The 129,716-nt window shown below is 47.2% G+C and overlaps 7 protein-coding genes and 1 long non-coding RNA gene across 17 annotated transcripts; 3 read left to right on the top strand and 5 right to left on the bottom strand.

The window, feature by feature from the left end:
* Positions 1–12,585: 12,585 nt before the first annotated feature.
* Positions 12,586–34,469, bottom strand: CUNH12orf4 (chromosome unknown C12orf4 homolog). Of its 3 annotated transcripts, XM_027747561.2 has the most exons (15): positions 34,452–34,469; positions 33,825–33,936; positions 33,070–33,268; positions 32,652–32,797; positions 31,387–31,568; positions 30,079–30,178; positions 29,862–29,983; positions 27,507–27,613; positions 25,704–25,901; positions 23,176–23,304; positions 22,023–22,091; positions 20,789–20,991; positions 15,384–15,441; positions 14,060–14,127; positions 12,927–13,142 (listed from the first exon to the last, which is right to left on the bottom strand). In XM_027747561.2, the coding sequence occupies exons 3-15, from the start codon at positions 33,245–33,247 to the stop codon at positions 13,050–13,052; spliced, it is 1,653 nt and encodes a 550-aa protein (XP_027603362.1). In that variant the 5' UTR covers positions 33,248–33,268; positions 33,825–33,936; positions 34,452–34,469; the 3' UTR covers positions 12,927–13,049. The 3 variants fall into 3 exon arrangements, with proteins under 3 accessions (XP_027603365.1, XP_027603363.1, XP_027603362.1); XM_027747564.2 differs by lacking the exon at positions 34,452–34,469 and having other exon boundaries at positions 12,586–13,142; positions 23,197–23,304; positions 33,825–34,433; XM_027747562.2 differs by lacking the exon at positions 34,452–34,469 and having other exon boundaries at positions 12,586–13,142; positions 33,825–34,432.
* Positions 34,470–34,656: 187 nt separating this feature from the next.
* On the top strand, positions 34,657–42,383 carry RAD51AP1 (RAD51 associated protein 1). Of its 2 annotated transcripts, none has more exons than XM_027747567.2 (8): positions 34,657–34,701; positions 37,068–37,117; positions 38,572–38,701; positions 39,020–39,129; positions 39,457–39,531; positions 40,125–40,268; positions 40,912–41,046; positions 41,885–42,383. In XM_027747567.2, exons 1-8 carry the CDS (start codon positions 34,682–34,684, stop codon positions 42,010–42,012), a joined length of 792 nt encoding a protein of 263 aa, XP_027603368.1. In that variant the 5' UTR covers positions 34,657–34,681; the 3' UTR covers positions 42,013–42,383. The 2 variants fall into 2 exon arrangements, with proteins under 2 accessions (XP_027603368.1, XP_027603367.1); XM_027747566.2 differs by having other exon boundaries at positions 40,900–41,046.
* Positions 42,384–54,409: 12,026 nt separating this feature from the next.
* Positions 54,410–78,918, top strand: DYRK4 (dual specificity tyrosine phosphorylation regulated kinase 4). Of its 2 annotated transcripts, none has more exons than XM_027747569.2 (14): positions 54,410–54,727; positions 58,645–58,728; positions 59,716–59,865; positions 64,335–64,470; positions 65,597–65,760; positions 66,100–66,236; positions 67,146–67,286; positions 69,902–70,040; positions 71,717–71,798; positions 73,302–73,474; positions 75,194–75,254; positions 75,803–75,932; positions 77,404–77,558; positions 77,985–78,918. In XM_027747569.2, exons 1-14 carry the CDS (start codon positions 54,704–54,706, stop codon positions 78,209–78,211), a joined length of 1,803 nt encoding a protein of 600 aa, XP_027603370.1. In that variant the 5' UTR covers positions 54,410–54,703; the 3' UTR covers positions 78,212–78,918. The 2 variants fall into 2 exon arrangements, with proteins under 2 accessions (XP_027603370.1, XP_027603369.1); XM_027747568.2 differs by having other exon boundaries at positions 64,332–64,470.
* An 11,828-nt stretch (positions 78,919–90,746) lies between these two features.
* On the bottom strand, positions 90,747–92,175 carry LOC120324425. Its single transcript, XR_005565725.1, has 2 exons — positions 91,461–92,175; positions 90,747–91,000 (listed from the first exon to the last, which is right to left on the bottom strand). It is a non-coding gene; the product is annotated as an uncharacterized LOC120324425 (long non-coding RNA).
* LOC114001969 lies at positions 91,511–102,712 on the top strand. Of its 6 annotated transcripts, XM_039387061.1 has the most exons (28): positions 91,511–92,161; positions 92,402–92,466; positions 92,574–92,891; positions 93,172–93,319; positions 93,560–93,624; positions 93,739–94,056; positions 94,341–94,488; positions 94,730–94,794; positions 94,909–95,121; positions 95,399–95,411; positions 96,469–96,603; positions 96,845–96,909; positions 97,024–97,236; positions 97,514–97,661; positions 97,902–97,966; positions 98,081–98,293; positions 98,461–98,609; positions 98,772–98,919; positions 99,171–99,358; positions 99,448–99,585; positions 99,842–99,956; positions 100,127–100,264; positions 100,518–100,730; positions 100,862–101,017; positions 101,176–101,277; positions 101,670–101,772; positions 102,048–102,104; positions 102,402–102,712. In XM_039387061.1, the coding sequence occupies exons 1-28, from the start codon at positions 92,047–92,049 to the stop codon at positions 102,596–102,598; spliced, it is 4,011 nt and encodes a 1,336-aa protein (XP_039242995.1). In that variant the 5' UTR covers positions 91,511–92,046; the 3' UTR covers positions 102,599–102,712. The 6 variants fall into 6 exon arrangements, with proteins under 6 accessions (XP_039242995.1, XP_039242998.1, XP_039242999.1 ...); XM_039387060.1 differs by lacking the exons at positions 94,730–94,794; positions 94,909–95,121; positions 95,399–95,411 and adding exons at positions 95,787–95,851; positions 95,966–96,178 and having other exon boundaries at positions 91,513–92,161; positions 96,456–96,603; XM_039387064.1 differs by lacking the exons at positions 94,730–94,794; positions 94,909–95,121; positions 95,399–95,411 and having other exon boundaries at positions 94,341–94,353.
* Positions 102,713–106,390: 3,678 nt separating this feature from the next.
* Positions 106,391–109,965, bottom strand: LOC120324424. The gene is made up of 2 exons (XM_039387055.1): positions 108,329–109,965; positions 106,391–108,202 (listed from the first exon to the last, which is right to left on the bottom strand). The coding sequence occupies exons 1-2, from the start codon at positions 108,389–108,391 to the stop codon at positions 106,391–106,393; spliced, it is 1,875 nt and encodes a 624-aa protein (XP_039242989.1). The 5' UTR covers positions 108,392–109,965.
* Positions 109,966–113,515: 3,550 nt separating this feature from the next.
* On the bottom strand, positions 113,516–117,168 carry LOC113996117 (flocculation protein FLO11-like). Its single transcript, XM_027736814.2, has 2 exons — positions 115,532–117,168; positions 113,516–115,405 (listed from the first exon to the last, which is right to left on the bottom strand). The coding sequence occupies exons 1-2, from the start codon at positions 115,592–115,594 to the stop codon at positions 113,594–113,596; spliced, it is 1,875 nt and encodes a 624-aa protein (XP_027592615.2). The 5' UTR covers positions 115,595–117,168; the 3' UTR covers positions 113,516–113,593.
* Positions 117,169–120,796: 3,628 nt separating this feature from the next.
* LOC113996118 lies at positions 120,797–123,282 on the bottom strand. The gene is made up of 2 exons (XM_027736817.2): positions 122,735–123,282; positions 120,797–122,608 (listed from the first exon to the last, which is right to left on the bottom strand). Exons 1-2 carry the CDS (start codon positions 122,795–122,797, stop codon positions 120,797–120,799), a joined length of 1,875 nt encoding a protein of 624 aa, XP_027592618.2. The 5' UTR covers positions 122,798–123,282.
* Positions 123,283–129,716: the final 6,434 nt, after the last annotated feature.

The following is a 129,716-nucleotide window of genomic DNA, read 5'->3' as shown; positions in this document are numbered from 1 at the left end:
AAAGCTCAGTTAGCCACCAGAAATTCATCCAAAGAGGAGGTCCACTGGCTAAATGATGAAAAGTAGCCATTTCAGAAGTGATTCTGCATTCTAGTCAGGTTTGCAGGCTAAAGCAAACAGGATGAGTTTTCATAACGTTAGTAATTCAGGTTTTGTTCCTACAGCTCCTTTTCTGAATAGGGGAAAGAGAAAGGGGTAATTTTTGGCTCCTCAACAGCAGCAAAAGTAATACAGCAAAGAGGGCTCAAAGCTATGCCATAGCTTATTGAGGAGTTCCAAATTTGTATAGACCTTGCAAGGGACCATTGTTGCAAGACAGGTGAGCTGTTTAAGTCAATGCAACTGCTAAGACTTAGTTCTGCAAAGAAAGATTGAGGTAAAAAAGTCTGTCCAGGAAATGTAAACATGTGGCAGATGGTTGGGATCAATCAGTACCCAGCTTTTAGCACTCTGCACTCTTGGAGTCTGTGGTTGTTGGCACCTGTGGAAACTGGGACTGCTCATACTCTCAAAGTGCTGCTGCAGATCAATGAACTGGCCTGACTTAAGTAAAGAAAGGCACATGTAAAAGGTAGGACCATTGAGGAGAAGAGGGTGCAAAATAAGCGGTAGTGAACCTCTTGGTGTGAGATGAAGGAGATGAGACAGCCTCTATTTCAATGGTATAACAGGATTAGTAAAGAAATTATAAACAGAAACATGGAAAAAGGTAAAATATGACACTAGAAAAGTGGAACTGAACTCTGTTCATTCTGTGAAACCTGGACTATTGCCAGGAATAATGTATTCCCAGGGCCAAGGCTTTGCATTTGTTAATGGCAGACTGCATGAGAGTCCTGTCAACCCATCCCTCCACCTTTCCAGGGTCCTGCTGGATGCCAGCCCTACCCTCATTGTATCAGCCTTTCCTACAATTTATTGTTGCCAACTACAAACTTGTGGAGTAAGGGAAATTAAACTAATCTGGTGCTAGTGATGGATTCTTCCTCAAATGCCTACTCCATTCATGCAGCATATTGTTTCCACTCCCCAGATTATTATTCATTGCGATTTTCTACCACATGGTCATCATACATAGTACCCAGAGTAAAAAGGGATACTAAAAAAGCAGGTTGGGTTTCTGCCCGAAAAGACCTTATTCTTTAACTTCATCTTTTCCATCATCATGGCTGGGCTTAGCGAACGAAGATTTGGGAAGGGCTCTATACACATTTGTTACAAGCACGGAGGTGGCTAAAAAGGCCAATATGAGACAGGCATGTCCAATTGCCAAAGGCACAGCAGAAAGACTCCTTAGGTGGTAAATGCTGCAAGACACGATTCTTTCTGTGTTGTCTTTTCTCCTCAAGAGTGATCCTGCGTGCGTTCTCAAAGGAGACAGCTGCGTTATAGATGGTGTGTCTCCAGGCCTCCCAGTTGGAGGCCACAGTAGACCAGTTATGTTGATCAATGTGGCCAAGGCCCAATGTTGTTTCAGGGAGTCCTTGTATCTTCTCTTTGGGGCTCCTCTCTTGCAGCAGCCAGTGGCAAGTTCACCATAAAGCAAGGTCTTAGGGAGGCGGTGGTCCTTCATCCTGGAGACGTGCCCTTTTTAACACCCACTTTTTTATCTGTGTATGATTCTAGACCACAGAATATTCTGAGTTGGAAGGGACCCACAAGGATCATCGAGTCCAACTCTTAAGTAAATGTCTGGTTTGCTCCTAATCCATGACCATACAATACACTGAAACCAACTGTAGCTTCCCCCCAAAGCACAGCCCAGAGGTTTTTAATCAACTAGTTTTAATTGATTACACCAATCATTGCATAATATTTTTAAAGCCTGCAAGCCCCATTTTCAGAAAGGGCTGCAGCCACCTTGTTACTTCTTTGTCGGGAACCACAGTGTAAGGTATTTGTTGTGATGGTTTTTAACATATGGAAGATCAACATCAGATTCCTAAAATATTCTGAAAACCAGTTATAGCTTTAACAGTGGCTGTGGTTAAATATAAAACCCAAGTAATTCGTTCTATTAAAAAGCTCAAGTCTTATTTTTATCAAGTGATGTTATGAGGGCATGTTCTAAATCAGCCTAAAGCTCTTGTAGCTACAAGAGCTTCACTTCTGCAACTTTTTAACAACCCAATTAAGTTGGTACAGCTTCTTGTGCATGTTGTTAGTACAGAATTCTTCCTCTGACACTGCCCAGATCTGACAAACTCCAGAAGATTAAACATTTGAAGAAGACAGGCGAAGAAAATGCAAGAGCTGAATAATAATGTTGAGTTTATTTTTCCCCTGCAAAGATGAGTCTCATTTGGACAGGGTCAGGTTGCGATGGGCACAAAGGACTAAGAAATAAAACCATACATTTTATGCATTCATGTAACACTTCTCTTGACATCCCTCTCCACACTACCCTGCACTACTCCATAAGCACAGGCCCAGTTTAAGATTATGCTGCTAATGATGATATGCAAGTATTCCAAGCATCCTCTAACCAGAATGTGTATTCCATGCAGGATTAAAGAACAGTTTGCCTGATGCACACTGGACAGGCGGTATGGAGCAGGGTCAAGGCAAGCATGTAGCAGAGCTCTGAAATTTCCTTTTTGATCAAGCAAGTAGTGAGCATATGTTGGCTCACTATGGAATGTGTGCTCAGCTTACTTTAGTGGAGTTTCAGCACTGACCTTTTGCTGCATTCCTCCAGCAGCAGTAAAATGGTTCTGCTTAAGTAAACTGACATATACCACGTGCAAACGCAGCTGTCTTCTCCAGCCCATCATTTCTCCTACTGTTACAAAAAGCCTGGAGGCATGGCAATGCTGTAATTTAATGTGTAATAACCTCCCACGAAAATAATGTTGTGAAAATTAATTGTGCTCGTGGCACAATAAAATCCACCTTGAGAAACCAGAATTGGCCACAGGAGTGCATGCTAATAGGCCCTGGATTGTTGTACTTTATTACTATTTATTACTATCTGTCTGACAAACACAGGAAGCACCACCTCCAGCTTGACCCATCCTTACCTCTCTCTGATTGCTTTATGTTTTCCATCTTTTGTTCTTGTTCAGCTTAGTTTTTGTAAGTGTCTGGCAGGTCTGGTCTCTCATCTGCAGCAAGCAGGTGACTCAGCAGGCAGTTATTACTGGGCAGGATGCTTCTTTAAAGAGCTATTTGTGATGTCAAGTGCTACCATCAGTGAGAGCAAACCACAGGGACACAGCCAGATTTTGCACCAATTTGATGTCATTGTACTGCATGAAGACCAAGGCTTTCCCAGACAGCTTGCAATTCCAAATACCCCTGTTTATGAGATGCATTAAACTCAGACACTTGGGCTTGGCTCTCAGAAAGTGCTGAATGTGTCCCATCTGAAAGCCAACCTGCTTTAGTTTGGGTACTCAAAATGAAGACGTTGCTTGGTGTTTGGATACTCAAAAATGAAGACATTGCTTGGTGTTTGGATGGACAGGAGAGCTCTTTCCTTTATGCGCATGGCCTGAGCTTCCCAAAAGTCACAACTGAAAGCATCTTTTCCCATAAAAAAATCAAGTAGAAAACACAAAAAAGACATGGATCCAACATTTATTGCATAAAGCCTGCACTGCCAAATTCTTGATGCCTTTTTCCTAGAATCATAGAATCATTTGGGTTGGAAGTGACCTTTAAAGGCCATTCAGCCCAACCCCCCTGCAATGAGCAGGGACATCTTCAACAGATCGGGTTGCTCAGAGCCCTGGTCAGCCTGACCTTGAATGTTTCCAGGGATGGGGCATCCACCACCTCTCTGGGCAACCTGTTTCATCACCCTCATTGTAAAAAATGTCCTCCTTATATCTAATGTCAGTTGACCCTTCTTTAATTTAAATCCACTATCCTTTGTCCTGTCACAACAGGCCCTGCAAAGAACTTTGTCCCTCTCTTTCTTATAGATGCCCTTTGAGAACTGAAAGTTCCCCTGGAGCCTTTTCTTCTCCAGGCTGAACAACCCTAATTTTCTCAGCCTTTCCTCGCAGGAGAGTTGTTCTATCCCTCTGATCATCTTGGTGTCCCTCCTCTGGACTCTCCAAAAGATTCTGTGCTGGGGACCTGAGGGCCCCCTCATCGCAACAACCAGGATATGCTGACTCACCTGGTGGGTCTCACACCCAGACAAGGGGGCAGACTGTCCTAATCAATAAATATCTACTTGTTGTAAAATAATTATGGGCAGAAGAAGAACTAGAAAATGTTGTTGTCGTCTTTCAGGAAAAGATTCCCCACTGTAAACCAAAGTAAGATATAACTGTGGTAGTCAGATATAAATATGGTGTACATAGATAAAGAATCAGCGTGACTGAAAGCCTCTTCTTCCAAACTCTATAAATGAATACCCTTCATGTGTTCTGCACATCTCAAAGATTCTTTTTTTATTTTTAATTAACATGATCCTTTTAATTACAATATAGGTGTGAGATCATGTTGGTTGGAAGGGACCTTTGGAAGTCATCTAGTCTAACCTCCCACTTGTATTAGGATTCCTGCCAGCCCTAGAAAAGATCAAGCCATGGCTGACCTTCATGTTGTATTTCCAGCAGTAGAGAGACAGCCATCTAACTTAACATATGATGATTACTATAGGGCTAAGAATAATTCTCTGACTGGGGGCTCTTTTGAATACACTGGATGGTACCTGTTGCAAAGACCTCTGGCAGTCGATTTTCCTCTTTTCTTTATTTCTTTTTCTTTCTCCCTTCCTTCCTTCCTTCCTCTTTCTTTTTTTCTTTCTTTCTTTCTTTCTCTTCTGTGAAAATGTAAGCACCTGAATAATGTTACTGATGTGAATGAATGGGTCTATTAATTTGTTTTGTTTTTCATGAGATATGTTCTGCCTACACTAATGCACTGCCAACAAGGGGGATTTGAAAAGCATGGTTTTGAATTTTGTGGAGCTGTATATGTTCTTACTGTTAGAGATAGGCTGGGAAGTGAAATCTTGGGCCAATTGCTGCCAAAACTCCCACGAAGTTCAGTAGGGCTGGTATTTAACATTGTGTTGCCATAAAAAGCCCTGAATTTGGCTTAGGTGGGCAACTGAGTGGAGAAGACTGACTTTAAAGTCAGCCACTATAAGAGCACCCAGCAAAGATCATCACATGAAGGTTTTGGGGCTTTAGCTTTTCAAATTCTGTAGTTTCAATACAAACAATTTTGATGGTCCTCTTTACAGAGCCTTTCCAGTTCAAAAACTGCTGTTTTCATGGGGAGAGCTCACAGCTGCTTGAGTGTAGTGCTCTGGCTGGAAGGCCTTTGTAATGACCTTTTTGACCCTTGTAATGATCTTTTTCCTGGTATGGGACTTCAGTTATAAGAAATTAGCTTCAAATGACCTGTGGGTGCAGGTATTTTCTTCTGAGGCCTTATCAGAATCTGGACATATTACTTAATTCCTAGGTGATTTTAAGTGATCTAACTTTTCTATAGCTGTATAATGTTTCCAATCAGCATAATTTCCTGATCTAAAACTACTTTTTGTCTTTTTCTAATTTATCCTATCATTACCTGGCCCCCAGTTTGCAGCTTCATAGAATCACAAAGTCACTTAGTTTGAAAAAGATCTTTAAAGACAATGGACTCCAAACACTAACACTGCCAAGTCCACCACTAATCCATGCCCCTGAGCACTACATCCACATGTCTTCTAAATCCCTCCAGGGATGGTGACTCCACCACTTCCCCGGGCAGCCTGTCCCAGTGCTGGATAACCCTTTCTCTGAAGAAATGCTCCCTAACATCCAATCTAAACCTTCCCCTAGCAAAACTTGTGACCCTTTCCTCTGTTCCTATCATTTATTCCTTGGGAAAAGAGACCAAACCCCACGAGGCTACAACCTCTTCTCAGGGAGTTGTAGAGAGTGACAAGGTCTCTCTTCAGTGCTAACAACAAGAACTCCTCAGGTCTGCTGCCTGTCTTCTGCATGACTGTCAACTGTGTATCATTCAACCTCTTGAATGCTTCCATTTTTAAATCAATTTAGTAGAATAAATTGTTTGATGCAATGGTAGGCTTTCTAAAAGGACTAGATAATTTGAAACACAGGGACTTTGCTGGGTGTTGGGCACTTCAGGGGTGAGGCAGCTAATTTTCATTAAGGATACAATAATTTCATTTCAAGCTTTGTCTTCTGTGTTGTGGTCACTCAGAAAGATGCCAACAGTGTATTTTTATCTGCAGTTCATATTTCTCAACAGGAAGACTCCAGAGAGCTGAGGAGCACTATCAACGCAAGAGCGGTGTGGACCATTTTACATGTAGCAACATCAGCTTGCAAGACTTGCCTGTAATTTATGGACTGCCTGGAAGAAAGAACCACTTCCATCGGCAGGGAGAATTGCCTAAAATGGCTAAAAACACATCCAAGATAACAACTGGTGGTCAGGCAGCGGTTTCCAAACAACTACTCAACAGAAGGACTCACATCCTCTTGTGTAGCTGGTCAAGCTTGAGGCCAAGCTCCTGTCAATGACCCACTGCAAATTCCATCTTTTATTGGTGAGCAAGGAGAGATTCAGTCCTCAAAAAAGGAGGCTTGGCTGGCTTGTGCTGGTAGGATTTCCGCTGTGGAAATAGGCACGGAGAAGACTGATAACATGGATGAGGAGGGGCGGAAGGAAGCAGGCCCCTGTTTGTGGAGTGCTGCTATTTCTGCTGGGATTTAAAACTGTCCTTTGGAGCAAAGTTGAAACAGTCGCTATAAATGACTTGCATGAGTGAGTACAGAACATTTTGGAGGATTATAATTTATGCCAGGCAGGAGCTGTTATGGCTCAGTTTAAGGAACTCAAAATAAGATTTCTGGGAGACAACCAAGCTAGTTTCACCTTTGGTAACTTCCCAGTCCAAGACATTCCTAACTTTATGTGTACCAGGTCTGTTCCTGCCTGGGGGCTGAGGGCCTTGAACTCCTATTGAAACTCAAAGATGCTCTGATGACATTTGGCACTGTTAAGAGTTGGAAAGAGCTGGCAGTGCCATGTAGCACATCTCTATGCCCCTTTATCCAAACCTGAATTAATTCAGAGTAAGGATTCCTTCCCCCAAGGTTTTGTCTTCTATGGAAAATCTCTCTTGAAGGAATGGAGAGATATTCTCCATGGGATATTCCTTTGTGCAGATTTAAAATAAATCAACATATTAAGCCAACTGGAGATGAAACATGCCTGCCTGGACACAGACAGTCATGCACATGCTTCCCAAAGATGGAATAGAAGGTGGGAAAAATTAATCCAGTTCTGCTGAGCAACCAGGAAGGCAGACATGGAGCCCTGTCTTTCCACCTCTCAGGCAGATTGAGAGCACTTTATAACACAAAGGCATAGCTGTATCCTGTCACCTTGATCCACACAGTGGACCTCTCTCCATTCTCAGAGAAATGTTTGTACATTACGAGACTGATTTCTAAGTTTTTAGAAAGGTTGCTTCTCTAAATCTTACATAGTTTTTTTTGCTAGTTTTATCCCTGTTAGTTAAGTCGAAACCCTTCCTGGAACATGAGGTACAAACCCACCTCCTCCTTACTCTTTGCACCCTTTGAATATTTACAGATGGTTTTCATATTCCCTTTCAGTTGTCATTCAGCCAGTGTCGCTCTGTGTGTATCTCTTCAAATGCAGCACCCTTGGAAGGACACGCGAGGGGGACACAAATTTTGCCCTCAGTTACACCTGTGTAATTTTGGAGTAAGACAGTGAACTTTAGTAGACTTTGAATTTACATGAGCAAAACACAGAGCAGGAAGTGAATGCCAAATAAAAACTAGGAAGACAATCAAAACTAACATCACATCCTGCACGCCCCAGACTGCACAAGGTTAGTGCCTTTTCTATCATGATATTTTTTCCTTTCATTCACACTGAGTGAATATTTAGAAGTTTGGAAGTGCAACAGCCACCTGGAACATGCCAGTACAGACCATGGCTCTTGTGAGAAGTGAAGATATCATCATTATGTGCCGGTCCATGCAGATTTCTTTCACGATTCAACACTGAGTTTTTCTATGTTACATAGATTATTAGATACTAGATACTTCGAATTTATAGGACCACGTTACAAACATGACACAGTAACCTTGTTTTGCTCTGTGACTTCTTTTTCCGATGGGTATCGATAATTATTCCCACTAGAGAAAATCTCTCCACCTTTTCTCAGCTCTGCATAGGACTGGTTGAAAGTGCTGTTCCATGTCAGTTCTGAAAGCAGAGGAACTGGCGAATGAGACAGGAACCGTGCATCACATACTTATGTCCATAGGACATTTTCCAGTTAAAAACATACATGACATGGAAATGAAGTGCCCAAAGGAAGTTTTGCTTGCTCAAGCTGTCTCATCTTCCCCAAGTTGCACTTCACCCCACTCTTTATACAGTGTTCCACCACCTCTGCAGTCTTTTTGGTGGCCTGTCCGTTCTGCCATATTCCACTAAACATATAGGCTGCATATATGGGCTGCAAAATTACATCAGCTATTTTCCAGCCATATCCTTTGGCCTGGTCTAAATTGTGTTCCTGTTCCAGCTGGCTTCCTTGATGGAGAGGGACTCTTTATAAGACTTTTTACAAGACTTTTTACACAGATGTGTGTAGGGACAGGACAAGAGGGAATGACTTCAAACTGACAGAGAGTAGGTTTAGATTGGATATAAGTAGGTTTAGATTGGATATTAGGAAGAAATTCTCTACTGGAGGCACTGGAACAGGTTGCCCCAGAGAAGTTGTGATACCTCATCCCTGGAAATGTTGAAGGTCAGGTTGGATGGGGCTTGGAGCAATCTGGTCTAGTGGAAGGTGTCCCTGCCCATGGCAGAGGGTTGGAACTGGATGATCTTTAAGGTCCCTTCCAACCCAGGCCCTTCTGTGATTCCATGATTCTCTATAATGATAGTTGATAGGTCCTCCTAAGCAATGGACTTTGGACATGGCACTCGGTATGGAACCTTATAGAACGAGACAGAGCTTGCAAGACTGACTTCACATCTTAATCTGACTCATTTCAACAGCTTTTCTCTTTATTATAAACGATAACCCTGTTTTTCTCCCTTTCCAGTTTATTCTGAAGTGGGAATTGGAAATAAGGAACTATGAACCACCTGTCTTTACCCAGAATCTGGCCTAACCTCTGAGAAACAACCTTCAAAAGAGCTTTACAGATTTCTTATGGGTTTCTCTATAGCTTAAAATCATCAGGGCAGCCTGTACCATGTGCAGAGAAAGAAGTTAGCCCATTCCAAATGGGAATTAAGATGCAATTTATATGCCCACTTCAGATGCTGTGAGCCTGCCACCCATGCTGAGCCAGTAGTCACCCATGGAAATACTTGGTACTGAAGCATGGGACATGAAAATGTTTCCAAGAACTGAAATGCTTTGCTTCTAAATATTCAAAAATGCATTTTCAAGAGTAACAAGCACATAAGACAACTGGCTGTGGCTGAGCTCACTCAGATTTGGTAACCTCAGGCTGCCTTCACCATACATGCTCTCCCCAGGGCTCAGCCCAGGAGCAAGTTGTTTGTCCTTGTGCATAAGAATATATTCTTCTAATTCTGTGGTCCCACGGGACCACAATCCTGTGGTTGCTACTGACTTCTACCACATCCACTATCTAGTATGAAGTAATAAATGTATTTTTATGCAGTATTGATGTTGTGCCCTGGTACTTCCATGAGGCAAAGATACAAGAAGAGGGCAGGCATCTCTTTACACTGCTGACCTGGTGTGAATACCAGCAAATAGCTATATATTTTTGGATATAGCACAGGCAAGAAATAAGAGTAAATGAGGCCTGCAAGGACTAATGCTCAAAATATCATGCAAGTGTAAATTAAACTCTCCTCCAATGAGGGGAAAATGAGACACAGATGAAATAAACTGATCAACTTTTAAGCTCACAGAAATCACAGAGCTGGGTTAGAGTGTGTGATCTCAGTCCTAACTGAGATGGAACCAGGTGTTCTTTAAGGTCCTTTCCAACCCAAACCATTCCATGATAATTTCCTCCTTTACACTATAGCCCTTCTTCCATAATCACCTTCTGTGGCTTCACTCATCTCTGATACAATGGGAAAAGTTATAAAATAACTCTTTTATCTTTAAGCTGAACTTAGATTGTGCTCTCCAGAGAGAACTACTGCAGAAGGAAAGACCCCAGATACCATTCCCACCCCTCTGGGCAGTGCCATCTACCAACAGGATAATTTCTGGCATTGCAGCAGGGGCAGGACAAGGTCTGTACATCTGTGCCTCAACTGCCTGCATTCTGCTGCCCTTGTTTGCCACCAGTTACCATGTGAGCTGACAGACAGGGATCACAGAGCTGGGGACAATAGGTGAAGGTCAGTAACTTATATCCTTGGCAAATCAAGACCCTCGGCAATTTTTTTTTCCTTGCAACAACCTCAGTTCAGACTCTGCAAAGGGCACCTGCAGTTTACAGTGGTCACCACGAGCAGGTTAATAAAGCTGAACAACGGCATTTGCTCCTCACTCCTCCTAGTGGCAAAAATTTTTTATTCAATACGAGCCATGCCTGCAATTTTGCACGACATTTTCAAGGCATTAAATCCTGTCATCCTTCCAAGGAATAGTGCACTGCATATACAAATAGAAAACCTCATTCCCATTAAGTCACTTTCCTCTTAATCTTGAATAGCTTTTCATGACCCAAACAGGGTTTCTGAGAAATTGCAGCCTGCATGTTACAGTTGCTGGGTACAGATCAAACAGAAAGTACAGTTTAGGCGATCCCATCTCTATATTCTGGGTTTTTTTTCTAAAAGGCAGCTAAAAATCTGCTGTTACCACCACTTCCTTGGGAACAGATATGAAAAATGGGAATAATACATGTTGTGTCAAGGATCCTTCTGACAAAGATTCCCTCTGGCAGGACAATTCAGCACTTCCAAGGGTCAGTCTTCAGTAAGCAGAACTAATAGTCTCCCCATACCATTCCAACCACTTTGACTTTCCAAAACCTCATCTCTAGAGCTTGTTTGTTCTTTTTAGTACCAAAGACCAACTGCTGACAAGTTTCTATGCAACCTCCTGAGGACTGAAAACACACATTCAAAAAATAAAAGGCAAAAAGCTTAACTATTTTCTTAGAAATTAGCAGCAGTTTCACCTAAGTGCAACTAAATTAAATGGTGTCTTCCTGCTTTGGCAAAGGAACGGGCATATTTTTTATTAACAAATAGTCTAGAAGTATAAGCAAGATATTTGCTCAAGGACTGCTGGTGTTCCACAGGCTCCTTGTTGGTGGATGTGATGACTGAAGGGAAAAATAAAACTAAAAATCTGTAACACAGACCTTTATCACAACACAGATAAGTCTTAGAGCTTATAAAAAGGGATACTTCTGCCACCACACCTTTCCTAAACAGAATAGTGTTAAGAGCACTTGCTTTTCTGGGACCAGAGTTTGATTTCAGCTGAAGGCCAGCAATGTAAAATGAGCTCTAATAGGATTAATCCAGCTCCTTCTAGATGAATTCACATCCTTCTTTTCTAGAACACCAAATTAGGTTGCATTACTTGCATGATTCCTCTTTAGAAGTTGCTGGCAGAGGAAAAGAAAGTATTTAACAGTTCAGCAAGAGATGTTTGCTGGGTCACTTAAGTGGCTTCTTACAGCATGCAGGACTCAAAAATACTAAGCTGAGAGTCTGTTATTACACAATGACTTTATACACATCATGAACTGGTGATTATTCCTTGGATTCTCTGTGAGAATTTTAAATTATGCAGTTTCCCCACAAGGGAGCTTTGCCATCTTTGCATTTGTCAAACTAAATCACTTTCAAAGAAAATCACAATGGAGATAGAAAAGAATTTGGGTTTTAATTAGCTTTCAGGTTCTCCAGTTTTCAAGTGCAGAACTTCAGCAATACATAGGCAGAAATTTCTGATTCCAGCTCTGCCAGGATCCCCACACTTCCTACACAGCAGAACTGTGGATCTGAGGAGTCACCTGGGACCTTCCCCTCCCCACCTGCTTTGCCGTGAGCCCAACAGTCCTGGCAATCCCAGCAATCCCAATTCCAGACAGGACTTTCCCTGTGGCCAGTCTCTGCATAGGAGGGCTCCTTCCAGTCTCCTGGGTCCACAGCTGAGTTCCAGGATGTCCAAGAAGGAGGAAAACCAGTTCCCAATATCGTCCTTACCTGCCATCACTGGGATGCAAGGCTGGTTTGGTTGGGGTTTTTTGACTGGATTCAAGTTTGTCCCAAGAAATTCCATAGCTGCATCTTGAGCTGTCTCCCCAGAATTTTCTGATTATTCATAAAATGTTAATAACTAATAAGCAGCAAATTATACCTGTACAACAGTCCAGAACACTTTAGTGTTCCTATTAAGTTGTTCATATGACACACTTGTCAATATGAAGTCTGAAAATGAAGCAAAAAGCAAACATAGTAAAAAAAAAAAAGGAAGAAATAATAATTAAAAATTCTAATTATTGTCACAGGTGTATAATAATTTGATTTTTTAAACACTCCCATGATTTACAAAATGTAGCAGGTTAAATGGTTGATTAATGTCTTTCATTCTGTAAAAATGGGGCAGTAATACATTTTATTTTGTGGTCACTGTTACAAATTACACCAAAGTTATTCCAAGGAGACACCTGACATTGTTTTTTTAAATCACTGAGAAAATTCAGAAAATGTTTGTAAAAGTCAACAACTAGAAGAACCTTGTTCCTTCTCTTATGCCTACTTATGTATGAGGATCGCTCATATATTTCTGTAGATTACATACAATAAGTTACATTGAATGTCTTTCAGATAAAGTTTAGGACTTCAACATTAATACTGTGCTGAAACAAAGCAAGAGGCAAAAATCAGCTGCTCACACCCAGGTACAGACAGCATTTATCTTTTATTACGATGACACGATTCTTGAAAATGCAACAAATACCATTTCAGGGTCATCATCCCTCAGGAAAGAGACATTCTAGTCCAGAATCTCTTTAATCTCATCCTCTGTCCACAGGATACAGCTTTCTGCTCCTCAAAATTCAGTGCTTCGAGGTCAGAGTCAGTGTAGAGGATACTCTGAAGATCTGGGGGAGCATGTTGCTCAGCTGGTAAAACATTTCCTCGGAAATTGTCTGGGGAAAAAAAAAACCCACACCAGTAAGCTTTGGCTTTTGGAAGAATTAAGTCTCTCTCAACCTTGTTTCTTGATATTTCAGAGAACTGCTGCTTTTCAGAAGACCACACAGATAATTTTCAAACTGTGTGTTATAATCCTACTTAATTAAATTAAAAGGAAAAGACTGACCTAAAAACACTGTATTTATGTGACATATCCATTTCCAGTAGATTTCTTGTTCCAATAATTATTTCTACCTAACAAAAGTAGGATAGTGCTGCTTGTTATCTACAGGACTCCTGCCCTCTGAATTCCAGCATTAGATTAAACTTCAGTATTTATTCTTGGCTTCCTCCTTGCTCAGCAGCTTCCTACTTTGTCAAGAAATACGTGTTATTTCTTTCCTAACATAACTCTGATTTTATGTCCAGCACTGCCTTTTATCTTTGGAAAACTTCCTGTTTCTGAAGATCAGCTACAACTCCAAATTAAATCATTCTAGAACCTTAATTACAAGTAACTTTAAATACCCGGGGTAATTCAGGATTTTGTGGAAGCATGACTGAAGCGACTGCATTGCAGCTTTCCAAGTTGTTAGGTGTTATGACTAATAAACACCTAAAGTTCTGTAATGCAAGGTTAGCCCATCTCCTCAGGGTAACAGCAAAAAAAGTCTCTTTTTCAAAAATGACGCACATTTGGAAAGCTGAACTTCCCAGTTTGAAATTTTAGCATCCTCAGAAGATACTACTGGATATTCAAAAATATAAACCTTAATCCTGTTTTACAGGCAAGGAACCAAAACCACACTGATTAATTTAAGCTCACCCCAAAAGAGCAGGGAATAGCAAACACATCAAAACTAGATCTGCTGACATGTAACTTCTTTTTCCAACAGTCTCCTAGGTTGGATGTGAATTTGGTTTAACCTACCTGTGGTACCAGGAATTGTACAGTCCGAGAAATTCCTCCATCCCACGAGGCCATTTCCATCATGAAACCTAAAATAACAGCATTTCTTATACATCCATGCAATATTTCCTATTAATCACACCAGCATCAATCAGTGAGGAAGTTTTCACATAAAAGTCGGGATGGATGACATATCCATCAGGAATTACTAAAGGTCACCATAGGAAGAGGTTCCTCAAGTAGGTGGTAGAAAGAACACTACTAACATTTTAAATTGAATGACTGGTTCAAGTATTTAAGTGCAGCACACAAAAATGCAGAAAGTAATAACAACACTTGGAAAGACAGAAAACCATGCTGAGTCACGAGGACTTTCCATCAAGGAGATGAATTAGTACATAAATTAGTCTCGGAAAAATGCAGAGAATTCCATTGTTTGAGGCAATCAAAATACAAAGGGCACTGGAAATCACAGAATCATAGAATCATAGAATAGTTTGGGTTGGAAGGCACCTGAAAGATCATCCAGTTCCAACCCCCTGCCATGGGCAGGGACACCTTCCACTAGACCAGGTTGCTCAGAGCCCCATCCAACCTGGCCTTCAACATTTCCAAGAATGGGGCAGCCACAGCTTCTCTGGGCAACCTGTGCCAGGGCCTCCCCACCCTCCCAGGGAAAAATTTCTTCCTAATATCCAATCCAAACCTGCTCTCTGTCAATTTGAAGCCATTGCCCCTTGTCCTGTCTCTCCAGGCCCTTGGAAATAGTCTCTCTCCATCTACCTTGTGGGCTCCCTTCAGGTCCAGGAAGGCCACCATTAGGTCACCCCAAAACCTTCTCTTCTCCAGGCTGAACAATCCCAAACTCTCTCAGCCTTTCCTCACAGCAGAGCTGCTCCATCCCTCTGATCATCTTGGTGTCCCTCCTCTAGCCTTGCTCCAACAGCTCCATGTCCTTCCTGTGCTGGTCCCCCAGAGCTGGAGGCAGCACTGCAGGGGGGTCTCCCCAGAGCAGAGGGGCAGAATCCCCCCCTTCACCTGTAACAGCAGCTCTTGCCCTCCTTCAGAAACTTCTCAAAGCAGTACTATGCACTTTTTCTTCTCTGTGTTTAAGTTGTAAAGATCCTTCTGAAACATTTTTCATCTCAGTACTCTAAGTGTCTGAGAGTATTTCCTGGTATGACAGCTAACAGCTTCAAAGGAAAAAATATAAGCGTGTTTAACAAATGATAAATTTTGAAAAACACCTTTTTAATTTTTTTGTAAAATACACAGCCTGAGCTGAGAGTGGATGTCACCAAATGCAACACAAACCAAAACCCAACCAAAGCATTCACTGACATACCTTTGACACACTTGAACACAAGCTCCGCCCTCTTCAAGCACCATGGAATGGTCATTTCCTAAAAATGAATAAAAGAAAAGCCTCAGTGCACAATGGATCTAACCAACAAGAGTGGCAGGGTAATTATTAAAAGTAATATATTTTTGTTGCAGAACCTCATTTTCCCTGCAGCATTACAGACTGAGTTTTCCAGAGTGTTCTGGGCAGGTGGTATATACCTTACAGGAGATCAGAAAAGCACTGCCATTGCTTATTGGCAGGAGACCCCAATGTCAGAACGCTTTTATACAGGAAAATGCAGGAAAATGTCCAATATCCAACTGATAAATGTCAGGTTCATGCTTCAGCTAGTCAAAACCAGGTTCCTGACCACATCTTAACAGCATAATGACTTCTATCTGTTCTTGATGATTTTGGTGAAGGTTACTTGGCACACCCACAGCCTTCAGCAAAACCTTCTGTCTAATACTGGAACTAGAAGAAGCCCTTCTCCTCTAAAACTGCATTTATGTTAATGGTAAAAACAAACAAAATTCATCTTCATCTGATGAAGGAGTTTCAGATATAACAGAGAGCAAATCCTTACCTAAAGTTCAATAGCAAAATGTGGCATGCAAACCACATGTGTTTAAGATATGGCTACAAGTACTGGACTAAATAATTTAAGTTAACAGTTTAAATAATCTCGTACATTAAACATTCTTTGGTTGAATATTCCTAGTCAGAGACAGAATGACTCACTGTAAACACTTCTCAGAAAGAAAACAGTCTCTATTTGTTCAGATGTACTCTCAAGATGAAGATGAGCACTTCCTAGTCTGAATACAGGAATAGAGACGTGGAAATCAATTTATCTTCCCAGGTACCTTTTCAAATGTAAGCTTTACATCATTTTCTATTCACAAAAAAAAAAAAAAAAAAAAAAAAAAAGCCAGCCTTTGTTTTGCAATGTCAAACACTGCAATCTGCCATTATCAAAGAGCTTAATTTCAGGATTAAAGAAAGTTATTTGAGAGGGAAGGTTATCTAAGAATGATAACTGATAACACTGAAGCAATAAACTGAATGTGTGGCCAAAATTCCTACTTAGGTGGGAGTATCCCTTGCCCTCCCCAAAATACACAATAAGTTAAAAACAGTGTAAGTTAGAAATGTCTTTTCAGAAAACATTCATTATGTAAATCACTGCATCAATAGATGCTGCTTTTAGGGTATTCAACACATTATTCAGAACAATGCTGAACAAGTATTGGTTTGGGGTTTTTTAATTTCTAAGCTTTCTAGAAGAAACACTTGATCTTTATTATAACTTATCTGCCCACATGTGCTTTCTGTCACAATAATTTAGGTGTTTATTGTTGGTTTTGATCTCTGTTTTGGCTTGGGTAAAAAAACAAGTGACTAAGAAGAAAAGTTCTCTCTTGGGACTACCTTGTGCAACTACTGATGGGAACTAAGCCTTAAAAGGATTGATTGAAACAGCAGGATATGACACTATTCCTTGGACTGTTTTAGAGGAACACAGATGTTAAATTTTGTGGGCACTCAGGGAAATAACAGGTTGAATCCAGAATGTCACTCCATGAAAGCCACAGGAACTGAAAATGATGTTGCAGTGATTCATTTCTAATCCATCTTTAACAATGTAAGTTCTCATGAATTTGCCATATTATCAGGATTTTTCTCTATGTGCAGACTAAGTAACAGTTGTGAAAACGATGATCATTTAAGTACCAATTCAAAATACAGTGCAGAATACAGGAAGTAAAATCATGCTGAAAAAGATTGTGAACAGGGTTGGTGCAAGAACAGAACCAGGCCCGGGCCTGAGTGCCCAGGGCTGGGCCGCGCTGAGTGCACGCGTCCCGGGAGGAGAAGTGTAGGGAACAGAATAAAGGTCTCTATGTAACCTTTGTTGATCTCACCAAGGCTTTCGATACTGCGAACAGAAAAGGTCTATGGTAGATTTTGGAATGTCTAGGATGTCCCCCCAAGTTCCTTAAAATGATCATCTCACTCCATGAGGATCAGCACGGCCAAGTCAGATACGGCGACACACTTTCTGAGCCCTTTCTAACAACCAATGGTGTGAAACAAGGCTGCGTTCTTGCACCAACGCTATTCACAATCTTTTTCAGCATGATGCTCCAAAGGGCCACGGCAGACCTCGAGGATCAGGATGGTATCTACATTCGATATCGTACTGATGGAAGCCTTTTCAACCTAAGGTGACTGAAGGCCCACACTAAGACCTTAAATCATCTTGTCCAGGAGCTGCTCTATGCTGATGATGCCGCCCTTGCTGCCCACACAGAAGCAGCTCTGCAGCGTTTAACATCCTGCTTTGCAGATGCTGCTGAGCTCTTTGGGCTGGAAGTCAGTTTAAAGAAGACAGAAGTTCTCCATCAACCTGCACCTCAGGAAGTCTTCCATCATCCCCATATCACCATTGGCTAATCAGTGTTCAAATCAGTCCAGCAGTTTAATTACCTAGGTAGCCTCATCTCCTCGGATGGTAAGATTGACGGGGAGATAGACAACAGGTTAGCAAAGGCATATAGTGCTTTTGGAAAACTCCATAAAAGAGTTTGATGAAATAAACACCTGAAGAAAAGTACAAAGATCAGTGTTTACAGAGTCATTGTGCTGTCTACTCTCTTGTATGGCTCCAAATCATGGGTCATCTAGTGCCACCACCTGCGTCTCCCAGAACGCTTCCATCAACGCTGTCTCCGTAGAATCCTAAACATCCACTGGTCAGATTATGTGACCAATACATCTGTTCTAGAGCAAGCAGCAGTCACAAGTATTGAGGCCATGCTGATAAGAACACAGCAGTGCTGGGCAGGGCACGTCTCCAGGATGAAGGACCAACCACCGCCTCCCTAAGATCCTGCTTTATGGTGAACTTGCCACCGGCTGCCGCAAGAGAGGAGCCCCGAAGAGAAGATACAAGGACTCCCTGAAACAAACATTGGGCCTTGGCCACATTGATCAACATAACTGGTCTATTCTGGCCTCCAACCGGGAGGCCTGGAGACACACCATCCATAACACAGCTGTCTCCTTTGAGAACACACGCAGGATCACTCTTGAGGAGAAAAGACAACGCAGAAAGAATTGTGTCTTGCAGAATACACCATCTAAGGAGTCTTTCTGCTGCGCCTTTTGCAATCGGACGTGTCTATCTCATATTGGCCTTATTAGCCACCAACGCGCTTGTAATAAATGTGGATAGAGCCTTTTCCAAATCTTTGTTGAAGAAGCCCAGCCATAATAACAGTGATCAGAAAGAAACAGTGTCCATCTCTGGAAGTGTTCAAGGCCAGGCTGGATGGGGCCCTGAGTAACCTTGTCTAGAGGAAGGTGTCTCTGTCCACAGCAGGAAGCTGGAACTGGATGATCCTGAAGGTCTCTTCCAACCCAGGTCATTCTGTGATTCTGTGATCACTTCTCTGAGGTTACAACCTTCCAACCATAAAAGAAAGCACAGAGAACACTCCTAATGAATGCCTGTCAGGGTGAAACATCTCTGCAGCTGGGCTCCTGGTTAACCACTTTACAAAAATGTTTTTATGTAGGTGGTAAACGCAGATTCAGAACTGGGGCCACTAAAGGCACAGAGTTCAGGTTGAGCTTTCAGAAATCTGTCATTATTCACTTCTCCTTCACCAAGAAGTCACATATTTGCATGTTTCAAATGAGGTCAGCCAGCTGCAAAGCACTGTAATAAGCAGTGCTGCCAATGCAAGTCACACAGGGTAGTTTTGCCTAAACATACACTTATCATATACATCACTTTCTGCTTATTCTGCAAAGACTTACAACTTCATATAAAACATAAATTGTTTTATCAGGACCTTTAAAGAATCCTGCACTAGACAAGAAGATTATTCTTCAGTTTCACACATTCTCAAGACATGATGAACACCTGGTCTGCTTTATTTGTATATTAAAATACAGATATGCAAATGACAGCTAAAACTAACAAAGTTTAAATAAAACAAAAGAAGAGAAGAAGAATATAATCAGATGGCAACTTGGCTAAGAAAAAGGTCAATTAATTTGTGAAACACAGCAACTGGGTCCCATGAGTGACCCACACTCCTGCCCTGCATGTTGATTACTTGCATTTGTGCCAAAAACAAAGGACTTGATACAAATTTCAGAACTAATTCCATCTGTTCCTAAAAGTCTGCTTTTCTGTATGGTAGTATATCCTTTAGAAGCTTCATTTTCCAACATTTTTACCTTTTGCATTGCTTGCTTTTTCATAATTGACCCTGATCCTGCAAAAGGGGGGCCACTTCTACACTGTGCTCCAGTCAAATTCTGTTACAAAACCAGTCACTGTTTAAGGGAGTCCTCTCATGAGCCTTTACCTTGCTGTGACTCAGGCACTTCCCAAGAGGTAAAGGCAATATTAAAATTACAAGTGAAAAATCAAAGGATTATTTAAAAAAAACCTACAACCGACTATAATTACCATTGATACCCTGGCATGGATGGCAAAATTATCTTTTTTTCCCTCATTTCTTTAGGTTTATAGACGTTCCACCTCTTAAGGATATGGCTGTGCTGCCTGTCCATCACTTCTCTCCCTGCCTTCCCACCCCCTTTTCTTCTCTGCTGGCATCTTCTGAGCCAGGTGTGACAGAGAAAAGAGGTTGCCAACAGTTTTAAATTACTGTACACTGTGAAAAGTTACTGACTGAGAGATAAGCTCTACATCAGAATCCCACTAAAGAAAATAAGACAGAACTCAGCCTAGTAGGTAAGAACACAAAAAGCCTCGGCAATATGCTGCCTCTTGCCCAGCTGGTATCTGGGAGGACTTAGAGGAAAAAGGGACAAAATTTAAGGATGATATTGATTAGACAGTGAAGAAGGAGAGAGTTAAAGGTGAAATTTGGTTGCTGTTGTGTAGGGCTGACATGCTACAGAGTGGTGTTTAGGATACAGAACTCTAAGCTGAGCTTTGCTAGATCTGCAGCTCCTAAAACTTAGTTTTCAGGTTTTATACTAATGATAATGAAAACTGGGGATCTGGTATCACTGCTGCATCAGCAAGTCTGAAGGTACAGTTCCTAAGCAAGAGCTGTTGCCACAAGACTCCACCTTTCATTAATACTCGTACAACTGTGCAACGAGCTGGATCCAGGAAGTGAAGTGTCCAAAATGAGGGGTGGGAATAACAACTCCAAGTGATACAGCTGGCTGAAATGTTTTTAATTGGTTCAGTTCCTTTACTTGGGTCACCACACAGATCCAAGTGCCAGGACAATGGCATGTGACTGAGATAGACCATCCCCATTTGGCTTAAACCAGCGTGAAATGCCCTTTGCAAAAATCACTTCGGTTGCACCCAAGGATATAAAACCAAACCAAACCTTCCACTGACTTACTTCTGACATTTCATGCACCAGCAGGAGAGGAATGCTGATGGTGGTGATGTCGTGTGTGCAGCAGACTTTGAGGATGTTTCTGAGCCCCATGATTGCAGGATCCCGAGCAGTCACATTAACAGACCTCACGTTGTCATCCACGCACAGGTGAAAAGCAACATGGATTTCAGACAGATTGGAATGGCGTGTGATGTAGAATTCTCCTGCAGAATAACATAAACCAAGATCTCATGGTGGTGATCTGCATGAAATCCCCTTGTTAGGCAATGTAAGGACGGGGTCATTCAAGATAAAAGTTAAATAGAAATATACAGCAGAGACGGGAACAAGGAGATTAAAAAAAAGAGGTTAGGAACCGAGTGATCTCTTGGAATATCACTGTTTTACATTCATCCTACACTCATTTTCCTGCTTTGATGGGTTCCACTGGTATCATGGACATGTGGTGTAATAACACACCAGTGCCAGCATAGGCGGATATGATCTATATATAGTACGAAGCAGCAAAACAAACACAGAGGAGGTGTAATACTCAAAATACACAATGCAAGCACTGAATTGCAGACAGATGTGGGAGGAGGAAATACCAAAAATGGATGGGTTCAAATAAAGGATGTGGAAACAGATAGTGGGTTACGTAACAACTGAGATATGGTACTGGAAGACAAAGGTATCAGTGATCATTAGAATTCAAAATAATTCATAAGAATGAGAAGATGAGTTGCAGAGTTGTTTGCAAACAACCATGTATTCATCTTCAAACTCCACAGCAGCTTTCATTACTAAACATCAGGATATAGATACTTTCTCTGAGGTGAATGGATTTCTCCATTCCCAAGTTAAAAAAACATATCCTAAAGTGCTTTTCTGCATCGCAATAGTGATGTACACCCAGTTATTTTAAAAAATAAAATTAGTTGCTGGCATTTCAGTTTCATCTTTTCCCCAAGACGCTCAGAGATCTTTTTTTTTTCACCCTCAAATTCTGAAAAGAAATTTTAGGCAAAGAGAAGTGATTTGCCCCAAGTCATATGATGCAATGGCAAAGCTGGGAATAGAAACCAGATGTCCTGACACCCAGTTCTCTGCCTTAGCCACAAGAACATCCTTCTCCTCTGATTGAGGTCAACTTGGGTTTAGTTTATAATTTATGTTCTGACTTTAGAGCTAAAAATGTGCATGTACAGAACACAACTTGCTTCAAGAAGTGGGGGGTCACTGCAACACAACTCACCCGGCAAAATATTGGACTGGTTTCGTTCAATATTCTTTAATTTATCTTCATTTCCACTCATTTTGTTTTCTGTATATAAACACACAGCAGAAACATTAAACAGGCCCTCTATTAATCACATTTTAGCACGAAAGTTTGATGTACTAAGATGATCTGTGGCTTGAATTTTTACCCCAAAGTCCACCAAAAGAAGGAGGATGCACAGAAGTGTTTTTGTTGCCTTCAAGACACACCGAACTGAATCCTACCTCAAATTATCAACTTTCTCATCATATTCTATGATATCTCTTCATTTGGAAAAAACAAAACACAGTTTCTCATACATGATACTGAACTTTCCAAATTGCCCCCACAACTACATAGCACCTATTACACTTTAAATGATGTAACAAATTTAACAAATTTGTTCCTAATAGATTTACAAAAATCAGCGGCATTTACATAAAAACAGCTTTCACTATTTCCCTCAAGACCACAGCAATATTTCCAAGAATAATGCAATATTCCCAAGAAAACCTGGTTTTCTATGTACTCCTGTGAATTTTTTCACATTCCTGACATATTTAAATCACACAGGTAGCTCTTTGCAAGAAAAACAAAGTTTTGGGATGTACAAACACCACGTGGTCAGAACATTTCATAGCCATTTGTAAATACAACTGCAAAGGAAATCATTCACAAAGATCTGGTCAGCACTAAAAGGTACACACATTTAGTCAATTTATTATTCAGTTTTTAGCATTCACTTTAAAGGAAGGGGAAAAAGTCATAACTCCTCTCCCGCTATTTTTAAAGATTTAAATTTAAATAGAAATAAAATGTAACCACAGATAAAGTCTGTGTTGCTACAGGCAGTTTAAACTGCAGAGGAAAGCAGGATGGCCTGGTACACTTCCCATGCTGTTAAAATGTGATCAGAACCTAAGGACTTATATGTTGGGTTTTAGTAAAATTACATCTGTTATGGCACCAAAGAGAGACTTTCATGAAAAGAGAATTTCATGCAGAAGTCTCAGGGTTTATTGCTAAACCCAAACATCCCAATTTTATAGATGAGGTAACTGCAGAAGAGTGGAATCAACTTGCCCCTGCCCACAAACATCCAGCTGCCCACTGTTCTATTTCAAGGAAAGTAATTTTGGTTGTCACTAACCATGGTGCCTTTTCGACTTACTGCTGCGCTGTGCTCGGGCCTTAAGTACAACCTTCTGGACAATTTCAAGCTGTTCTTGAATTCCAGGAAAGTGGAAATCCGTGCATTCTTGGCAAACAGTTGCAAAATCTAGGAAAAAAATAAGATTATGATCCGCGTCATCAGGTCGTGCTCAGTACCATTACATAATTCTACTCTACTGTTCAAGCAAGGCTACAAAGCTACAAAGTCAACCCCTCAAAAGCAGACAATTGCATGTTTTTGCAATTGCTGCACCCCCTTTCAATTTCTAAAAAAAATTCGGAGAGGAACAAAATATTTTTTGAAATAAATTAAATGCTCGGGAAAAAAACCAAAACAAAACCAAAGGACCAAACCAAACCAACTTTGAGTGTTGCTGCTCTTTAAACAAAACCAGCCAGAGAAAAAAAAAACCAAAACACAAAACCCCCCAAAACAACAGCAATAATATGAGCATTAAATGTAATTGTGCTTTAAAAATGATGCCTTGTTACTACCAGTCTTTCAATCTGTGATACTTTGTTAAAACATATAATAGATGCTTCCTACAGTAACAATAACATTCCAGTTTGTTTTGAAAAATGAGAGCTATTAATGAAATTCTTAAACAGTGTATCTGGAAAACTGGAATTACAGTTCTTTCCTTTCAGTTCTCAAAACACAGATCTTGAAAGCTAAAGAAAAGTGTCATCAGCTAAATAGAGCTGTGAGTTCCTTTTCCTGATAAAGAAGGTATTACGTCAGATTTGGAAATATTATACTGATAATTAGGATCACGATGTGACTGGTATTCTAAACTCCTTATGCTAATGTCCAGCTGTCTTGCCAAGGAAGTCAATAGGAGCCAAAACAAGTCTTCAGCAAAGAGCTTCATCTTTTTACATGAAATCTCCATCATAAAAACTAAGCAATTCCTACTTACTTCCCATTTTGGAGTACCTGTTCTAATCCTCCTTTAATTTCTTAATGTGCTCTGTCTGTCTGGAGAGCACCATATATTCCTATGAACAGGCAGTGACAAGAACAGGCAGAGTAGACAGAAAAATCTTAATGTATCTTATCTTTTTGCATGACATCTCCATCTTAAAAACTATTTTCAAAAGGCTTTATTAAATTCTGGTGTCTAAAACCAAGGGAGAAAAAAGCTGATACTCCAAAAGAGTGTGTTTTCTGTATGCATCAAAGTAAAATAAGGCTAGAAGACATCAGCTGAAAGCAAATAAATTGTGCTTAAATTACCTTTAATTTTAATTCATAATTTGTCTGGGTGCACTACAACTACTCCAAGCATGAGCCACAGTAGCCTTAAAAAGCTCTAATAAAACACTTGAGGTAGGCAAGGCATAAAGTATATAAAGAAACCATTCTCAGAGGTTTGAGAGAGTCCCTTCAGAAGTCAAAGAAATCCAAACTTATTGAGGATTATATTTTACAGGTTGTGATATGGTCCATATTTTCCTCCTTTACTGCAGGATCTCCTTGGTGGCTGGGAAACGCAATTTTGTTTTTAAAGTTATTACCTAAATGTCGGTCTTATCACCTAAAATTTAGCATAAAAACAGATCTTCTGCTTTTGTTATTCATTCAAATATTTAAGCAGTTGAAAAAGTAACTGCAAGTAAGTATGAAATAATACTGTTATAATTAAACAGCTTGGGAACCATAAACAGCACAAATGCAACTGCGATTTTTACTGGTACACTTCCCTTTCTGTCTTCCTACAAGCCTGATTCCACACTGTTTCCAGGGAATATCAACCTCCAAAGTATATTTTTTTATGGCATGCTGGAATAATGACAAGTAATAGTGGTTCCAGTCATAAAAACGACATTCCAAGTGCGAATATTTTGGAATTGAACTTCCAGCCCAAGGTGGGAAGGTCAGCAATGTGATTCACAGAAAGTCCTGGTGACCAAAATCAGAACAGGAACAAACACACCTTCAGTTGGTTAACCTTGATAGAAAACACCTTCATCATAGTGTCCAGTTCCTCAAAAGACATGCACTTCAATCAATGCTACTAATCAAGCTTTCCAGGAACAGACCTGGAAGTAATATTCCTGTTGTTCATTTTTAATGGAATTCGTGCTATCAAAAGCACATGGCATTTTTATACATTTACTTATCACTTTAGCATACTCTCTTTTCATTTTTGCAAACAGGTTTCAGTGTGCAAATCTGATATTAGAGAGTGAGAAGCTCCTATAAAAAGTCAGTCTAAGGCAGCAAAATCAACATAGAAATGTCCTCTCCAGCATGTTCCTCACTCAAACACAAAACCTAGGCAAGAGATGAGAGGGGTAACAGCACAACACTGTCCTCCACCCTTACCCGTGTCTCTTTTTGCATTTGTTACCCTTTTGCAAGGCCATATCCAAAACACTAAGGTCTCCACTAAAGTTAAATTTTACATTAGGGTCTCCACTAAATTTTAATATTACAAGGACTATTTTTTTGTGGGAGAAGACAGCAAGAATTTAAATGACACAACCCCTGGGAAATCTCACCTCTTTTGATCCCACTGTATGAACTGATCCTGTTGTCCACCAGCAAAACCATGCCACAAAGAGAAGTTGAATAGAGGGACATTGCAGTTTGAAGCCTGTGAAGCTTCACTCCGCTTCGATGGTTGCGCTTGTGTTTGCAGAAATCCAACATATCAGCTCTCAGCAACCTCAAGTTGTGCATGGTCTTCAACTGAGCTCCTGCCCAGAACACACACAGCTCAACACACACAGTACAAGACAAAACTCAGGATTGTGATTAAAATGCAAGAGATCAAAGCGCTCCCCTAAGTTTTGTTGAAAAAGATCCGTGAGGGAGTTATAAACCAACACCACTCAACAAAAGTTCTTAACCCTATATTCAGTTTCACAGACCTATCAGCAGTTTGCAAAGGGTATTTTCAAAGTAAAGTATTTTCACATGCTGTCACAAAGCAAGGCTTGTTCACTCCTGAAATGAGCCTTGTTCCCTATTACAGAATCATTTAGGTTGGAAAAGACCTCTGACATCATCAAGTCCTTTGACCAATCACCACCTTGTCAACTAGGCCAGAGTGCCACATCCAGTCTTTCCTTTAACATCTCCAAACTGCGGACTTCCCACCTCCCTGGGCAGCCCATTCCAGTGCTTGACCACCCTTTCCATGAAGAAATTCTTCCTGAGGAATATTGTAAGGCTATGGATTCAATACTAGTGTGTGGTGGCGTATCCTCTCCCCCCTTCCTTAGAACCACTCTACAGCCTTAGGAATTCCCGGCGGGCCTTGGTGTTTGTGTAATGAGTGTAAAGGTGAGGCATCCCTTGACCATCCTAGGAAGTCTTGCTAAAGTGGGAGCTGCACGGAGGTGAAGGACAAGAGCAGGGATCATCAGTCATCCCCTGACAGCCTTGAAATATCCTCTACCTGAACCATGGCCTGAGGGGAACGGTACCATTGCTGCTGGAGTTTTGGAAACAATTCCCAGTTGGTTTGGAAACTCCAGTAATTACCGACCTGAGGATGAAAATTTTACAGATGACTAAAGCCAATCATCTTATGACCGCTATGGACAGCGGTCCTAAGGGATGTCTTTGAGCTCTCCTGGACTCCAGCAGGATGCACTGGCATCTTCCTCTTATAGAGAAGCTTCTCAGAGCTGCCAACCTCTGAGGTCTGAGACACTTGGAGGATTGTCACTGCCTACCTCTGCCTAAATCATTTTAGATTGATTACAATCCAATTTTCCTTTGTGTGCTTTATCTATATAGTAAGCAATAGAGTGAACCTTGCCTTTGAACCTTTTTGCTCCTTTGCAAATTTATATTAAAACTGCTTTGGCTGATACCTTTGCTGGTGATTTTTTAGGCCACATAACAAGGTCAAAACAGCACAAGAAGTCTCTACTGCACAAACAAAAAATGCAAATTTTAAGCGTCTATTCTTCTGTTAACTGAGCATGAGAACTGAGTTTGATAACCACGTTTTCTTACCAAGAAACAGTTTTCTTACCAAGAAAAGTTAAAATATCATTTTTAAACACTACGGGTTTTGATGTTACTGTGCTTTTCTACATGAGTCACCTTGCTAAAGTGGATAAAACCTTACTTCTAGAGATGTTTTCCATGAAGTACATTTTAGATAGCTAGATAATGCTTGATACAGTTTATACCATCCTATTCTTCTCTTACACACGTAAAGAACAAATACAAAACAAATTGTACATTATATACATTGACAGTTAAATACTGCAAACAATACATGGCTTAGATCCATTATTTATAAGCACCTCTTATGTTTGGTTTTGGGGTCAGTTTACTCCACTTACCTAAGTGAATAGTAAAGCTTTCTTCTAACAGCCTTTGTTCTTCATAAATTCTTCCATTTCCTTCCACAGATTCTCTCAGTTGACTGGGCTGAACCTTAATTTCATCACTAAAACAATGAGAAACATACATAATGAGAAGTTTATCCTTAATTTTTTGTTCAAGACCAACAACTCTGTGAAAGCTATCTAAAGTTTTCTCAGCTGGTCTGTAGAAACCACGACACTAAACCTCTATGAACTCCACTAATCTGGGGCTTTTTTACCTTCCTGGCAGCAGGGAGAGTAGACTCCACTGTTAGATTTACATGTTTTGGCTTATTTGTAAAGCATTCCAAGACTGAGAAATAAAAATAAGTTTTATAACAAAATAAGAATGCAGGAATAAAAGGAAAAAAATCTTCTCAGCCTATTTATAATAGCAAAAAACTTATTTATGAAGTTATCAGATAAAGCATTTCTTTTTTCTCCCCACACAAAATTGGAGGTTAAAAAAAGCCTTATCAAATGTTCCACAGTGTTCAACCTACAAGGACATTTTTCAGATATCAGTTTCAATTTTTTCCCTAAGTTCAGCTGTCTGTTAGTGATGCAATAAGTGCTGCTGATGCTGCGTGAAATAACATGAACACCTCTCCAATTTGAGTCTGCATCAATGAAATGTTTCTCTCTGTTTTCAAAGTGCCTCATCTCCAAAGGTGTTTTATAAACTTACAAAGGTGTTTTATAAACATTGCAAATGCCTAGTGATGAGATAGGACTGAAATATACCACTGATAAATACATATACACACATACAAGCAATATAATAATGCATAAATATGTGCATATCTCTCTCTTTTATGTCTATACGTGTGTAACACACACACATCTCTCTCTCTCTTTAACCTTCTAGTTGACCTGTTACAGACTTCCTTCGCATTATTTTCAAATGCATTAAGGACCTATAGTTTCTAAGACTGAACACAAGCAGAGAGATCCCCCTTTCTGCCACTGCACGAGGGTGCAATGATTAAAACACCATCACTTCACATCTACAATAAACACCCAAGATTATGAAGCTGAGACATCCTCACTGTCTCTCTGAAATTCCAGCATTCCAGTTCTAGCTTTCAGCTCCAAGCAACTTCACTCTGGTCTTATTTTACAGCAGTAAAATAAGAAGGCCAGAACCTGGAAAGAGGTTCACACTGTCAAGTACGAACAGCCTTTGCAATTTCATTATCTTCAGAGCCTTAGGGAAATAAATCAACAGAGCCAACATGAAAATTCTGTGGAAAAATATTTGAGGATTGGGCTTAGAGCCTGCACAGTCTGCAGGGATTAGAATCACTGGATTAGAATGTGGCCAAACTGCTTGTGAGCTGTGAAGTCCTAGGACATTCTGGGACTAACCTCAGAACTGCACAAGAACTTCCAAAACACGAATTCACAGACAAAAAAAAAAAATATCCTGAGGGAAGTAGTGAGAAAGCTAAACATACAGCATGATCTTCCAACATCTTTCCCCTCCTCTCTCTCTTCCCTCATGCTCTATACGCTCAGTTTCCTTATCCCAAAAGGAAACACTTATGGGAAAGTAAAGTGTTTCATGCATTACAATCCATCCTGTCCCCTCTTATCCCTGGTAGCCGCTTTGTTCAAAGGTGGTGTTTCCCATAAATTCCTTACTGTGTCCACCATCAGACTGGCTCTTCTACCAACATGAGGGATAAGAAAGCAACAGGTTTTACTCCTTCTGTTTTCCTGTTAGTAGCAAAGGTGGTGGTTACTAGTGATAAAGACTAAGGATCCCCCCCACTACTTACAAATTCTAATTTCCCTGCTATTTTCTCAAACAGAAAGCTTTTCAATCCACTCTCTCCATAAATGTTCACACTAAAAAATGCCATTTTTTTAGCTACCCAGTGATGTACACATCAAGTGGCTTATTAATTCCAAAAGTGTGATATCGTTACCATTATAACTATTATTATGGTATCGAGTCACCATTATTCTGCAGAACATCCTTAACTGATAACAAAAAGCCTTGTGAAACAGTGTTAAAGACAGACATAGGAAATAAAGGCAAAATAGGAGGAAATTCCATTCAGCTAAAGTTGTATATCAGTGCAGTAGAACACTTTCTGATACTGAAAGGTTATAGCATTACATAATGAAGAAACTCCTAATAATATAGACATTTAATTATGGTGGTTTATTTGCCTTTGATTTGCTTTGGTTACCCTATTTAAATGTTTATATAGATATTATAACGACTCTATAATAGGATTATATTATTCTATTTAAAAGATTACATAAATGCAACTCCTTTGAACTATTACAGGTGGAAGTAAGGATCACAGAGGAATTAAATACCCGATTGAGCTGTTGTTGGGATTCTTTAGGTCCTGATGAAGCTTTATCACCCATTCCTGATATTCCTGCTTCTGGATAGCAGTAGTCTGTTTTAATTCATTAGTCCACTTGTTCTCCAAATCCTGACAAGACAACAGTGATAGTCTGAGTGGTTTGGGTTTTCTTTTTAAGACATTTATGTGTATGATGTGTTTTAGTTCACTGGACCTCAGTTTACCTGCTGGGATTCAAAATGCTGAGCTGCTAAGGAATTCACATCCTGGTCAGTCAGCGATTTCCCAAGCTCCTGCATCACCTTATCCATTTCTGCTCCTTGTCTGAAAGAGATGAGAAACACAGACTTCAAAAACCTGGCAGAAGAACACCCTTTGCTGTGATAAGAGTAGTAGTAGTGGTAGAGTGAATAGTTACATCACTCCCAGATTTAGCAATGAATATCCACAAAACACATTAGAGTTAAGGATCAGGGATTCCAAGTCAGTTCCTGTGTCAACAAAACAACAACCTAGACTCATTTGGGACACTCTCAGCTGCCACCAGAATAGGGAGTTTCCTGGTTATGACAAATAGATCTGATAAATTCCATCAGAGTCAATACACAGCTGCATCACACCTGATCTCTAAAACATTACTGCTCCTTCACATTTGAGAAGAGCCAATAAGCAGTGAAAAAGTTTACAAACCCATTACTGGCAACATTTATCCCCAAATCAGAAATAAGTACAATTCAGTCTCAGAGAAACCATATGAACAGATGTGCATCGTATACTGTGAGCTTGAACACTCACAGTTCAAGAGGAGTATTGCCACTCAGAAAGCTCAAACACACCTACTCAAGAGTATTCTGGCAGGAAGAGAAAAACACTGTTTGTGTTCCCTCTTGTGGACAAAAAAGTCACCTGCAGCTATCCAAACTTATTCCAGAACTTGGGATTCAAATTCAACAGTTTCTGATTTATAGCTGCTTCAAGTCTTTTGCTTATTTTTTCATATTCTTTATACCTTAAGCCCTTTAACACTTAAAAGGTTGTTAGAACAACAGAAATCAAAATTTATATTCTCCTCGGTCATTGAAAATAATAAAAGCTAAGGCCATTAAAGTAATATAAAGACAGCTGTCCCTCATGAATCATGGAATCACGGAATGGTGTGGGTTGGAAGAGACCTTAAAGATATCTCTTTCCAATGCCCTTGTCCTGGGAAGGGACACATTCCACTAGACCAGGTTGCTCCAAGCCCTGTCCAACCTGGCCTTGAACACTTCCAGGGATGGGGCAGCCACAACTTCTCTGGGCAATCTGTGCCAGGGCCTCCTCATCCTCCCAGGTAAGAATTTCTTCCTAATATCCAATCTAAACCTGCTCTCTGTCAGTTTGAAGCCATTCCCCCTTCTCCTGTCACTACATGCTCTCATACTTAGTATTTACACAAAACAATTACAAGTTGACGTATTGTCCTAAAAGTTTATACACCCAGTGACATGCAATAAGAGAGAAGAAAACATAAAAAATACAAAAAGGAATACCTTTCCCGTAGTTTTTTCAGTTCCACATCCCTTTCGCTTATTAATTCCGAGATGCTGACAAAATAATTGTGCTCCAGGTTTAACAGCATTTCAGAAGCTGGAGAATGTATCAGATCATGATAAACATCTGCAAAATCTTCATCCCAGCTGGTTTCTTCAGGTCTGGCATGTTCTAACGTTGTCTAAGAATTTTAAAGAGATTTTAAAGCACATGGTACCTTTTAGGACATACAAGGATCCCTCATAATGGTGGGGCAAAACCAAGTGGGCACACACACAGCTTTTACCATACGTACGTTATCTCTCCTAATTTAAACTTTCTACTTTAGCATTAAGTTTTCTCCTTTCCCATATTCTTTCTTGTTCAAAGCAACTGAAGGCAGAATCACTAAGGTTTGCACTACAGGGAGGACTTAAGAATTTTCACACAACACCAACTTGGAAAGAACAGCAATGTCCACAGTATTTGCAACTGATGAATTTTAGGTAAGGACCAAAATACCAGCTATGCAAATAAAAATGCTTTACTATCAAGGATGACTAACCTCTGATGTCACTAAGAATTTGATCAACAACAGTGATTTAAGAAAAGCTACTTTTATTGAACAAAGACTGGCCCAAAAGTGCCAGTTTTGCAAGCTCTTTATGAGATTTTTCCCAACATTTTTCTATATTCCATGAGAAGCAAACTCAATTCCTACAAACTTCTCCTCAAATACTGCAGTTTCTGTCAACTCTTTTTTTGCCTTCACTAGGACCCCTCCAGTTCTTTCCCATTCCACTATTTTGAAGATCACATGCAAAACTGGAAACCTTATTCCAGCTAAAGCCTCATCATTCCTAAATAATGTAAAAGAGTCACATGAACTCAAAAAATGAGCTAAAAGGTTGCACTCCACTGTACACTTTCTCTTTATAGCCTTCATTGCTACTACTGAGATTTAGGAGTACCACTTTAATTTAATTTAAAAACACCACTCTTGCTTTAATTCTAATGCACTATAATCCTTATATCAATTGGTAAATGAACTAGCCCTTTACTTCCTCATTTTGTATCTTTTGAATCTACTAAATTCAAGAAAACCCTGACGCAGAACTTCTAGGATGAGGACTTAATGCTCACGTTCACACAAAAAAACTGCACGAATTAATCAGTAAAAGTGAATTTCACTGTCATTTTGCCTCTTCACAACTGTGATTCTGTCTGTACTCACACACTCTCACAAAACAAGTCCTGAATATTAACTTTCCAGCCTTAATCTTACCTCTTTATAAGCTTTAGCCCAAGTGTCTGCCAGCTGGTTGATGTCTACTTTTCCTGATTTCACTGCTTCCAGGGCCACTTCAGCTTCTCTATCGTAATCTTTTATAGTTTCCTCTTTTATGAACTTGTTCAGAGATTGCTTCAGGTCTATATAACAAGAAGAGAATGGTCCACCAACAAAACACACCAACAGAAGTACCAGTAATCATCTAGGAAACATAATTAGTTTTTCTGAAAACCTTTTCCTTGGCCACCTTACTTGTTTGCACTGTTTGCACAGCCATTCTTCGATGTTTTGCTGTTTAAAAAACTTTTTTTAACACTGCTCTACTAAAATACCCTTTTTTTTTCCTTAAAGCAAGTTGCAAGACAATTGTGGACAAAGATATGTGACGCTGATTCAAGAAATGGATTCATACCATTTTCTACAAAGCATGGTAGGTTGTGCAGAACCATCAGACGTCCGTGCAAATGACTGATATTCTCTTGCACGGGGAATTTGAGAGGCACAGTGAGCACAAAATGTTCATTTCCAGCACTGAATGTGTACACATAGTCTCTCTCCCGAGTGTAAGTCTTTCCTTTATTAGGCTTCATCTTCTTGAGGTGATTTCTGCACTAGAAATGAAAATAACAAGAATTACAGTCTTGTAAAATAAGAAAAACGTAGCTTTGTTAATAATTTATAGCTTCTGTCACAAAAACTTAATCCCCCACATTTTCATAGATACTCCCCTCAGTTTTGACTTCCAAACATATACAGCTGGAACTGGGGCATAAATCCATTTTCAAAACACCAAATGCTACTAAACTGTATTTGTATTTCTAAATTATATCACTATATGAATTTGGGTCATTACTCTCAGAAATTACAGCATAAGTTTCCTGACTTAAAGGCATAACCAAGACAGATGGGAATCCTCATAAACAGAAAACTAACTGAAACACTCTAACTTCTGCCATGGATGTCTCAAAATCTGAAATCCTTCTCAGCGCACAAAGGTCTTCTTTCCTCCTTTGTGCAGATGGCACAGCTGGGGGGGAGAAGAGCGGATGTTTGCAATAAGTTTTAGAGTTTATTTTGTCATTCTGTAACCTGTATTAAAAAAACAAAATCCAAAAGAAATGTAGGAGAGCTGTCTACAGAATGAAAATACAGGATGGGAGAACATACCTGCGTCGGTAATTTTACCCTCCTCTCGGGCTCCTCTGCTCATTCACATCCCTCTTTTTTGGACATTACCTGCAAAGCTGGACACATTGCTTCGGATGAAATCTCCCCAGTGCTAAAAACCACGGCCCAAGGGGAAGACAAAGAAAGGGGAAAAAAAAGTAGAATTCATAGGATCAGTTTTTGGCGTTTAGTTGTTTTGTTGTTTGTGTTTTTTTGCTGGATTTTCCTCTGAACAAACCCACGTGTTGGAAATAGATGAGACAGGTCAGACACATAAACAAACACCTCGGGGCAACCCATGCTAAAGCCAGGCGGTGCCCCCGCCCTTCCAGGAGTTGGATTCAAAGGGAAAACACTGGGAGAAACACAAGCCTGACCAAGGTCTTTCTGCTGTGCCCCGAGGTTTAGTGGGGTACAGGAGGTGGGCGTGGCGAGGTGGCGGAGAGGCAGACGGGGGCAAACCCCCTTTCCCAAATCTGCTCCTGAAAAAAAAAAAAAAAGCAGGAGCAAAGCCGGCAGCGGGAAGGCACGGCCCGCGGGATCCCCTCCACGTTCTCCCAGCCCCGGGAAGGCTGCCGGGATCACCGCCCGGGGCTGCAGCCCGTGCCCCCCTCCCCGCGGGCTCACCTGCTCCGGGCGGGCACTGCCGTAACCCGGCCGGGGGCGGTGCTGACCCGGCGTGTTCCCGCCTCCCCGGCATCCCAGCTTCACGTCCGCAGAGGCAGATTCGCCTCTTTTTCCGTGGCGAACGTGCTGAGAAAGCGCCTCTGGAGGGAGGGAGGGAGGGAGAAGGGGAGGGAAGAAGGGAAGGGCGGGCGGAGCGGCGGTGGCGGCGGGAGCGCTCGCCCGTAGCGGGGATGGCGCGGCCGGGCAGGAGGTGCGTGTGCCGGGAGGAAAGGAGGGCTCGCCGCCTGCTCTCGGGGCCTGGGATGGCTCCCAGGGTGGCCCTGTTTTCCTTTCCAGATGGAAGGGAATTGGCAGCTGGCTGAGCGGCAGGTCCCAGGGGGTCGCGGTCAGTGGCGCTGGGTCCGGATGGGGGCCTGTCGCTAGTGGGGTCCCTCGGGGTTCAGTGATAGAATCAAAGAATGGTTTGCATTGGAAGGGACTTAAAAGATCATCTCGTTCCCTGCCATGGGCAGGGACACCTTCCACTATCCCAGGTTGCTCAGAGCCCCATCCAACCTGGCCTTGAACACTTCCAGGGATGGGGCAGCCACAGCTTCTCTGAGCAACCTGTGCCAGGGCCTCCCCACCCTCCCAGGGAAGAATTCCTTCCTAATATCCAATCTGAACCTTCTCTCTGTCAGTTTGAAGCCATTCCCCCTTGTCCTGTCACTCCAGGCCCTTGGAAATAGTCTCTCTCCATCTACCTTGTGGGCTCCCTTCAGGTCCTGGAAGGCCACCATTAGGTCACCCCAAAGCTTCTCTTCTCCAGGCTGAACAATCCCAACTCTCTCAGCCTTTCCTCACAGCAGAGCTGCTCCATCCCTCTGATCATCTTGGTGTCCCTTCTCTGGACTCGCTCCAAGAGCTCCATGTCCTTGCTGTGCTGGGTCCCCAGAGCTGGAGGCAGCACTGCAGGGGGGTCATCCTGGGCCCGGTGTTGTTTAACTTGTTCGTCAGTGACTTGGCTGAAGGGGTCGATGCCTCGTCAGAAAGTTTGGTGAGGACACAAAGCCTGGAGGAGTGGCCGATATCCCAGGGAGCTGTGCAGATGTTCGGAGGGATCTTGACAGGATGGAGAGATGGGGAGAGAAGACCTCTCTGAAATTCAGCAAAGGCAAATGCAGGGTCTGCACCTGGGGAATAACCCCGTGCACCTCTACAGGCTGGGGGTGACCTGCTGGGAAGCAGCTCTGCGGGGGAGGACCTGGGGGTCCTGGTGGACAACAGTATGTCCCTGAGCCAGCAGTGTGTCCTGGGAGCAGGGAGGCCAGTGGGATCCCAGGGGGCATTGGAAAGAGCACTGCCAGCAGGATGAGGAGGGTAATCCTGCCCCTCTACTCAGCCATGCTGAGGAACATCTGAAGTCTTGGGCTCCTCAGGACAGGAGGAACATGGAGCTCCTGGAGTGGGTCCAGCAGTCTGCAGAGATGATTCAGGGACTGGAGCATCTCCCTGAGGAGGAAAGGCTGAGGGAGCTGGGGCTGTTCAGCCTCCAGAGGAGACACTGAGAGGGGACCTCATCCATGTGTGTCAGTGTGTGCAGGGAGGGGACAGAGGATGGACCAGGCTCTGCTCGGGGGTGCCCAGCAATGGCACAAGAAGCCTGGAACTGATGCCCAGGAAGTTCCAGCTGGACATGAAGAAGCACTTCTTTGCTGTGCAGTGACTGAGCACTGAACAGATTGCCCAGAGAGGGTGTGGAGTCTCCCTCCCTGTGGATATTCCAGAACAACCTGGACACAATCCTGTGCCATGTGCATTGGGATGACCCTGCTGGAGCAGGGAGGTGGGACCAGATGCCCCACTGTGGTCCCCTCCAACCTGACCCCTCCTTAAATTTTGTGATTCTATGAAGCATGGGGATTCTCCCTGGTGTGTCTGTGTCCCTGTCAGGGAGCACCCCTCAGGTAGATCCCAGGCTGTGTCCTCTCTGGTCCCCTCAAGTAACACCTGCCCTGACAGCAGCATTTCAAGTGCCTAAAAGTGACCTCGTAGATAAATAATTTCCATTGCACAGTAGCAGCTCACAGGCAGTGTGTCCATAAGGACAATGCAATGCTCCCATATGACAACAACAAAAAGTGCTGGTTTTTTAAGATTTTTAAAAAATCTGGAAGCTATTCCTGTTAACCCTGTTCTATACAGTAGTACTCGTTATACACATTATCTCTTCTCTCTGGTGACCAGTGACAGGACCCAAGGGAACAGCTGGAGCTGTGTCAGGGTAGAGTTAGATTGGATATTATGAAAAGGTCCTTCCCCAGAGGGTGGTTGGGCACTGAACAGGCTCCCCGGGGCAGTGGTCACAGCACCAAGGCTGCCAGAGCTCAAGGAGTGTTTGGACAACGTTCTCAGGGACATGGTGGGATTGTTGGGGTGTCTGTGCAGGGCCTGGAGTTGGACTCTGATCTTGTGAGTCCCTTCCAACTCAGGGTATTCTCTGATTTTGTTACTCCCTACCTTTGAACATGTACTGCTTTTTTTCTTGTAAAACTTGCTTTACCAAAAAATGAAATGTTAGCAAGTCAAGATACTCAGACAGAAAGGACTAATAGTATATATTTTCTTTTGACACAGGAACAGGAAAGTAGTTGATTATTCTCAATTTGGGGATTTGGAAGATGACGGTAAGTGGCATGTTCCTGCATGTAACAAACATGCCAGAAACTAATGGAACCACCCAAAATGGGTGGGAGGAGAGATGAAGGGAGACCTCACAGCAGTGCAGCTTCCTCATGAGGGACTCGATGATCCTTCCAACTCAGCATATTCTGTGATTTTCTGATTCTATGAAAATACCATCAGAGTGTCTTTAATGAAGTATATTTGTTAAGAATAGTTTGTTAAGCTCTTACTTCTTTCAGCAGAAGGAATCTGGGCACACTGGTGAATGTTCCAATTCCACAACCACGTCATGGCTGTAAAGCAGAGCATAAGAGCAGTGTGCCAGGAAACTGTGGAATACACAGTATCTTGTTGCAGTTAAATCTTTCTCTCCGTGCCCCAGTTTTCAGTGGCAATTAGTTCCATGACGCCCTGACTATTAGTTCACAGGGCTGTAAATGTGAATACAGAGGAAGTGTGAATCATCTCTACATAGGTCTAACATTTCTCCACAGCTCTCTGTCTCAGTGGGTTTGTGCTAAGAACATAGTACTCAAATTTGGAGTGTCATTGACCAGAAAAATAGATTGCAAGCTGTCTTTTTCCACAAAGGTCCTCCTTTCCTTCTAAGCCCTAATGGATGTTAATCATTTTTACTAATTTTTCTGGCAGAGTTTGTTTGCTTCCATTTTTGTTTGCTTTTTTTTTTCCATGCTGTTTGCAGGATCCAGGGAACAGTTTGAATTGGTGGGAAGGGGAGGGCAAAAATAAATAATGCTGAAGGCAATGCATATTCTTAGTTTAAATGTGGTGCATGACTTCTCTTAGTTTCTAGACCACTTCTAACAATCAAGAAAAACGTAAATTCTCCAAAACCTTTGTGATCTTAGCTAAGGTTCTCCATCATTTAGAGAATACTGAGGATCATTATTTTTTTTCCTTATTTTGCACTGTAATATGCAGTGCCCTCAACTGAAAGAAAGGCAGTTTTCGTGCCTTCTATTTTTATTTGAAAATTGGAGAAATGCATTATACCTAATAGGAGGCAATATGAAAATGATAGAAAAAAGGGAGCAACATAGATTTTTTTAAAAGTGGAAGTCATTGAGGGAAACAATCCCAAAACACCAGGAACTCAAATCACAGTGGTAGTGATTACTATTATAATATATATTATCAATCCTATCATATCATATTTTACCAATAAGATTGATGCTCAGTGTATCAAAATCTGGTAACACAGTGGACACTGAAGCTTTATTGCTAATAAAAGCATATATAAAAGAGGTCTTGTTGAATTTTCATTTCAAATACATTTAAGGATAGTATAGTTGTTGTCTTCTTTAAAAATTTCAGAAAAAAAAGGTTATCTGTGATATATTTTCAGTGTGTGTTGAGATTTAAGTCAAATGACTTCTTTCGACCCCATGGAAGAGTGTAGGAAAACTCCTGAGAGCTTGTTGCTGTTTTCCAACAGATGAAGACTTTGCACCTTCAAGCAAAAAATCCAGAACACAGCCCAAGGAACCAAAGAAGGAGAAAAAAGAGAAGCAAAAAAGGCCACCCAAAGAAGTGACTCAGTCACAAACACAGACACTTAGTAAAAGGTAACAAATGTTGTGGTCAACTCTGTGCTAATACCAATTATTAGGGTTTTTTTTATATATATATATATATATATAAAAATATATATAATGTTTTGCAATCACGATACTTTTAAGTGTAGAGTGCTTTAAACATCAGGGTGTACTTTGACTAAATAATTTCAGAAGGTAGTGCTCAGAACATGAAATTCTATAAATGAGTATCGAAATATTTCTCTCTTTAGAAGTATCTGAATTTTAAAAAGTTCAGTAAGTCAGAAGAAGATCTATAACACTCATATAATTCTTTTATTATTTACCATGGTTGTGGTTTTTTTCCAGGTTATCCTTGGATGACAAACTTTATAAGAGAGATTTGGAAGTTGCCTTAGCCTTGTCTGTCAAAGAAAAATCTGCAAATATCCTTGAGGTGCAAAATTCAGAAGAACAAGGTTACTTTGCAGTTCAATACAACACTCTTTATTCATATGTAGTGAATTTGAACATGAGAATTTATTTTGCAGTGAAATAGATTGAAAATCGTGCTTTATTTCAAGATGTCCTGATAAGGAAGTGAGAATTTTTAGGTAGTGCCTGTCTTCTTATGTTCTTGTTTTTTTTCTGTGAGAAAAGTAAGATCTCCCAAAACATATAGTTTGATTAGAGACAGATAAAAACTGTAGCTGTTTTCATTTATTAATATTTCTACTTTTTATCATGTGTTTTTTGCGTGTTGATATTTTATATTTTTTAACTTTTTTTTCTGGATCTTAAAACAGATAAGAGTATTGAATCAGAAGACTTACACAGGAGACCCCCTTTTTCCAACTGCAGTGTAGACAGTGAGGTTTTAGGTAAGTTGTTCTCATATTCTGTCTTCAGAAAGAGGATTTAAGTAGCTTCTCTCTTTTTTATTTCTATTGTTGCTTTTCACTGATGTGAAAAAAAGAGTCTTTGTCTTAAACAAAGATTGAAGGATGCCTTAATTTTTTCATTAAGTCTTAAAATGGGAAAACCTGGGGATTGCTGAGTGAGATTGTTACACATCACTAAAAGTCAGTTGGAAAACACAACAGTCATGTGACATTTTTAGATGCTTACTTTATTTCATTCTTTAAGAAGTTACACTTACCCTCTACTCTTTAATGGGTCCATAATGCCTAAGGATCAAATAAACATGACCAAGCATTTGCTGTGCCATTGGAAACTTCATTTTTCCAGTTTTTATTTTGGTCCCTCTGTTAGCTTGATTACAGAGAAATGTCACAATGAGAAAGTACAGTTTGGTTGGTTAAAAGAGTAAAATGAGGACCCCAGGAAAGCAAGTGTCAGCGATATGTTTTTGTGTAGTATAACTCAACATCACCACAAATTAGTTCTGGGAACTCAAATACCTTCTTCTTTTTGAGCAGGTGAATTTCAGTTAATCGAACCACCTGTTTCCTAGGTCTCAATCAGGTGATGGATGAAGACACACCCAAGGGTGATGGTGGGAAAAGAACAGTGACATCCAAAGTTCCAGCACAGCAGAAGGTGGTTGACAGTGATGACAGAGAGCATGACACTGACTCTGAGCCAGAGTCTGTCCCCAGTAAGTTCTTCTCCACAAAAACCCTCTCCTTAAATGTGCTTTGAATGTGATGCCTTACATATAGTTTGTATTTTCAGTGAAATTCCTGCTGCTTCCACTGTATTTTCCCTCCCCCCTTCTCTAATACCAGTGACAACCCAATAGCACTTTCACACTAAATTTAAACAATTGCAGCTTATTCATACACAGACCCCAAAGTGGCAGAATGCCACAGCTTCCCTACCTTTGTATGTCAGGACAAATTTCTTCTGCCCTCCTTGTCCAGGAAGCTTTTGTCTTTTTAAAGAGCCTCTGTTCATTTTTCCTGTGGTTTTCTGAGGTTTGCATCAACGTGAAGACTCTGGAGTATGAGGTGTTGCTGGTTTCAGTTTAAGCTTATTTATAAAAATAAGTAGCCTCCCTTCTTTCTTCCTTTCTTCCAATTCTCAGCTCTTAGGAAAGCAAACTAATCCATGTCTCAGTCATTCCCCAGTAGGTGACATGTCTGTATAAATATTTACTGCTCAAAGATGGGACAGTCTAGTACCATATTTGCTGTTTCTGCAGAGAGCTTGTGCTGATCAGTCATCTTACATAATGATTTCTCTGCTAAAGAGTGTCTTCCCAAAGTCACTTTTATTTTCCAACCAAGCATCACCTGTAGTTTCTCCTTCATGGACAATGGAACAGAAACCTGAGCCAAGGCAAAAGATGGTGTCCAACTCCTCAGAACCAGTTGGGAGGCCTCTACTTGCATCAAGTCCTGTAACACACAAAAAGCCTAAATGGACACCCCCAGGTACGTGTGAGGTTGTAACTGTAAACAGATACATTAGTTGACTTTTTAGCAATCTCACCTGAAAGCAAACAAAGCAAACAAACTATTTCAGCAAAATGCATGCTTGCCTTTTTATAAAGAAAGGTTTTCTTTTGACAGATTTAAGATTAAAAAAGAGAGAAAGGATGAAAAGCTATCTCTGTGCTTCTTTTACAGCATTATCCGTAACTCCTTTATCTGGGAAGGAGGAGTTAATGAAATATTTTTCATAGTGTGGATCAAGAGATTGTTTTATGTCCATTTCTCTCTTATTTAAAGCTTTCTTTATCTCTGCTACATGCTGCTTAATTATCTGTCCTAAACAAATAATATTAGAAAAATGTTTGAGAGTTTTAACTGCTCTAGTAAGGCAAGTGCTTAGAAGCTTTATTTTTGCAGGTGTTTGAACATGCTGCTGCCATTGAGTCCTGCTGCTTGCTTTGATTTTCCTTCTAATTTACTCTTCTGGTTCTCTCTGTTTGGCTCCTTTCCATCAAGCTTCCTTTCCCACTTGGAATTGTGTTGTGTGATTCTCTGTGGAGTGCCTGAAAATGCACAGAACACTGGGAACAGTTTTTATGGGCAGTGTTGCTCCAGTATCTTGCTGGTTAATTAGAAACTGTGCACCATTCCAAAGGGATGGATTCCTGGGGAGTGTGCTGATTTTCACATGCTGTGTTGTTCAGACCTCTCTGCAATATATTTAGAATAGTTTTTTTTGTTCTGTTAGGAAAACTATAAAAAGTCAACAGTCATATGATTTATTTTTTTCCCCCTCTAAACCTCTTATACCTTCTTTTTGTTTAAAACTTACTTTCAGCTCCATCAGGAAGCAGTAATTCCTCTGGGAGATACGTTGCTGTTAAGTCACCTACTCACTGCCTTAGACTTGGCCTCTCCAGACTTGCAAGAGTTAAACCACTGCATCCCAGTGCCACCAGCAGTTAAATGGTCAGTGACAAGGTGCCACATGAAGGAAAAGACTGTGGAAAGCGTTTTGCTTATAAACAGCATCATGGCACCATCCATTTTGGAGGACTGTTGTTTATGGACCATGTTGTAATGAGTTTTTATCCTGCAAGTTGCTGGGCATCCTTAAGTGCTACTGAATAATTGTATTATTTAATCAAGGTGACATCTGGGTCACCAGCTCTTTCATGTATTATATTCACAGATGTTGGTTTGTGATAATTTTAATTCTCTAATATCTAAACTCTTGGCAATAAAATAGCCTAGACAGCAGGATGTATGACAGAAAATACTTTTTTAGAATGTTGTATTTTTTAAAAAACTAAAATAAAGTACTTTATATAATCTGATTTTATGATTTTACTTTATTAATTTTGAAAATCACTTCAAATTTTGGCTGCAGTCTGGCAAATATTTTTGCATGTGTATGCCCTTACTAGAAGTCAGCAGCATTGGTTGGGCTCAGACAACGAGGATTTTGGTTGGAGCTCCTCAGGCTTCTTTGAGGACCATGATACCAAGCTTAGGGAGGGGGTTTTGTAAAGCATTGGAGTGACAGTTACTGAGTAATGAAACTGATTTCAAACTTATTGCCCCATAATGTAAATAATTTCCTATCTAAGCATATTGATTATGTTGGACGATGTAGCAAATGCATTTCTTTCTTGAGGGATCTGGTCATGACTCTCTGATTTGCATTAACAAAGGAATATGATAGAACCATGGAATGGCCTGGGTTGGAAGGGACCTTAAAGCTCATCTTGTTCCAACCCCCTGCCATGGGCAGGGACACCTTCCACTAGCCCAGGTTCCTCAAAGCCCCATCCAACATGGCCTGGAACACTTCCAGGGATGGGGCAGCCACAGCTTCTCTGGGCAACCTGTGCCAGGGCCTCCCCACCCTCCCAGGGAAGAATTTCTTCCTGATATCCAATTTAAACCTGTTCTCTGTCAGTTTGAAGCCATTCCCCCTTCTCCTGTCTCTCCAGGCCCTTGGAAATAAGTCTCCATCTTTCTTGTGGGCTCTCTTCAGGTCCTGGAAGGCCACCATTAGGTCACCCTGAAGCCAAGCCTTCATTTCCCTGGTCTATACCTTTCTCAGGTATTCTGTTAATGTGAAAATCTGTATCTTGTGATTAAATAATAAAGATGTAACAATGCTTACTCAGAACTGTGGGATTTAATAAGGGAAACAAACCTTTTCCCATTATTTTTCTAATGGAAACAGAAGTGCCCAAATGCCATTTCCTGTGATTGAGTGCAACAGGAATTCCATTAACTGCTCTTTAATTTTCAACAAAAGGGTTGGGTATTATTTGCTCTAAACAGATCAAATGTAAACTATGTTTCATGCCTGATCACTTTTGTTGTCTCAACTTCCTTTTCCCCAGCAGACTTGTATCAGTGCAAACCACAAAGCTGAAAACCCCTGTGTTACCACTTCCGCTGAGGCTCTGTGCAAAAACCTGCCCTTTGCATTTTAAGACACTTTGTCCTGCTGCTCACAAAGAATTATTGGTCCGTCTCCACTCACGTGTGACACGGTTCTCTTGGGAGGAAGCCAAAAAAGCTGTGATAAACAAAAGAACTTTGGTGGGTTAAGGCTTTTTCTGTTTGTGCTGGATCTTTCCTCACACCCGCAATATTGTGTACTTTTTAAATGAAGACTTTGAGCATGAGTTGTTCCTGTATATTTGGGATATTGAAAGATCTGAAATTTCATTTTCTCATATTTTGGGCTTTCCCCACAATTTGATTTTTTATTTTAATTGTTCTTGAATATGATTCAATAAAGGTTAGTTTTCTCTAGGGTTGTCTGAATAAGAGCGTGAAAGGACTTTAAGCTTGATCAACTGGCATTGAGTGTAAAAGACAAAAGCTACATATTCCTTAGTGTCTTTAAGCTTCTCTCTGTTTAATGCTCAGGCCTCTCAGTTCCTCTTACCAAATTCTTCTTCATAATGACAGCCCTTGAGGACAAGGTGATCATAATTTTGGATGTCATTAAAAGTTATAAGACTACGATGAACAAAGAAATCATATAAAAAACCAAAACTGATTGAACATGAAAACCAGATATTTATCTGGTTGGTTATCTTTCTTTTTCCCTCCTTGAACACATGACAGGTTTCCTCAGATGTTTCACGTTTTTTTACTTCCAGTAAATCTCCATAAATCTTGCTTTTATTCTAAAATATTTGCAAGATTCCTTGAACTGAAGGACTCTTTAGAGTTGTAATCAGACAGTTCTTTTAGGAATACCTTGTGAACTCCATCTCAGCAAAAAGTTTAGAAGACAGGTGCATATTTTTAAGAATTATATTAAGAATTTTAAAGAATATTTTTAATATTTTAAAGAATTTTTAAAATAATTCTTATCTTAAAGAGTAATATAAGTGTAACTATGTAGGAAATCAACATTAGAGGGCACAACAACATCAAGTTATCGTTCCAGTGCAATGGAGCTATATGTATGATATGCATATGATTTGTATTTGCATATCAAAGGGTTGGGTGACATTTGGGAGCAAAACATCTAGAACAGGAAAACAAACAGAAATTTAACAAACAACTTTTGTCCAAGTATATCAACAACACAGCTTTAATGCATTTTCATAGGTGAAGGGACTAATAATAGTTACAGTAACAACTTTTGGTTAGTTATGCTTGCTCATAAGATTCCAGACTTAAAAGAGAACAATTTTGGTAATCATCTCTCCTTTTCTAGGCCCCTATTTCAATCCCATAAGATGGAGACCTCCGGGGAAAATGCCTACATTCTGAGATCGTTTAAGAGTTTTTGAAACCTGGTAAAACATTAGAACCTCATCCACAGAAATTTTACTGAAACCTATCACATTCACTGCCTCCAGTGTATGGTTTGCTGAATTATAGCTTACTCTGGTATTAACAAATCTTTAAATATCGCTTTCTAAAGGTTACAAAATTTCCAGGAAAGTGAAGATAAGATGAAAATCATAATGATCATAGAATTATAGAATGGCCTAGGTCAGAAGGGCCCTTAAAGATCATCTCATTCCAACCCCCCTGCCATGGGCAGGGACACCTTCCACTATCCCAGGTTGCTCAGAGCCCCATCCAACCTGGCCTTGGACACTTCCAGGGATGGGGCAGCCACAGCTTCCCTGGGCAACCTGTGCCAGGGCCTCCCCACCCTCCCAGGGAAGAATTTCTTCCTGATATCCAATTTAAACCTGTTCTCTGTCTGTTTGAAGCCGTTCCCCCTTGTCCTCTCCCTACCTGTTCTTCTAAATAATCTCTAATAATCTCCAGAGGTTCTGCAGTGATTTTAGGTGGAACTCAATTCCCTTGTGAAAGGTGTTCCCTTTGGCTGTGTTCACATGGCTGTGCAGGAGTAACAATGAAGCCACTGCCAGCCCGCAGGTTTTGGAAAGCCACACCAGCTGTTATGCTTGAGAGAAAGCTCATTAAATGAACACTTATAAGCTCATTTTGCTGCCACGTGGATGGATCTTAGGGCTCTTGTGCCTTACCTGGCTGCCCCCACCCATTCCACCTGCCCTTCTGACATGTAACTGGGAAGACAAAATGGCACAAAGTCTTTCCTAGGAAGGGTGAAATGTGCCCTTAAAGCAAAGGCAGATGAGGTGTATTTCCTAAGAGTTGGCTGCACTTAGGACACCTGCAAAGTAACTGCAAATGTGGAGAGCTGCCAAAGATGCTGGGAACATTTAAATCAGCGAGATAGAGATGAAGCACTGAATGGGTTTGGAACGATCATTATAAGAAAAAAATCTGTATGGGATGTGTTTTCCACTTCTAATTTATGCAGTTTGCATAGAAAGTCTGATTCTCCTCCTTCATCACCTTTGTGCTCTGTATCTTCATTACCCAGTGAGGTTGTAATGATAAGTGATAATGGAGCACATATTTTGTGCAGAAATGTGTTCCCTCTGGAACAGGGGTGAGCTTGTCTCCACTGAGATCAGCTCCCTCTTCCCCTTTTCTCGTTTGCTCAGATTTGTCTTTCTTGCCAAAAAAATTTGGAGGCAGTTTTTTCCAGCTGCTCCCAAAAGAGTGGGGGGTGGTATGTTGTTTCAGAGATGGGAAGCATTATGAGATCACAGTCAGCCTGTTCCCAAGTGGGAACACTGCCTAACTCCCAAATTTTCATCCATATCACTCCTGAGACATGTTACCCAGCACATACTGCAGTAGCTCCTCTGGAACAAAAAGGATTTATGAGCAAATTTTGGTTTTGATAACGTGTGATATGATTTATTACTGTCCTGATGATGATGTTATTTTGCACTCCCTGGTTAAACATAAAGGGGATGTCTGACAAAGAATGAGAAAGTGAGTGTTATTGTCCAAATGTAAGACAAGACTGTGGTAGCACAAGTAAAAATGCAGGTCTGGTGTAATAAACAGTGGTACTGCAACACCATTTAGATTCTAGGTCACTTAGATTCTAAGGCAGTGCTTGAGATCATCTGCTTCAATTATTCTTTGGACAATAATATTAAGGAAATAGCTCTCCTTCAAAATCTCCCTAATATTCTGTGAATTTACAATGCATGTTAAGAGACTATTATTAAAATGTTTTCTAGAAATAATAGGAAAGTTCTTTTACTAAATACGTATTTCTCCTGAAAAATGTCATATGAGGAGTGTCTGAGGGTGCTGGGGGTGTTAAGCCTGGAGAAAAGGAGGGTCAGGGGGGGACCTTCCCACTCTTTACAACTCCCTGACAGGAGGTTGTAGCCAGATGGGGGTCGGGCTCTGCTCCCAGGGAACAAGGGACAGGACAAGAGGAAAGACCTCAAGCTGTGCCAGGGGAGGTTCATGTAGGACATCAGGAAGAATTTCTTCACTGACATGATGGGCAGGCATTGGAAGGGGCTGCCCAGGGAGGTGGTGGAGTTCCTATCCCTGGAGGTGTCCAAGGAAGGACTGGACATGGCTCTCAGTGCTCTGGGCTGGGGGACAGGGTGGGGATTGGGAACAGGTTGGACTCGATGATCCTGGAGGTCTTTTCCAGCCTAAATGATTTCGTGATTCTGTGAGGTTTTGCCAGTACCTGGATCTAGCAGGGACTGTAATCACTCACTCTGAAGTACATAGAACCACTTACACACTCCAAATTAGCTGAAATATCTCACTGAATCAGAGCCTCACTGGTAATTAACTCATGTCTCCCCCACAGAGGTGTTACCTTAACCATGTTATTCAAGACATATCTCAGAGCTCAGTTCAATAACAGCACATGAAATGCAGGCTGGATCCCAGGGTTTTCACTTGGTGTCCACTGGATGAGAGGAAGCAGACAGCAGTGAACCACTGCACTGCATTTCTGATGCGCATGAGTGCCTACAGCGTTCCTGAAAACTGGATTTTGGCCACTGGAGCCTGTGCAGATAAATGTAGACATCTTGCAAGAGCTAAAAGTAGATCCCATGAGCACACAGTCCAGCCTCCCTAAATAAAATCCCTGGGCTTCACATCCATTCCTTGCGGGAAGGCAGAACTATCCAGAAGAGTCAGAGATGGTCTAAAGCAAAATGTAGGCAGAGGGATGTGCCTGGAAGTTGCATCCTGCCTTTACATATTTCCACCTAATCATTAGATCTGTTTTTAATTCTAGTCAAAATATATATGGTGTTTGTTTTTTTAGTAGGAGCCATGTAGTTGCAATTGCAATGATTAAGGTTATATGTAAGCTGAGGTCTGGAGAGAGGTGATTTCTTTCATCAGCCTAATTTAAAATGTTAGGAAGTCACAGACTTACACCTTTTTTTTACTGCCTTCTCTTCTCCAGGTTGAACAATCCCAATTCTCCCAACCTTCGAGGTTCTCCATCCCTATAATCTTCTCAGGATTTGCTCCAACAGGTCCATGTCCTGTCTTTTCCTTTTTTAGAATACTGAAATTAATAAGAGTTAATTTTCTTATATTTTTATTGTTAAAAAATTGTTTTACAAGCGCTAATATTATTTACTCTTTCTTTCAAAATATTTTAATGCAAAAAGTATTCAGGACCACAGAGAGATTAAATTTATATTTTGTCATTGTTCAATTTTTACTTCTTTTGGAAGTTTGAAAAAAAAAAAAGGGAGGGAAGGAAAGAGAAGGATGAGAAAAAAGACAATCGGATGACAAAACAAGAAGTGAAAACCCAAAACTGCTTTAATTAAAGGAAAAAAACCAACAAAAACAAATTAAAAAATGTAAAGAAACAAACAATAAAATCTGAAGACTATAACTTTTCTTGCAAAAAAAATAGAAAACCAATTTGAAAAATATTTTAGAGAATCAGCAAAGAGGTTGTCTTTGGCAGGAAATACAGCAATAAATAATAAGTGGAAGAGCTTGCACTATAAAGTTCATAATAAACAAATTCTGCCTTTGTCTTCATATCCTGCTCCAACTCACATCAGTGAAGTGCTCTTCTGTTTCCAGGAGTCAAATTTAGAGCTGGAAAGGAGACAAGGAAAGTGATGGAAAATGGAGAAACTGAAGTAAGTTTTTTATGAAGCCTTGTGGAAGATGGATTGTTCCTCACATCCTGAACTCCAGTCACTATGAACTAAGCAAGAGACTATTTCCAAGGGCCTGGAGTGACAGGACAAGGAGAATGGCTTCAAATTGACAGGTTTAGATTGGATATTAGGGAGAAATTCTTCCCTGGGAGGGTGGGAAGGCCCTGGCACAGGTTGCCCAGAGAAGCTGTGGCTGCCCCATCCCTGGAAATGTCCAAGGACAGGTTGGATGGGCTCAGAACCTGGGCTAGTGGAAGGCGTTCCTGCCCATACAGGTGATCTTTAAGGTCCCTTCCAAACCAAACCATTCCATGATCCTGTGATTCAAAAAAGGGGAGATATGAAGGTTTATTTTCTCTGTTTTATTCCAAATCCACTATGGCTTTATTGTCCTAAGGCTAGCATTGCTCCTCTCTTTTTTAAAATCTTTCTTTCTCTGTGGTTAAGACTGTGTCTGCATTTTTCTGCCTTTTATGAAATATGAATTGCTTTCTCATATGCAAAGAGAGTAAAGAAAATAATTACTTGAGACTAAGTGTTGCCTACTTCCCAATGGAGTCTGTCAGGAGTATAAAAATAGACTATGGTGAGGTGAATAAAACATGACTGAAATCTGTTCCCTTAATATTCCAAACTAAGGCTGTTTCTGCTGTAGGCATTTTGCTGATGGTTAATACATAAAGGGTGCATAGAGAATTAAAATGTAAGCAGAGACAGGACTACCTAGAAACACTCACTCCAAGACTGCAAGTAGTTTTGAGGGCTAAGAGAGAGCTGTGAACCTAAATACTCTGAATTACCTTTGAATTACCTTCATTAGACAGTTAATGTTTGTAGCAGGTGAGGTAAAGCTGTGTCCTTTGAAGAAGAATAAAAAAAAAAAAAAAAAAGAAGAAGAAAGGAAAGCAAATGACCCTCAAGGGATGGTTTTGCAATCCTGCTGAGCCCAATTGACAAACATGTTGTGCTTGTGCTAAGTCCTCAAAGATTTCATAGCACGTCAGCAGCTCTGCTACCATCCACAGTTCAGTTTAATATTATTTAGACTGTGTCAGTGCTGGGAAATGTGGTAAAACAATATGGGACTTGATTCCAGCCACCTTATGCATCAAAATCATCAATCAGCCCATGCTTTTATTCACAGAGGGGCACGGGTTGGATTAGATTAACTTTAGTGCCAGATTTGAATGACAAAAAGAACAATTTAATGGAGACAGATGTAAAAGCTTTGTCGTGGTGGGGAAAGAAAGAAGGAAACAATGAGAGCTGCTGTGATTTCAGCTTCTTCAGTAACTCTTGTTTACGAGTGAGAAGAAATAAAAGAATCCAGCCTGAGGTAATAGTGGTTGGCATTTGTTTTTATTCTTTGATGTGCATACGTTTGTATTAGGTTGTGACACACCTGTTGTGAGGAATAGAAAAATAACTGCTAGAAAACAGAAGATAGTTTGATGAGTTGCATCATATGTCATCAACTCCGTATGATATTTTTATTGTATTAACCATAAATTTCTTTGGAGAAGTTGAATTAAGATGTGGGGTTCTTGGGGCTGTCCTGTGCAGGGCCAGGAGCTGGACTTCAGTGATCTCTGTGGGTCCCTTCCAACTCAGGATATTCTGTGATTCTATGATGGCAATTTTTAATGGAAGCAACATCAGTAATGCTGCAAAGATAAAAACTTAACATTTTTAAGTCACAGGAGTATCTTAAAGGTTTCTGCATAAATGATAAGCAAATGATTAATTTCTACACCCAGAGTAACTAGGGTCCCGCAAAAGTTTTCATAATAAACTTCAGGTTTATATGAAAGGCTTTGTGGCTTATTAAAAATATATGTATATTGTAGACAGCTGGCCTATTTTTTATTTTAGAGAAAAATAAGATACTCTATAGAAATCCCAGTGATTTACATTACTCTGAAATCAAAAGCTCTGCCTTATAAAAAAGTGTGCTTCTAAGTTTAAAGCTGACATTTGATAATTTTGTTTAAACTGACCTTCTAGAGGAAAATCAACATGAGGGTTCATTCATTGATGAGCTACTAATTTCATATTTGTATAACTCCTCAGAAGTGATGAAGTTGTCAAATTATGCCCCTAGTTTTCCTCCCCAGATGGCACTATTCAGAAGGTATATCTGAGTGCACAGGTGAATATCTGATGTCAGGAGTATCTGGGGAGGTGTTTAGTAAGTATAGTTATGAACTATAAAAGGACCGAGAGGCCTTGATTCTCCTGGACCAGCCTCTCCAGCTTCCCTTTCCAGGGAAAAACACAGGAGGTCACTTGGTCTGTTCAGACTGGAGAAGAGGACACTGAGGGGAGACCTCACAGCATCTGCAGCTTCCTCACGAGGGGCAGTGGAAGGGGAAGGCTCTGATCTTTGCTCTCTGGTGACCAGTGGCAGGACCCGAGGGAACAGCTGGAGCTGTGTCAGGGGAGGGTTAGGTTGGATCTCAGGAAAAGGTTCTTCCCCCAGAGGGTGGTTGGGCACTGACCAGGCTCCCCAGGGCAGTGGGCACAGCACCAAGGCTGATAGAGCTCAAGGAGCATTTGGACAACACTCTCAGGCACATGGTGGGATTGTTGGGGTGTCTGTGCAGGGCCAGGAGTTGGACTCAATGATCCTTGTGAGTCCCAACTCAGGGTATTCTATGATTCCGTGATTCATTTGCCTACCAACTATTTTTTTTTTTTTGCCCGTGAATTTTCACCATATCCAGAGCTTCATTTCATCTGTGCACCCCACTCGATTTAAATCAGCTTATCTGGTCCATGTCCAATTCCTGCTTCTCATGTGATTTCTCTTCATTTTGGGAGTCCAGGAATAACCATATTTTCTGTTCTTGGAATAGTCCTAAGAACAGATTGATGCATTAGAAAAGCCTGTTGGAGCACTGATTTCTGAGCTGTCATTTTTTGCCCAGCCTGTTTTCTAGAAATGATGATGTTGCTAGGGGTCCTTGTGGCTTATGCAGTCAGAGAGCTGTTTGGAAAATCCCCAAATTCTATTTGAATTCCATTGAGGACCCTTGCTCAGATGTTAGGAATTATCTCAAAGAGTTATGGTAATTACATCCTTAGCTACACATAATTCCCTTCCATGTAAAATTACATTCATGGTTCTTATCCAGCTTTTGAGCCCTTTTAGAACTAGCATTATAAATTTTTTCTTGTTTGCCAGGTTAAAGAGCAGATCTTAACCATGATAGGAATTGTTAATAAAGAGCCAACTTACTAGCAATTATTTTAAATGTTAGAATCTTGATTTTACCATACCCCAAGCTTTTGCACTCTTCAGTGGAAGACATTTTCTAAAGAAGCCAGAAACTGTGAAAACTGTGACAGGTTTTCCCATTTCTAGCAGACTTGGACTGATTGGTTCATCTGGTGGGATCTTTGCCCAGCTAAATGTATGCAAAACCTTAAATCACCCACTCCTTTTGCACTGATTTTGCCACAGTCTTATTGACACAGTTAATGTGCTTTATTACAGCAAATGGAGCAGGAATGGTTTAAGAAGATTTTTGTCAACTCCATTCACACTACTTTGGGGAATTTGATATTTATCTTCCCTGCTTCATCCTGCAGTGGCAGCATTTGACTTTCTCTGGGGCACTGCTCAAGCCTGTGTGGGTGCAAAAGCACAGGGCTGGAGACAGTGCTCAGCTCATTGTTCCTCTGTGCCTTTTGCCCCCGCTCAGATCAGGAACACTGAAGTGCAGGAGTAGCACAGTAAATGCTATAAAGAGCAGAATTGATCTAATCTATTTCTTGGGATGTAAAAATTTAGGGTAGCCAGTCTACATTATTTGCATAGGTTCTTTCTCAAGCCAAGCCAATAAAAAGACAGGGGCACTTCCATGGGGAAATTCATTTATCTTGAATATTTAGCTAAGATGGAATGAATCCTCTTCCCACTCCAGAAAGGGTTTTTTTGCATCAGAATCTCTTTAAATTTGTTTGCCACTTATGCTATTCTACTTCACAGTGCTGTTGCCAAACTTAATAAATTTGTCATTAAGGTGTTGTCTGTGTGATAAGCACTGCTAGTGATCACATCCACGAGGAATTTTTTTACCACTGTACTTAGCTCCATTAATGAAATTCCTTTCAGGAGTGGGTATTTTTAATAAAATTAGTTACAAAGACCATACATATTTCCTTCAAATTTTAAATTTCTAAATTATGCATGAAATCTTTTATGCACTGCTTTTTACTTCAGTATATCGTGACTGAGACTTTGCAGTAATCCTGGCAGGTTTCTCTTGCTTTGAGAGTATTGTTGAGAAATGTATGAGAAAACTTCATTCAGTTTCTTTTGTTGTCAAAAATTAGTTGGTCCTCTTCAGGTATGAGAAAATAATCATCCTGAAGATTGTTTTTATTCCTGCATGACTTAGCAAAGCAAATTTGAATATGTTTACAAGAATGTAATAAAATAAAATGAGGAGAAGAGAAAGCATTGCAAAAAGGGGAATAAAGAAAATAAAATATCATAGAATCATAGAATGGTTTGGGTTGGAAGGGACTTTAAGATCATCCAGTTCCAACTCCCTTGCCATGGGCAGGGCCACCTTCCACTAGACCAGGTTGCTCAGAACTCCATCCAACCTGATCTTCCAGGGATGGGGCAGTAGAGGATGTTCTTCTTAGCGGGGGGACAACTGAATGCTTGGGTAGATCTGTCCTTCACTCCTGTCTATATAGGTTATCCTGGGAATGTTTAGATTGGATATTAGGAAAAAATTCTTCCCTGTGAGGGTGGGGAGGCCCTGGCACAGGTTGCCCAGAGAAGCTGTGGCTGCCCCATCCCTGGAAGTGTTGAAGGCCAGGCTGGATGGGGCTCTGAGCAACCTGGGCTAGTGGAAGGTGTCCCTGCCCATGGCAGGGGGTTGGAACTGGATGGTCTTTAAGATCCCTTCCAACCCAAACCCTTCTATGATTCCATGATGTCCATGCCTTCCCTGGTGGCATGACAGCCTGTGTGGTTGTTTGGCTGGAAAATGAGAAGATTCTCTTGCATGTGAGGTGTATAACACTGGGGAGGATTTGTTGGAGTGTTGCCAGGCTTGAAAGAGTGGAAAAGTGGGACTGATCGAAAAGGGAGTGATGTGCCTCAACAATTACTTTAGGCAAAGGCGTTGCACAGACCACCATGAATGCAAAGGAACAACTGTTTTTCCTTTGGCCATGCTGTGGAAAGTGGTGCCCATTCCAGGAACATCCACAAAAGTGGCAGCCTTCTAGAATAGCTTCTGTGGGTGAGCATGTATTTCTTCCTTGAAAACCTTGGTTTCTGAGTGAAAGTAGAAACTATTCAGGGGGTTTTGACAGATTTAAGACCAGCAGGGAACAGGCTGTATGAAGGAAGGGAGCACACTGAATTTTCAGTTGTAGGTATTCCCCTAGGACAGTGGGGAGATAGGGATGCCTCCATCAGTGCTCCATCGCCCATGCACAACATCCAAAAGATGAAAAGGATAGACAAGGTGGCAGCTAAGCTCTGTCTCATTATCCACAGCAAAATGAGAGCCTCATTATCTCCCAAGACAGAGCATCTCTGCATTGATGCCGTCAGGAACCCCAGCCCAAGGTGCCACAGTTTGTTCCTCATTAGTTGACACATAATGCCCAAGGAGAGACCAACCCTTGAGGAATTAATTTATTTCCATTTTCCAGTCTGTCAGACTCGCTGAAAAGATTTTGCTCACTGCATAGCGAGGTCGCTGTGACAAATTTTGACAAAATACAAGTTCAAGTGTTTTTTGGTTTCACAAGCACATGAGCTCAGTGAGAAAGAACAGACTGAGATGACAAGGAGAACAGCCAATCCTGTTATATTTGTCTTTCTTATTACTGACTTGCCACGATAAATATGGAAAATTATATTTGGCTAGAAGGAGGCTGAGAAAGGGAACAGATGGCCACCGAAAGAATACTAGAGCAGCTAATAGTCACTGGCATATTTCCGGGGTGAAAATTTAAATCTGAAGCCAAGCAGAAGCATTATCCATTTTTTCCTGATCAGGGCACTGTGTATGGAACTGCTCCTGCTATGCTCTGACTAGATGAAGGTGGGCTTCCTGAAATGCCTTCGTTGAATGGAATAAACAACTTCTATCCTCCAGTTAACAGATCTTGCAGTTATGCTGACAGAAATAGTTGACAAGGTGGGGAAAATGTTTATGTTCCTACTGTGTTTTGAGTGAGTGAGAGTGTATTTGCTATGGCTTTTTAATGTATTGCATGATTGGACACCTATACTGCATTCTTTCCATGCATTCTACAGGCTTTATTCAGTTGTGAGAAGAGAGAGAATGCCTATTTAAATGAGGAGACAATGGAGTCTATATTTTATGTAGTTGTGTATTTAATAATTTCTAAAAGTTTAATGCATTTCTGTGGTTTCTGTGGTCAATGTAGTATTGAAAAAATCAGCTGATATTTTGGTAATTATGAAAATATATCGTGATTTCTGATTTTCCAGAATGCTATATGCTCAGCACATAGTCCTTATGACTGCAGACTAGGCAGTGAATGAGGACATTTTTCTTTTTGTTTGGTGATACCTGGAATTATCAAGGTGATCCATGATTTGAAGGGCTGGAATAGCAGGAGCTGACAGTTTGGAATTGAAGTGCAATGTTGGAGCTGTGGGACAGGTTGAGTGCCATGGGAGTAGGACAAACAGAATGAAATGGAGTGGAATAGTAACAGTTGCTGCAGTTTTTCTTTGAGGTGCATGTGCCAGAATTAAACCAGTCACAACAGCTCAGCTGTGGACCCTGTACCAGAAGTGCAGGATTTTGCTAAAGCAGCTCTAATGTGTCACCTGGATCAAGACCATCAAATGAGCCACTGTGTGGATTAATTGATCAATCCACCTGCTCCCCATTCAGCCACCAGCAGGCACAGATCAGTTTTTCTACAGAAGAAATCTTATTCTATTTAACTATTTGGGGGGATTTTATGAGGGTTGATCAGTTATTGATTTTAAGATGTTTTGAATAAATTGCTCAAAGAGCAATGGAGAGCTATAAACCCTTAATAACCAGGTTTTGAGAAAGAGAGACAAAAAGAATCACAATTTTCCAGGATAAAAAAGTCATGGCTTTTTTGTCCCGGCCGATGGATAGCCGGATGGACTGATTTTGCTTTTGCAGTGCGAAAGGAGAAATCAAAATCTTGTTAATCTTTCCCCACTGAATCAAAATCAAATGGATTCCAAATTCTGGCAGCACATCTTGGAGCTCATTCGCCTGCTTCCTTAGCTCTTACTGGGCTTTAAAGACATTTGGTGAATTTTTCATGCTTCGTTAGTAAATATAATAATGATTAAAAAATTAACAATATTTTAGTAATGCTTAGCCTTTTAAAAGGAATAAATGCCATTTTGGAGTGAAGATTCTGCAGTCTGTACAGGTATGCAAAGTCCATTGTTTCTTTGGGTTTCAGTCACAGCTGTTTCTCTCTAAAATCCTGCCTTTATATTGACTTGTAGTTACAAAAGCATGAAGTAGTTAAAAGAAACTGTCTCTAAATGAATTGGTATATTTTCATCAGCTCCAGAAACTGAAAATAAAAGCTAGATGAGAATAAAGTATGGATGAAGTGTGGGGAAAAGTACAACATGCACTAAAATTAATAGTCTTATTAAGAGCTATATTGATATACCTGGTAGAGTTCTGAATGTGCATCCCAGACTCACCTTCATGACATGCAATTCTTACTTGAAATGCAAGAAATGTAGTTTCCATGTGGAGTGTTTTTCTATAAAAATACTCTGGCACTAGGTTCTCCATGGGTCACCTCTAGAAATCCACCCAAGAATCTTTGTTGTGCTAGGCTCTAGGACAGTCACACGTAGGATGTAGAAGTCCAGTGGTTCTCTTCTGGATGTTGGTGGTTCTGGGAATGTTTTGGATTTACAGCATATAATCCCTTACCCCTGGCAAGCTCATCTCCAGTTCCAAAAATGGGAATTACTATGTCCTGCAAAGACAGGTCTTAGTACACATCCCTTTCCTAACGTTCTCCTCTGCTTCAGAGATACCCATGACCCTTCCTCTCAAGATGTACCTAATTAGCATAATAAGGCTCAAAGTTGTTCTCAGTTTGTTCTTAATCCTAAATTTGCCCTCTAAACTTGAGGAGGGACTTATTTATTTGTGTTCAAATGAAAAGAAAAGACACATGAACATCACAGTTATTCAAAAGGCAGTTTCCAGCTGCTCTGCCCAACTCAAGTGGTGTCTTCATGGTTGATGGTGAGACAGTCAAAGGGCAGCATCTCCTTCATGGAGTTTTATCTCCATGTTTAGCTTGGAAATGTCTTCTGAAGGTCTCTAATCCAAACTCATATCCAAGGACGGATGTACCATCCATCCTGAGCAACCTGCTGGACTGAGTCCAGTGGAGGGATGCCAAGATGATGAGGATGGAGCACCTCTGCTAGGAGGAAAGACACAGAGAATTGGAATTGTTCAGTTTGGAGAAGAGAAGGCTCTGGGGTGACCTAATTTCAGCTTTTCAGTAACTGAAAGGAGCCCACAAGAAAGATGGAGAGAGACTATTTCCAAGGGCCTGGAGTGACAGGACAAGGGGCAATGGCTTCAAACTGACAGAGAGGAGGTTTAGACTGGATATTGGGAAGAAATTCTTCCCTGGGAGGGTGGGGAGGCCCTGGCATAGGTTGCCCAGAGAAGCTGTGGATACCTGAACCCTGGGGCTCTGGGCAACCTGGTCTAGTGGAAGGTGTCCCTGCCCATGGTAGGGGGTTGGAACGAGATTTGGACCAAGGGTTGGACTCGATGATCTCGGAGGTCTTTTCCAACCCAATCGATTCTATGATTCTATGATTCTATGAGATGATCTTTAAGCTCCCTTCCAACCCAAACTCTTTCTATGATTTAATGATTCAGTGATTCTATGATTTTATTCCTATCTGTATATATATAAAAGTGATCCCCTGGCATTGACAGTGGCACTGGATAGGCTAAAAGTCATTGCAAGGAGCGAAGACTTTATCAGCAGCAGGTACTCTGCCCGTTTAAGACTGTGTGACAGGCACAGGCCCTGGAAGGCCTGGCTGCAAAACAAATAAATAAAAATACCATGCTGCTTTATTCAAGTATTTTTAATCTGCAGCTCACAACCACAAGATAATTTTGACTGCGTATTTGTTATCTTGAAACTCTAGAGTTCCTCTTTTTCTCAAGAAAATGTTGCTGTTCTACAACTTCTATAGTGGAACTGGTGTGTCTATTTGGATAAAGGTGATTTTTTTTTTTCACTATGAGTAGAATGACAATGTGTCTCAAAGCCCAGGGGACAAGAGAGCACTTTTATTAAAACACAGCGAGGTTCACTCCAGCCTGTAGAGCAGAGCTCCAAACTGCTTTAGCCACAGAGTTTTCAGTATCTAAATTATCACAAGACTTTTCAGTATCTAAATTATTGTAAAGATTTCTGCATTTCATTGCAGTTTGCTATTGGACAGAAATGTGCAATGCTACTTATCATGTTTATTAAAAAACTACTGAAAGCACCAACAAAATCTTAAAAATGCTGAGCTGCTTAGCACTTTCCCCATGGCTTTGTTTTTTTGTATCTGTTGCTAATAATATCTGTCCATTGGAACCAGTAGAGTTTTTCCCATATATTTCAGTAAATTTAAACATTGATTTGTGTTTAAATCACGAGCTGAATCAGTTTAATTCTGCTGTTAACAGTGGATGAGCTCACAGTCTACCTTGTGGGGCAGTTTAAAGTTGTCCTTCCAAGTTTTTGAGGACATATTTAGGGATGGGAAGGGCCCCCTTCCCCTTCACTGACCACATGAGCATATCAAACCTTCTGAGAGGAATAATAACAAAGCAAGCTGTCTCTGCACCTGCCCACAAAACAGCTGCTCAACTGGGAGAGGAATTGCTAGACCATAATGTGTCTTCAGCAGCTTTTGTGGTCCTCTCTCCTACACTGGCACAGGCATTGTCACAAAGGAAGGAAACACGGAAACCATACAGAGATTTCATGACATTTTTTTTCCAGAACAGTTTTTTATTAAAGCATCACTTCATGTTTGCAGTCTTCCCACGTGGATGCTTTTTCTCAGTCTCAACTGGCTGTTCAAGAGAGAGATCAGCTGGGATCTAACAGAGTCTTCCATCAGGTATGTGACTCTTCAACTGACTTAAAAAATATCTGAGTGCTTGTTTTCTAAGGAACCCCTTATAATAAAGGAATATGAGCAGAGACAAATCCTCTATTTCCTGCTTTCTTCCATTTCCACTGTATGACTGTCTCAAGTGCCTGCAACTATTTTGGTTTTACTGGGTTCAGTAGCATTTGAGGCATTTCTTCTGCCAAATCACTTTGGTTTCCTGAAGCTTTCAGAAAAAGTCCACCAGGATCTAAGTTCTATGGTTTTAAAGACTTATCCATGGTATTGGAATAAAACACTTTCTCACTGAAGTTGATTGGATTGAGAGCTTTGTTTCTTTGCTTTTTCAGGAAAGATCAAACCTCATCTTTGTTGTCAAAAGCTTGAAAAACCTGTTTCTATCCTTGCCCAATGACAAAAATTTCATAGGTTTATAAGGGTTGTAACCTCAGCTCTCTGGACCTTGTTTTGCATTTCACAGTGCAGAGTTGATCTACTTCAAATAATTTTTAAATCATTTACCAAAGAAGTAGTCTACCTCAAAAATTCTCTTTGCTGCTAAAAGTGGGATTTCTCTGACTTTATATATTCAAGGGTATTAGAGGTTCTAACATTCATAAAACTGTGCCCTTAAATGGCTGGCTTTAAATAATGAGTGGCATAGAAGTGTTTTGCAAACAACAAATGGGAGAGGTTAGGAAAGGCTGATAATTCTGGATTATTCCAGTGGATACAAGCACACATGGAGGTGTTCTTGTGAGGAAGCTCGTGCCCTAAAATGTGCCAGGCTGCCCAGTTGCCCGGACAATCTCCTCCTGCCATTTGGTACAACCGGGAGCTGCCAGAGCACATGTGCTCGTTTCCCCTTTGCCATTAGGTGTCAGGAGCGAACTATAGACGTTTCCCAAGGTTGAAACCCCTCTGCTTTTTGTAGGTGTGACACAGAATTGCTTTGCTAGGTCGTTATATATATATTTACTTCTGCTTTCCATTTAGAGAGTCAGCCGTGGTGTTCTCTCCCTCCCACATCTGGAAGGTCAAGCAAAGCATGACTTGGCTGCAGACTCTGCAAACCCTCCCCCCTTCGAGGGCAGCCTGCCTCAAATAGCAAATAAGAGCTTGCAGAGTGTCCTCTCCTCTCTTCAGGTGAGTTATAAAGCTCTTGGACATCTTATGTTGGCCTGGTTAAACAGCCTCTCTCTAAGGACCACTGAGAGTGTCAGTGGCAAAGTGTCACAAGAGCGCTGGTGTGGGGGAACAGAGAAATCACTTAGTGTCAGTTTTTGCTCCAGTTTCTCTTTTCAGCCATAGTTAAAAAGGGAAAAAAAGAAAGTAAGAACTGTAAACAGTCAACCAGAAAGTAAAAAGTCAAACCAGCACGGCTGTCTATAATGTCAGATATTTTAAAGGACACCCAACAGGAAGGTTTTGAGGTCATCTGCACTTTCACCATTCCTTTTTTCTCCTTGTTTTTCACAAATCCTGTGTCCATCCTGTCTGTACTCTTCTTCCTTTGCTGCTTCTCTCCCCAGCAAATCAGGGGCTTGCACTACTCATCATCACTACCTTTTTTACCTTTCTTTTCCAAAGGAGTCTCTTTGTTAAGAGTTTTGACAGGTTCTATGGGGCTATGATGTGAAGTCTTTTCAAATCTCTTTCACTGGAAGTCCCCACATAAAGCATTTTGTTTGGGAGGTCAAGAGTCTTATCAAATACTTTGAGTTTCAAATTGGCAGGTTGCTCCTACTAAAAATTATTTCATTTGGTTAGGGGCAATTATTTCAATTGTGTCATTGGGCAAAGCTACAAGACACAAAATAACATAAAGGGGAACAGGTTAGTCTTCAAAATAATTTATTTTTTTTTTAAAGCTTAATTCTGTGCCCTTCCTAAACCAAATCTGCACTCAACTTCTGCAAAACTGAATGATTAACCTTTGCATGTGGAAACAAACCATCCCTCCATTTTATTTGCTGTGAAAAGATTGGAGCCAAGCGTTTCACAAAGGGGATTGTATTATTATTATTATTCTTTAAATGGAATTTAGGGACTTATATAAGAAGTTGTGTAAACACCAGTAAGAAAGCCTTTTTCCTTGGCTTAGAAATGCCAGGGGACAGTAAACATTTTAGCCTGGATGGCATGATTATGTGCTTTCTGTTTTGGAGACCTTCTTTGTTTACCCTTCCTTAGAAATAACACAGCATTGCTGAATTAAGGGAGTGTGTGTTGGAAAGGGGAGAGGGGAGTTTTCAAGGTGCATCTCAGCAGGATAAAAATACCTGCCTCAGCACAGACCTGAGCTGTCCAGGTGTTGCCTTGCTTTTGTACCAGTTAATACTGAAAAAAAAAAAAAAAAAGTAGGAAAATTAGAGACAAGTCTGGAAAGATGATTTCATTTTGAAAAAAAAAACATTTTTGCTTGCACACACTTTTAACTCAAAACTCACCAGCATCAAGATGCACAAATTAAAGTGGTACCAGTCAGGACTTCTTGCAAGGACACAGGGGCCCAGGATTGCCCACTGGTTAGTCCATATCACATCACTTGCGTCCTTGTCTTGGCAACCATGTGCTGGTTATTGAATACATCTTTTGTACCCTTCTGACACTGAGATAGACTGATCTTTTTTATCTCCATCCTGTCCCATTTGTATGAGTCATCAGGACTTTCTCAAGGGATGACAAATAGTAAAAAAAATTAAGGAATAATTTAGGTTGGGAGATATCTAGCCCAACCTCCCACTACAAGCAGATCAAACTTGGAGAAGGTTACTGAGGGCCTTGACCAGCTTGTCTCTGAATATTTCAAAGGTTGGAGAGTCTGTAGGTTCTCAGAGCAACCTGTTGCAATAGTGAACCACTCTCACGGTAAAAAAATATTTCTCCTTATATCTAATCAGCTTTTCCTGTATGGCAACTTGTATTGGTTAGACACATACCTTGTCCTAGAACTGTGCACCCGAGAAGGGTTTGGCTTTGCTTTTCCTGTACCATCCTGTCAAGTATCTCGACAGCAGTGAGGTCCCTCCTGAAGCTTCCTCTTCTGCAGGGTGGACAGATGTATTTCTTGCAGCCTCTCCTTGTACATCCTGTGCTCCAGGCTCCTGACCATCTCCTGAATTCACTCCAGTTGGTCAATGTCTTTCTTGTACTGGGAAACCCCAGACTAGACACAATGCTCCCACTGTGGTCTCACAAATGCTGAATAGAGGGGGAGATCACTTCTCCCACCCTGCTGCTGGCTGTTCTCTTGGTTGTATTCAACCTGGAATCTCTTTGGCCTTCTTTTCTACCTTGTGCTCAGGTTGTTGTCAAGCCCTTCCCTGCAAAACTGCATCCAGTCAGTTGCCCACCAGCCTGTCCCGTTGCATGGATATATTCCTTTCCAGGTGCAGGACTTAGCATTTGTCTTCGTTCAACCTTAGAAAATGCCTGTAGCCCTCTTTTCCAGGCTGCTGAAATCCCTCTGGATGGCAGGCCTGCTATGGTCTGCATATTTGAGGGGGTAAACTCATCCATGGTCCAGGTTTTTAATAAAGACACTGCACTGCCTTCAATATTGATCCCTGAGGAATTTCACTACTAACCAATTGCCACTGACCACAGTCCTTGGAACCTGACCTTCCAGGTTATTTTCCATTCACGTTATGATCCATTTATCCAGTTCATCTCTCACTTTTTGGGCTTCACAATCACAGTGGGAGATGGCGTCACAGGCCCTGCTCAAGTCAAAGCCTACCATGTCCACTGCTTTTCTCCCGTTGTCCAAGCCAGTCACTTCATCAGAGAAAACAATCAAATTGTTCAGACACCATTTTTCGGCAAATCCATACCGGCTGTTCCAAATCAACTTCCTGTCTCTCATTTGGCTGGAAATGGTTTCCATGAGGAATTGTCCCATAGCTCTCCAAGTGACTGAGGTAAGGGTGACCAGCCTGTAGTTCCCTAAAGTCTTCTTCTTGCCTTTTTTTAAGGTAGGTGTGATGTTTGCCTTTTCCAAATGGTCAGGAACTGCTCCTGATTGCCAAGGACCTCCAAAGATGATACAGACCTGCCTTACAATGACACTGGCCAGCCCCTTCCACACCCTCAGGCACATCCCACCTGGTCCTGCAGACATAGGTATGTCCAGCTATTTAAGTGCTCCCTGATTATCTTCCTCCACTTTGTTACACAAACTGCTTCTATACTCAGGGACTTGGGAGGCCAGAGGGCAAAAATTCCCAATGAAAAGCATTGAGTACCTTGTTCTTTTCCAAATCCTTGGTCACTAGGACCCATATTCCACTGGGCAGTAGGTTCACATTTCCCTTAGCCTGTGTTTTTTTGCTGGTGATGTACTGCAATTCCAGCTAAGCTTGGAATGTTCATGTTCAGCTGGTGTCTTTTGCATGTTGCCCAGATAACCCATCCCTGCTCCCACCTTTTTTCTCTCCTTCCTGTGTTTGCCCTTGGTCAGAAGTTCCCTTTTCATCCCTGTTGGCCTTCAGCAATGTCTGTGCAACTTTCTGCCTGTTAGAATGGACCCTTCTTGTGCCTTGAGGAGGTTGACTTTGAAGAGTAATGAGCTCTACTAATTTCCTTTGCCCTCCAGGGCAGTCTTCCATGGGTTTATGATGAGGAGATCCCTGAACAAGCCATAAGGTGCTTTCTTGAAGCACTGGGTTTGTAATTCTGTTTGTCTGTCTCACTTCTCTGATGATTTTAAACTCCACAATCACAAAGTCACTGCAGTCATAGCTGCCCTTTCCTTGACCTTCACATCCTCAACCAGCTGTTCCTTGTGTGTGAGTAACTTGTCCAGCAGCTCATCTCAGGTCACCTGCATTAAGAACACAGTCTAAAAATCTCCCAGAATGATTTTGCACAGCAGCAGGTACTGGGGTGACTGAATTACCATGTAAGCCTTTAGGTTATGATGACTCTTCCCTGCTGTGCCTCATTAAAACCCTCCTTCACTAAGCCAGCAAAGCTCTTTGCAGACACTCTTGCTCTGCTTCATCAGATCAATTCTGTTTCTGCTCAGACATTCTTGTTCTTTGTCCTATATCCATAGAATGTATCCATCCATCCTCCCTGTATCTTCAGCCAGTATGGATCCACTGGATGCATCTCCAGCTGAGTCTTCTCCCTTTAGTGAAGGAATTGAAGAGAACATGGCCTGGACCCCCACATCCAGCATCCTTGTCCCAGACTCTTCTATCTGCTTATCTGGTGCTCTTTTATCCCCTTCATCTCTTCATGGCTCGATCCTGTAGTCTGTTCTTTGTTTTCCCATTCTGGGAGTCCTGAGAACCTGTGTGTGCTGGGATCTTGGTCACCTGCTGATACAGGTGACATCCGTATGTCCTTTCTTCTGCAATTTCTTTCTTCTAGCACTTCTGCCCTCACACATTCTTTTATTTATAGAGATTTGTCTTTCCATGGTCCAATACCCTCTAGTGCTATTGGCAGAATTCACTCTCTGGGTAAGCAGGACATTCTGGTCCCCAGGCTTGCTTGTTCTGTCTCAGCACAAAATTTGCAGAGAGACTACTCAACAAATTCAAAATAAATATCTTGCAGCTTTGTCTTTGGGAATATATATTTTCTAATTTTTTTTTTCTCAGCAGGAAAATGGACCTCAAGGCAATTTTTCCCAGTTTAGCCTTCCAGACAGTCTTCCTGAAAGTGACACTAGAGCCCAGACAAAACCATCAGAACTGGAAAGCACCAGCAACGGGGTCAAACTGCCTATGACAGCTTCAGGTAGAATATAACTGGACATGCTAAAAAAACTGGAGTGACAGGGAGTGTGTGTAATCAGGATACTCAGGGAGTAGAGGTTCCATGAGAAATGGTTACTGGAATGTTTAACAAACAATTTGGAGCACAAGGAATATGGATGGGCTCAGAGACTTCTAAATATGAGTACAATAAGAGAATGAATAGGCTAACACAAATATAGGAGAGAATTATGAATTATACAAAAGAATGTATATTTGTGTAAGAGCAGGTCATGGAGGTGACAGCAGTATTCTATTACAGTGATAAAACTTTTTCCCACTTGCTGGTGGCTGTGTCCCACTTTATTGGTGTGGGCTAAACTGCATTTTGGGAGTTCTCAGTTCTAGAAAGTTTCTGGCAGAGATAATCTATTTTTAGAAGGAGTCTAAGAAAAAAAAGTAGTGGCCTTTTGCTTTGAAATGGTTTAGCAGCCCTGCATTACTGGATGAAGATCTGCCACTGTTTAACAAAACACCCACACATGCATGCAACATGTTGATTTATAATGCTCCTGTCTGAATATATATCCACATTTCAATGATATAAGTGGAGGTGTTAGGGCAGCTGAAATGATTCCATGCAGGAAGAATCAGAAGTAGGAGAACCAGATTTGGTCTCCATGTAATCCCTAATGCATCTGAATTTGATATTTTTTATCAGAAAAACAAGCACTTGAAAGCTTTGGTAAATTAAACCTTACTGCCATTTTATAAATATGACAACCAAACCATTAAAAACATATATTTTTTATGCAAGCTATGAAGCTTGATGAATCTGACAGGCAACAGATGGGATTTTCAAAAACACCTAAGCACATAACTTCCCTCAGAATCAAGTAGTTTTTACCTAAGCTCTCTAAAAGTCTTGCTGACAAATGAAGAATGCTTTACTGAATGTAATATTTTTAGTAAAAAAACAAATAAAAATTATATATAAATTTGTACAAAATTGTAGAATGTTTGTTGGAAGGGACCTCTAACAGCTTTTCTCAGCATCCTGCTCAAAGTGGTGTGCTCTGCTGTAAAATGTTCCACTGTAAAAGCAATTTGCAATTGGGTTTCTGACATTTTATTGATTTTTGCTTTTACATTCTTGTTTTCTGATTTAGAAGCCTTGAAAAATTTTAGAAACCAGTTAACAGTCTATGAGCAAAAAGAAATTTTCAATTATACAGAGCTATGGTTTCTTGGCCTGGAAGCTAAAAAGATTGAAGGTTTGCCTGAAACCCAGAATAATAATTGTTATGATGATGAGCATGGTTCCTACTTAAAGGTAAGTGGAAAAATCATGGTTTTTATTTTCAGCTCAATAAGTTTGTAGTGACTGTGTGCCAACTCTTAAGTGTTATATATGATATAATTGTTGTTTCTAGAAGATAAATGTGAAAAAATCATTACCAATCACTTCAAAGCTCAGAGGAGAATCTACTTTGCATTGGACTATTGGAGCATCACTTGTGATTTTCTCATTAAACTCTTGTTTAATGTAGACTTCACTTGCTACTGGTCCATCATCTTTCATAGACAGCAAACTCCCACACACAGGAGCTACTTTTAAAGCCTGATCTTTGCTATGCTGTTGAATCTGAACCCTTTTCTTTTCTTTTTGAAGGTTTTACATGACCACATTGCCTATCGATACGAAGTGTTGGAGGTCATTGGGAAAGGGTCCTTTGGGCAGGTGGCCAAATGCCTGGATCACAAAACCAATGAATTAGTGGCACTGAAAATAATAAGGAATAAGAAAAGGTGAGGCATCTGTTGCCTTTAAAGCAGTACAATCGTCTGTGTTGTATACAGGCAGTGACAAACCACAACGATGTGAGCAAAGCAAAATCAAACCTCCTATACAACAGATTTTCATTAAATGCAGTGAGATCAGAGTGAAGAAAAGGGATGTCAGGGACTCAGAATTGGCCTAGACCCAGAGAAGACACAGCCTATGAAAGCAAACACAGTTTTTCCAGGCTTACATGGAGGTCTCTATATCTGTGACACAGTTCACACACAGCCCAGGTAACCAGCCCTGAATGACTGAAAGCTGAGAGTCTTCACTTCCCCTCAAGACGCCAAAACCACAGGAATATGCTGGGATGCTCCCCTCTCTCACTTTAATATGAAAAATTCTACACTGTGGATCCTAAGCAACCTCTTCTTCTTTTATGGCTGGTCACAAACTTTTTATTGATGTCACCTTCAACCAGAGTCAATGAAGCAGATGAGAATGATGCTGTTGACTCCAGCAACAGAGTTTTAGCTGTTCCATTTTTCCCCCTCAGTGAACACTAAATGTAAAGACACTCTTCAAAATTGACTATCTGACTGTGCTAGGTGTGAAATATGGCCCTGTTCAAGTAAACAGAAGCGTTCCTATGGACTTTGAAAGCACCAGGATTTTACTCTGGATGCTCATTTGAAACTTTTTCATTTAAAGGCTTTTTCAGACCAGTCAAAATAGCAACCCTTAAGTGTTATGTAAGACTAGGAACCAACAATAATGAGTCAAAATTACAGTAGTTATCAGGGGTAAATGACACATTTTTGATCATTGTCCCACATGCTGAGTTTACAGTAAGATTGTGGTGTTTGTAACATTTAGATTTCTACAAATACTACACTGAGTTAATGTTATCATTCCTGTGTCACATGGTATTTCAGATTTCACAGCCAGGCTTTGGTGGAAGTGAAGATCCTAGATGCTCTCTTGAAGAAAGACAAAGATGATACTCACAACATCATCCACATGAAGGAATACTTCTACTTTCGCAACCACTTCTGTATTTCCTTTGAACTGCTGGGGTAAAGTACATTTTCCTTTACACACACCCTACAGAGCATTTTAGACCTTGTGCCTTACAAGCTTTAATTTCTATGTCTTCTTCTGAAGAATTGGCAGCTCTTCATGTTGCAAGAAAGGAATACTGAACACACACTGAGCCTTTTGATCACCCAAGGTGAACTGAAAAAGACTTCACACAGACAGTGACATGATACAATCCCTTATTTTCTGTGCTGTGTATTGAAGTATTCTTCCCTGAAAGACCTCTGAGGAAAAGAGTAAAATGATGAGTTCAGGACTGGTAAACTTCAGGGTATATAAATATGAATAATATCAAATAATTTAAAAATAAAGCTCCTTCTTGCTTTTTGATGAACCTTTGCTGCAAGACACATCTTAGGAGGAATTTTGGAGAAATTTTAGAGAAGTCAGGTAATTTTAGTCATCAACCTTGTTGTAATGAGTGAATTAACCTGGAATTATGGAAGTTATCCACAGTTCCCCATCCCTTACAGTAGAGCTCCCATTTCTACATGTGTTACAGCCTTGCTGAAGATTCAGCACCCTATGGATGGCTTGATCTCAAAGAAACCTAAATTAATTGTGCTGTTACATGTGAGTCTGTCACTTAGAGACACACGGGGTAAGAGTTGACTCCTCTCCAGAGAAGACACAGACCAGTCTTTTCAGAAAGCTGCTATGGAAACGCAGAGGAAAATATTCATGGGACAGACACTATGTTTAACTCTTTACAGAGGAGCTGAAGACTGGTTGTCATAGAAAAATGTTTTTCTGGTATAATTTTTATTGCCTTTAAAACATAGTGAAAACCCTTTCATTTGTGATCTTCCTTCTCTGTCAAGTCCTGGTAAATTCAGATCCAAAGGAAAGGACCTTGGTTGAGGCCAGTGGACACACAAGCAAGGAAGACAGAAAGCTGCAGTTGTTTATGTCCTTCCAGGCATGTGGGGTTGTGCTGAGGACACCTCCAGAGATCATATTGCTGAGGAAACACTGGTGCATCCCTTTAAGAGCCACCAGCCCTGTGGCCATTTCCTCCTCTGAAAAATGATCACAGATTAAGCACTCAGTACTTCATAGAATCATAGAATCCTAGAATGGTTTGGGTTGGAAGGGACCTTAAAGATCATCCCATTCCAACCCCCCTGCCATGGGCAGGGACACCTTCCACTATCCCAGGTTGCTCAGAGCCCCATCCAACCTGGCCTTGGACACTTCCAGGGATGGGGCAGCCACAGCTTCTCTGGGTAACCTGTGCCAGGGCCTCCCCACCCTCCCAGAGAAGACTTTCTTCCTAATATCCAATCTAAACCTCCTCTCTGTCAGTGTGAAGCCATTGCCCCTTGTCCTGTCACTCCAGGCCCTTGTGCATTCACATGCTGGCAGAAGTCAGCAACCTCATTTAAAGCCCCACTGGAAGGAGCTAAGATATGATGGTCACAGGAGGCATACAAAAACCTAACAAGACCTGAATTTATGGAGGAGTCTATCTAGAAATATTTACTGCTGATTAAAGATCTTTAGAGAAAGATGATTTACACAAGGTACCACAGCAAAGAGAAATGAGGGTGAAAGGAGACTGCAGAAAATTTATTTCAGTTCCTGAATGCTGATTGTTCTTGGTGAAAATCAGCACAGCTGCATAACATAGCACAGAGTTTAGCAAGCAGGAAAGTTCACTCTGTTACGACCCGCCCCAGAAAAAGGGGAGGGGGGTAACCCAGGTTCTTATCAATAATTCCCTTGGGGTGGATTAGAGTGAAACAACACTGAATAATCGGTGTCTGAAGGTTTGTTTTAACAATTTTGTATCAACAGGTATGCTAGCATTTTGGGTGTTGTAATATAACAATATGACATAGAGATAACCTTGGGGGGGGGAGGAGAAAATGCATAGGGGAGAGAAAGACAGGATAAGAGTAAGGGAGAGCAAGGAAAAAGAAAGGATGAGAGTGGAAAAAACGTGTATATAGTCACTGTCCACGGGGTCCAGCGATGCAACTTGGTAATCCTGAAAGCAATGGTCTCGATTCGCAGGCGGTGGGGGAGAAGAACAAAACCCAAACCCCCAAAGTCACCAGTCAATATATGTACCCTCAGCATGCTTTTGCACCTCCCCTGAGGCAGGGAGTTGTTTCCATGGAGTAGTGTCACCGGTCGTGCCATGAACCCCCAGTATTTTTCCCACCTTTCGTGATTAGCAATCATGATGGCAGAGTTGAGGGGCACAGCAACAAATATGGTAAACTCAGCTCTTCCTGCCTTTCCAGGGCTTGACACGTTCAGCACTGGAGGGAGGGATGGGCCCAACTGCCCATCAGAGGTATAATGCAAAAGCCAAAAGCCTGCAAAAGTCTCCTAGAATGCATAAATCATTAACCATTTCAGTCTCTGGCACACTGACAGTACATCTTCAGATGTGGGAGATGTTTGTGCATATTACATGCAGAACACATTCTCCAGGAGGAAAATAGTTGTCTTTTTCTTCTTCACGAGTCCTCCCTCACGTAAGAAGAAAAGCTAAATACCCTCTAAATGCAGTGGAAACTAATCATGCCTTAAAAATAAGTTCCCCTAATCTCTTTTCTGTCTTCTGTTTCTTCCATCTCCACAGAATAAATTTGTATGAGCTGATCAAAAAGAACAACTTCCAAGGTTTCAGTCTGTCTTTAATCCGACACTTCACTCGGGGTGTGCTGAGATGTTTACAAGTGCTCTACCAGGAAAGAATCATTCACTGTGATCTGAAGCCTGTAAGTACAAGCATTTCATAACCTGTTTTTCTGTACAGAATACATTAGTTCATCTTATCTTTCTTTTTATTGAAGGAACTCTAAGAAGAATCCATAAAACCTGGCAGGATATTTGTACAGAAGCTATAATTTATTCGTGTTAGTATTAGTACTACAGTTGGCTGATTTTTTCCATTGATTCAGTTCATTCACTGAAGTATTAGACAAGATTGTTTGGTAGCCAAAATGTAAGCAAATATGAATCCAATTCAGGTAATGACATTTTGCTTAGAGAAAAAAAATACTTGTAAAATTAAGTGTTTTGCTATGAGGGACTTTGTAATGTTAATATTCACAAGGCAGTCTGTTATCCTGTAAAGTCTATTTAATTTCATATGCCTAACTATAAAATTAAGTAGCCTAGTAAATGACAAAGGAATTCTGTAGAACAGTATTTAGGGTATCTACCTGTTTCTGGAGGAACATCTGCCATCCAAATTCTGCAGCTGGATCTGCTAAGTATTCCTGCTACATGAAGCATTTCCATTCTCCTTAAGCCCCAACCTTAAATTTTTGCAATTTTCTGAGATTCACAAAGTATTTTAACTTTATTTTCATTTCAGATAAATATTTCTCTTGATTTCATTTTCAAAAGGACAAATGAACCACTAAATCAATAAGCAAGCTCTCAAATAAAAATGCAAAGGATGAAATTCTGTTCTCACTTTGCTTAACGTATCTGAATTCAGAATTCTGACAAGTCACATACTGTCTGTACCCATTGTCTTGCCAATATCTTTGCCAGATCAATCTGCAGTGAGAAGTGAGGGTTGCAAGATAACCGAAGTATCTGAATCAGAAACAATTAACCCAATGGAAATGTGTTTCCAGGTGGCCACTGAGAAGGACTGAGGTCAGCAACATCAATTAGTGTAGTCTGTATTTAAACAGAGTAACATCAGAGAAAATTTAGTGAGTTAAATAAAAGAGAATCTTGTTGTCACTCAACAATTGTACAGTTTTAAGAATTTAATTTATGTTGCCTGAAACTCACATCTGTTATCCCATCTGCCTCCTGTGATATTTCACAACATAAGGTAGAATACGGAGTTTCTCTGTATTTAAAGCTAACTAATGACTGCTTCCAAAGCCTGGCTTTCCAGCTGATCAGCTCCCTGGCATTGTGAGGGATTCAATACTAGAGACAGAGTCCTCCCATGAGCACGAAGGGATATTTATCTGCAGAAGGGGGATGCACCAAGAACCAAGAGCATCGGGGCAGTGGAATTCAGTCCTTGCCTTGACTTTCATCATTAGCAGCTTCTCCTTCCTGGCACATATCCTTTTGAGTTAATTAGCCAAGAAACTACTTTGTCATTATTTGGCACCCACCTGGGAACTGTTCAGGCCTTCAAAGCTTTGACATATAATAGTTATAAAGGTTGATAAAGGCAGCCATCTCTCTTCTGACAAGTAGAGAAGAATGTATGATCAGAAGGGAAATCAAAGGAAATCCTTGATATAGATAGATTTTTTTCAATTAGGTTAAAATTCAACTCTGCAGGAGGAAGCTAATAGGTTATGTTTGCTCATCAGTGCAAATATTCTTGAGTTAGTGATTTGCATTGCTTATTTTCCAGTGTTCACTGACTTAATATGGTGTTAAAACCCTCTTTTCCCTGTGATTTTATTTTTAGGAGAACATTCTATTATACCACAACGGCCAAGGTTCAGTTAAAGTTATTGATTTTGGATCAAGCTGCTATGAAGACCAAAGAGGTTTGCAGAAAAGTCAAGTTGATGTAATTTTCTTAATAAGCTTTCTCAATTTTAAATGATGTAGTTAAACTTATCTTTGCTTGGGCTAATATATTGACCTATGCCCCTAATTAGAACCTAATGAACTGGTGGTTAAGCCACTGGTGGTGGAATAAATACTGGTAGGAGACAAAAAAGACATTACCCCGCTTTTTCTTTGTCCCAAACCTGATCAGCTCCTCTACTCCTTTTGAAATCAGAATTGCACTTGCAAGAGTGGTTACTGAAACAGACCTATGATGATAATCCAAATATTTCACTTAACAGAAGTTTGTGAAGTACAGAGACTCTTTCTCAGTGGGATGGTTAAATTATAATTGGTACTTTTTATATAAATACAACAGGGAGGGGAATGGGAACTGTGCTTTTAATTTAGAAAGTCTAAATTCAGTTTTGGGGTTTTTTCTATCAAAGATTTGAATAGAATGAGCAGGAGTTAACAAGAACTAAATCTGAAAAAGGAAATTAATGTATAAAATTAACCTAATAATAAATCTCAACAGATTTACAATAGACATATTTGATTTACAATAAACACCTCGTAAAGTAAGAATGATATCATCATCAGGAAGAGAAGTAATATAATAAATAACAAATGAAACAAAAAAAAACAAACCCCAAGAAGGACATCTGCATTGCATTTTATTAACTTAGAAAAACAAAACTAGTTTTAAATGGCTTAATTTTTTTTGCTTATGAAAGACTGATATTTAAACTAAGCCCAACCTGCTAACCTATATTTTGGGATTCAGACTTTTAGATTTACATCCCAGTTTTGTAGGAGGGTGTAATCCATTTAGGTTTGCCCATGTTTGAGAAGAATGTAGTCTGAGACACAGCCTGGAATATTTGCGGAGAGTAACAAACTGAAACACAAAATAAGTGAAAGATGGAGAATGACTGAGGAGACTCTCAGCTGGAAAAAGAAAGGCAGGAATATAGACAAAGTGACCCTCAGAGAGATAGGAATAAGAAAATAACAAAGTTTATACACTGTAATCATGTTCAGTTGTCTGAATGTCGAGAGTCAGAAGAATTAGTTTACTCTCTCCAGTGAGTCTCAGTCTTGGAATGAGATCCTTTGGGGCTCTAATATATTAGTAGGGAAATCAGAAGGCAGTAGAAGACAGGTCCTACTGCCAGTGAAACCAATATTTCCTGCAGTGATAATGAAGACCTGTTGATTGATGCAAGGGGAAGACTTTCAAACAAGAAAATGAACATGGAGCGAGCTGAATCATAGCATTATCAGAACAATTCCCAGATAGAACAGTGGAAAGCAAATCACCCATTAATTTTAGGATGGGATTAGAACAAGTTTTCAGAGCCTCTGTGAGCAATCCCTGGGTAGAGCAGAGATATGACGCCTGAACATGTATTTCACTCTTCTGTGAAATCTGGAATCCGCATTTCAATCCAAATTATGACATTTTGCTTCTTGTCCAATTTTCTGTTTTGATCCAGTGTACACCTATGTCCAGAGCCGGTTTTATCGCTCACCTGAAGTGATTCTTGGTCATCCTTATGCTATGGCTGTTGATATGTGGAGCTTAGGCTGTATCATAGCAGAGCTTTACACAGGCTACCCACTGTTTCCGGGAGAAAATGAGGTTGACCAGCTTGCCTGCATCATGGAGGTAACTTTTGGGATTGTCTTTTGATTTGCATGCTCATTTGGTAAACTGCAATGCCAGCAACAAAGAGAAATCTCAAGAGATAATGAAATATTGCTGTGGCCTGGCCTTTCAGAGGGAGGTTTAATGCAGCCAGCTGGCTCTTTGAGAGGATGGGATCTAGCACAAAACTGATTTATTGGAACATTTCACGTGCCAAACAGTGCTTTGTACACTCACTGTCTTGCTTCTGAAAGAAACATACTTTAATTCTGGATGGAGAAGTTAGGACAGAATAAGCATATCTAAGGTGAAGTAAAACCCATCCAAATTATTACAGGCCACTCTTCTCATAGAAATCAGATATGTGCTAGTCAAACCAGATGTCTTTAGTCCATAGTCCTGCTGAAAGAGATTTTTACTAGCAGTTGAGCAGTCAGCTGTGGCTCTGACTAGTAAACCTTGAAAACCTCAAAGCCTTGAGTATAAACACGGTGGGTGACCAGCACAACTGCTGCTCTACTCTCCTGGTGGAAAAACTGTTTCCTAATAGCCATTCTTCACTTCTCAAGTCACAGTTTGTGGCTGTTGCACCTTATATTGTCTGAAACTACCAAGGAGTTTGGCTCTATCATTTTTTGTAAATGTTTTCAAAGAGTTTTAAGAATGTACTGTGACATTTCCCACCTCGGATCACCTACACAGCGCAAATGTTAGAATGGGTGCAAAACTACCCATGAAAACAAGTTAGTTAGTTACTCCATATGAATCCCTAAACTGCAGCCTGATGCGGAACTCAGCCCCAAGGTCTCATCCTTCTAGTGACACTTAGTTTGTACAAGTGTTTTCAAAGGCAGCGTCTGTCCATGTGGCCTGCTACTGCAGTTGCCACCAACAGAGATGTTTGTTCTTAGAGCCTTCTGTGGTGGTGAAGATCCCAGTGTCATCATTTATAAGATCATAGAATCACTGAATCATTAAGGTTGGAAAAGACCTCCAAGGTCATCGGATCCAACCTTTGTGCAGTCGCCATCTTGTCAACTAGACCAGAGCACTGAGTGTCACTTCCAGTTGTTTCTTGATCACCTCCAGGGATGGGGACTCCACCACCTCCCTGGGCAGCCCCTTCCAATGCTGGGCAACCTCTCCATGAAGAAATTCTTCCTGATGTCCAACCCGAACCTCCCCTGGTGCAGCTTGAGGCCATTTCTCTTGTCCTGTCCCTTGTTCCCTGGGAGCAGAGCCCACCCCCCACCTGGCTACAACCTCCTGTCAGGGTGTTGTAAAGAGTGAGAAGGTCCCCCCTGAGCCTCCTTTTCTCCAGGTTAAAGATCCCCAGCTCCCTCAGCTTGTTCTCATAGGACTGACTCTCCAGACCCTTCTCCAGCTCCACTCCCTTCTCTGGACACGCTCCAGCCCCTCAATGTCTTTCATGCAGTGAGGGGCCCAAAACTGGACAGAGGACTTAAAGTGTGGCCTCACCAGTACTCAGTAGAGGGGGACAATCACTGCCCTGGTCCTGCTATTTCTGATACAAAGATATGTACAGACAGCATTGAGAAATCCCTTAATTCCTTCCACAATAAATGGCACAAGAGGAAATGTTTTGTAGACATTTCACAGTCAGTTGAGACGTTCAACTTCTTTTCATAAGACGGGTAAAATACCACATCTCACCTGATGGTTTTTTGGTATCTTTATTAAATGAGGAGTAACTCTGTGAATTCATTTTCTGTGTTGAAGGTACTGGGTCTTCCACCAGCTGATTTGATTCAGGCTTCATCAAGGAAGCGAACATTCTTTGGTAATTGCTTCTGATTGTTTGTCCTTGCTGGATCCCTCCCTGCTAATTAATCACTGGTTAATAGCACTGACAGGGAGCAGGGCCAGAGACCCTCTGCTACTTCTTAGCTGATTAAAAACTCTTTCAGGAAGGGGTATTGAGGAGAAGCAAAAAGGTATCATGAGGCCTACAAATGAACCTGATGCTGTGCTCTTCAAGTCTGATGGGCCTCTATTTGCCAAGGTGATAGGGAAGGGATTGGGAGATCCATTCCAGTCGTACTCTTTAAAAATATTGTTGTTAAAAGTGGGCTTTGGGAACTTATTTATGTTGTTCGTTCCTCTGTGTATAATTTGGGTTTGGAAATTGCACGAAACAAACAAAGCAGCAAAGTGTAGGATGAAGTCCCCAGAACGTAACCAACACTGTTTGCCACAGTGCTGGCAGACTATCAATCCAACAGGAAAAAACTTAGTGGGATGGATATGGATACTGTTTTTGCAACTCCTTTAAACATTTAGAGAGGATTTTTATCGTAATTTATTTGAGCATGTCTTCATTTTTTTAAGATTCCAAAGGTTTTCCTAAATCTGTCACTAACAGCAAGGGAAAAAAGAGATGCCCAGACTCCAAGGATCTAAGCACAGTGCTGAAAACCCACGATGCTGGTTTCTTGGACTTCCTGAAAGGATGCCTAATGTGAGTTCATACGATGTGAAACAGGCTAGTTTTAACTTTGCTTTCATTCTCTTGTACCTTAAAAATCTTTGTATCTCTTGGGGTGGTGTTTTTTTGGTTTTGTTTTTTTTTTTTTGTGGAGTGTTTTTGTTTCTAGTTTGTTTTATTTCATTTCATTTTCCATATAGTAGTGCTTGTATATCCATTATTATTCACAGTTCATTGCAAATTATTGCACAGAAAGATATATTGGATTAGACCAAAGTATGAAAGAAACCTGACATGCAATCATAGACTCACAGAATGGTTTGGGTTGGAAGGGACCTTAAAGATCATCCCATTCCAACCCCCTGCCATGGGCAGGGACACCTTCCACTATCCTAGGTTGCTCAAAGCCCTGTCCAACCCGGGGCTGTGAAACAAAACATCATCACACCTAAAAGCAGATCATCTTCTGATGCTGGAGACTAAACTCTAAAAGCAATGCTATTTATCCACTGAGGCCTTTGTTTTAAATCCTTTCTGTTTTACTAGATAAAGGTGTGTCCAGATAACACGGATAACGGTAATGCACTGGCCCAAGACAGTGTGTATCTGGAGATCAAAGTGTGGCTTTGTACTTAAATCTAACTCCTGCGCCAGCAGGAAGAAAGTCTTCCAACTTCCTCCAGTATGAATTATATTTGGTGCTGATTTAGCTGGTTTTGACTAGATTTTCTGTGCTAAGCCTTGGAAATGGCAGTGATACACTGTGGTATATGTATGAAAACAGCTCTTCTTTGAACATATTCTCACAAAGATCCTGCGCCAGGTTCACCTGGGTGAGATGATGGAACTCTTTTTAGTTCCAATACACTGTATGTCTTCCCCTTAGCCGAGGATAAAAAGGCAGAGTATAGTCAGCCATGCCTCCACCCCATATGGTCCCATATATTTTCTAGTGTTACCTGGAACTTATGCAAGGTTAATATTTTATGTCTTCTTTAGCACTGGCTTTAAGTTTCTTTCAGCAGTTTCAGTAGCACTTCCCTAAAGAAATCCTAAAGAAACTGCCAACTTGTGGTTACATGGGGGAAAAGATCATCCCACTCTGTTTCACAGGAAGGTTGCTTTTAATGTTCTTAGTTTGCTACGTCTCTATGAATCACTGATCCATTTTGGTTTGCTAGCTGAATCAGAGAGTTTAGAAAATAACTTTAGTGAAGCAAAAAACCAAACCTCAAACAGATAATTTTGGGTCCCTACCCTAATAACACTGCATATTAAAAATGGTTTGATGCTGCAGAGGGTTTAATCAGCAAAGCACACAGCACTGAAGTAAGTTTTGAGGGATGGAGAAGATCATATAAGGTTTTTCCTTGTTTTCAGTATTATTTTGTTTCATTAAATGCCCTCATGACCAGACTTCCAGAAGACAAGACTAAATCTTCTAGCTTAAACTAATTTTCAGTTAGAAATCATTCAATAACTATTTCTCTGCCACGGATTGAAGGTGGGAACCTGCCCTGCGCATGACCCCCGATGAAGCAATGAAACATTCCTGGATCCAGGAACCAAAAATATACCGAGCAAAGCAGAAAACACAGACCTTGAGGAAACTGAGTGATGGCTCTTTCTCCGCACCAGAAAAGAAAAAGGAGAATATTCGTAAGCATGTTCTACCTGGAGAACTAAGAGCATTTATATCAGTGTTTGGGATTGCCTTGCATTTGGTATCATCTGTTAAATGAGGTGATAATGGATGGTCACTGAAATGTGGTGGGTGAAGGCCCTATTTCTCACTTGTGTAGAGCTGCATTCCAGATGTTTTAGAGCAGCTGCCAACAAGAAGGCTGGAAGTGCTAAAGATCCACCTTTTACTTACTGAGAGCAAAATACTTATGGTATCTGACATCACACCGTAGTGTATTTCACTTCCAGGCAAAAGAATGCATCAATAGGGGTTTTAAGATACCAAGGAAAATTTCCACCTGATTTGGTGTGAATTTGTATCAATCATGTTTTTTAAGAGTATGCAGTCTTACCCTATCCTTTATTTTGTTTGTTTGTTTGTTTGTTTGTTTTTTATTGCAGAGAATGTCTGGGAAGATCCATCTGATCAAGTGGAAAGTGAACTGGCAGAAAGACTGACTCCCTTCACAGACACAAGAGAAAGTGATGTGCAGAACACCAGGAAGCATGTTATCCCGGAGAAATATTTGGAAAACCAAATGGAAAGGCCTGTTCCATACGATCGAGCCGAAGACAGTGGTGAAACAGCTTTTCCAAAAACTTCTTTTTTTTTCCCACCAATTAAGTAGTGCACAGCACAAGCTACGACTGGCTCGGTTGCATACCTAGTATATTTTGTAGGTATTATTTGTACTCAGGAATATAAGCTATATCTGTCTGTACATGGGCTGTGCACATTGTAAGTATATTTAATGTTCTTTTTAGCCTGAAATCATCCAACCAACCAAAACAGAATTTGAAAACCATTCCTTTTCCTCATCTACATTCTTGTGATCTAAGATTCTTCACAACCAGCAGCAATAAAATGGAGACTGTAGAGGTGGAGAGTGGCTTATTCTTGGTATTATAACAGAGTTTTTGAATTTTATATTTTCCTGGATCTAAAAGAACAAATGTGTTGACTGGAGAATCTGAATCCTTTCACTTACATCAGCATATATCAGGAATAATTAATGGATAGATTATTGGATTTACTTATATATAAAAATAAGAGAAATCAAACCCAGCGTATTCACTTTCCTCCTTCTCTATCTTCCTCTTTTCTATACTGCAGCTACTGCTTGGAAACCATTTGTCACACCTTCCTAGCAGATTTGGAAATGTAAATTTAGCTCTATAGCAGCAACAAAGAAAAGTGATAATCTGAGCCAGTTTCTGTGGGGACTCCACTCAGTATTCACGTCAACAAGAAGAATGGATTAAAGCAAGATTTGGGGAAATTGTCCTTCACAGGAAGTTTAACTTCATACTATGAAAATAAAAAACTCAAACCAGATTTCTATGATCCCTATGACTTATCTGTTTAATTAATTTAAACATTTTGCTCTTTGAACAGTAGGCTGTCTTTTCATTGCATTTGTAAAGCACCCACCCCATTACAACTCCTACATTTACTGTAGCTTAGAGATAGTACTGCCATTTAAATGGAGATGATGAGAAAATTGCCCTACCAAATGCAGCTGCCACTTCAGCTGTGACATTGCAGTGATCCCAAGAGAAATAAGTGTTGGTAGGTGTTTGGAGTCACCATAAGAATAAACTCCCACAGGCTCTTTGAGCAAAAGGAAAACCCAAAGAATTTGGAAATGGTCCTCAAACACTTCTAATGTAACAGGAGTAAACAAACCATCTGACGGGGTAAGAGGTGACAGCACAACCAAAGGCCATTACTGACAAGCAGGCCAGCTTGCAGTGCCAGAATTATCTTTATCTCTGTCTTCCTTTGCAGCTGAACCCTCCCGGGAACTATAAAATACTGCCATTCTTTACCAGAATGGTGTACTGGGAGAAGTGAGTTCTGTGATGCAGCGTGTTTTGGCACAGTGTAGCCACAGTGGGTGTACTGCAAAGTGTGGACAGAACCCTCATCACATTTCAAAGAGAGTCCCACCCCTGGTGGGGGCTGAATGAAGGCATCAGACACGTCATCAGGCTTAGGGAATATTCAGATAGAGTTTTGCAGATATTTGGAAAACACTTTATTTGCAAGTAACACCGAAGACAGGAAGCAAAAGGTTTATGATTAACTGGAAGGGTTCAAGGTGGGCTAAGAAAATAAGAATACTGATCCTAATATCAAATAACATAAAAAGTCAGATTCTTAGCCATTTGGAAGTATAATTTGTACTGTTTGGGCTCAGTTGCTACTCGTTCTTCATCTGCTGTGTTACATTTCTTTCACTGCTTAGGCTGCTCCAAGTTAAAATATGTGATTCTCACAACTGTGCACTTGTGTATTTGTCTGTTCTGCCTCAGGGGCAAAGTTTGGGATTAAGTATATCAAGGTGCCCTTGACAGTATTGCTTAGTCCTAATGAAGCTGTAAACCCCATTTGATATATGAGCTTCTGTGCTGGAGCCACGTTTTCTTCATAATTACTACATTTCAATAGCTTTTTCTAGTAAGCAGCATCATATCACTTCTGATGGCATTTGCTGAAGGGCTTTTCAAGGCATTCAATGTTGAGGGAAAAGTGACAAAGTCATCTGAGCCTGTAATTCAGTTTGATTATCCTTCTATTCACAGAAGGCAGATGGATGGCATTTCCCTGTAGCTGCCATGTATTTACTGTCTTCCTTCCTGACCTGCTGTTCTATTTTAACTCCTTCAGCCTTCACGGTGAACACCATCTTCAAAATCTTTCCAATTAAGGGCTCTTTTGGATGGCTGTTGGAATTTTTTTTTTTTTCAGCGATGACAGAAATTAATAGAAATTACTTGGCAGAAAGATCCAGCCCAGAGATATCATCACTGCTTTCATATCCCTCTGCAGAAACCAGCAGATCCATCAGACACAGGTAGGATCTTCACCTCTGTGCTGTAAGAGGACAACCAACAAAATGCTGAGAAGAATCCTCTGACTCATGCTCAGCTTGAGGCCTACACAGACTACACAGACAGTGCAAGACTCATAGCAAAAAGAAACACTGAATGATCAATTTATTGAAAAGCCCGATTCTCTATGATTTATTGCCATCTTTCAATCACATTTGCCAAGAAAATGAGGTGGCTGCTCTTTTGTCCATCTCTGCACCTTACTCTGCCTACCTGGTCTAGTGGAAGGTGTCCCTGCCCATGGCAGGGGGTTGGAACGAGGTGATCTTTAAGGTCCCTTCCAACTCAAGCCATTCTGTGATTCTATGATTCTGTCTTCCAGCTGCTGGGCATTTGACAGCACAGCTAATTGCTTTGGGGTGTAAGGTTAGAAAGGGTATCACAGTATGGAGAAGTTCTGGGAAACCATGTCCTTGTGTTGAAGAGAATTTGCAGGGATCGGCACTGTTGCAGCAGTGGGTATTTACAGGATGTCAGATACAGATATTTAGGAAATCAAGCTATGAGAACACAAAGGCTCGGTGACCAAGCTGTCAGAACACTTTTGTCTCTGAAACCTCATCAAGAAAATGTTTTTTGTAGAAAAATAGCCTTTCTGGAATTGGATGTTTTTTGCAATAACTGTACTTCACCCCTCCTCCTAGGGGCTGCCTAACTGCAATAAATCAAATGCACAGTCATTGCCAGAGCCCACACCAGACCATGGGGATTGTACTGGATCGTGAATTAATTCCTTTATTCAGAGTCAATAAAGATATCACCTGCAACCACCATCAAGAGGATGGTGCCAAGCTCTTTTCAGTGGTGCCCAGGGACAGGATGGGGAACAATGGCCATAAACCAGAACACAAGAAGTTCCACCTCAACATAAGGAAGAACTTATTTACACTGAGGGGGGCAGAGCCCTGGAACAGCTACCCAGGGAGGGCATGGAGTATCCCTGTCTGGAGACATCCCAAACCCACCTGTGCCACCTGCTCCAGGTGACCCTGCCTTGGCAGAGGTGTTGGACTGGATGATCTCCAGGGGTTCCTTCCAACTCTAAGGAGTCTGTGATTCTGTGAAACACCACAGTCCCAATTTACGGAATGCAGAACTGCAGCTGGTGGTGAGGTGTTGCCTGAACACTGCCTTTGGATCCTTCACTAATGTTTTATTGCCATCTACTGTCACTCCAGGCTGCCTGTGTTCAATTTTGAATGCATTGCTATCGGCTCTTCTTTAATGCCCTCCCTCTAAAAGAGTAATGACTCCACCAAACACACCTCATGGAACAATGAGCAGCATTGGGGAGGTCCGTGTTTATATCCAGAATATTGTATCCCTACCTGGTGTGAGAAACATCTCTAATTAAAATTTAGAAGACGACCAAATAAAGTGAAACAAAGAACTTTATTAACAGCGTGCTGGGTGCACCAAACTCGTGACCTAGTTCGAGCACACCTGTCTGGGAGGGACAGAGTGTTCAGGGTTATACCCTAACCCAAATAACAATAAAAAAGCACCACATGTTAGATGAGGGCAGATCTGAGCCAGGATAGTGCAGCAATATTTCTGTACTACACTGAAAAAAGAGACTGAGTTTAGCAATTGCTTCACTTAATTAGTGCATTTAAGAAGGTCTCAGAAAAAAAAAAAATAAAGTGCAAGAAATCTAACACAAACATTTTGCAGCTTTGCCTTGTCTTGAATTTATGGTGTACCATAACACACTGTGATTCCTGTAGCATCTGTGTGAGTAAACAGGGATCACCCACCCCAGGAAAAAGTGCTAACTAGGAGTATAAATTACCTATAATGCTGATTTTTGTCTGTTTATCAAACCTTTAATATTTGTCAGATTGGATGGATTAAAGACATTTTAATTTTTCAGTCTGCAGAGAGACTGAAGATTAAGTTTTTAAAAGCAGAATTGTCACAGTATAAAAACAGGTCCAACTAATTGATAAATTACAGGTATTTTTAATAGGGAAAACCTAGGAAAATTTAAACTCTTAGAATTAATTTTTTCCCAATTGCCAGCTCTGTGAGCTTCTACTCCAAGGATACTACCTGCAAGAACCAATCACTGGTTTAACAGGAGTATGGAATAGGCAAAACACTAAGAATTATTTCCATCAAAACACCCAGTCTTGTCTGTTAGTTGACAGGAGCTTCTTTGTATCAGCACCAGTATCCACATGGCACTGCACTGTATGGGATGGACATAATGCACATTATACACAGGGAACTCAACTGCACAATTAAAAGAAAAAAACTACAAAAAACAAAACCAAAGAGAAGGTGTTACAGTTATTCCTTATCATTTAGGCACATAAAAACTGCTAGTTCTTCACGTCCAAAAGGTTGGCCATAAGCTGAACTGTTGCTTCTGCCAGGAAGAAACAAGCATTAATAACAGATAATTTCCTTTGTGGGCTTCTATGTGTTTGTATAGGAGGTAAGTGGGTTCCTGCTTCCTGGGACCTGGCTGGAGTCCACTTTTCATTTTCACCATTCCATGCCGATTTCCAGCCAATGCACGGAAATGCTCAAACCCATTTGCTTCCTGTCACAATCCTCCTGCTACAAATCTAGTGGAAGGTGTCCCTGCCCATGGCAAGGAGGGTTGGAATGAGATGATCTTTGAGGTCCCTCCCAACCCAAATCATTCTTCAAAGGTTGCATTTCTTTCCACATTTCCAAAACAGGACTCCGACATATTTTTTAATTTAATATTTTGTTAGAATTTCATCTAAAAGAATAAGTAGAAGTGTTAAATAATCTCAACAAAAATTCAAAAACTCTGAAGTGAAATACTGACGTTGCTTCATCTGGTTATATATAACAGGATTCCTGCGCTTCCTACCACGCACTGCAGCAGGGAGTTGTTGAGCTCAGGAGACATGAGCTTGGAGTTGGCTGTGTGTCAGGGACGTGTGTGGTGTCAGCAAAGGGTTTCAGCAGTAGAACAGTCAGGGTTGTTTCAAAAGAGTCCTGGGCATAACATTTTCATTCTTCTTCATCTCCCGTGTGTTGTATGTCACCATAACCCCCAAAGAGAAAACTCAGTGAATCTTCACTCCTTTCCTCTTCTCTCTGTCTGGTGCCTGAGGCAGATCCTCAGAGGTGCCATTTGCATCCTTTGTTTCTGACTCTCCTCTTCCTTTTCACACTTGGTTCCTGTATGAGCATTTAGCTTTTTAAAGGAAGCAGTTTTTAGCTCCTTCCCTCTTCTCACGTCATCTATAATTTTATAATCTTCTTTGGCATGTTGCTCACTGCCAATCTGTGGTACCTTCCTGATCCTGCACATCTCTCCCACGCCTCTCAGCAGTGGCATGCAAAAGACCACATCCTGTTCCTTCAAAGAGACCATGCAATTCTAATCTTTGTCACACAGCTAAACCACCCCTTCTGGTAATTCAGGGACAGTCTTTTATTCCAGCAGCGTCTCGATTGCATCCCCAATCTCACGCTCCCCTCCATGTGAGAAAGGGATTTTCCATTTAAAAGTGGACAACTAGGAACAGTGAAAATTTCTCACATCAGCAGCTCTGCAACGCAGATTCCTTTGCCTTTTTTCGTCCCCACTTCATCATTAACTCTATCTTTGGTAGTCCCCACAAAAGCATCAAAGTCTCTCAGTTTCGATCTCCCTGTGCAGTCCTAACCTTCAAATTTCCTTTACTGCATCCCTCAGCCCTGCCTAGTTCCCCCCCAAGAGTGTCTTGGGCCCCTCTGGAGCAGAGAGTATAAAAAATGTCACCATTGTATTAGAGAATTCAAAAAAGAAACCACAAATACATTTACTGTCTCCAGCAGGACTGTGAGACACGTGACCTGGGATTCAAGCGATCTATGTGCAACTCAATCTCTTTAATACCTGAAGACCAGATCAGGTATCTCTCCTTCTCTGTTGTTCATCTGTTCTGTGAGCACTTGTCCCAGCAGATTAATACATATGGGCTTTTTTAGGCTTACCCAGCAAGTAAATAGGAATAATCTGCCACGTCCTTCAAAATCCACAGACCTGGGCTCTGTTTTGTGGTGTATTGTGGAACTGGGCACATTGGAGACGATGCACAAGGCACTTCCTGGCAGGACTGGTTGGAAACCTGCTGAGAGTCTTTGTTTTTCATGTCATTACACTGAGAGGTCTCAGGCAGGACAAGAGATGATGCACTTTTCTCCTTCCACTCCCTCTCACCAAGGAATAGCACATGGAGCAAAGGCATTTTCCTTATTCTACTCTTCCACTACAGCCCAGATTGCTGCCACAGCAGCTTCCTCGGATAAGTATGCACTAAGACTTAGCCCATTTCCTACAAACTTGCCAATAATCATCACACCAGACAATAGAGAATAATCAGGGCTCATTTCAGAATCTGCAATGGAAAGAAAAGTTAGTCAGAAGGGCCCCTTTTCCTTGGTGAGAAGAGCCAACATTCACCCACATAGAGGAGCACTGGGCAGGAGGCAAACATTTTGTTGCTTTTTCTTTTGGTTCTGTCGTACAAAGCAGCTATTAAAAGTGTTTAAAGATGTAGATGAGCTGACCTAGTACAGTTTCACTCCGGCAAGATGCCAGGGCATATTATGTAAAGTGTTGATCTTTCCTACATTTTAAATTAGATATAGAACAGTCGTTTTCCAGCCCTCCTTTCTGGCAACAGGCCCAGCCTCCTGCACTTCCACATAAACTGGGCCCAAGGTGTCATCACCAAGACTCAGAAATTGAAGTGGTACTGTTGGTGATGGCAATGTCCTTCTCAAGAATCCAGGGTATGCTCTTCCTCTTGTTCCTCCCATGCTTTTGTTCTGGTCAGCCTGCAGCTCCACTAGTGTGCATTTCTCCACCTCCCTGGATCCTTCCAACACGGTCCACCTCCGCTGGGACCATGATGAACAGGAGCTGATGACATTTGAGCTGCAGGTTCATACAACTGGCTGGGTGGCATTTGGATTCAGCCCTCACGGAGAGTTGCCTGGATCTGACATTGTGACAGGAGGTGTCTTCCCAAATGGCAGCATCTACTTCTCTGGAAGTTGAAAAGACTTCCTCTGCAGGCTCCTTTGTCAGGGGTCATGCTCCAAATATATTGAAACAAAAGTATGTTGAAAGGCTGAGAGAACTGGGATTGTTCAGTCTGGAAAGGCTGAGAGAGTTGGGATTGTTCAGCCTGGAGAAGAGAAGGCTCCGGGGTGATCTAATTGTGGCCTTCCAGGACATGAAGGGAGCCAAAAAGGGAGGTGGAGAGTGACTATTTCCAAGGGCCTGGAGTGACAGGACAAGGGGGAATGGCTTCACACTGACAGTAAGTAGGTTTAGATTGGATATTAGGAAGAAATTCTTTATTGTGAGGGTGATGAGGCCCTGGAATGGGTTGCCCAGAGAAGCTGTGGCTGCCCCATCCCTGAAAGTGTTGAAGGTCAGGTTGGATGGGGTTCTGAGCAACTTTTACTCATTCACTTGATTTTCTCTCTAGGAAGTGGAGACATCAGTTCCCCTCCAAAGGTTGCTTCTTAATGTGTTCTTAAAGGAATAAGACAGGACATCCTTGGGAATTGCTGTTTTTTTCATTGTCAGGCAACCACTAAAGGTAGATGCTTGATGTTAAAGGAGCTGGAGTTTAGAGGAAAAAGATGTCACTAAGGCTGCTAAATAAAAAACAGGCCATTGTTTTGTTTTATTCATTTCAATTTTATTTTTAAACAGGCAATTTAATGTTATCCAGATACAGAAAAAAAACCCCAGTTTATACCAATGAAGTGCTGCCACAGTGGTTTTATTTTGTTCTGCTGTTTTCAGTTCCCTTTTCCACATGACAGTAAAATCTCTTTTGCATGAAATCGGTCTCTGCACTTGTCTAAAAATGAGTGGACTTCAGAGAGAGTGAGGTAGCGACCCTTCCTTATGGTCCTTATCTTGTTACAAAATAATTCTTGAAATTTCCACTTTTGAAATGCTTTTGTGATTGTGACACAAGCAGAACTTATGCCTGTGAATTACTGCAAGAAAAAAAATATGTTTAATTCAAAAGAAAGACTTACTCTTATTTTTAACAATAATTTTTAAAAAAAGTGATTTGAGGCAAACATAAAACATTTAATTTCTCCTAAGAAAGCATCCTGGAAGGAAAAACTGAAGTGCTTGGCTTCAAAAATATTAAATATTCCGTTATCTTCAGAAGATAAACATAACATTTAGCAATGTTTTTTCCTACCTTGGTAGTGGAAACTCTTAGTTATATTAGAAAATAAATTTGGTCGCACAAAAGTTATTTTTCAACTCTTTTACAGAGCAAAAAATATCTCCCAGTTATTTACTTCTGCACACATTCCAGGTAAACAACCCAAAGCTCACAGGCTTTCTGTCCTGGGGCACAGGGCTGCTGTCCCCTTTGGTCAGCCCCGCCCCACCACTGCCGCCCCCCCCAGCCCCAAAACCGATACAAATGAGGATTCCTCCAAGAACAAAGGTGACAGCACAGAAAGCCCTGGCTGCCCACAGAGTGCCCAGGCTGCCCACAGAGTGCCCAGGCTGCGCTACCAACTGCATCTGAAAGCCAAAGCTCACAGGCTTTCTGTCCTGGGGCACAGGGCTGCTGAATTTAAGCCCTGCGCTGCAATAGATGGTCCCACCTCCCCAAAACTGATACAAATGAGGATTCCTCCCAGGGAAAAGGTGCCATCAGAGTAAGCTCTTGCTGCTCACAGAGTGCCCAGGCTGGCCTACCAACTCTACCTGAAATCAATGTTTCCAGGCTTTCTTTCTTGCAGAAAGGGCTCCTGTTCCCCTTTATGAGCCCTGCACTCCCATATGTGGTCCCCACTCCCTAAAATTGAATACAAATGAAGATTCGTCCCAGACAAAAGGTGCCACCACTGAAAGCTCTTGCTGCTCACGGAGTGTCCAGGCTGCCCCACCAACTGCATCCGAAAGGCAAATGCTGAAGGCTTTCTTTTGTGGGGATAAGGACTGTTCTTTATTTTTTTCAACCCTGTATTGGTACTGCCATTCTGACTCCCAAAATTCCGTACAGGTCAAGATTCCTCCCAGACAAAATATGCCAGGACAGAAAGCGCTTGCTGTTTATGGAATACTAAGGGTGGGCCACCAGGTGAACATGAGAGACATTGGGTTAAGGTTGTCCTTCCAGTGTTTAATTACCCTCATTCTGTTTTTGAACTCCTCAACTTAAATTGCAAGTATTACTCCACAAAAACACAGCCACAGACCTACCTTACAGGCCACCAAAGAGAGCTGGGAGGGTGGCTGTGCCCTTCCTGCTCTCCCTGTCTGGGCAACCTGGGCCCTGCCATGCCCTCCCTAATGAGCCACACCCACATTTGCCTGCTCCTGTTGGCCACATTTGAGGTCGCTTGCACTCCCTGGACCAGTTTATATGACCCAGAAACAACCAGGACTCCATCCCCTGGTGAGCTGATTATGCCTTGCAAGGCAGCTGGGCTGAACTGGGAGCACTTTCTCCCAGCAGTTTAAATCTCCCACAAACGCCCTCAGCTCCAACCAATGATCAGATGATTAGAGCTTGCAGAGCAGCTGGGCTGAGCTGGGCTGGGCTGGGCTGAGCTGGGCTGAGCAGGGAGAAGCTTCTCCATGCAGTATAAATCTCGGACAAAGAACCTCAGCTCCTTTCTTGGTCATCTCAGACGGCCTCGAAGGGCTGTTGAGCTGAGCTGAGCTGAGCTGGTCTGCTCAGATGCTAGGACAGAGAATGCTTACTGCCCATGGAGTGCCCAGGCTAGCCTACCAACTGCACCAGAAACCATGAAGGTAAGGGGTTTCTTTCCAGGGAAAAAAGACTGATGTTTTCTTGCAGGAATTGCGGAGCTGAAATGGGCAGTCCTGCTCCAAAAATTTGATATGGATGAGGATAAATCCCAGACAAAAGGTACCAGGACAGAAAGCTCTTGGTGCCCATGGAGTGCCCAGGCTGGCCCACCAAGTGCACCAGAGAGTCAAATGTTTCAGACTTTCTTTGCTGGGGATAAGGGCTGTTTGCTTTTCTCAGCCCTGCACTCAAACTGCCAGTCCCACTCCGAAAATTCCATATGGACAAAGATTCCTCCCAGACCAAAGGGTGCCAGGACACAAAGCTCTTGCTGCCCATGTAGTGCCCAGGCTGGCCCATCAACTGCACCAGAAACCCAAATCTGACAGGCTTTGTTTGCTGGGGATAAGAGCTGTTTGCTTTTTTAGCCCTGCGCTCAAACTGCCAGTCCCACTTCCAAAATTGCATACAGACCAAGATTCCTGCTGGACCAAAGGTGCTAGGACAGAAAGATCTTGCTGCCCATGGAGTGCCCAGGCTGGCCCACCAACTACATCAGAAAAATAAAGATGCCAGGCTTTCTTTGCTGTAGAAAAGGGCTGTCATTTGCTTTTTTCAGCCCTGCGCTCAAACTGCCAACTTGACTGCCAAAATTGCCTAGGGGCCAAGATTCCTCCCAGACCAAAGGTTGCTGTCCATGGAGTGCCCACTCTTGCCCACCAACTGCGCCCAAAAGCCAAAGGTTCTAGGCTTTCTTTGCTGAGGATAAGGGCTGTTGTTTGATTTATTCAGCCCTGCACTGCAGCTGCCAGCCCAACTCCCAAAATTCCATACAGATGAAGATTCCTGCCAGACCAAAGGTGCCAGGACAGAAAGCTCTTGCTGCCCATGGGGTGCCCAGGCTGGCCCACCAACTGTACCCGAAAGCCAAAGGTTGCAGGCTTTCTTTGCTGGGGATAAGGGCTGTTGTTTGTTTTTTTCAGCCCTGTGCTTCAAAAAGCCACCAACAGGCTTTTTCTCCCAGGAAAGAAAGCCTGTAAGCTTTGGCTTTCAGATGCAGTTGGTAGGCCGGCCTGGGCACTCCATGGGCAGCAAGAGCTCTCTGTCCTGGCACCTTTTGTCTAGTAGGAATCCAAGCCGTAAAAATCCCTGCTTTGCTTCAGCTTCTGCTTCTTTTTCCTTTGTTCCCAGTTCACAAGCTCAGGTTTTGCTGCTAGAGGCTCAGGCTTTGGTCTTTCCATTCCCTACCAATGCATGGGAGAGGCCATAAGCATCCCCCAGGCAGCCCCCTGGTTCCCTGACAGCCGGCTGCTCTGGCACTTGCCAGTGGTGTCTCCCATCCCTGTGGCAGAAGCCCTGGGGGCCTTGGCAGGGGGGTGGGGACACCTCCAAAGGGGCCAGACTGGCCTGGCTGGGGACAAAGGGAAAAGGGGGCCCTGCGGGGCCACCTCTGCTGGGTGCTGCCGGCGAGGAACAGAGGCAGAGGCTGGGCTGTGGGCCAGCCTGGGCCCCCACGGTTGCCCAGGCCACGGGGCTGTGGCCCAGAGCCTGCTGAGCCAGAGCTCTGGGCCCTCAGAGCTGCTGCCAGCACGGAGAGGGCGCGGGGCTCCTGGGGCAGGGCTGCGCAGTCGCTGCTGCCCAAGCAGCTCCGCGTCACAGAGAACAGCAGCAGGCTGTGCACAGGAGCAGCAGCACCCACGATACCTGGGCCTCCTCACCAGGCACCCACACCGGCCAGGATGCCAGAAGTGGGGATACTGTGCACACAATTCCATGTGGTTAGGAAAAGGCTTCAGGGAAAGTGGCCACAACAGTTTTCTATTGACTGCCCAGCCTCACAACAACACTTAGCAGCTTCAGGGGCAGCCTGTCATCCTGGCTCACTTCTGTGGCCGTGCCTGAGGGCAGAGTCACCTTCCAGACTCAGGTGTCCCAAGGCAGTGGCACTGGGGCCATCCTTAGAGATTGTGATATGAGCCTTGGGGTGCAGTTGCTGAAAGTCTCCTCCATGCAGGCACCTTAAAAACACATGCATGGGCTTCTAAACTCTAAATCCAGGCCTTCCTGGAATGGAAGGAAGAAGCAGCAGAAGCTGAGGCAGGGCCTCATATGGCTCAGGTTGCAGGATGGAGGGAAGTCAGCACTGTGGTGTCTGCTGCAAAGATGGCCCATTTCACAAGCTCAGGTTTTGCTGCTAGAGGATCCTACTTTGGGCTTGCTGGAGCCCATTCCCTACCAATGCATGGCCCCTCATTGTTCTTGGATCAAGTGTTCTGGACCCATGGGAACACGTGTGCCCTCTGTCCATGCCAGAGCAGCAACTGGCAGAACACATCTGCTTCCAACACTTGTCTTGGCTGCTCCTTCCAGTGGGGTGGCACCTTAATCAGAGACACGGAACAGGTTTGCATCCCAGAGTTCTCCCTATCCCCTTTGCTTTTCCCCAGTGCCCTGGATATCAGCTGAGAGTCGCATTCAGACACACAGCAACTGGAGCTTTGAACATTAGACTGGACAGCTTTTATTTTGCGGAATGCAGAAAAAAAGTCCAAAAAAACAAGGAAGCTTGACAGGATTTCTGAGCAATCTAATCTTCATGTGAAACGCAGCAACTGATGGTGGTTTTCTGCTGCAGATCATCACTTCCCATGCAAAAATCATTCCTGCAAGGAGAAACTACTCCTGTGTTCTGACAGATGCCAAACACTGCCACCAATTGCTCCAGCTGCTGCTCCCAACAGCCCCCTGCAAGAGCACAGACATCAGTGCCTGTTGGCTTTGGCTGCCCTCTGGCAGAGAAGTCCCCCAGGGGCACAGTTCTTTGGGGCAGGAGACGGGCACCACTCCTGCCAGGACTCGGGGCGGTGGCAGGTCTCCTTTGGCAAGGCCTTGCCAGAGCTGCTGATTTTGGTGTAGCCTCGACCAACAGGGTTGGAGCAGCACTGGTGCCCTTGCCCCCACATTCCTTCTGTGTGTCACAGCCCCGTGTTTGGGAGGGCCACCAGCCGGCACTTCTCCCAAGGAGCCCGTGCCAGCTTCTGTGGAGGCCTCGTGCCCTTCCCGCTGCGGCTGCGTTGGCAACCGAGGGGGCTCCTTCTGCTGCCGTGGGCAGGCACAGCAGGGGAGGGTTTGCTTAGTTTTTGAGCTGTGCCTAAAGTTTGTGTCCAGCTGTCTTAGATACTTTGGAGAACGGACTCCTTCTGACCTGGGGCAGGTGGCTGGGCTGGGGGAGGCCCCAGGGCACGTGGTAGTGTGTCACAGGGCCCTTCGAGACACGATGGGCATCGCCGATGGCATGGAACAGGGCAGGATGTCACAGGGCCTTTGTGACACGTGTTGACATAGTACTGGTGGTGACGTGGCCACGCCTCAGTGCTCCTCGGAGCATGCGACGGGACAGACGGGATAGAGCGGTGCTGTGTGGAGCCCCCACGCAGTCAACTCCTTCCTTTCTGACCCGGAGCGTTTTGGAGGTGTTTCTGTGTTGCAGGTGTCCTCGAGGCCAGACCGCGGGACTTGGTGACGCGGAGCTTTTGTGAGGTGTCCCCAATCCCTGTGGCAAGTGCCCTTGAGGCCGCACTGCACAGCTTGATAACCCATAGTGTTTCCTAGGCTTTTCTCTCATTCAGTTGCCCTCGAGGCCAGACCGCAGGATTGGTGATCCGGAAATTTTCCGGGGAGTCTCCAATCCCTGTGGAAGGTGGCCTCGAGGGCAGCCTGCAGGACTTGGTGACCCGGAGATCTTCCGAGGTGTCTCTCTCTTGCAGGTACCCTCAAGACCAGACTGTCGGATGGTAGGAAGACGCCTGAGCCTGCTCAGGCCCTTTCGGAAGAAGAAGGAAGGCCCTGGGACTACCCCAGCACAACACCCTGAGGAGGTGGAGCAGTTCCAGCCCCTGCAGGAGGGTGAGTGGCAGAGCTGGGCCACAGGGCTGGTGGCTGCAGCCAGATGGGCTTCTTCCCATCCCATCCTCTATGGACATGGCCAGGGAAAGGGAGGGGGGAAGAGGGCCTGGGGCTGATCCCCCGGCAGCTCCATGCACTGGGCATACCAGGGCTGGCCCTGCCTGTGGAGCGCAGGGCTGGGCTGTGTTCTCCGGCCTGTCCCACAGCCCCTCATCTCTGACCACGCTCGCTCTTTGCCAGATCCAGGCCAGAACCAGACACAAGAGCAGGACCGTGCCTGTGGCCGCTTCCGCAGGGCAGTACAGGTGCCAGCAGCCATCCCCCCCTGGGCTGAGCCTACTGTCAGTCTGGCATCACTACTGGAGCTCTCCATGGCACATCCCTCTCTTCCCTGCCCTTCGTTCTCCCGCAGACCTTTCTGAAATTGTTGGGCGTTCGGCGTCGAAAGTACAGAATCACACCAACTGAGGTCATGGCACAGCCTGACCCCACGCCGACTGAGCTCAAGGCGGGCCCTGATGTCGGCACCGCGTCAGTTGATGGCACAGCAAACTGTGACACTGCGGTGACCGATCACGTGACAAACTCCAACATGGCACTGCCTGAGCTCACCATGGAGACTGATGGTGCAACGACTGAGGGCATCGCAGATGCTGACAGCACACCCGTTCAGCGCCTGCCAGATGCTCCCATTCTGGATATTCTTGACGAGGGAGTTACCTCTGTGGAAGTAAGCAGCCTGTGGCTAGGGACTGTCTGGCCCCTCAAGCTGGGTCTGCTGGGCCCCCTCAACCTTTGAGGCTCGCACAATGTGGTGGGAAGGGAAGGACTTTTCGGGGGAAGCTGGGGAATTGCTCCCTCTGGCAGCTCTAACTGCCCCATGTCCTCTCCAGGCCAGACTGTGGGACTTGATGACCTGGAGCGTTCCAAACAGTCTTCTATTGCAGACACCTTCAAGGCACTTCTGCAGGATTTGGTGACCAGAGATTTCCATGCCATGTCTCCTGCAGGAAACCATGAAGGCAGACAGAGACATGGAGCGGAGACCCCCCAGGGTGCTCAAGCTAGTCTGGGTGAAGAAAGTGGACGAGGAAAGCCCTGGGGCTGCCCCAGCACAACACCCTGAGGAGGTGGAGCAGTTCCAGCCCCTGCAGGAGGGTGAGTGGCAGAGCTGGGCCACAGGGTTGGTGGCTGCAGCCAGATGGGCCTCTTCCCATCCCATCCTCTATGGACATGGCCAGGGAAAGGGAGGGGGGAAGAGGGCCTGGGGCTGATCCTCCCACAGCTCCATGCACTGGGCATGCTGGGGCCATCCCTGCCTGTGGAGCGCAGGCCTGGGCTGTGTTCTCTGGCCTGTCTCGCAACCCCTCAGCTCTGACCACGCTCGCTCTTTGCCAGATCCAGGCCAGAACCGGACACAAGAGCAGGACTGTGCCCGTGGCTGCTTCCACAGAGCTGATCAGGTACCTGTAGCCATCGCCACCTGGGCTGGGCCTGCTGTCACTGCTCAGCCTGGCACCACTGTCAGAGCTCTCCACGGAACATCCCTCTCTTCCCTGCCCTTTGTTCTCCTGCAGAGAGTGTGGAAATCCATGGGCATTCAGTGTAGAAAGACCAGGACATCACCAACCAAGGTCATGGCACAACCTGGCCCCACACCGACTGAGCTCAAGGCAGACCCTGATGTCGGCACCGCGTCAATTGATGGCACAGCAAACTGTGACACTGTGGTGACCGATCACGTGACAAACTCCAACATGGCACTGCCTGAGCTCACCATGGAGACTGATGGTGCAGGGACTGAGGGCATCGCAGATGCTGACAGCATACCCGTTGAGTACCTGCCCGATGCTCCCAGCCTGGACGTTCTTGGGGAGAGAGTTGTCTCTGCTCAAGTAAGCACCCTGTGGGTAGGGACTGTGTGGGCCCTCAAGCTGGGTCTGCTGGGCCCTCTCAGCCTTCGAGCCCACAACAGTATGGTGGGAAGGGAAGGACTCCTTGGGGGAAAGTGGACAAGTTGCTCCTTCTGGCAGCTCTCCAACTGCCCCATGTCCCCTACAGGCCAGACTGTGGAACTTGATGACTCAGAGCATTCCCAAGGTTCCTCTATTGCAAGTACCTTCAAGGCACTTGTGCAGAACTTAGTGAGTCAGGCTTCTCCATGCCATGTCTCCTGCAGGTAGCCATGGACCCAGACAGAGACATGGAGCGGAGACCCCCCAGAGTGCCCAAGTTGGCTTGGGTGAAAAAAGGGGAGGAGGAAAGCCCTGGGGCTGCCCCGGCACTGCAGCCTAAGAAGGTGGAGCAGTTCCAGCCCCTGCAGGAGGGTGAGTGGCAGAGCTGGGCCACAGGGCTGGTGGCTGCAGCCAGATGGGCCTCTTCCCATCCCATTCCATCCTGTGGACATCTCCAAGGAAAGGGGGGGGAAGAGGACCAGGGGCTGATCCCCCCGTAGCTCCATGCACTGGGCATGCTGGGGCCATCCCTGCCTGTGGAGCACAGGCCTGGGCTGTGTTCTCCTGCCTGTCCCGCAGCCCCTCAGCTCTGACCATGCTCGCTCTTTGCCAGATCCAGGCCGACACCAGACAAAAAAGCAGGACCGTACCCGTGGCCACTCCCGCAGAGCTGATCAGGTACCTGCAGCCATCCCCCCCTGGGCTGGGCCTGCTGTCACTGCTCAGTCTGGCACCACTGTTGGAGCTCTCCATGGCACATCCCTCTCTTCCCTGCCCTTTGTTCTCTTGCAGAGGTTGCAAAAATCTGTTCCTGTTCGCCGTAGAAAGACCAGCGCCTCACCAACTGAAGTTTTGGCACAGCCTGAGCTCAACTCGACCAAGCTCAAGGCCAAGGCTGATGCCCGAGGGACTGAGGGCATCCCAGACGCTGACAGCACACCCATTCAGCGCCTGTCTGATGCTCGCAGTCTGCACGTTCTTGAGAAGAGAGTTGTCTCTGCTCAAGTAAGCAACCTGTGGGTAGGGATTGTATGGCCCCTCAAACCGGCTCTGCTGGGCGCCCTCAGCCTCTGAGGCCATCACAGTGTGGTGGGAAGGGAAGGACTTCTCGAGAGACAGTGGGCAAATTGCCCCCTCTGGCAGCTATTCAACTGCCCCATGTCCCCCCCTGGCCAGACTATGAGATTTGATGACCCAGAGCATTCCCAAGGCTCCTCTGTTGCAGGAGCTTTCATGGCACTTCTGCAGAACTTGGTGACCCAGAGTGCCATGTCTCCTGCAGGTAGCCATGGACCCAGACAGAGACATGGAGCGGAGACCCCCCAGAGTGCCCAAGTTGGCCTGGGTGAAAAAAGGGGAGGAGGAAAGCCCTGGGGCTGCCCCAGCACTGCAGCCTAAGAAGGTGGAGCAGTTCCAGCCCCTGCAGGAGGGTGAGTGGCAGAGCTGGGCCACAGGGCTGGTGGCTGCAGCCAGATGGGCCTCTTCTCATCCCATCCTCTATGGACATGGCCAGGGAAAAAGAGGGGCGAAGAGGGCCCAGGGCTGATCCTCCTGCAGCTCCATGCACTGGGCAGGCCAGGGCTGGCCCTGCCTGTGGAGCGCAGGGCTGGGCTGTGTTCTCCTGCCTGTCCCATAGCCCCTCAGCTCTGATCGTGCTCGCTCTTTGCCAGATCCAGGCCGGCACCAGACAAAAAAGCAGGACTGTGCTCGTGACCGCTTCCGCAGAGCTGATCAGGTACCTGCAGCCATCCCCCCCTGGGCTGGGCCTGCTGTCACTGCTCAGTCTGGCACCACTGTCGGAGCTCTCCATGGCACATCCCTCTCTTCCCTGCCCTTCGTTCGCCTTCAGAGTTTGCAGAAATCCGTGGTCATTCAGCGCAGAAAGACCAGGGCCTCATCATCTGAAGTCATGGCAAAGCCTGACCCTAGCCCAATGGAGCTCAAGGCCAAGGCTGATGCCCGAGGGACTGAGGGCATCGCAGACGCAGACAACACACCCGTTCAGCGCCTGCCTGATGCCCCAAGCCTGCATGTTCTTCGGAAGAGAGTTGTCTCTGCTCAAGTAAGCAGCCTGTGGGTAGGGATTGTATGGCCCCTCAAGCCGGTTCTGCTGGGCGCCCTCAGCCTCTGAGGCCATCACAGTGTGGTGGGAAGGGAAGGACTTCTCAAGAGACAGTGGGCAAATTGCTCCCTCTGGCAGCTATTCAACTGCCCCATGTCCCCCCCTGGCCAGACTATGAGATTTGATGACCCAGAGCATTCCCAAGGCTCCTCTGTTGCAGGAGCTTTCATGGCACTTCTGCAGAACTTGGTGACCCAGAGTGCCATGTCTCCTGCAGGAAACCAGGAAGGCAGACAGAGACATGGAGCGGAGACCCCCCAGAGTGCCCAAGTTGGCCTGGGTGAAAAAGGGGGAGGAGGAAAGCCCTGGGGCTGCCCCAGCACTGCAGCCTAAGAAGGTGGAGCAGTTCCAGCCCCTGCAGGAGGGTGAGTGGCAGAGCTGGGCCACAGGGCTGGTGGCTGCAGCCAGATGGGCCTCTTCCCATCTCATCTCCTCTGGACATAGCCAGGGAAAGGGAGAGGGGAAAGAGGGCCCATGGCTGATCCCCCGGCAGCTCCATGCACTGAGCAAGCCGCGGCTGGCCTTGCCTGTGGAGCGCAGGCCTGGGCTGTGTTCTCCTGCCTGTCCCGCAGCCCTTCAGCTCTGACCACGCTCACTCTTTGCCAGATCCAGGCCGGCACCAGACAAAAAAGCAGGACTGTGCTCGTGGCCGCTTCCGCAGAGCTGATCAGGTACCTGCAGCCATCCCCCCCTGGGCTGGGCCTGCTGTCACTGCTCAGTCTGGCACCACTGTTGGAGCTCTCCATGGCACATCCCTCTCTTCCCTGCCCTTCGTTCGCCTTCAGAGTTTGCAGAAATCCGTGGTCATTCAGCGCAGAAAGACCAGGGCCTCATCATCTGAAGTCATGGCAAAGCCTGACCCTAGCCCAATGGAGCTCAAGGCCAAGGCTGATGCCCGAGGGACTGAGGGCATCGCAGACGCAGACAACACACCCGTTCAGCGCCTGCCTGATGCCCCAAGCCTGCATGTTCTTCGGAAGAGAGTTGTCTCTGCTCAAGTAAGCAGCCTGTGGGTAGGGATTGTATGGCCCCTCAAGCCGGCTCTGCTGGGCGCCCTCAGCCTCTGAGGCCATCACAGTGTGGTGGGAAGGGAAGGACTTCTCGAGAGACAGTGGGCAAATTGCCCCCTCTGGCAGCTATTCAACTGCCCCATGTCCCCCCCTGGCCAGACTATGAGATTTGATGACCCAGAGCATTCCCAAGGCTCCTCTGTTGCAGGAGCTTTCATGGCACTTCTGCAGAACTTGGTGACCCAGAGTGCCATGTCTCCTGCAGGAAACCAGGAAGGCAGACAGAGACGTGGAGCGGAGACCCCCCAGAGTGCCCAAGTTGGCCTGGGTGAAAAAAGGGGAGGAGGAAAGCCCTGGGGCTGCCCCAGCACTGCAGCCTAAGAAGGTGGAGCAGTTCCAGCCCCTGCAGGAGGGTGAGTGGCAGAGCTGGGCCACAGGGCTGGTGGCTGCAGCCAGATGGGCCTCTTCTCATCCCATCCTCTATGGACATGGCCAGGGAAAGGGAGGGGCGAAGAGGGCCCAGGGCTGATCCTCCTGCAGCTCCATGCACTGGGCAGGCCAGGGCTGGCCCTGCCTGTGGAGCGCAGGGCTGGGCTGTGTTCTCCTGCCTGTCCCATAGCCCCTCAGCTCTGATCGTGCTCGCTCTTTGCCAGATCCAGGCCGGCACCAGACAAAAAAGCAGGACTGTGCCCGTGACCGCTTCCGCAGAGCTGATCAGGTACCTGCAGCCATCGCCCCCTGGGCTGGGCCTGCTGTCACTGCTCTGTCTGGCACCACTGTCGGAGCTCTCCATGGCACATCCCTCTCTTCCCTGCCCTTTGTTCTCCTGCAGAGGGTGCGGAAATCCATTCCTGTTCGCCGCAGAAAGGCCAGCGCCTCACCAACTGAGGTGTTGGCACAGCCTGAGCCCAACCCAACCAAGCTCAAGGCCAAGGCTGATGCCCCAGGGACTGAGGGCATCTCAGACTCTGACAGCGCACCCATTCAGCGCCTGCCAGATGCTCCCAATCTGGACTTTTCTGGGGACAGAGTTATCTCTGCTCAAGTAAGCATCCTGTCTGCAGGCATTGTATGGGCCCTCAAGCTTGATCTGCTGGGCCCCCTCAGCGTTTGAGGTCAGCAGAGTGAGGTGGGAAGGGAAGCACTTCTGGGAGGAAGCTGGGGAATTGCTCTCTCTGGCAGCTCTCCAACTCTCCCTTGTGTCCCCTCCAGGTGCCAGCTGTGGTGAGGTCCATCCATCGGTGGCTGACCTCCAATGTGTCTGCTGGGCACGTGCTAGATAAGACCCTTCTAGCACTGACCGAGGCACACCCCATGGATGTCGCCATCACCCTCCTACGCTGTGCCCCCTCGTGTGACAGGTATGGGCCCCAACCTTGAGGGCTTAGGGCTCACCAGCCTTTAGAGCCCATCACCCCCCCAGCCCCTGAAAGCACTGTGGCTCTGTCACCTGGCCCCTGCAGCTGCCCAGGTCAGGGCACTGTGGTCGAGACCCCCCCTGATGCAGAGCTCTGACTCCACAGAGCTGCTGCAACCATGTGGAGGACCATCGCCTCATCAGGAAAAACACTGGGGAAGGTGCTGCCAACACTGCTCCGCGTGATGGAGGACTGGCCATGGCACAGCACATCCACCTCTGATGGGGACAACACAGCCATCTTTGCCTTGGCTGTGAGTTTCTGGAACCTTTGCTTGCCCCCCAGGTTGCCTCTCTGGCAGGTCTCCATCCTTCCCCAGCACAGCATATCCCTGCCCATCTCCCTGTAGGCACTGGGATGGAAATGTGGGCTAGGAGCAGGTTCAGGGGCACCAGGCTGGGCACTCCCCCTGAGTCTCCCCTGGCCTTCCCCTCCCACGCTTGGGTCCTGCCACATGGAAGTCTGGGCACTGAGCGCTGTGTCCAGCTGGTTTGTCTTTTGCAGGCAACTCTGGCATTGTGGATGATTGTCCAAGAGCCCCAGTGCCCAGGGCCGTTGATGGACTATTCCCCCCATCTCCTCGTGGCTCTGCTGTTCCAAATATTCATCAGCACAGAGCAGATGTCAGAGGAGGTCGACAACTTCTGGAGGGGATGCCAGGAGCAACACGACCTTCCCACCAACCCCAACAGGTGCTCCATCCCAGTCCTCCCCTCCCTCCCATGCCCTCGGGGCTGGGGCCAGGGCTCCCAACATGACCTGGGCTTTGCTCTGCACACAGGTTTGCAGTGCTGACCATGAAGGCCTTGCTGTGCTGTCTGCACTGTGAGGATGTGGTGAATTCGGTGGAAAACAATCGTGGCTGGGCGAGGCTCCTCAATGCTCGCAGCCGCCGCTACGCAGCAGCTCTGCTGGCCAGGTGAGACCCCCTTGTCCCCGCTGCTCTGTCATTTCTGTCTGTGCACGGGGCACCCCTCACATGTGGGCCTTGTCACCGAGGGATGGCCGAGCAGAGTGGAAAAGGCTGGGAGAGGCAGGTGCACAGGAGGAGCCGCCTCCCAGAGTGCCCTTGTCCCCTCCCAGGCTGGTGGGGAAAGACCAGGCCTCTGTGAGTCCATCCCAGGAGAGGTTTGCCCACCTGGCTCAGGTTGATGATACCTTTTTCCCCCTGCCAGGGAGATGCACCGTTTCTCCAGCCCCTTGTGTTCCCGGATCACACTCCACCTGCTGGAGCTGCTGCGCAGGGAGGAGCCGTGCTGGGACCTCCCTGCCGTGGCATTCCTTGTGGAGGTGAGCCTGATGGCGAGCGCTGCCTCACCGAGCTGCCTCCACCTCTCTGGCCTCTCGCAGCCGCAGCTGCCCGGGATGGTGCCGCGCCCTGTGCTGCTGCCTGGGCCCAGTCCTATGTGGGTCCGGGCTCCTGCCAGCCAGGCACCCCGTCACTGCTCCATGCCTTTCAGGTCCTGGACTGCCTGGACACGAGAGAATGTGGTGACAGAGTCCTGGAGATCCTTTCAAGGAACTTGGGGAGCACGAACAAAAAGTGGCGTCAACTGGCCCTCAGAGTCCTCGTAGCACTCAGCCAGGATCCCGAGATGGTGAGAAGGGGCAGTTGGCTGAAGCCGTGCTGGAATCCTGGGGCTGGGGAACACAGTCGCTTGGGCTTGGCTGGGCTTCAGGAGCTGTGGCAGCTGCTCTCAGCTCTGCTGCCTCCCCGTTCAGCTGCCCAAGTCCTTCGGGACAGGCCTTTGGCCTCTGGGCCCTGCAGCAGCACGTGGGGCTGCCCCGCTGGAGCAGGGTTGGTGATGCAGCCATTCATGGCTTCACAGCACAGCATTGTGTTCCTTACAGGCCAAGAGCATCTGGAGCCTGAATGAAAGCCTTTTGCAGCTACTGGGGGATGCAGACAGAGATGTGGTTTGGATGACCCTCTCTGTGCTCGACAATGTGCTCTGGAGCCGTCTCTGGACACAGCTCCAGAAGAGAGTCCACAGCGAAGACCCCCTAATATCCACCCCCACTGCCCTGCAGTTGGCTGAGGCGCTCCGGCCACTGTTTGACCACGTAAGGCTCTGTGCCCCCCTCCCTGGGCTCTGGGTACTGCTGAGAAACTGGTCCCTGTGGATTTTGAGGCCTGTGCCCAGTGGGGCCTGGAGAAGCTGGTGCTGAGGTCTTTTCCTCTTTCTTTCCACCAGGATGACAGCAGTGTGTGGGAGGGCTCCATTGTCATCTTCACTCTTTTGATGAAACTGATGGAGAGAGTGGGAAAGAGGCCCCTGAAGCCACACGTGTGCCTGAGCCTGCTCCCGCTCTACTTCCACCGGTATGATGAGAACCTGGTCGTGAAAAAGGTGAGGACTCGTGAGCTCTGGTGTCCCCGTGGGAGGGGGCTGGGCTGCCTCTTGCCCTGGCACCTCCTGGGCTCCAGCCTCCTCCTGGCCTTGGTCCAGGGACATGGGTCTTGTGCCCTGGGCTGCAGTGCCATCTCCTGGTCTCTGTTGCTTTGCAGGCCTCTCAGAAAGCACTGCTGGCTGTGACCAGGTTCCTAAAGAGGAGGGATCTTGGGCGCCTGGTGAACACAGAGGAGCCATGGAAGTTTGGCGAGTGCCTGGTAAGGACAGCCCCAAAGCCCCAGTCCCCGATGCCCAGAGTGTGGGGCTGGCATTGTGCCCCTGCCCACTGCTGCACCCGCCTGTGGGACAGCAGCCTGCGCCCCACACGCTGCTGCCTTCCCTGGGGCATGTGGGCTCCTCTGCAGGCTGCTCTGCCCCTGAGCCAGGGTGCTGTTGGAGCCCCGGCCCAGCTGGGCTGTGGGGCAGGGCAGCCCCATGGCTCCTGGGGAGCAGCCGGCCCTCTGCTCCCTCCAAAGCCCAGCCCCAGCGGCTGCTGCCTGGGCCTCAGGGCTGTGCGGGCAGGGGAGGCCAGTGCTGGGCACAGGCAGCGCCCGGCCAATGGGCAGAGCCCCAGCCAACCCTTCCCAACGTGCCCTGCCGCTCTCTGCAGCTGAAAAGGGACCAGAGCCGAGTGGCCAAGTACGTTCACCAGGCCCTGCCGTACCTGCGGAGCCCACAGCAGCCCCTGCGAGAGGCAGCCATCAAGTTCATGGGTGAGCCACAAGCCTACGGTCCCTCCCTGCCCCGCTGCAGCTCAGCCCCAGCCCTGGCAGCTGCAGCGGCAGCAGGATGCGGCCCAGGGATGTGCTGTGGAGCCCCGAGTGCCCTGGTGGCTGCTGCCGCCTTCTGCCAGCCCAGCCTTGGCATGTCCTGAGGCGGGAAGGCCCCAGGCTCAGCTCTGTGGGGGCAGGAGGGCATGTGGCTGGGCTGGCAGCACAGCTGGGGGGGAGCTGTGCCGCTGGGGCCGTGACACCATCTGTGTTCCCAGGGATCGCCGGGGGGTACCTGAGGGGACAGCACAAAGAGCTGCAGCTCATCATTGACGGTGAGTGAAGGCAGTGGGGGCTGGCAGAGGAGCACAGACTCTGGGCAGGGAGCTGCAATCCTGCCCCAGCTGTGGAGGGCTCTGCTCCCTGCACAGACGAGGGGCAGCGTGGGCAGAGCAGAGACAGATTTCAGGGGCATGGGGGGTATAAATGGCCAACGCCTTCTGGCTGATCCCGCTGGGCCCTGCTCCCTCCTGGCAATGGCAAGAGCTTGGTGGGATGGCCCTGGCAGGAGGAGCTCCTCAGATCCCCACTAATGTGGGCTCTGACCTTGGCTCTGTTCCTCTCTGTTCCAGCCCTTCAAGCCACGAGAAATGACAGGAGCCCCGCTGTCTCAAACCTGGCACTTGAAAACATCGACTTTGTTAGAGCTGTACAGAGAGCTAGAGCTCCCCCCTCCAGGTTCCAGCAGCTCCAAGACCAGCTCTGCAGGGCATGGAACAGCCTGCCTTCTCTGTGGGGCTGTGTCTGCTGTAGCTGTGTGGAGAGTTGATCCTGGCAGCTCTGTCTGTTTGAGCCACCTGAGCCTGTGGGGAAGATGCTTCTCCGCAAGCCTTTCTTTTTACCTTAGCATAGGAATATTAAATAAATAATGTCATACACAGAAGCCCAGGAGCTTTTTTAGGTGCCTGGTGTCCACAGGGCATCTGGAAAGAGGGGGAAAGGGCTCCTCGTGCTCAGCAACACTTGCCCAGGTGTGCATTGGGGAAGAGAAAGTGCCCCAAAGCCCCTTGGCCTTGGGGGGTTCTGCTGGAACCTCAGCACTTCTGACAGAGTGGATGGGCAGAGCCTGGAGCTATGGGGATCATTGGGAACCTGGTCCTTGGAGGTGCCCTGTCCCAGCCAGGAAGCAGCATCTCTGGCCTGCCCACGCATGTGTTCCTGTCTGGATTGCTGAGGGCTGGGAGGTGCCTCCGGAGGTGGCTCCTGTGGAGCTCCTTCAGGGCTGTGCTGATGCCAGGCAGGTGGGTGGGGCTGGGGGAGACCCTGAGGGGAAAGGGCTGTTGTTCCCTTTTTTCAGCCCTACACTGTAATTGTCAGTCCGACTCCAAAAACTGAACATGGACGAAGATTCCTACCAGACCAAAGGTGCCAGGACAGAAAGCTCTTGCTGCCCATGGAGTGCCCAGGCTGGCCCACCAACTGCACCTGAAACCCAAAGCTTACAGGCTTTCTTTCCTGGGGGAAAGGGCTATTGTTGCCTTTTCAGAGCCCTGCGCTGGAATTCCCAGTCCCACTCCCAAAATCAAACATGGATGAAGATTCCTCCCAGACAAAAGGTGCCAGGACAGAAAGCTCTTGCTGCCTATGGAGTACCAAGAGTGGCCCACCAACTGCACGAGAGATGTAGGGTAAGGGCTTTCTTTCTGGTTTGGAACTGCCGCCATTCAGTTTTTGGATCCCTGCGTTGAAATTGGCACTGCGACTCCACAAAAACACAGCCACAGACCTACCTCACAGGCCACCAGAGAGAGCTGGGAGGGTGGCTGTGCTGTTCCTGCTCACCCTGCCTGGGCAACCTGCTGCCCAAACTGCCCTGCCACGCCCTCCCTAACAAGCCACACCCACATTTGCCTGCTCCTGTTGGCCACATTTGAGGTCGCTTGCACTCCCTGGACCAGTTTATATTACCCAGAAACAACCAGGACTCCATCCCCTGGTGAGCTGATTATGCCTTGCAAGGCAGCTGGGCTGAACTGGGAGCACTTTCTCGCAGCAGTTTAAATCTCCCACAAATGCCCTCAGCTCCAACCAATGATCAGATGATTAGAGCTTGCAGAGCAGCTGGGCTGAACTGGGCTGAGCAGGGAGGAGCTTCTCCATGGAGTATAAATCTTGGACAAAGAACCTCAGCTCCTTTCTTGGTCACCTCAGAAGGCCTTCAAGGGCAGCTGAGCTGAGCTGGTCTGCTCAGATGCTAGGACAGAGAATGCTTACTGCCCATGGAGTGCCCAGGCTAGCCTACCAACTGCACTAGAAACCATGAAGGTAAGGGTTTTCTTTCCAGGAAAAAAAGACTGATGTTTGCTTGCAGAAATCATAGAGCTGAAATAGGCAGTCCAGCTCCAAAAATTGAATATGGATGAGGATACCTCCCTGATAAAAGGTACCAGGACAGAAAGCTCTTGCTGCCCATGGAGTGCCAAAGCTCACTCACCAACTGCACCACAAAGCACAACGGTAAGTGCTTTCTTACCTGTGATAAAGCAGTGTTGTTGAATTTCAGGAATCCTGTGCTGAAATGACCGATCTGATGCCCAAAATTGCATACGGACGAAGATTCCTCCTAGACAAAAGGTACCAGGACACAAAGCTCTTGCTGCCCATGTAGTGCCCAGGCTGGCCTACCAACTGCACCAGAGAATCAAAAGTTGCAGGCTTTCTTTGCTGAGGATAGGGGCTGTTGTTTGCTTTTTTCAACCCTGTGCTGAACTGCCAGTCCCACTCCCAAAATTGCATGTGGACGAAGATTCCTCCCAGACCAAAGGTGCCTACCTATAAAGCTCTTTCTGTCCACGCAGTGCTGAGCGTGGCGCACCAAATGCACATGAGAGATGGAGGGTCAGGGCTTTCTTTCCTGGGTGGAAGGGCAATCATTAGGGTTAGAGGTTTGAATTAGGGTTAAGTTTAGGGTGAAGTTTAGACTTAGTTACGATTAGGGTCAGGGTTAGAGTTAGGGATAGTGTTAGGTTTAGAGTTACAGGTTGTTTTAGGGTTACTTAGGGTTAGAGTTAGGGTTAGGGTTAGGATTAGGGTTACAGTTAGGGTTTATTGTTAGGGTTAGGCTAAGGGTTAGTTATGGTTTAGGGTTTGGGTTATGGTTAGGTTTACGGTTAGGGTTAGGGTTATGGTTTTGGGATTGGGTTAGGGTTAGGCTGTCTGATTGCCAGAATTCCATATGGACAAAGATTCCTCCCAGACCAAAGGTGCTAGGACAGAAAGCTGTTGCTCCCCATGGAGTGTCCAGGCTGGCCCACAAACTGCACCTGAAAGCCAAAGGTTGCAGGCTTTCTTTCCTGGGGATAAGGTCTGTTGTTTCCTTTATTCAGCCCACCTCTGAAAACAAGCATCCTGACTCTTCTCTGTGGAAACCAATCTTTATTTTAAACTTCCCCAAGTCTACCTTAAGCACTAGGCTCTCCTAGGTCAGCGCCCCTGCTAAAGCACCGCTGGTAATTTTTGTCATGAAGCGGGACTAGAAAGCATGAGGCGGCCTTTAGTTTGTCCTTTGAAATTCAAGTGGAGAGCACTAGGAAGACCTAGCCCTACTTTACCCTATGGGACTTAACTGGACTAATTCTTGCCTACCCCTACTTGAAGCTACAGAACTTAACGGGACTTCTCCTATTTGAGGGAATGGAAACAAGGACAGGTGGCCTGGGAGGATGGGGACAAGGGTAGGGAAGCTGGGGACAAGGGTAGGGAAGCTGGGGACAAGGGTGGGAAAGCCAAGGCCCAGCTCGACTTGAGTCTGGCCAGAGCTCTCCAGGAGAACAAGAAGGGCTTCTAAGGCTATCTTTCTAAAGACCGCCTAGGGAGAAGGTGGGCCCTCTCCAGAAGGAACTGGCAGACGTGGCTGTCCGGCACAAAGAGAAGGCTGAGGCTCTCGATGTCTTCTGTGCTTCAGCCTTGGACAGCAAGCGCTCCAGCCACGCCGCCCAGGTGGAGAAAGGCAAAGGCAGGGACTGGCAGAAGAAGAGCCTAAGTCCCCTGCAGCAGAGGATCAGGTTGGAGAGCGTGGAAGGCACCTGAATGCGCACAAGGGACCCGCTGAGCTCCATCGGCAGGTCCTGAGGGAGCTGGCAGACGAAGTTGCTAGGCCACTAGCCATGGTTTTGGAAAAATGGTGGCAGTCAGGTGAAGTCCTGGATGACTGGGCAATCCAAGGCAAGAGACCAAGAGGACTGACCCCACCACCGAGCCCTGGGCGACACCACTGGTGACCGGCCATCAGGTGGATGTCAGTCCGGTCACCGCCACCCCCTGGGAGCCGCCATCCCGTCCCGCCAGGCAGGGCCAGCGGGACGCCCTGCGCAGAGCCCGGAGTGCCTCCCTGAAGAGAGAGGGCCGCTGTGCTGAGAGAGCTGTAGGTGAGGGCTTGACTCGCCAGCGCTCCAAAGACTGTCTGTCCCACGCCAGCAAGTCGTCCTGCCAGCAAGTGGCCCCCCTGAGGGCCTGCAGTTGCCCCAAGTTCTTCTTTGGGCTTTGTCTAGTTGGAAAAAGGCCTCTTCCTTCAAGTGCAGCTGCAGGTGGTAAGGCCACGTGCCAGCCTGCCCCCAGCAGCTCAGTCCGTGGAGGTGGATGTGGACGTGGCCGATGAAGAGTCCCAGGGCTCTGACCATGCCTCAGATGGGAGGGAGCCAGAGCTACTTGCTGCGCCACTACTGCAGCTTTGGGGTGTGTTTTCTGGGCCTTGGCAGCGCTCTAAGAGGCTGGAGATGTCCCAGAGGCTCTGGTCCTCAGAGCAGGCCCCCTCCTGGCTCTGTGGCAGGGGCAGGAGCGTCTGCGCTGCTACCCCTGCCCACTGCCCCCTGCGAGCTTCCAGTCGGCTGGGCGAGAGGCTGGGGAGGCGGCAGGGGCTGCGCAGGGCAGCTGCCTGGCTCTCTGCCCCTGCTGCTGGGGCTGTTGCCAGCATGGCTGCGTCCATGCCTTGAGCCGGGTGCCGCTGTTCCCCCGGCCGCCGGCCCCGTCGCCGGATCACAGCTGCGATCCTGCTCAGGGTGGCACGTGCCGCGCGCTGCAGCGTGTCCAGCACGGCGGGGCAGCAGCCTGTGGGGCGCTGCGGGGCAGCAGCCGTTGGCCGGCTGTGCCTGGGACCCGCCGGGGCAGGAGATGTGCCGCGCGGGTCCCCGACTGCCTCTTGGGCCGCCTCTGCGCAGATGACGCAGGGACATTTGGGCCCTTCCTGGCCAGCAGGCTGAGGCTCCAGCAGCACCGGAATGAGGGAGGGCTTGACCCAGATGGTGTATATTTTGATGCCGTCCCCTTTCTTCTCTGACAGCTCCTCCTCGTGGCTGTCTTCTTCCGGGGACAGCGGTGGGTCTGTGTTTTCTTGCCCTGCAGAGTCCCTGGAGACGTGCGGGAGCCCTGCCCACTGCCCACTGGGAGCTGACAGCTGGCTTGGCGAGGGGCTGGGGGGGCAGGCGTCCGGGCTCGGGGCCTGTGGCCTAATGTAAGGGCTGCTGCTGCCACGAACTGGGGCACGGGCTCTGGGTGTGGGCACTTGAAGGTCCCAGGGCTCTGACCATGCCTCCCGTGGCATGGGCACGGGGAGCCTCTTTTCTCTCCTCCTCCACCTTTGGTCTCCGCTGCGTTCTTCTTGGGGCAGCTCTAGGAGGCTGCAGATGTCTGAGAGCTCCTCAGAGCAGGCCCCATCCTTGCTCGGTGCCACTGGGAGGACGGCCTTGGCTGCTTTCCCTGCCCACTGGCCACTGAGAGCTTCCAGGTCACTTGGCAAGGCGCTGAGGGCGCAGCGGTCTGGAAAGCCGTCCGGGGTGGGGGGCTTTGCCCTGGTGTAAGAGCTCCCGGGCTCTGCCCAGGCCTGGCGTGGGAGGGACACTGAGCTACATTCCTGCCCACTACTCCAGCTTTCCTCTGTGTTTTCATCCCCTGTTGACAGCTGGAGGAGGCTGGAGATATCCCAGAGACTCTCATCCTCAGAGCAGGCCTCGTCCTGGCTCTCTGCCACTGGCAGCACTGCCCCTGCTGCTGCCCCGGCCCACTGCCCACTGAGGGCTTCCAGATGGCTTGGGAAGGGGCTGGGGGGACAGCAGGGGCTTTGCAGGGCAGAGTCCTGCCTCTCTGACCCTGCTGCTGCGGATGTTCCTGCTCTGGCTGCCTGCATACCTTGTTCCACCTCCCTCTGTGGCTCCGGCTTCTGGCCACGCCGCCGCATCCCAACCGCGAGCCTGCTGCGGGCGGCGCGTGCCACGCGCTGCAGGGTGCCCAGCACAGCGCGGCCGCCGCCTCTGGGGCTGCGTGGGGCAGCTGCCTGGCTCTCTGCCCCTGCTGCTCTCACCTGCTCAGCCACGGCAGCAGCAGAAGAGGCGCTCTTCTCCTCTTCCTGCGCTGCTGCCTGCGTCTGCCAGTTGTCCACCTGCGGGGAGGAGGAGGAGGAGAAGGCGGTGTGGGATGGAGGCCATTGCCATGGCACATCAGGCCTCTGCGTGCCCGCAAGCCCAGCCCTGCTGCCAAGGCAGCTCTCTGCTCCCCCATCCTTCACCTTGTGCTTCCTCTGCCAGCTCGACAGCCACTTGCGCGGCTGCAAGTCGATGAACTTCTTCATCTTGCAAATCTATCGCGTCGGCTACTTCCTCTGCCGCTGAGGCCCCCAAGAGAGATGCTGCCTCCTGAGACAGATGCTCTCCTGGGAGAAAGAGGGCACTGCAGGGCTCTGCCCTCTTAAATAGCCTGCCGGGCAGGGTGGGGCCCCGCGCTGTCACAATGGCCCGCGGGCCCAAGCAGGTCCCGCATCACAAAGGGCTCGGCAACGCACCACCGCTGTCACAATGGGCCATTTCCCGGCGCCCCGAGGACAGCAGCGCAGGGGGCACACAACTGGCTGCGGCTGGTTGCAACTACTTGCAGCCGGCTGTGCCCGGCACAAGGCTCCCCCGCTTTCCCCTCCCAGACGCTCCAGCCGGTCCCAGCCAACAGCTCCCGCACGGCCCCGCTGCCCGCGGCCTCCCCGCGGTTCAGCCCTGTCTGCATCCCGCAGCTGGCGCTGCCACCGCCCTGGGCAGCCAGCCGTGGCCGCGGGATGTCCCAGGCTCAGAGAGAGAAGTTACTTGTGGCAAGAATTGCCTTGCTAAGCTTTAGGGCTTGCCAACCAGCATGCCCTTCTGTGCAGAAGTTTCAATAAATCAAAGCTCTCGACCGTGTGTGTGGATCGACCTCTTGCACCCAGCAGGAAAGACCCCGCTTTGGGACAACAGGGGGGTCCTGGGGACTTGCTGGGGCAGGACATGTGCTGTGCAGCTCAGCGTCTCTGCCCACACTGCTGGGGGAACTGGGCCCCTCCTGGTAAGCCCCCAGTGCAGGGTTTCAGCAACACCGCCGGCTACAAGGGCCCAACCCAGACAGCGTGCCCTTGGCTGGCTTTCCTGCTTTCCTGAGACAGCTCTTTCTCCTTGCTTCTTCCCCATGGCACACCGCTTGCTCTGGGATTTCTTGCCCTTGGCACCGCTCTAGGAGGCTGGAGATGTCCCAGAGCCACTGGCATCAGGCCCCATCCGGGCTCTGGGCCACTGGCAGCACTGCCTCCACTGCTGCCCCTGCCCACTGCCCACTGAGAGCTTCCAGCGGCCTTGGGGACGGCCTGGAGGTCCAGCAGGAAGAGTCGGGCAGAGTGGGAGCCTTTGCCCTGACGGGAGGGCTTCTGGTGGGGAGAGCTGGGTCATGCACTGGGGGGCTGCACTCTGGAAGGTGCCAGGGCTCTGCCCATGCCTGGCGCTGGAAGGAAACTCAGCTCCCCTCCTGCCCAGTGCTCCAGCTTGGCTGTGTGTTTTCTTCCCCTTGGGACAGTTGTAGCAGCATGCAGATGGAAACAAAGTAACCAGAGGGTAGAACAGCCTAGCTCTCACTCCTAGAGCCAGGGCAGGTCCACCTAACAAGAATGCCCAGAGGGCAGAGCCACCAGCACCAAAGGGCCGCCTGGTGCTGCTTTTCTTTGCTCTGGCCTCCTGTGGCCACTGCCGCCCCTCAGGCAGCGCTTCCAGGGTGCCAGCCATTCTCAGACTGGCTTAGGGGCTGCGCGGGCTGTGCTGTGGGGCAGTGCTCCCGGGCTGCTTTTGGCTTCCAGCTGCTGCAGGCAGCAGCTCCAAGAGCCTGCCAAGGAGGCTCCAAGGGGCTGCATTGGGGCAGGGCATCCTTCCAGCGTCCTGACATTCCACCTCTGCATTCGCCACACGGACACACTTGACTTGCTCTGAGCCAATACCAAGAGAAGAATGCAGCGTCTCCCAGCTGCAAGCCTGCTCAGGCTCACCCCTGCCCCGCGCTGCAGCGTGCCCAGCCCAGCGTGGCCGCGGCCTCTGGGGCGCTGCGGGGCAGCTGCCTGGCTCCCTGCCCCTGCTGCTCTCGCCTGCTGCCACAAGGCAAGAGACTCTTCCGTCCTTGCCCCCTCTGGTGCCTCGGCAGCCAGAGGCGTGCGGTGCTCCTCTGCCTCTGGAGCTCCTTGACTTCCTTAGGAGAAACGCAACTGAGCAAAACACCCAAACATCAGTGTGTTATCGACACCGTTCTCATTCCAAATCCAAACGACAGCACTGGAGCAGCTCCTGAGAAGAAATGAACTCTCCCCTAGCTAAAAGCAGCACCAAAGGGGAAATCACACCTGACAAATTTGGTGGCTTTCTGGGACGGGGCTACAGCCTTGCTGGCAACTAGTCCAAGTACTTTTGAAATGGTCGTCCCTTAGAGACGTCCCTCTCATTGCTAACAAAGCCAAGAGAACATAGCACATCACCTCTGCATTTCTCCTCCACCACTGGCACACGTGGGACCCCGCTCTGAAGGGACCCGTCAGACGCTTGGACTGCATTTGCACCCAGCACCGGCAACTCTCCTTGACAGAGACGGCAATCTTGGCCTCTGGGAAGCCCCCCGGCAGATAGTCCTGTTCCTCTTCCCTGCCAGAACCCTGCCAGAGAAATTGGAAGAGCACTTTGGGTTTCAGAAAGAATAGGAAGCAGCTCCAAAGCATCTCAGGCTTGGCAGGCCCTTAAGTGAACTGTCGAAACCGCACCGTGAATTTGGTCTTCGGGTGAAAGGCAAACCAAGCTGGCCTTGGCATCAGCAGGCAACAGGGAGATGAAAAAGACCTAAAGCAGGGGCAAGTTAAAGCCATCCTCACAAGCCCGAGGGCTCAATCGCCCGCTCTTGACATAGAGAAGAGAAGAGCTTTTAGCAGCCCTTGGGAAATGAGCACTGGCGGCCAGCAAGTGTAGATCAGAGCCAGTGCAAGGACACGTGTCTCTCCAGTGAGCAGAATGGGAGCCCAGGTAAGAAACAGCTTGCTGCAATTGCTTCAGCCAACCAAAGCAGCAAATCTGAGTGCAGATGAGAGAGGGGATCTGAGGGATCTGGGATGCCAGCAGAAGCAGATCAAGGCCGTCCCTGAAGCAGCAAGTTAGGAGCTGTCAGCCACAGCCTTTTGGGTCAAACAGCTGACTGCTCTTGCACAGCAGCTTCTGTTCTCGCATGATGCTGGTTGTCACTTTCCTATTGCTTTGTAGAGAAGAAAGGTCCATCCTGCCAGAAGGTGCTCTGCTTGGGCAAAGAGGCTATGGCAGAAAGCCAAAGAGTCCTGAGCTTCTTTTAGGATCAAAAGAAAGAGTGTCCTGCAAGAGCCAATTGCTGGTCAGCGTTTTGAAAGGTAACTACTCCGTCTGTATGTGACTTCCAAAAGAGTAAGAAAGAGCAAAGGGTAAGAAAGAAGAGAAGGCAAGAAAAGCCAAAAGGAGGGAGAAGAACTTGAGGGAAAGGGCATCACTTTAGTTTGTTGGGAGAAGAACTCCATGAGCTTTCTGCTGACTTTCAAAGCAGCAGGCGCCCGGCCCTCTCCTCTGCGTTCCTCCTCGCCCTCTCTCCAGCACGCTGCCTCACGTCCGACGACGTCTGCGTGCAGCAGGCAACGGGGGCTTGCCCAGCGGCTTCAGAGCCGGCAGATGGCCCAACAGCCTGCCGCCCCTTCCACTCAGCCCTCTCTGGCACCGCCGGCCGGGATCCCCCCAACTCACAGGCCCAGCCCCGCATGGCCACACTGCCCCAGCCCACGGCAGGACTTCCCCCTCTCGTCCCCGCACCCCTCCCGCCCCAGGCAGCGCCCTTCTCCTTCGCCCCACCCAACGCACGCTGGCCCCGGCAACTGAAAGGCTTGGGTCTTCAGGAGGTTTTTTTTTTCCCCCCAAATCAAGGAGCGCCGCTTCTTGGTCAAAGCAGTAGTTTTATTTCAAGAAAGGCCTCTCGATATTCTGTTGTCCTTTAGCAGCGGCCCAGCCCCGCAAGACACGTCTTCCAAGAACTCCTCCTTCTAAAATGGAGGGCAGGAGCACACCAACCTCAGGAGATCCTGAAAAACAAACTTGTGCTTCCAAGAAGGAAAGACCCACTCGCTGGCTGTTCCCCAGCTCTGCTTACAGACGTCCCTCTGCCGCCTTCAGCCTCCAGGACAGCTCTGTTGCACCCACCCGCGCCAAGGGACACCGCTCAGCTGCCTAAGGAACAAGTGCTAGCCCAACCCCGAAATATTATTCGCTTTCAAAACACAAGCTTCCTGACCCTTTTCTGTGGAAACCAATCTTTATTTTAAACTTCCCCAAGTCTACCTTAAGCACTAGGCTCTCCTAGGTCAGCGCCCCTGCTAAAGCACCGCTGGTAATTTTTGTCATGAAGCGGGACTAGAAAGCATGAGGCGGCCTTTAGCTTGTCCTTTGAAATTCAAGTGGAGAGCACTAGGAAGACCTAGCCCTACTTTATCCTATGGGACTTAACTGGACTAATTCTTGCCTACCCCTACTTGAAGCTACAGAACTTAACGGGACTTCTCCTATTTGAGGGAATGGAAACAAGGACAGGTGGCCTGGGAGGATGGGGACAAGGGTAGGGAAGCTGGGGACAAGGGTAGGGAAGCTGGGGACAAGGGTGGGAAAGCCAAGGCCCAGCTCGACTTGAGTCTGGCCAGAGCTCTCCAGGAGAACAAGAAGGGCTTCTAAGGCTATCTTTCTAAAGACCGCCTAGGGAGAAGGTGGGCCCTCTCCAGAAGGAACTGGCAGACGTGGCTGTCCGGCACAAAGAGAAGGCTGAGGCTCTCGATGTCTTCTGTGCTTCAGCCTTGGACAGCAAGTGCTCCAGCCACGCCGCCCAGGTGGAGAAAGGCAAAGGCAGGGACTGGCAGAAGAAGAGCCTAAGTCCCCTGCAGCAGAGGATCAGGTTGGAGAGCGTGGAAGGCACCTGAATGCGCACAAGGGACCCGCTGAGCTCCATCGGCAGGTCCTGAGGGAGCTGGCAGACGAAGTTGCTAGGCCACTAGCCATGGTTTTGGAAAAATGGTGGCAGTCAGGTGAAGTCCTGGATGACTGGGCAATCCAAGGCAAGAGACCAAGAGGACTGACCCCACCACCGAGCCCTGGGCGACACCACTGGTGACCGGCCATCAGGTGGATGTCAGTCCGGTCACCGCCACCCCCTGGGAGCCGCCATCCCGTCCCGCCAGGCAGGGCCAGCGGGACGCCCTGCGCAGAGCCCGGAGTGCCTCCCTGAAGAGAGAGGGCCGCTGTGCTGAGAGAGCTGTAGGTGAGGGCTTGACTCGCCAGCGCTCCAAAGACTGTCTGTCCCACGCCAGCAAGTCGTCCTGCCAGCAAGTGGCCCCCCTGAGGGCCTGCAGTTGCCCAAGTTCTTCTTTGGGCTTTGTCTAGTTGGAAAAAGGCCTCTTCCTTCAAGTGCAGCTGCAGGTGGTAAGGCCACGTGCCAGCCTGCCCCCAGCAGCTCAGTCCGTGGAGGTGGATGTGGACGTGGCCGATGAAGAGTCCCAGGGCTCTGACCATGCCTCAGATGGGAGGGAGCCAGAGCTACTTGCTGCGCCACTACTGCAGCTTTGGGGTGTGTTTTCTGGGCCTTGGCAGCGCTCTAAGAGGCTGGAGATGTCCCAGAGGCTCTGGTCCTCAGAGCAGGCCCCCTCCTGGCTCTGTGGCAGGGGCAGGAGCGTCTGCGCTGCTACCCCTGCCCCCTGCCCCCTGCGAGCTTCCAGTCGGCTGGGCGAGAGGCTGGGGAGGCGGCAGGGGCTGCGCAGGGCAGCTGCCTGGCTCTCTGCCCCTGCTGCTGGGGCTGTTGCCAGCATGGCTGCGTCCATGCCTTGAGCCGGGTGCCGCTGTTCCCCCGGCCGCCGGCCCCGTCGCCGGATCACAGCTGCGATCCTGCTCAGGGTGGCACGTGCCGCGCGCTGCAGCGTGTCCAGCACGGCGGGGCAGCAGCCTGTGGGGCGCTGCGGGGCAGCAGCCGTTGGCCGGCTGTGCCTGGGACCCGCCGGGGCAGGAGATGTGCCGCGCGGGTCCCCGACTGCCTCTTGGGCCGCCTCTGCGCAGATGACGCAGGGACATTTGGGCCCTTCCTGGCCAGCAGGCTGAGGCTCCAGCAGCACCGGAATGAGGGAGGGCTTGACCCAGATGGTGTATATTTTGATGCCGTCCCCTTTCTTCTCTGACAGCTCCTCCTCGTGGCTGTCTTCTTCCGGGGACAGCGGTGGGTCTGTGTTTTCTTGCCCTGCAGAGTCCCTGGAGACGTGCGGGAGCCCTGCCCACTGCCCACTGGGAGCTGACAGCTGGCTTGGCGAGGGGCTGGGGGGGCAGGCGTCCGGGCTCGGGGCCTGTGGCCTAATGTAAGGGCTGCTGCTGCCACGAACTGGGGCACGGGCTCTGGGTGTGGGCACTTGAAGGTCCCAGGGCTCTGACCATGCCTCCCGTGGCATGGGCACGGGGAGCCTCTTTTCTCTCCTCCTCCACCTTTGGTCTCCGCTGCGTTCTTCTTGGGGCAGCTCTAGGAGGCTGCAGATGTCTGAGAGCTCCTCAGAGCAGGCCCCATCCTTGCTCGGTGCCACTGGGAGGACGGCCTTGGCTGCTTTCCCTGCCCACTGGCCACTGAGAGCTTCCAGGTCACTTGGCAAGGCGCTGAGGGCGCAGCGGTCTGGAAAGCCGTCCGGGGTGGGGGGCTTTGCCCTGGTGTAAGAGCTCCCGGGCTCTGCCCAGGCCTGGCGTGGGAGGGACACTGAGCTACATTCCTGCCCACTACTCCAGCTTTCCTCTGTGTTTTCATCCCCTGTTGACAGCTGGAGGAGGCTGGAGATATCCCAGAGACTCTCATCCTCAGAGCAGGCCTCGTCCTGGCTCTCTGCCACTGGCAGCACTGCCCCTGCTGCTGCCCCGGCCCACTGCCCACTGAGGGCTTCCAGATGGCTTGGGAAGGGGCTGGGGGGACAGCAGGGGCTTTGCAGGGCAGAGTCCTGCCTCTCTGACCCTGCTGCTGCGGATGTTCCTGCTCTGGCTGCCTGCATACCTTGTTCCACCTCCCTCTGTGGCTCCGGCTTCTGGCCACGCCGCCGCATCCCAACCGCGAGCCTGCTGCGGGCGGCGCGTGCCACGCGCTGCAGGGTGCCCAGCACAGCGCGGCCGCCGCCTCTGGGGCTGCGTGGGGCAGCTGCCTGGCTCTCTGCCCCTGCTGCTCTCACCTGCTCAGCCACGGCAGCAGCAGAAGAGGCGCTCTTCTCCTCTTCCTGCGCTGCTGCCTGCGTCTGCCAGTTGTCCACCTGCGGGGAGGAGGAGGAGGAGAAGGCGGTGTGGGATGGAGGCCATTGCCATGGCACATCAGGCCTCTGCGTGCCCGCAAGCCCAGCCCTGCTGCCAAGGCAGCTCTCTGCTCCCCCATCCTTCACCTTGTGCTTCCTCTGCCAGCTCGACAGCCACTTGCGCGGCTGCAAGTCGATGAACTTCTTCATCTTGCAAATCTATCGCGTCGGCTACTTCCTCTGCCGCTGAGGCCCCCAAGAGAGATGCTGCCTCCTGAGACAGATGCTCTCCTGGGAGAAAGAGGGCACTGCAGGGCTCTGCCCTCTTAAATAGCCTGCCGGGCAGGGTGGGGCCCCGCGCTGTCACAATGGCCCGCGGGCCCAAGCAGGTCCCGCATCACAAAGGGCTCGGCAACGCACCACCGCTGTCACAATGGGCCATTTCCCGGCGCCCCGAGGACAGCAGCGCAGGGGGCACACAACTGGCTGCGGCTGGTTGCAACTACTTGCAGCCGGCTGTGCCCGGCACAAGGCTCCCCCGCTTTCCCCTCCCAGACGCTCCAGCCGGTCCCAGCCAACAGCTCCCGCACGGCCCCGCTGCCCGCGGCCTCCCCGCGGTTCAGCCCTGTCTGCATCCCGCAGCTGGCGCTGCCACCGCCCTGGGCAGCCAGCCGTGGCCGCGGGATGTCCCAGGCTCAGAGAGAGAAGTTACTTGTGGCAAGAATTGCCTTGCTAAGCTTTAGGGCTTGCCAACCAGCATGCCCTTCTGTGCAGAAGTTTCAATAAATCAAAGCTCTCGACCGTGTGTGTGGATCGACCTCTTGCACCCAGCAGGAAAGACCCCGCTTTGGGACAACAGGGGGGTCCTGGGGACTTGCTGGGGCAGGACATGTGCTGTGCAGCTCAGCGTCTCTGCCCACACTGCTGGGGGAACTGGGCCCCTCCTGGTAAGCCCCCAGTGCAGGGTTTCAGCAACACCGCCGGCTACAAGGGCCCAACCCAGACAGCGTGCCCTTGGCTGGCTTTCCTGCTTTCCTGAGACAGCTCTTTCTCCTTGCTTCTTCCCCATGGCACACCGCTTGCTCTGGGATTTCTTGCCCTTGGCACCGCTCTAGGAGGCTGGAGATGTCCCAGAGCCACTGGCATCAGGCCCCATCCGGGCTCTGGGCCACTGGCAGCACTGCCTCCACTGCTGCCCCTGCCCACTGCCCACTGAGAGCTTCCAGCGGCCTTGGGGACGGCCTGGAGGTCCAGCAGGAAGAGTCGGGCAGAGTGGGAGCCTTTGCCCTGACGGGAGGGCTTCTGGTGGGGAGAGCTGGGTCATGCACTGGGGGGCTGCACTCTGGAAGGTGCCAGGGCTCTGCCCATGCCTGGCGCTGGAAGGAAACTCAGCTCCCCTCCTGCCCAGTGCTCCAGCTTGGCTGTGTGTTTTCTTCCCCTTGGGACAGTTGTAGCAGCATGCAGATGGAAACAAAGTAACCAGAGGGTAGAACAGCCTAGCTCTCACTCCTAGAGCCAGGGCAGGTCCACCTAACAAGAATGCCCAGAGGGCAGAGCCACCAGCACCAAAGGGCCGCCTGGTGCTGCTTTTCTTTGCTCTGGCCTCCTGTGGCCACTGCCGCCCCTCAGGCAGCGCTTCCAGGGTGCCAGCCATTCTCAGACTGGCTTAGGGGCTGCGCGGGCTGTGCTGTGGGGCAGTGCTCCCGGGCTGCTTTTGGCTTCCAGCTGCTGCAGGCAGCAGCTCCAAGAGCCTGCCAAGGAGGCTCCAAGGGGCTGCATTGGGGCAGGGCATCCTTCCAGCGTCCTGACATTCCACCTCTGCATTCGCCACACGGACACACTTGACTTGCTCTGAGCCAATACCAAGAGAAGAATGCAGCGTCTCCCAGCTGCAAGCCTGCTCAGGCTCACCCCTGCCCCGCGCTGCAGCGTGCCCAGCCCAGCGTGGCCGCGGCCTCTGGGGCGCTGCGGGGCAGCTGCCTGGCTCCCTGCCCCTGCTGCTCTCGCCTGCTGCCACAAGGCAAGAGACTCTTCCGTCCTTGCCCCCTCTGGTGCCTCGGCAGCCAGAGGCGTGCGGTGCTCCTCTGCCTCTGGAGCTCCTTGACTTCCTTAGGAGAAACGCAACTGAGCAAAACACCCAAACATCAGTGTGTTATCGACACCGTTCTCATTCCAAATCCAAACGACAGCACTGGAGCAGCTCCTGAGAAGAAATGAACTCTCCCCTAGCTAAAAGCAGCACCAAAGGGGAAATCACACCTGACAAATTTGGTGGCTTTCTGGGACGGGGCTACAGCCTTGCTGGCAACTAGTCCAAGTACTTTTGAAATGGTCGTCCCTTAGAGACGTCCCTCTCATTGCTAACAAAGCCAAGAGAACATAGCACATCACCTCTGCATTTCTCCTCCACCACTGGCACACGTGGGACCCCGCTCTGAAGGGACCCGTCAGACGCTTGGACTGCATTTGCACCCAGCACCGGCAACTCTCCTTGACAGAGACGGCAATCTTGGCCTCTGGGAAGCCCCCCGGCAGATAGTCCTGTTCCTCTTCCCTGCCAGAACCCTGCCAGAGAAATTGGAAGAGCACTTTGGGTTTCAGAAAGAATAGGAAGCAGCTCCAAAGCATCTCAGGCTTGGCAGGCCCTTAAGTGAACTGTCGAAACCGCACCGTGAATTTGGTCTTCGGGTGAAAGGCAAACCAAGCTGGCCTTGGCATCAGCAGGCAACAGGGAGATGAAAAAGACCTAAAGCAGGGGCAAGTTAAAGCCATCCTCACAAGCCCGAGGGCTCAATCGCCCGCTCTTGACATAGAGAAGAGAAGAGCTTTTAGCAGCCCTTGGGAAATGAGCACTGGCGGCCAGCAAGTGTAGATCAGAGCCAGTGCAAGGACACGTGTCTCTCCAGTGAGCAGAATGGGAGCCCAGGTAAGAAACAGCTTGCTGCAATTGCTTCAGCCAACCAAAGCAGCAAATCTGAGTGCAGATGAGAGAGGGGATCTGAGGGATCTGGGATGCCAGCAGAAGCAGATCAAGGCCGTCCCTGAAGCAGCAAGTTAGGAGCTGTCAGCCACAGCCTTTTGGGTCAAACAGCTGACTGCTCTTGCACAGCAGCTTCTGTTCTCGCATGATGCTGGTTGTCACTTTCCTATTGCTTTGTAGAGAAGAAAGGTCCATCCTGCCAGAAGGTGCTCTGCTTGGGCAAAGAGGCTATGGCAGAAAGCCAAAGAGTCCTGAGCTTCTTTTAGGATCAAAAGAAAGAGTGTCCTGCAAGAGCCAATTGCTGGTCAGCGTTTTGAAAGGTAACTACTCCGTCTGTATGTGACTTCCAAAAGAGTAAGAAAGAGCAAAGGGTAAGAAAGAAGAGAAGGCAAGAAAAGCCAAAAGGAGGGAGAAGAACTTGAGGGAAAGGGCATCACTTTAGTTTGTTGGGAGAAGAACTCCATGAGCTTTCTGCTGACTTTCAAAGCAGCAGGCGCCCGGCCCTCTCCTCTGCGTTCCTCCTCGCCCTCTCTCCAGCACGCTGCCTCACGTCCGACGACGTCTGCGTGCAGCAGGCAACGGGGGCTTGCCCAGCGGCTTCAGAGCCGGCAGATGGCCCAACAGCCTGCCGCCCCTTCCACTCAGCCCTCTCTGGCACCGCCGGCCGGGATCCCCCCAACTCACAGGCCCAGCCCCGCATGGCCACACTGCCCCAGCCCACGGCAGGACTTCCCCCTCTCGTCCCCGCACCCCTCCCGCCCCGGGCAGCGCCCTTCTCCTTCGCCCCACCCAACGCACGCTGGCCCCGGCAACTGAAAGGCTTGGGTCTTCAGGAGGTTTTTTTTTCCCCCCAAATCAAGGAGCGCCGCTTCTTGGTCAAAGCAGTAGTTTTATTTCAAGAAAGGCCTCTCGATATTCTGTTGTCCTTTAGCAGCGGCCCAGCCCCGCAAGACACGTCTTCCAAGAACTCCTCCTTCTAAAATGGAGGGCAGGAGCACACCAACCTCAGGAGATCCTGAAAAACAAACTTGTGCTTCCAAGAAGGAAAGACCCACTCGCTGGCTGTTCCCCAGCTCTGCTTACAGACGTCCCTCTGCCGCCTTCAGCCTCCAGGACAGCTCTATTGCACCCACCCGCGCCAAGGGACACCGCTCAGCTGCCTAAGGAACAAGTGCTAGCCCAACCCCGAAATATTATTCGCTTTCAAAACACAAGCTTCCTGACCCTTTTCTGTGGAAACCAATCTTTATTTTAAACTTCCCCAAGTCTACCTTAAGCACTAGGCTCTCCTAGGTCAGCGCCCCTGCTAAAGCACCGCTGGTAATTTTTGTCATGAAGCGGGACTAGAAAGCATGAGGCGGCCTTTAGCTTGTCCTTTGAAATTCAAGTGGAGAGCACTAGGAAGACCTAGCCCTACTTTATCCTATGGGACTTAACTGGACTAATTCTTGCCTACCCCTACTTGAAGCTACAGAACTTAACGGGACTTCTCCTATTTGAGGGAATGGAAACAAGGGCAGGTGGCCTGGGAGGATGGGGACAAGGGTAGGGAAGCTGGGGACAAGGGTAGGGAAGCTGGGGACAAGGGTGGGAAAGCCAAGGCCCAGCTCGACTTGAGTCTGGCCAGAGCTCTCCAGGAGAACAAGAAGGGCTTCTAAGGCTATCTTTCTAAAGACCGCCTAGGGAGAAGGTGGGCCCTCTCCAGAAGGAACTGGCAGACGTGGCTGTCCGGCACAAAGAGAAGGCTGAGGCTCTCGATGTCTTCTGTGCTTCAGCCTTGGACAGCAAGTGCTCCAGCCACGCCACCCAAGTGGAGAAAGGCAAAGGCAGGGACTGGCAGAAGAAGAGCCTAAGTCCCCTGCAGCAGAGGATCGGGTTGGAGAGCGTGGAAGGCACCTGAATGCGCACAAGGGACCTGCTGAGCTCCATCGGCAGGTCCTGAGGGAGCTGGCAGACGAAGTTGCTAGGCCACTAGCCATGGTTTTGGAAAAATGGTGGCAGTCAGGTGAAGTCCTGGATGACTGGGCAATCCAAGGCAAGAGACCAAGAGGACTGACCCCACCACCGAGCCCTGGGCGACACCACTGGTGACCGGCCATCAGGTGGATGTCAGTCCGGTCACCGCCACCCCCTGGGAGCCGCCATCCCGTCCCGCCAGGCAGGGCCAGCGGGACGCCCTGCGCAGAGCCCGGAGTGCCTCCCTGAAGAGAGAGGGCCGCTGTGCTGAGAGAGCTGTAGGTGAGGGCTTGACTCGCCAGCGCTCCAAAGACTGTCTGTCCCACGCCAGCAAGTCGTCCTGCCAGCAAGTGGCCCCCCTGAGGGCCTGCAGTTGCCCAAAGTTCTTCTTTGGGCTTTGTCTAGTTGGAAAAAGGCCTCTTCCTTCAAGTGCAGCTGCAGGTGGTAAGGCCACGTGCCAGCCTGCCCCCAGCAGCTCAGTCCGTGGAGGTGGATGTGGACGTGGCCGATGAAGAGTCCCAGGGCTCTGACCATGCCTCAGATGGGAGGGAGCCAGAGCTACTTGCTGCGCCACTACTGCAGCTTTGGGGTGTGTTTTCTGGGCCTTGGCAGCGCTCTAAGAGGCTGGAGATGTCCCAGAGGCTCTGGTCCTCAGAGCAGGCCCCCTCCTGGCTCTGTGGCAGGGGCAGGAGCGTCTGCGCTGCTACCCCTGCCCACTGCCCCCTGCGAGCTTCCAGTCGGCTGGGCGAGAGGCTGGGGAGGCGGCAGGGGCTGCGCAGGGCAGCTGCCTGGCTCTCTGCCCCTGCTGCTGGGGCTGTTGCCAGCATGGCTGCGTCCATGCCTTGAGCCGGGTGCCGCTGTTCCCCCGGCCGCCGGCCCCGTCGCCGGATCACAGCTGCGATCCTGCTCAGGGTGGCACGTGCCGCGCGCTGCAGCGTGTCCAGCACGGCGGGGCAGCAGCCTGTGGGGCGCTGCGGGGCAGCAGCCGTTGGCCGGCTGTGCCTGGGACCCGCCGGGGCGGGAGATGTGCCGCGCGGGTCCCCGACTGCCTCTTGGGCCGCCTCTGCGCAGATGACGCAGGGACATTTGGGCCCTTCCTGGCCAGCAGGCTGAGGCTCCAGCAGCACCGGAATGAGGGAGGGCTTGACCCAGATGGTGTATATTTTGATGCCGTCCCCTTTCTTCTCTGACAGCTCCTCCTCGTGGCTGTCTTCTTCCGGGGACAGCGGTGGGTCTGTGTTTTCTTGCCCTGCAGAGTCCCTGGAGACGTGCGGGAGCCCTGCCCACTGCCCACTGGGAGCTGACAGCTGGCTTGGCGAGGGGCTGGGGGGGCAGGCGTCCGGGCTCGGGGCCTGTGGCCTAATGTAAGGGCTGCTGCTGCCACGAACTGGGGCACGGGCTCTGGGTGTGGGCACTTGAAGGTCCCAGGGCTCTGACCATGCCTCCCGTGGCATGGGCACGGGGAGCCTCTTTTCTCTCCTCCTCCACCTTTGGTCTCCGCTGCGTTCTTCTTGGGGCAGCTCTAGGAGGCTGCAGATGTCTGAGAGCTCCTCAGAGCAGGCCCCATCCTTGCTCGGTGCCACTGGGAGGACGGCCTTGGCTGCTTTCCCTGCCCACTGGCCACTGAGAGCTTCCAGGTCACTTGGCAAGGCGCTGAGGGCGCAGCGGTCTGGAAAGCCGTCCGGGGTGGGGGGCTTTGCCCTGGTGTAAGAGCTCCCGGGCTCTGCCCAGGCCTGGCGTGGGAGGGACACTGAGCTACATTCCTGCCCACTACTCCAGCTTTCCTCTGGGTTTTCATCCCCTGTTGACAGCTGGAGGAGGCTGGAGATATCCCAGAGACTCTCATCCTCAGAGCAGGCCTCGTCCTGGCTCTCTGCCACTGGCAGCACTGCCCCTGCTGCTGCCCCGGCCCACTGCCCACTGAGGGCTTCCAGATGGCTTGGGAAGGGGCTGGGGGGACAGCAGGGGCTTTGCAGGGCAGAGTCCTGCCTCTCTGACCCTGCTGCTGCGGATGTTCCTGCTCTGGCTGCCTGCATACCTTGTTCCACCTCCCTCTGTGGCTCCGGCTTCTGGCCACGCCGCCGCATCCCAACCGCGAGCCTGCTGCGGGCGGCGCGTGCCACGCGCTGCAGGGTGCCCAGCACAGCGCGGCCGCCGCCTCTGGGGCTGCGTGGGGCAGCTGCCTGGCTCTCTGCCCCTGCTGCTCTCACCTGCTCAGCCACGGCAGCAGCAGAAGAGGCGCTCTTCTCCTCTTCCTGCGCTGCTGCCTGCGTCTGCCAGTTGTCCACCTGCGGGGAGGAGGAGGAGGAGAAGGCGGTGTGGGATGGAGGCCATTGCCATGGCACATCAGGCCTCTGCGTGCCCGCAAGCCCAGCCCTGCTGCCAAGGCAGCTCTCTGCTCCCCCATCCTTCACCTTGTGCTTCCTCTGCCAGCTCGACAGCCACTTGCGCGGCTGCAAGTCGATGAACTTCTTCATCTTGCAAATCTATCGCGTCGGCTACTTCCTCTGCCGCTGAGGCCCCCAAGAGAGATGCTGCCTCCTGAGACAGATGCTCTCCTGGGAGAAAGAGGGCACTGCAGGGCTCTGCCCTCTTAAATAGCCTGCCGGGCAGGGCGGGGCCCCGCGCTGTCACAATGGCCCGCGGGCCCAAGCAGGTCCCGCATCACAAAGGGCTCGGCAACGCACCACCGCTGTCACAATGGGCCATTTCCCGGCGCCCCGAGGACAGCAGCGCAGGGGGCACACAACTGGCTGCGGCTGGTTGCAACTACTTGCAGCCGGCTGTGCCCGGCACAAGGCTCCCCCGCTTTCCCCTCCCAGACGCTCCAGCCGGTCCCAGCCAACAGCTCCCGCACGGCCCCGCTGCCCGCGGCCTCCCCGCGGTTCAGCCCTGTCTGCATCCCGCAGCTGGCGCTGCCACCGCCCTGGGCAGCCAGCCGTGGCCGCGGGATGTCCCAGGCTCCGAGAGAGAAGTTACTTGTGGCAAGAATTGCCTTGCTAAGCTTTAGGGCTTGCCAACCAGCATGCCCTTCTGTGCAGAAGTTTCAATAAATCAAAGCTCTCGACCGTGTGTGTGGATCGACCTCTTGCACCCAGCAGGAAAGACCCCGCTTTGGGACAACAGGGGGGTCCTGGGGACTTGCTGGGGCAGGACCATGTGCTGTGCAGCTCAGCGTCTCTGCCCACACTGCTGGGGGAACTGGGCCCCTCCTGGTAAGCCCCCAGTGCAGGGTTTCAGCAACACCGCCGGCTACAAGGGCCCAACCCAGACAGCGTGCCCTTGGCTGGCTTTCCTGCTTTCCTGAGACAGCTCTTTCTCCTTGCTTCTTCCCCATGGCACACCGCTTGCTCTGGGATTTCTTGCCCTTGGCACCGCTCTAGGAGGCTGGAGATGTCCCAGAGCCACTGGCATCAGGCCCCATCCGGGCTCTGGGCCACTGGCAGCACTGCCTCCACTGCTGCCCCTGCCCACTGCCCACTGAGAGCTTCCAGCGGCCTTGGGGACGGCCTGGAGGTCCAGCAGGAAGAGTCGGGCAGAGTGGGAGCCTTTGCCCTGACGGGAGGGCTTCTGGTGGGGAGAGCTGGGTCATGCACTGGGGGGCTGCACTCTGGAAGGTGCCAGGGCTCTGCCCATGCCTGGCGCTGGAAGGAAACTCAGCTCCCCTCCTGCCAGTGCTCCAGCTTGGCTGTGTGTTTTCTTCCCCTTGGGACAGTTGTAGCAGCATGCAGATGGAAACAAAGTAACCAGAGGGTAGAACAGCCTAGCTCTCACTCCTAGAGCCAGGGCAGGTCCACCTAACAAGAATGCCCAGAGGGCAGAGCCACCAGCACCAAAGGGCCGCCTGGTGCTGCTTTTCTTTGCTCTGGCCTCCTGTGGCCACTGCCGCCCCTCAGGCAGCGCTTCCAGGGTGCCAGCCATTCTCAGACTGGCTTAGGGGCTGCGCGGGCTGTGCTGTGGGGCAGTGCTCCCGGGCTGCTTTTGGCTTCCAGCTGCTGCAGGCAGCAGCTCCAAGAGCCTGCCAAGGAGGCTCCAAGGGGCTGCATTGGGGCAGGGCATCCTTCCAGCGTCCTGACATTCCACCTCTGCATTCGCCACACGGACACACTTGACTTGCTCTGAGCCAATACCAAGAGAAGAATGCAGCGTCTCCCAGCTGCAAGCCTGCTCAGGCTCACCCCTGCCCCGCGCTGCAGCGTGCCCAGCCCAGCGTGGCCGCGGCCTCTGGGGCGCTGCGGGGCAGCTGCCTGGCTCCCTGCCCCTGCTGCTCTCGCCTGCTGCCACAAGGCAAGAGACTCTTCCGTCCTTGCCCCCTCTGGTGCCTCGGCAGCCAGAGGCGTGCGGTGCTCCTCTGCCTCTGGAGCTCCTTGACTTCCTTAGGAGAAACGCAACTGAGCAAAACACCCAAACATCAGTGTGTTATCGACACCGTTCTCATTCCAAATCCAAACGACAGCACTGGAGCAGCTCCTGAGAAGAAATGAACTCTCCCCTAGCTAAAAGCAGCACCAAAGGGGAAATCACACCTGACAAATTTGGTGGCTTTCTGGGACGGGGCTACAGCCTTGCTGGCAACTAGTCCAAGTACTTTTGAAATGGTCGTCCCTTAGAGACGTCCCTCTCATTGCTAACAAAGCCAAGAGAACATAGCACATCACCTCTGCATTTCTCCTCCACCACTGGCACACGTGGGACCCCGCTCTGAAGGGACCCGTCAGACGCTTGGACTGCATTTGCACCCAGCACCGGCAACTCTCCTTGACAGAGACGGCAATCTTGGCCTCTGGGAAGCCCCCCGGCAGATAGTCCTGTTCCTCTTCCCTGCCAGAACCCTGCCAGAGAAATTGGAAGAGCACTTTGGGTTTCAGAAAGAATAGGAAGCAGCTCCAAAGCATCTCAGGCTTGGCAGGCCCTTAAGTGAACTGTCGAAACCGCACCGTGAATTTGGTCTTCGGGTGAAAGGCAAACCAAGCTGGCCTTGGCATCAGCAGGCAACAGGGAGATGAAAAAGACCTAAAGCAGGGGCAAGTTAAAGCCATCCTCACAAGCCCAAGGGCTCAATCGCCCGCTCTTGACATAGAGAAGAGAAGAGCTTTTAGCAGCCCTTGGGAAATGAGCACTGGCGGCCAGCAAGTGTAGATCAGAGCCAGTGCAAGGACACGTGTCTCTCCAGTGAGCAGAATGGGAGCCCAGGTAAGAAACAGCTTGCTGCAATTGCTTCAGCCAACCAAAGCAGCAAATCTGAGTGCAGATGAGAGAGGGGATCTGAGGGATCTGGGATGCCAGCAGAAGCAGATCAAGGCCGTCCCTGAAGCAGCAAGTTAGGAGCTGTCAGCCACAGCCTTTTGGGTCAAACAGCTGACTGCTCTTGCACAGCAGCTTCTGTTCTCGCATGATGCTGGTTGTCACTTTCCTATTGCTTTGTAGAGAAGAAAGGTCCATCCTGCCAGAAGGTGCTCTGCTTGGGCAAAGAGGTTATGGCAGAAAGCCAAAGAGTCCTGAGCTTCTTTTAGGATCAAAAGAAAGAGTGTCCTGCAAGAGCCAATTGCTGGTCAGCGTTTTGAAAGGTAACTACTCCATCTGTATGTGACTTCCAAAAGAGTAAGAAAGAGCAAAGGGTAAGAAAGAAGAGAAGGCAAGAAAAGCCAAAAGGAGGGAGAAGAACTTGAGGGAAAGGGCATCACTTTAGTTTGTTGGGAGAAGAACTCCATGAGCTTTCTGCTGACTTTCAAAGCAGCAGGCGCCCGGCCCTCTCCTCTGCGTTCCTCCTCGCCCTCTCTCCAGCACGCTGCCTCACGTCCGACGACGTCTGCGTGCAGCAGGCAACGGGGGCTTGCCCAGCGGCTTCAGAGCAGGTAGATGGCCCAACAGCCTGCCACCCCTTCCACTCAGCCCTCTCTGGCACCGCCGGCCGGGATCCCCCCAACTCACAGGCCCAGCCCCGCATGGCCACACTGCCCCAGCCCACGGCAGGACTTCCCCCTCTCGTCCCCGCACCCCTCCCGCCCCAGGCAGCGCCCTTCTCCTTCGCCCCACCCAACGCACGCTGGCCCCGGCAACTGAAAGGCTTGGGTCTTCAGGAGGTTTTTTTTTCCCCCCCAAATCAAGGAGCGCCGCTTCTTGGTCAAAGCAGTAGTTTTATTTCAAGAAAGGCCTCTCGATATTCTGTTGTCCTTTAGCAGCGGCCCAGCCCCGCAAGACACGTCTTCCAAGAACTCCTCCTTCTAAAATGGAGGGCAGGAGCACACCAACCTCAGGAGATCCTGAAAAACAAACTTGTGCTTCCAAGAAGGAAAGACCCACTCGCTGGCTGTTCCCCAGCTCTGCTTACAGACGTCCCTCTGCCGCCTTCAGCCTCCAGGACAGCTCTATTGCACCCACCCGCGCCAAGGGACACCGCTCAGCTGCCTAAGGAACAAGTGCTAGCCCAACCCCGAAATATTATTCGCTTTCAAAACACAAGCTTCCTGACCCTTTTCTGTGGAAACCAATCTTTATTTTAAACTTCCCCAAGTCTACCTTAAGCACTAGGCTCTCCTAGGTCAGCGCCCCTGCTAAAGCACCGCTGGTAATTTTTGTCATGAAGCGGGACTAGAAAGCATGAGGCGGCCTTTAGCTTGTCCTTTGAAATTCAAGTGGAGAGCACTAGGAAGACCTAGCCCTACTTTATCCTATGGGACTTAACTGGACTAATTCTTGCCTACCCCTACTTGAAGCTACAGAACTTAACGGGACTTCTCCTATTTGAGGGAATGGAAACAAGGACAGGTGGCCTGGGAGGATGGGGACAAGGGTAGGGAAGCTGGGGACAAGGATAGGGAAGCTGGGGACAAGGGTGGGAAAGCCAAGGCCCAGCTCGACTTGAGTCTGGCCAGAGCTCTCCAGGAGAACAAGAAGGGCTTCTAAGGCTATCTTTCTAAAGACCGCCTAGGGAGAAGGTGGGCCCTCTCCAGAAGGAACTGGCAGACGTGGCTGTCCGGCACAAAGAGAAGGCTGAGGCTCTCGATGTCTTCTGTGCTTCAGCCTTGGACAGCAAGTGCTCCAGCCACGCCGCCCAGGTGGAGAAAGGCAAAGGCAGGAACTGGCAGAAGAAGAGCCTAAGTCCCCTGCAGCAGAGGATCAGGTTGGAGAGCGTGGAAGGCACCTGAATGCGCACAAGGGACCCGCTGAGCTCCATCGGCAGGTCCTGAGGGAGCTGGCAGACGAAGTTGCTAGGCCACTAGCCATGGTTTTGGAAAAATGGTGGCAGTCAGGTGAAGTCCTGGATGACTGGGCAATCCAAGGCAAGAGACCAAGAGGACTGACCCCACCACCGAGCCCTGGGCGACACCACTGGTGACCGGCCATCAGGTGGATGTCAGTCCGGTCACCGCCACCCCCTGGGAGCCGCCATCCCGTCCCGCCAGGCAGGGCCAGCGGGACGCCCTGCGCAGAGCCCGGAGTGCCTCCCTGAAGAGAGAGGGCCGCTGTGCTGAGAGAGCTGTAGGTGAGGGCTTGACTCGCCAGCGCTCCAAAGACTGTCTGTCCCACGCCAGCAAGTCGTCCTGCCAGCAAGTGGCCCCCCTGAGGGCCTGCAGTTGCCCCAAGTTCTTCTTTGGGCTTTGTCTAGTTGGAAAAAGGCCTCTTCCTTCAAGTGCAGCTGCAGGTGGTAAGGCCACGTGCCAGCCTGCCCCCAGCAGCTCAGTCCGTGGAGGTGGATGTGGACGTGGCCGATGAAGAGTCCCAGGGCTCTGACCATGCCTCAGATGGGAGGGAGCCAGAGCTACTTGCTGCGCCACTACTGCAGCTTTGGGGTGTGTTTTCTGGGCCTTGGCAGCGCTCTAAGAGGCTGGAGATGTCCCAGAGGCTCTGGTCCTCAGAGCAGGCCCCCTCCTGGCTCTGTGGCAGGGGCAGGAGCGTCTGCGCTGCTACCCCTGCCCACTGCCCCCTGCGAGCTTCCAGTCGGCTGGGCGAGAGGCTGGGGAGGCGGCAGGGGCTGCGCAGGGCAGCTGCCTGGCTCTCTGCCCCTGCTGCTGGGGCTGTTGCCAGCATGGCTGCGTCCATGCCTTGAGTCGGGTGCCGCTGGTCCCCCGGCCGCCGGCCCCGTCGCCGGATCACAGCTGCGATCCTGCTCAGGGTGGCACGTGCCGTGCGCTGCAGCGTGTCCAGCACAGCGGGGCAGCAGCCTGTGGGGCGCTGCGGGGCAGCAGCCGTTGGCCGGCTGTGCCTGGGACCCGCCAGGGCGGGAGATGTGCCGCGCGGGTCCCCGACTGCCTCTTGGGCCGCCTCTGCGCAGATGACGCAGGGACATTTGGGCCCTTCCTGGCCAGCAGGCTGAGGCTCCAGCAGCACCGGAATGAGGGAGGGCTTGACCCAGATGGTGTATATTTGGACGCCATCCCCTTTCTTCTCTGACAGCTCCTCCTCGTGGCTGTCTTCTTCCGGGGACAGCGGTGGGTCTGTGTTTTCTTGCCCTGCAGAGTCCCTGGAGACGTGCGGGAGCCCTGCCCACTGCCCACTGGGAGCTGACAGCTGGCTTGGCGAGGGGCTGGGGGGGCAGGCGTCCGGGCTCGGGGCCTGTGGCCTAATGTAAGGGCTGCTGCTGCCACGAACTGGGGCACGGGCTCTGGGTGTGGGCACTTGAAGGTCCCAGGGCTCTGACCATGCCTCCCGTGGCATGGGCACGGGGAGCCTCTTTTCTCTCCTCCTCCACCTTTGGTCTCCGCTGCGTTCTTCTTGGGGCAGCTCTAGGAGGCTGCAGATGTCTGAGAGCTCCTCAGAGCAGGCCCCATCCTTGCTCGGTGCCACTGGGAGGACGGCCTTGGCTGCTTTCCCTGCCCACTGGCCACTGAGAGCTTCCAGGTCACTTGGCAAGGCGCTGAGGGCGCAGCGGTCTGGAAAGCCGTCCGGGGTGGGGGGCTTTGCCCTGGTGTAAGAGCTCCCGGGCTCTGCCCAGGCCTGGCGTGGGAGGGACACTGAGCTACATTCCTGCCCACTACTCCAGCTTTCCTCTGTGTTTTCATCCCCTGTTGACAGCTGGAGGAGGCTGGAGATATCCCAGAGACTCTCATCCTCAGAGCAGGCCTCGTCCTGGCTCTCTGCCACTGGCAGCACTGCCCCTGCTGCTGCCCCGGCCCACTGCCCACTGAGGGCTTCCAGATGGCTTGGGAAGGGGCTGGGGGGACAGCAGGGGCTTTGCAGGGCAGAGTCCTGCCTCTCTGACCCTGCTGCTGCGGATGTTCCTGCTCTGGCTGCCTGCATACCTTGTTCCACCTCCCTCTGTGGCTCCGGCTTCTGGCTATGCCGCCGCATCCCAACCGCGAGCCTGCTGCGGGCGGCGCGTGCCACGCGCTGCAGGGTGCCCAGCACAGCGCGGCCGCCGCCTCTGGGGCTGCGTGGGGCAGCTGCCTGGCTCTC

This window comes from Pipra filicauda, unplaced genomic scaffold, assembly GCF_003945595.2.
Source record: "Pipra filicauda isolate LSUMZ 115617 unplaced genomic scaffold, ASM394559v2 scaffold528_size357041_pilon, whole genome shotgun sequence".
In the NCBI taxonomy this organism is placed as follows: Eukaryota; Metazoa; Chordata; class Aves; order Passeriformes; family Pipridae; genus Pipra; species Pipra filicauda.
The sequence above is the reverse complement of the archived record's forward strand: the minus strand, read 5'-3'. Positions and strand labels throughout refer to the sequence as shown.

Bases quoted from the DNA above. Each gene is read 5' to 3' on its own strand.
- CUNH12orf4 (XM_027747561.2), bottom strand. From the start codon at position 33,247: ATGAAGCCTAATAAAGGAAAGACTTACACTCGGGAGAGAGACTATGTG. The intron at 32,798-33,069 runs GTATGAATCCAT...CTTGTTATATAG, and splicing joins ACCATGCTTTGTAGAAAATG to ACCTGAAGCAATCTCTGAAC. The intron at 14,128-15,383 runs GTATGTCAGTGA...CTGTTATTTTAG, and splicing joins TGTGTTCAAGTGTGTCAAAG to GTTTCATGATGGAAATGGCC.
- RAD51AP1 (XM_027747566.2), top strand. From the start codon at position 34,682: ATGGCGCGGCCGGGCAGGAG. The intron at 39,532-40,124 runs GTAAGTTGTTCT...CCTGTTTCCTAG, and splicing joins TGTAGACAGTGAGGTTTTAG to GTCTCAATCAGGTGATGGAT. The intron at 41,047-41,884 runs GTACGTGTGAGG...ACTTACTTTCAG, and splicing joins GCCTAAATGGACACCCCCAG to CTCCATCAGGAAGCAGTAAT.
- DYRK4 (XM_027747568.2), top strand. From the start codon at position 54,704: ATGCTGACAGAAATAGTTGACAAG. The intron at 59,866-64,331 runs GTGAGTTATAAA...TTTTTTTCTCAG, and splicing joins GTGTCCTCTCCTCTCTTCAG to CAGGAAAATGGACCTCAAGG. The intron at 77,559-77,984 runs GTAAGCATGTTC...TTTTTATTGCAG, and splicing joins AAAGAAAAAGGAGAATATTC to AGAATGTCTGGGAAGATCCA.
- LOC114001969 (XM_039387061.1), top strand. From the start codon at position 92,047: ATGGTAGGAAGACGCCTGAGCCTGCTCAGGCCCTTTCGGAAGAAGAAG. The intron at 93,320-93,559 runs GTGAGTGGCAGA...GCTCTTTGCCAG, and splicing joins GTTCCAGCCCCTGCAGGAGG to ATCCAGGCCAGAACCGGACA. The intron at 100,265-100,517 runs GTGAGAAGGGGC...TGTTCCTTACAG, and splicing joins TCAGCCAGGATCCCGAGATG to GCCAAGAGCATCTGGAGCCT.
- LOC120324424 (XM_039387055.1), bottom strand. From the start codon at position 108,391: ATGAAGAAGTTCATCGACTTGCAGCCGCGCAAGTGGCTGTCGAGCTGG. The intron at 108,203-108,328 runs GTGAAGGATGGG...TCCTCCCCGCAG, and splicing joins GCTGGCAGAGGAAGCACAAG to GTGGACAACTGGCAGACGCA.
- LOC113996117 (XM_027736814.2), bottom strand. From the start codon at position 115,594: ATGAAGAAGTTCATCGACTTGCAGCCGCGCAAGTGGCTGTCGAGCTGG. The intron at 115,406-115,531 runs GTGAAGGATGGG...TCCTCCCCGCAG, and splicing joins GCTGGCAGAGGAAGCACAAG to GTGGACAACTGGCAGACGCA.
- LOC113996118 (XM_027736817.2), bottom strand. From the start codon at position 122,797: ATGAAGAAGTTCATCGACTTGCAGCCGCGCAAGTGGCTGTCGAGCTGG. The intron at 122,609-122,734 runs GTGAAGGATGGG...TCCTCCCCGCAG, and splicing joins GCTGGCAGAGGAAGCACAAG to GTGGACAACTGGCAGACGCA.